Source organism: Ruditapes philippinarum, unplaced genomic scaffold (genome assembly GCF_026571515.1).
Source record: "Ruditapes philippinarum isolate M1 unplaced genomic scaffold, ASM2657151v2 ctg652_1_1_1_1, whole genome shotgun sequence".
Lineage (NCBI taxonomy): Eukaryota > Metazoa > Mollusca > Bivalvia > Venerida > Veneridae > Ruditapes > Ruditapes philippinarum.
In genome coordinates, this window is record NW_026855528.1 from 1 (window position 1) to 144,179 (window position 144,179).

The 144,179-nt window shown below is 32.0% G+C and overlaps 7 protein-coding genes across 14 annotated transcripts; 3 read left to right on the forward strand and 4 right to left on the reverse strand.

Moving 5' to 3' along the window:
* Positions 1-2,580: 2,580 nt before the first annotated feature.
* LOC132743621 (SAM and SH3 domain-containing protein 1-like) lies at positions 2,581-12,253 on the forward strand (the record flags this gene model as incomplete). Of its 2 annotated transcripts, XM_060732157.1 has the most annotated exon segments (7): positions 2,581-2,775; positions 3,270-3,494; positions 3,869-4,081; positions 4,413-4,563; positions 5,324-6,471; positions 6,965-7,096; positions 7,983-12,253. In XM_060732157.1, coding segments are annotated over 7 exon segments (2,358 nt in total), but the record flags the coding sequence as incomplete, so codon positions are not given.
* A 3,249-nt stretch (positions 12,254-15,502) lies between these two features.
* LOC132743622 (cytochrome b5 reductase 4-like) lies at positions 15,503-77,784 on the reverse strand. 5 transcript variants are annotated; one of them, XM_060732160.1, is made up of 18 exons: positions 77,638-77,784; positions 73,116-73,181; positions 55,797-55,824; positions 53,414-53,555; positions 44,503-44,656; positions 43,058-43,158; positions 32,836-32,935; positions 32,201-32,233; positions 31,128-31,185; positions 29,555-29,706; positions 28,734-28,766; positions 27,999-28,124; positions 25,207-25,347; positions 23,041-23,193; positions 21,433-21,586; positions 20,738-20,824; positions 19,750-19,914; positions 15,503-19,347 (listed from the first exon to the last, which is right to left on the reverse strand). In XM_060732160.1, the coding sequence occupies exons 3-18, from the start codon at positions 55,808-55,810 to the stop codon at positions 19,296-19,298; spliced, it is 1,665 nt and encodes a 554-aa protein (XP_060588143.1). In that variant the 5' UTR covers positions 55,811-55,824; positions 73,116-73,181; positions 77,638-77,784; the 3' UTR covers positions 15,503-19,295. The 5 variants fall into 5 exon arrangements, with proteins under 5 accessions (XP_060588143.1, XP_060588145.1, XP_060588144.1 ...); XM_060732162.1 differs by lacking the exon at positions 55,797-55,824 and having other exon boundaries at positions 73,121-73,181; XM_060732161.1 differs by lacking the exon at positions 55,797-55,824.
* Positions 77,785-92,416: 14,632 nt separating this feature from the next.
* LOC132743623 (interleukin-1 receptor-associated kinase 1-binding protein 1-like) lies at positions 92,417-96,157 on the reverse strand. Its single transcript, XM_060732165.1, has 3 exons — positions 95,727-96,157; positions 94,614-94,810; positions 92,417-94,008 (listed from the first exon to the last, which is right to left on the reverse strand). Exons 1-3 carry the CDS (start codon positions 96,060-96,062, stop codon positions 93,744-93,746), a joined length of 798 nt encoding a protein of 265 aa, XP_060588148.1. The 5' UTR covers positions 96,063-96,157; the 3' UTR covers positions 92,417-93,743.
* Positions 96,158-105,238: 9,081 nt separating this feature from the next.
* LOC132743624 (protein jagunal homolog 1-like) lies at positions 105,239-114,262 on the forward strand. Its single transcript, XM_060732166.1, has 2 exons — positions 105,239-105,423; positions 110,116-114,262. The coding sequence occupies exons 1-2, from the start codon at positions 105,338-105,340 to the stop codon at positions 110,594-110,596; spliced, it is 567 nt and encodes a 188-aa protein (XP_060588149.1). The 5' UTR covers positions 105,239-105,337; the 3' UTR covers positions 110,597-114,262.
* A 2,552-nt stretch (positions 114,263-116,814) lies between these two features.
* LOC132743627 (uncharacterized) lies at positions 116,815-118,739 on the reverse strand. Its single transcript, XM_060732169.1, has 3 exons — positions 118,366-118,739; positions 117,978-118,055; positions 116,815-117,484 (listed from the first exon to the last, which is right to left on the reverse strand). The coding sequence occupies exons 1-3, from the start codon at positions 118,549-118,551 to the stop codon at positions 117,158-117,160; spliced, it is 591 nt and encodes a 196-aa protein (XP_060588152.1). The 5' UTR covers positions 118,552-118,739; the 3' UTR covers positions 116,815-117,157.
* A 7,522-nt stretch (positions 118,740-126,261) lies between these two features.
* Positions 126,262-129,081, reverse strand: LOC132743625 (uncharacterized). Of its 2 annotated transcripts, none has more exons than XM_060732168.1 (4): positions 128,928-129,081; positions 128,300-128,472; positions 127,909-127,986; positions 126,262-127,179 (listed from the first exon to the last, which is right to left on the reverse strand). In XM_060732168.1, exons 1-4 carry the CDS (start codon positions 128,929-128,931, stop codon positions 126,841-126,843), a joined length of 594 nt encoding a protein of 197 aa, XP_060588151.1. In that variant the 5' UTR covers positions 128,932-129,081; the 3' UTR covers positions 126,262-126,840. The 2 variants fall into 2 exon arrangements, with proteins under 2 accessions (XP_060588151.1, XP_060588150.1); XM_060732167.1 differs by having other exon boundaries at positions 128,837-128,988.
* A 4,737-nt stretch (positions 129,082-133,818) lies between these two features.
* LOC132743628 (uncharacterized) lies at positions 133,819-140,575 on the forward strand. 2 transcript variants are annotated; one of them, XR_009627595.1, is made up of 7 exons: positions 133,819-134,074; positions 135,574-135,714; positions 136,830-137,051; positions 137,908-138,300; positions 138,818-139,018; positions 139,303-140,027; positions 140,070-140,575. XR_009627595.1 is itself a non-coding variant. In XM_060732170.1 (6 exons), exons 1-6 carry the CDS (start codon positions 134,023-134,025, stop codon positions 139,506-139,508), a joined length of 1,215 nt encoding a protein of 404 aa, XP_060588153.1. In that variant the 5' UTR covers positions 133,819-134,022; the 3' UTR covers positions 139,509-140,575. The 2 variants fall into 2 exon arrangements, 1 of the variants encoding a protein (XP_060588153.1); XM_060732170.1 differs by having other exon boundaries at positions 139,303-140,575.
* The last annotated feature ends 3,604 nt before the right edge of the window (positions 140,576-144,179 follow it).

The window sequence follows — 144,179 nt, forward strand, 5'->3', positions numbered from 1 at the left end:
TTTCGTCCGGCGTCCGGCCGTCGTTCGTCCGTCCGTCCCGTCCGTAAACTTTTACTTTAAATGACATCTCCTCATAAACCACTAAGCCAATTTCATCCAAACTTCACAGGAATGTTCCTTTGGTGGTCACCTTTAAAAAATTGTTCAAAGAATTTAATTCCATGCAGAACTCTGGTTGCCATGGCAACCGAAAGAAAAAACTTTAAATATCTTTTTTAAAAAAGTCCTAAGAGCTAGAGCTTAGATATTTGGCATGAAACATCTTCTAGTGAGTGTCTACCAAGTTTGTTCAAATTAAATCCCTGGGGTCAAAATTGGCCCCGCCCCGGGGGGTCATTGTTTTTTCCCTATGTGTATATAGTAAAAACTGAAAAAATCTTCTTTTAAAGAAACCCAAAGAGCTAGAGCTAAGATATTTAGCATGAAACATTTTCTAATGGGTGTCTACCAAGTTTGTTCAAATAAAAAGCCCTAGGGTCAAAATTGGCCCCGCTCCGGGGGGTCATTGATTTTCCCTATATTCATATAGTAAAAACTTAAAAAATCTTCTTTTAAAGAACCCAAAGAGCTAGACTAAGATATTCAGCATGAAACATGTTCTAATGAGTGTCTACCAAGTTTGTTCAAATAAAAGCCCTGGGGTCAAAATTGGCCCCCGCCCCAGGGGGTCATTGATTTTCCCTATATGCATATAGTAAAAACTTAAAAAATCTTCTTGTAAAGAACTCAAAGAGCCAGAGCTAAGATATTTAGCATGAAACATGTTCTAGTGGGTGTCTACCAAGTTTGTTTCAAATAAAAGCCCTGGGGTCAAAAAAAGCCCCGCCCCGGGGGTCATTGATTTTCCTTATATGTGTATAGCAAAACTTACAAAAAGCTTCTTTGAAAAAAACCCAAATAGCTACAGTTTAGATATGAGGCATGAAACATCTTCTAGTGAGTGTCTACCAAGTTTGTTCAAATAAAAGCCTTTGGGTCAAATTGGCCCGCCCTGGGGGGGTCATTTGATTTTCCCTATTTGCATATAGTAAAAATTTAAAAAATCTTCTTTAAAAAACCCAAATAGCTAGATATTAAGCATGAAACATCTTCTAGTAAGTGTCTATAAAGTTTGTTCGAATAAAAGCCCTGGGGTCAAAACTGGCCCCGCCCCAGGGGTGTCATTGTTTTTAACTATATGTGTATTAGTAAAAACTTAAAAATCTTCTTTTAAAAACCCAATGAGCTAGAGCTTAGATGATTAGCATGAAATATCTTCTTATGGATGTCTACCAAGTTTTGTTCAAAATAAAAGCCTCGGGTGAAAATTGGCCCTGCCAGAAAGGGGGGGAGGAGAGATCATTGTTTTTCATTATATGTGTGTAGTAAAAACTTAACATTGTGAAATAAAAACTTAACATTGTGAAACATCTTCTAATGAGTGTCTTCCAAGTTTGTTCAAATAAAAGCCCTGGGGTTTAAACTGGCCCCGCTCCGGGGCCCTATATACATGTGAGCGACCTCAGGGCCATCATGGCCCTCTTGTTTTGAAAGACACAAACTCTTAATAACATGTATTTGAGGAAATGGATGAGGCACACTCTAGCAAAGGCTTTTTACAACTTTACATATATCAAATTATGTACAGGCATTAAAAAACAGATTAATTGAAGAAAAAAAATGTAGTTACAAACAAGTGATTATAGAGTTTTAATTTTACAATTTTTCAAATTTGTCATGTTAAAAGTTTTTATGCCAGAGTGAAAGGAATTAGAGATAGTGTAAATTTTCACACATTAATCATGTAATCTTCCTCATCTTGACATTTTGTTACCATGCCGATGTGTGAGAATGTTTGTAAACAAACATTTCATAGTCGACATTGAAATGTCATAACATTTTCACTGTATAAATGCATGATTCATTTTCATTGATCCAGACCCTCGCTGCTTCTCCGGTTTCAGCAATATATACATAAATCAAGTTTTTAAATCAAGTTACTCTCGTTAAATACATCGCTGCAGTTACTATGACTAAATTTTAAGAGGCAGTCTGTTTTTGATTAAAGTAATCAAATTGGTTAATTATTCCAGCTTTAATTAAACTATTGAACTGCATTTCAGTGTAAAAAAATGTTGCATTTTCCATCACTGATGCTCAGAACTTGTTTTCATTGTTAACTTTATAGGAAAGCTTTATAGTGCTGCAGGGCTTATTTTCTCATTTTGTTCAATACTATATTTGTAGAATACTGGTAGCTTGGGATCACTAGCATTTAATAAGAGAATTTGAGAAAGAATATTTCTGTATGGACATACTGCTATTAACTATGTCTGATCTGTAGTTTGGCCTGTCCAAACACTTTCAGTGCAGCCATATAGAGCTAAATAGAACCAAACATTCTGTTTTAATACAATATTTTTCCTGAATATTGATAAGACATGGTATAGGATGTCTTTAAAGAGTTATCTCTTTAAAATTTGATAAGAAGACGCTTGTAAATTTATCATTCATTCAAGGCCATTATAAAATCTTTGTCTTTAGAAAATCCAATGTAAATAATTTCACACATCATTTAATTTTACGGCAATATTTATTCAGTGGCAGCGGACAGGAAGTGTGAGTCAGGGCGAGGACGGAATGTCTACTGACACTGATGAACTTGATGATCCGGATCGACTGCTGCTTGGTGGTGGTACAGCATCAAGCTCCCACATGATGGAGAAGTTCCGAGGCGTGAGAAATGAAATGAGACGTCGTATATTACACACTAGAGATATCATCGGAGATGGAAAGGTATGTGTTACTCTGTTGAAACATAGTCTTACCGAATTTCAAAGTGAAATTCTCTTCCCCAGCTGCGTTGAATAGGAGGTAAGGGAGGTAATCAGTGTTATTTCTGCTGATTCAGGTGGGCATAGATAATGTCCCATTGTATATAGCTCTCTATAACTTTAACAAAAATGTTTTGCAAACATTTGTTTGCTTTATAGAGATTTGTGCACAGACAAGAATTTAATTCATACATGATTGAGAAAAAGGTTTAATTAACTTTTCTTAGAGTTATCTAATTTTTTTTCTCGAAAAAATATTGATTTAACATGTAATAATGACATCCTGAAACTGACTGGCATTATAATTATGATTTAATTTTTAAAATGAGTTTCATAGATTTATTATCAGACAAATTAGCTGAATGGAAAATGTGAAATGATTTGAGGTATGAAACTTAATCAGCATGTATCATCTAATTGTACTGTGTTATTAAAATATGTCTGGTTTTCTTCCAGTCACAGCATCTGTGTTCCGCATACCAGACTGCACCTGGTATAAACCAGTCTGTCAGCTCTACTGACAGCTGTTCTAGTGGAATTGGGAGCCAGTCTGGGGGTCAGATTTGGACTGACCTTGATGTTCAAGGTCAAGGTCAGATGGCAGGTCCTATCCTAGGAATTGCTAGAGTAACCTCAAATTACACACCGTCACAGGGAGAAAAAGACTTCCTACACTTAAAGGTAAGGGAATAACAATATAAATTGTTCAACCATTACTAGTGGCAACACAGAAACAAGGTTATTCAAGATCTGTTATTTATTTTATTAGTTAAATTGATTAAGAACTGGGAATCATTTCTCCATTGAAAAAAATCCACAGAAAAGCATATTGATGAATTGATATAGAAAGAAAAAATACGTCAAAAAAAAAAGAAAAAGCGAATGAAGTGAAATCAATTGCTTCGAAATTCGAAAGTAATGAATGAAAACATTATTATACTTTGGTTACACAATGTTTTTATGGTCTAATTATTAAATTTGGTCTTGTCTTAAGTAATGTTTTGATAGAAAAGCTGTATTATTTGTGTGTATTAACACTGTGCATGTACTTACAGAGAGGAGAAAGGGTTCATGTATTGGAGGCAACTAGTGGAGGGATCTGGAAGGGTCAGATTGACAATAGAGTGGGCTTCTTCCACTTTAACTTTGTTGACATGATCACTGAAAACACACCAACCAATCATAGGAAAGATAAAACTAGACGGAGGATGAATAGACGTTCCAAACCACAGACAGTAGAAGAATTGTTGCAGAGAATAGGGCTTGAGGTATAAATAATCCTATTTATGTTTAATTGGTTGTGTTTTTTAAATCACTCCAAGACTGTGTAGGTAATGGCGACATTCAAGTATAATTGCAATATAATTGATTAGTTTTGCTATAAAACAAAAGTATTTACTGCATTAGTAGTTTCACTGATTGCAGTATCAAATAGTAAAATTGAGTTGTTAACAGTGTTAATGATCTGATCGGACTGAGTGGATATAAGAGCTGGCTTATCTACTGTATTAATAGCTTTAAATCTGGCTATTTATGAAGTGTAATTTAAATGCCAGAGTACTACTTTATTGTAGTAATCATCATTGTTCTATATTTCAGCATCTGACTCCAATATTTCTGATGAACGGTTATGATAATCTGGAAATATTTGCGGAGATTGATCACGAAGATCTCAATGCCCTGAATATCCTAGATTCTGAATCTAGAACTAAACTCATCACAGCTGCAGAACTTCTTACTGATTATAATGGTAGGTTTGAACAAAACGAAGATTTTTGACTGCTACTTTTTGGTATTTTATTGTATATGCATGAATTGTTTCTCCATTATTTGTAGCCTTAACTCCTAGTAAGATAACTATCAGAAATGTGTCTCTCTGTCTTTGAGTTCTTGAAAAAAATCATTCATTAATTAAATGAAAAATGCAAAATATGTACTCACTGAATATTTACATTGTTGAATATAATACAGAATTCTATTGGACGAGTAAACAGCTGTCAGATCTATGGGTGAGGCACTAGTTGAGGCTTATATAGGTTTTGCAGTTTTGTATGAGTCCAATAAATCATTATTATACTCAACATTGTATAGTGACATCTTTATTTCACATCACCATTTTTTTGGACATTTTAACAGAACTTTGTTACTTTGAGTATAACAAGGATTTGATGTGGACATTTTGAAAAGTCTGAAAATGAAAACAAGGCTTGATGAAGTATGTGATTTCATCATTTTTAGACTTTGGAAAAGACTTTGAAAATGAAAACAAGGCTAAATTGATAAGCTTGGATCCAAAAATGATTAAGTATGTGGTCCTTAAACTGGAAAATTTATAAAATGTACTGGTAATTTAAAAAGAAATTCATACTTGTTATATTACAGTCATGTAAAAAGCAATGTCATGTGATATATTCTTTTTCATTTATAAAATGAATAGCTACTTGTTACAATGTGATAAGAATGAATTGCTACTTGTTATTAATATTCTTTGTTTTGATTTCTTTTATCAGATGGACCTCAAGAGCCACCAATGAGAAGCAGTCGTTCTGCTTCAGCCACGCCCACAAGTCAACAACAATATGCTGTACCATGGACCAGTTTTTTCCCTTCTTCAAAACCATCAACTGGCAGCCGAGATTCCGGTTGCTATGACAGTAATGAATTCATGAATCGTGAAAATGACCCGTATGCTAGTGCTTGTAGAATTAGGGCTGTTACTGATAAAGAAAATCTGAGACCAAATGGCGGGAAAAAATTATTGGTTGCTCAGCAGACGGTGCCCGGAACTAATATAGAATTTAATCTAAATGGTGCTAAAGTGCAAAATGGAGCAAAAGAGGAGAAAATATATTCTGAGGAGGACCAAGAAGTGTGCCATATAACAGGTTTTCAGAATAGTAAAGGAAGTAGGTCATCTCCACGGCAACCAACTCTAGTCAATGGTCGGGACAGTGCTAGTAGTGATGTTCATAGTAACTATAGGTCATTAAATATACCAGTGTTAGGGCCAGATTGGAAAGTGTTTTCTGACTCATATTCTCAAACATCTCCATACGGATCCATGAGTGACAGCTTTCATACATCTGCTGATGAAACAATTGTTGCTCCTGGCTCGGCGATGTCTGCTAGTGTTCATGGTGACATATTTTCTCAAAATATTAGCACTATTTCTAGGAAAACAAAACCATATGCACGTAAAATTTCACCGAGTGTTCCAATGAAAGATGCTCAAGTTCAAGTCATGTGTCCTCTAGGGCTCTTTCCTCTTCAGTCTCCATGTAGTCCAACTTTAGTTAGTACATCTGTAACACAGTCTACTGTTGAAACTGTTAACCAGTCACAGACTGGTCCTCAACAAAGTTTTAATCTAGAATTAACAAGACAGTCTGGTTTACAGCTGATACCTGACACATCACTTCCTACTAGGGTTTCCTACACTTCCCAGAACTCCAGAGATGGTGATTCTGGAAGTGATGCCAGCACTGTTAAATCGGACAAAATTGGCAGTGGTCCGGAGCATGGAAGAAGTACTCCGGACTCTCTGTACGGACCTATCCATAAAAGTTTCAAGTCAATCAAGAGATCTGTGATACCAAAGGTGACCTCGAAGTTGGCTTCAGAGAATATAGATTTAGCGGGGGAACCTTACTCAAGTCCAGTAAGTAATGAACAAGAATTGCAAACCTTTGTGAATGGAACCAGCCATTTTATAAAATTTGACAACTAATAAGAAAGTTAATAGCAAAGATTGAACGTCTTTTCATTTAAGAATAATTCGAGCTACCAAGGTTTGCCATGTGACTGGCATTTAAATGAATTTTTAAGTTATTACAAAAATAATAGTCTATGTTACACTTGTAAAAAAGTGTTCTCTCATAATTTAATATTTGAAACTGGAAAATACAAACATACTAATAACTTGTTGTTACCTACAAGTTTAGTTCAAAACATCCCTTTGTATCAATATATTCATCTGCTTAAATTAAAGCTTATACTAAGCATGATACTTTACTGTTTGCTCCCAAATGCTGCAGTATTAAACCGCATAATCTCTTTTCCCTTTTTTTGTTTCCACATTATGCACCTTCACAATTTACCTATGAATATTTTCATTTTGCTTATTAACAATGACCTTTGACCTCCCATTCTAGTCTGGTGCATGCGGTATACCCCCACTTCTGGTGCAGAGGTACGCTGAGGAGCTCAAACAAGACGTGTTCAAGACAGCGGTAATACTAGACCAGGTCCGCATGCACAAACTGAGCACACTTGGTAGACCAATGGTATGTTTGATTTTTAGCAAACAAGAAATATCATACATCACATTGTACTATGGATTATTGCTGCCCTGTGGCAAATCAATGAATTTTAAGAAAAAGCTCTGAAAGAATCCCTTTGAACCCTCAAATTTTTTTTTTGACTTCCTTGATGCTTATTGCTTAATGAGAAGGGTCTATTATAATATTATCATTTGCAGTGAATAAACAACAGGGAAATACTTGACCAGTATATACATTTATATAATAAGGGAAATACTTGACTAGTATATACATTTATATAATAAATTAAAGGGACTCAACTGTTTTTTTTTCTGACACGACATGACTAGAAATAATAAAATTTTGCAATAAATGTTTCATTTGATGTAAGTGTAGAAAATATATGCAAAATTTCAGATCATTCACTTTCTTTTTTTTCCAGAAATTATTAACAACAACAATAACAAAAAATGTTTTACTTTTATTGGGGTTTACTATCTAAATTTAGGGTTTTACAATTCAAGACCTATGTATTACAAGCAGATTCTTTATAAAGAAAAATAATTGTGTTGAAGTTGATTTAGAAATTATTCATGTTTGCCTTTCTTTGGACTTTTTATATATGAATTATGTATGTCATATTCTTGTGCAATTGTTTCCACTGGAATATTTTGAGTTTTGATGCAAGATTACAATATCCTTTGTTCACATTATAATCCTTTTCCACTTTGATGATTATTTGATTAAAAAAAAAGAAAATATCCTCCATTGTTAAAACAATAAGCCTCTTACCATAATGTTCACTTATGCTTGCTTTAAATAACCACCATGCTTTAGTTTTTGTTTTGTTTTCAAATATGAAAACCCCTTATACATGTATAACTAACTGTTAAATTTTTTCTATTTTTAGATTGCAGCCGAACAGCTGACGGAACAAAGTCTTGCCACATCTGAGCTAAAAATAGCAACAATCCCAGAATTCTTCATTTCTATTGGACTGCCCATGTATGCAGAACCATTCTGTATGAAGGGTTACACATCGGTGGAAGCTATATCAAACTTACCGGTCAAGGAAATCCAGTCTATATCAAAAGCTGATAGAAAACATTTAAAACGTATCATACACGCCCTCGAATGGGTGCAAAATAGACTTAAATCTCCGAGCAGAAAAGTGAAGTCATCTCCAGTTAAGGATAAAGTTTGATCAATGAATATTGTTAGTAAGAATAAGAGAAAGAAGTGCTTTTCAGATTGAAGACTTTTTGAAAAAAAGTTTTGCTAATATTTTTGTCCTAGAATGATAATTTTATTTTTGCAAGGGCGATGAAGTCTATTCTGTTATTGTTCTTCAACAGTCAGTGAGTGGCCCATACATTATGTCAAATTGATTGCCACTTAAAAAAGCTGTGGTCAGTTTTTTCTACGCACCTGCCCGGTCAAGGCTGAATTAATGAAGATAACAGCTTGTGGTCTTCTAATTCTAACAGTAGGAAATGAACTACATGACCATGACTTGAAAGTAGAAAGCCAACATTATGGATCAGTTAGGAGATAAAATATTAAAACATGCATGCTTCATTTAAGTTGCAAAACTTAAGATTTTGTTGAACTTGAAGCATTGAGGCCAGTATTTGGATAGATGATGAAATTTTATCTTTAAATTTTCTTCAACCTTAAGACACTTTGATGATGATGCACAAATATTAAATAAATATTAATGGTTTAAAACCCATAACTATAGCAGGGTCAAATAGTAAAAAAAGATTTTTTTTTTCAAGTGTACCCTGCACATGCATATTGCCATGATACAAATATAAACATTTGAAATCATCTTTTATTTACCATAATAAAATTTACATTTTATAATTTTGGCAAAGTTAATTGCCACTAAAGAATTTCACAGGGAACACCATTGATATTCCAACCAACCATGTATTTTTATCTTTTATTTCTTATACTTCACAAGGTGTCATTGGCCATTATCAAGCATTAATGTCAAATTTTTGGTGGCAGGTTAAACTTGCAATGTAGTCAATGGCAACATATTTTTTAATATAATAGCAATATTAAACTTACCATAGAACCCATTAACGTTTATATACAAAAATATATGGCAATGCATGTACATTACTTATTGGACAAAACAGTGTTATCTAAGGACTTCAAAACTTAAAAAGTTGAGTTTTTGGATTAAATTGTTGCACTCTTGCTACCACTATATGAGAATACAATGTAATATTGTACATCAATTATTGACATCAAGTCATTGGTTTTAAATTGTGCCATGTGGCAATCCATTATACTTCCAAAAGGGACACTATAGCATAATATACATGTAATTAGCAAAATAATTTTCCTATATTGGACAGTTGTGTGAGAACTATGATTTTTTCCATGTAATGTCCGTTGTGAAAGATTTAAACAATAGTTTCCAATTGAACTTCACCAGGAGCATTATTAAACATCTTGCGAAAACAAAGTTGATGCCATAAAATAATTATTGTCATTTTCTCCTCATTCAATCTTGTACATTTTGAGATTTTATTTTATGTAAGTGCAATACTTCCTTTCCAAAGAAAATGCCATCATACACAATATTTTTCCTCCCAAAGTCTTACTTTCTTTTATGTTTTCATTTTACTTTGTTCCTATATTTATGTTTTACTTTCATTTATTTAATTTATGTTTTCAGTACAACTGTTTTATCTTCCAAAGGTTAAAGGACATATTGATTAGCATGTATTACAACTGTTTTGCACTACACTTTAAAATCTACATGTTGTTTTTTAAGAAAAGTTCAAAACAGTCATACTGAACTTATAATGTATACCTCATTCAAAAACTACACAAGGCTTGTGAAATTGTATTTATTTAGTAATTAATTTCTTTTTATAGTCATTAATTGATTGTGAAATTTGGGTTGTGAAATATAAATTCTTGTATTAATTACTGGGTCATCTGGATGTCATTTATATAAGTCATCACAGCTTTACCAAAAAAAATTTAAGGGTTTTATTCTCAAAGACATGTTTTACCTTTTAATTTGTTGCATTAGCATCATATTTTACCCTTCCTATTTTGGTTTTACTTTTTTCATGACTGATACCATATTGCTTTCCTTTAATTCTTATTTTGTTGGTTTATTTATTTTTAGAGTTTTTATATCATTTCATATTATCACTATAAAAGGGCCATTTTTCTTAGAACTTGTTTACAATCTATAAATGAGCTGCGTCACGACAAAACCAACATAGTGCGTTTGCCACCAGCATGGATCTAGACCAGCCTGCGCATCCGCGCAGTCTGATCAAGATCCATGCTGTTCGCTTACCAACACTATTACAAGTGGAGAAACTGACAGCCAACAGCATGGATCCTGATCAGACTGCGCAGGCTGGTCTGGATCCATGCTGGTCGCAAATGCACTATGTTGGTTTTGTCTTGACGCGGCTCAAATTTTACTTGTACTCGTGTGAAATGACTGAAGCCCAAAGCATTGTTATGACCTTACAGTGTTCATTCTTTACAGTCTTTATGGAATATATTATACTATAAAGTACTATTCAATTTTGCAACGCATCTGAATATTTCATATGAAACAAAGTTTTACACATATCTTTTATCTGATTTATTTATATTACTAATGGATCAATACAAAGGAAGTTTTTTACAATAATTTTTTTCCAGAATTTGAAGGGAAAGAATTAACAGTGTTCCAATTATTTTTATTATCACAGCATATATTATCTTTTTGTTAATAATGTATAAATGGTAAATTATTGACATGTACCATCTTTTTTAAAGTTTTGTATTTACTTATGACCTTTTTTGATTTGTCTCCTCAAAAATTCTTCGCTGCCACTCTTAAGTAAACACTGCAATTATGTAAATATATTTTGGTCAGTAGAAAACAATGGATACATGGTACATTTTTGTACATGATTGAAATTGTTATATTTGAAGGCACAAAAATATTTGTCATGCAAAAAAGAATCACAATTTTTTTCTTCCTACTAAAAAGCATTTGGCAAAAATGCTTAGGTTTTCATTGTGACTGATAACAGTGAGTGGTATATTTCATATATGTCACAGATAGAATAACCATATTTTATAAATATGGTAAATATTTGATTTCATAAATATGGAATATAGTTTATTTCATAGATGTAAAATAGTTCATCTCATGAAAATAGAAATAGTTTATTTAATAAATACGGGAACAGTTTATTTCATAAATATGAAATATAATTTATTTCACAAAGATGGAATATAGTTTATTTCATAAAGATGGAAAAAAAGTTATTTCATAAATATGGAAATAGTTTATTTGGAAAGTTTATTTCATAAAGATGGAAATAGTGTATGTCATAAATATGGAATATGATTTAATTCATAAAGATGGAATATTAATTTTAGGCATCTTTTAAAATGATTCTTATTTCAACACATTACTAGTTAGTTATATAACAGGAGTGTAGAAATATATCAGAACATTTGTGTAGAGTACTTGCTAGATGTTAATTTATTCAAATACTAGATTCGTGTAGATAGAAAATAATGTTATTGTTTTTTACAGATTACTGTTACTTTGTTGTATAATATTGTAACTTACGATTTCATAAAAGGGACACAACTCTTGGTTTACTGTGAAATAAATTTGAAAATTAAAATTAAAGAATTTTGATGTAAAATGAATGAAATTCCAATAAAATACATCAGTTATTTAGTTCTTGTTTTAGGTATTATTCTAATATTGGATAAAAACTTTGATAAGTGCTATGTTTTGGTTCAATTCAAAAAAGAAAGAAAAAAAATCATTTTAAAAATGCATGCTTCACATTGTAATAGTAAAGAAATCATTGTAGAAATATGTCTTTTTTTGTTTGCTTGTGAATATTTGGCCATGCAGCATGCTAAATTGAAATTTTAATCAGCAAAATTTTGGTTGATATGGAAATAAGAAATGAAAATATAAATCATGAAGTTTTAAGCATTGTTGATTTATTGATTAAGTCAACATCCTTCACTATGGTTATTTTGTGTTCATTATGATAAGATTGTGTTTAAAATATTTGTTATTTATTTCACTTACATTTATGTTGTTATATTATATATATACAAGTCATTTTGTTGGTTGTAAGGTTATTAGTGTGAAAGAAATAAAGAAGTATTACATTTAAATTTGAGTGTTGTTTTTTGTTGGTAATTTTTGCAGTTTTATTTCAGTGATTGTTCCTGGCATACAATTTCATTTTCCAATTTTCCACGAGTACCTCTGGAGACAAGAAAACTGTGCTATTCTCACAGCCTCTGGCAAAACTTTTACATCAATGGATTACTTAAATGAATTCTTCCAAAGTTTTTCATTTGACAAGGTCTGTATCAGTTTTATGGAAAGTATGAAATTTTAGTTGCCTACTTTAAAGATATATACACCTGGAAATAAGTTAAGCAAACCCGGCATTTTGCCTCATTTTGACATGACCACAACTGAAACTTTAAATTTTATTTGAGGAATGGTACAAACCACCTGTAGTCAACCTGAAACAACTGGAACAAGTTCTGCACAAAGAATTGTAAAATTTACCTCAAATTCACATTAGATGCCTTACTGGTAGTACGAGGAGAGGGGTTGAGGCTATCATCTGGGACATGTGGCGGTAACACTCGATATAAAAAGTTTGGCTACATAACAACATTTTAGGTTACGTAATCGTCAACATTTACCAAAAATATCCACCAGTAAATGTTTTGTACACGCTCCAACACCATACTTATAAACACCTACATTTTTATGCCCCCGCCATGTAATGGCCGGGGCATATAGTGTTACCCTGTTCCGTCCTTCCGTCCTTCCGTCATTCCGTCCTTCCGTCATTCCGTCATTCCGTCATTCTGTCATTCCGTCATCATCAGTTTCCGTTCATTATCTTAGTAACGGTTGCACACATTCAACTCAAATTTGACATATGGATATGTCATGAGAAAATACAGGTCAAGTTCGAATTTGGTCATGGTTCGATGATTTTTGGCAGAGTTGTGCCCCTTTTACTTTAAAATAAAATGAAATTTTCAGTTTCCGTTCATTATCTCCCCAACGGTACAACACATTCAACTCAAACTTGACATATGGATATGTCATGAAAAAATACAGGTCAAGTTCGAATTTGGTCATGGTTCGATGATTTTTGGCAGAGTTATGCCCCTTTCACTTTGAAATAATATGAAATTTTCAGTTTCCGTTCATTATCTCCCCAACGGTACAACACATTCAACTCAAATTTGACATATGGATATATTATGAGAAAATACAGGTCAAGTTTGAATTTGGTCATGGTTTGGTGATTTTTGGCAGAGTTATGCCCCTTTCACTTTGAAAATAATATGAAATTTTCAGTTTCTGTTTATTATCTCCCCAACGGTACAACACATTCAACTCAAATTTGACATATGGGTATGTTTTTGGAATGCCCAGGCCATATTTGAATTTGGTCATGGTTCAATGATTTTTGGCAGAGTAATGCCCCTTTCACTTTGAAAATAATATGAAATTTACAGTTTCTGTTCATTATCTACCCAACAGTGTTACATATTAAACTCAAATTTGACATATGAATATGTCAAAGGAAGGCGCAGGTCAAGTTTAAATTTGGTCATGGTTCGATGATTTTTGGCAGAGTTATGTCCCTTTCACTTTGAAAATAATATAGATACATCTTAGGAATAAGCAGTTTAAGTTTGAATTTGGTCATGTTTCAATGATTTTGGACAAACTTATCTTTCTTGAATGTTGGAAAAATTTTGAACTTTCAGTTTCAGCACTCATACTTTTGTGGAAATGTATGTAGCCATTATTTTGGCTACAAATATGAAATATGCTTTTTTCAAAAGGTTAAGACTAAATAATTTCAGTGCCTTGAATATTGTATGAAAATGGTTTGTGTTAACATTGAAAAGTTTTAAGGGCTTTGAACTTAAAATTAAAAAAATAATTTGTGCAAACAAATTTTGAACTTAATATTATAACATCTGAAATTTTGGCTGCATGCGGGGGCATCCGTGGCATGATGACACATTTCTAGTTTGTAAAAAAACAACACATTTGCTTATGCTTCAATAATTTGGTTAAAAATAAACTAAACTCATAAATTTACTGGTTTATGATTACTAAATTGGTATCGCTAATTACTATTCCTTAAGGCCTCAACAGACGGTAGGATTTAGTTGTACAGCACTAATTAGAGATAAGATGTACAATTTTCAAAGCAATACAACACTTGCATTCAGACGGTAATTCTACACTTTAGGAATCATCTGAGGTTTCTCTAAAAAGAATCCCTTTACACTGATCCTTTACATACTTTACTCACTAAATACTTTTTTCGCTATGAGTAATGATTGAAACACCTCCATTTAAAAAAATATTTTTTTTAATGTGAAGCCTGACCGAGACTCAAACATGGGACCCTCGGAATACCATACTGTGGCTCTACTGACTAAGCTATAAGGCCGCTTACTGCCTCCCCTCCCCTAATTAAAGAACAGTTCAATACCATGACAATCATTTTCGGAATAATTTGGGATTCGAACATAACACAACTTTGGGTCTCCTGAAGAGTTTTTCAACATCATTTTTACCCCCATTTACTACTATGTTTACCTTTTAGCCCTAATTGTTCTGGAATTTCATACATTATACCCATTATCAGGAGATAATTAGGTAATCTGTTACTTGTCATTGTGGGAGGTCTGTAAAAATCTGTACGACAAGATTTTCAAAATAGAACATGTCCTAAACGCTACACATAGGTTAATGGAATGAATACAAAGTGTTATTAAAAATACATGTACTGACTGGTTTTTAAGAACGGACTAAATTAACTTGACCAGTTAAAGGGAATGCAACTTCTAGTTTGGGCATTCTCTTATTCAAAATAAACATATTCAGTAAGAATTTTTCCTAGATTTCAATAGTTTTATGCAATAAAAAGGAATTACACAAAGATGAGCATAGTATATTTTTTAATTGTATGTAATGTTGACTGGCATGGATCTACACTGATAGCAAATGTATAAGTTTCAATATCAGCATTACGTATGGGCTTAATAATTTGAAAACTATGTTAATCAACCAGGCAGGCAGTAAATGTTACATACACATTTTGGTCACCCCTGAAATATATAATGCATTATAGACTTCAGCTGTCAGTTTGAAAATGCAAAAGGACCATGATTTTTATAACACAAAATTTCAAGTTTCTAAATAAACAGACAAATGTGGACATAGTGAATTTGTGACAAAATGCGACAACCTTTTCCCCTGTTAAAGAACCATCTATTTTGAAAAAAACCCAAAAACAACGAACAAAAAAACCTCAGTATACTCCATCATCTTAATTGGAGGTTACATAGAGAGAAGACAACACTTAATAACAATCAAATAGTGTTTAATATCTTTCAATATTATAACATTCATATTGAGAATCAAATTTCATTGTCATTAAAACATAATTATGTGAATACTTTCAATACTTTATAAATAGCTTATCATCTAAAATGCCCAAATATTTACTTAAAACTTTAAAATAGTACAAAACAAAGGGGATATGTCCCAACTCCACAGGCTTCAATGCAGTCAAATGATATATTCATGTTGAGATATTTTTTCATGATCTTTTCGTGATTTTAAATTATTTAGAATTCCATGATTAAGATACCTTTAGCTGCAAATATAGATATGTTTTACACAATTTATCAGAAATGAAAATGAAATTTGTCCAAAACTGATAAATTTCATATGAATAATACATGTACAAGTTTATCAAAATGATAAATTAATCAAGACATTTATCTTAAAATACTAGATATGATATGATAAATACTTTTATTCTCTATGATATATACTTGTATACTCTGTTATGTTATAATCTTACAAACAAATTTGTTTGTTGCATTAATATCAACTGACTGCATAAAATATTCACAATTTAACTTATGAATAATTTAATGTTAACTATTAGACTGTAAAACATTTATTCTGAACCAGCCACGCTAAATAATTTATTCTTGTGCGTTCCATTGAGGTCTTTTAAGTTTTGAAATCCCTGTATTAATCAACTGGTGCACTTAAAATGGAAAAAATGCTTAAAAAGCTAATAAAGAAAATCTACCTGAAATTAAAAATGAAGTTGTTGTTTTTGAGATTCTATAGTCTGTTTCAAGTTAAAACATTACAACCCTTTTCATTTTTGCATAAAAATGTCAATCCTGGAAAAATGGCATGAGTGGATAAAAACCTAAGTGGAGTACCTTAAAGAGATAACTTATTTTGTCAAACTACTTGGATGTGAAGGGTTCAAGAACTTGAAAGTATACTTCTGAAATAGACATGTCCTGCAATGTTAGAATAGACATGCCCTATAATGGCTATACTGTTGGAATATACAGGCTCTGCAATGGCTCTGCTGTTAGAAAATAGACATTCCCTGCAATGGATCTGCTGTTAGAATTGACATGCCCTGTAATGGATCTGCTGTTAGAATAGATGTGCCCTGCAATGGATATGCTGTTAGAACAGACATGCCCTGCAATGGCTGTTCTGTTCTGTCATGCCGGTATAAAAAAATTAACAATGTGTAGATAATCATTTTCTCCTGTAATTAAAACAAACGATATGATTTCCTACTCTTTAACCATTGTAAGTTATAATAATCTATAAAAATAAACAATTTTTATGTACATTCCATTCATGTAAACAACATACGCTTTTATAATCTATATAGTACCGGTATATACCAGCTTTTAAAACTTCAAAGACATATAACATTAAATAAATTAAAACGTATTTCATGCTACTAAAAATCTAATGATGATTCTAATACATGTATATCAAGGTATGACAATGAAAGCTTGATGGAACATTTTATAAACATCTACTTTGTATATACAACCAGTATGATGATGATTTTCTGTTTCCTACAAAAACTCATAAATAAAGCTCAATATAACAATGACGTGCTCAATCATATTTTTCCCTTAGCGGGAAAAAGTCCCTATTTTTATATTTTTTATTATCAGTTTCGGTAATATTATGCCTGTATTTTGCTTTTTACATCCATATTTAGCTTTTAATTTTGTTCAATTTCAATCAATCATTAAGTATCTTATAAAAATTATATATATAAAATGACAACAAATGTTTGACTTGCCTAATCACATGACTAAGTATGATATATGATATGATCTATTCATGATGTATGAGGAAGCATAAGATTATTGTCAAAGTAATGCAATTGTTAGAGTGACTAAACTGAGGTTTGTTTTTGATATGGCGGATATGGGCCTATAGCAATAACTTGTGTACAATCATTAAAGCAATCTGTTTTTCCCAAATTTATCATATTTATTATGCAAAAAGAACTAAAACTGAAAAGAGTTTAAATGCTTTTAACTCATATGGGGCTAAGAGTCTCACTAAATATCAAGTATTTTTCTAAATTCTCTTTTTCAAATGTTTAAGCCTTCGGTTCCCTACTGCCTCTAGATTATCAAATTTTATGTTTTAAAGCATTTGGACCGGACCTCCTTGGAGCTCCTATAACAAGAATAAATGCATAAATAAATAAAAGGGTCATCATGGCCCTGTATCTCTAATCAGAGTTTATAAGATATGCAAAGTTTCCTCTATATACATTTTAGGCAGCTACAATCTTGCTATTTAAAGGTATAGCTTCTTCACAAATCTTAATTATTTTAACAATCTTGGCAGACAGTTTCATTAAATTATACAAAAAATTAACAAACATATTTAACCGAGGCCATTTTCAATAATATCTGCATAAACACAGACTCTTAGTCCGATACGATTGAAATAAAACCTCTGTAAAGGTGTTTTTATTAGCAAATCAGTATGATTTGAAGAATCTAGGACACCCAAGAATCATTTCTGTGAAATTACATCAAAATCAAACAAAAGATTTTTTAAAATTCTTCCCTATAAATTTCAAAATACAATAGACCACACAAATTAGTGCCTATGTTTTTACAAAAAATCAATTTTACAATCTTGTAAGAGTGTGTATCCAATGATAATTTTTGTGATCAAACTGTTTTTCCACAAAAACGTTTTTAAAGTTGTATTTCCAATTAGGTTTCCAAGGCAACAAGAGTCCTTCATAGACATAGCAGGATTTATATTGAGACTAGGCAAACAATGTAGACTAGGAAGACTATTTCTGTAACAGACTAGAAACGGGTACACCTTAGGATGTGTCCATCCTAACTCAATATACAGTCTGCTTTGTCCCATGGCCATCTTTGTTCCATAGTCTGCCTTGTCTAACAGCTTTAATTCTCTTGGTTCCCTTTAAAACAAGGGAAGTCGTGTAATAAATATACCTACAAGATACAAGGCATGTTAGTTAAAGTGTAACACTGATGTAAAGCAGGATGTAAAAACAAATATTCCATGAATGTGCTGAAACCATCAATTGCATATACGGACTTTCCATTTTTAAAGATGTGTAAAGATCTCAATGGTGTCTTTATACACAAAATTTCACACATTCACACACAAATTGGTACCTTTAAAAGACTACTGCTAGTTTCCTATTAACAAGCTGTATTATTTCCTCATATGAACGAATATGCTCCTCGGTGGAAGAACTGAGCATTAAGCTATTCAATGTTACCAGAAGCTTTCCTAGAAATACCGTCAATAATTTATACAAAGTTGTGTCAAAACACATAATCACTTCAGGAAACAAACTTACTGTTTCAAGGACTGTCACTTTTCTTTTAACACAAAAACGATTCTCTTGAGTAATTTTTCAGTGTAACAGAAATAAGTTTAAACTATATTTCACTCCTTCACTTTCTTTATCTTTTTAAAAGCAGTATCCTTTTATTAAGTTTTTTTTTTAACTTTACAAATTATTCTTTTTATTCCTATTTAGCCTGAAAAACTGGAAAATAAAATAATCAAGAACAAGCGTACAAATATATTCTTTACATAGCTCAATTGGATATTTAAAATATGTGACCTTGACCCATTTAAAATTATTGTGGAAGTTACCATACAAGTACAACATTGTTATTGCTGCTGAGCATTTAAAACAGATAAAATCCACGCTAAAATTGTCACTTTTATCACATGCTGCTTCTCCAATATCTAGGTCAATGTCAAGGTCATTACAAAATGGGAAGATGAAGGTCATTTCCAAGGTCATCCTAGAAAAGCATGGGTATTGTCTTTATGACCAAGTTCTTCGGCAAATCTGGAATAGAGACAAAAACACAATGAAAATTTACAATTTAAGGATGTTTTCGGTAGTTTTATATAGACATAAAGGCAAAATTAGCACTGTTCAATAGAATTTCTTGAAACTTGGCATGTTGTTAAAATATGATAAAAGAAACATTTTATGTTAAAAAAATATTGGGGTAAACCTAAACCATCTTTCTGTTGGTGTTAAGCAATTGATGTTTAGCAATTAGTACAGTACCGGTAATTATGATTATAGAAGTCAAAATACTACTACATAATAAGAATTAAACATGTTCTAAAACCATTTTTCAAATGATTTAAAATTTATGTGTGCCTTTTCTAAAGAAGTGCAAATACATTCATTTTGAGTTATAAAAAGTGTAAAAACAAGGAAAGATATAAAAACACATACTGTATCACAGACTTGGTGAATGGGGTTGGCCCACATACACAGATCAGTATTTTATCATTCTCTCCCACACTCGGGATAAATTCTGCCAGCATATCTTTGTTGACTCGACCCTTCAGCCCGGTCCATGCCCCGGCTGCCTCAGATAAACAGTTTGAAAATGTAAACCTGAAAATACTTCATATTGTATTATTTGAACAATTATCATGTCAAATTTAAGCAAGATTTACTTGCTGCTTGCAGACTAAAGGGTTCATTAATTTATAATTTCTCATTAACACAATGAAAACAGTTATATAAGTTTACAGCTGCTTGTGACAACAAACTATATAACTCTATACAACATTGGTCAATAAATAAAGCTTTATATGGTAAAGTAGAAAAATCTTCTGTTTTTTTTGTCTCAGTGATCTTGGCCCCTATCTATTAAAAGCAACACCTGAATTGGAGATTTAGGCAAGAGATACTTTCTTATAAAATATTTAAGACATGGTTCAATATATGCAGGCACTATGAGAAACAGTTACTGTTACTTACAACTTAAGGATAGAAGGAAATATAAACAACAATAATTTTTTTCAAGAGAAAAACATGTGAAAGGTGGGAAATCATGGTTACAATGTATGTCATAAAAATACTAATCTAAAAGCAAGCTATGGCTAATATTCCATAGTAATTGTCCACAATAAATTCATATTCCATATCACTTGCCACTATTTAATTTATATTCCATTGCACTTGCCCCTAATTCATTTATACTGTTATAGTATTTGCCCATAATTGATCTATATTCCATAGCACTTGCTGCTTAATTCATTTTCCATAGCACTTGCCCCTATTTAATTTATATATTATAGTACTTTCCACTAATTAATTTATATTCCACAGTTCTTGCCTCCTACCAAACATAGATGAAAAGATATTTGAGATATTTTTAACCTAACAAAATTCATCAGTGTTTATTAAAACCATTATACAAATAAAGTCTAACCTTGGATTTAAGTCTGCTAAGGCACTTAGCTGATCCTGCCACAGTATGTCTTTCTCAGTCTTGTTGAAAAACAATAACTTCACCTGCCTGTTATATCAAAATATAACATTTATACAATTTGTTTTATATGTCTACTTCATACCTACATCTTATTCTATTAAATATAAATCATTTAAAATGATCAAATATTAACTGTCCATAAAGCAGTTTATTGGATTATCCTTAAGTCCTTATAGTTAAACAGAAGTAAAGGGAATAAATCAGTCAAATACATGTATTTATCACATGCGCATACCACTTTTGAGACTCCGTAAAAACAGTATAGCACAGCCGTGCATATATTTTGACATGACATAAATGCATCATACAAACATAGCGTGAAGATGCGCTAAATGCTAGTGTTACACTATGGGGGTGTAAATGAAAAAGTGAATCTTTTTCACTGTAAACAGTTATAATTTTGGGTATGTGATAAAAAGAATATTATATTTGTGAAGATATAATACTATATTTATTGAACTGGTTAAATAAAACAATATTATGCTCGCCAGAGGCTCTTATAATATTATTTAATTTAACTCATTTTAGTATTGAACAATATTCTCTATATATAGCTCTTTAGTCAGTGGTCTACAATTATGACTAAAAAAGAAATAGTTGAGGTTGAAGTAATGGAAGTAAATGGAAGTACAAACCTTTGAGACTCGGTGTCCTGCACCAGAGATTTATAGATAAGTTTCACCATAGGTGTGAAGCCAGTACCAGCTGCCAACATGACTAGATGGGTTAATGTACTCAGACATGACTCCTTAAAATTCCCTTCACAACTGCTCATACATATATGATCACCTGATACAATAATTAAATCTACATAACATACAAAACAACAGTAAGATATATTCATGATGTAATGAGATAGAATAAACAAAGGTAATATCATAGGGCTTGATGTGATGCACAGTGGCGGTGTGGCAGAGTGTTTAACATGTCAGACTATTAATTTCAGGATTGCTGACCATGTGGGTTCAAACACTGTCAGGGGCAAGCTGTTGTTTCCTTGAGCAAGAAACCTTACATTCATGGCTTAGTACTGGTTTGTTCCAGGAACGAATTCCAGAGTATTTCAATAGGCTTATAGCTTCCAACACAATCAAACTAAAATAAATATGTGTTAACTAAACTAAGTGGTTGCACACTTGGTTCAAGCCAAAAAATTGGTTGCAAACTAGACAAAATGCTTACCGAGTCATGAATATTTTCAACACTCACACATATTTTCTTCAGGTAAGTGGGTTTGTATGATATTTTGAAACTTTTTAATATGCCATTCCTTAAGGCAATGTTTATGACACACTCTCATTTGATTTCAGCTTCCTTGCTTCTGATTTGACAATATTATTAAAGATAAAAACTAGTCATGTACATATTTTGCGATTTAACAGGTGAAGTTCTGGTCAGATTTTCTACTCATTTATTCACATCTTTACGGTTTGAAGTTCACCAAAAAGACAAAATATATTTCTATCAATCTTATGTAAATGTTTTAATTTGTATGTTCTAATTAATTTAAAGTTTCAATACACAAACATATTTTGTTCAAGCACATTTAAGTTGCAAACTTGCATTTCAAGCATTTTTTGTTGCAAACTTATGTGTCAGTATTATAACTTATAAATGTACATTTGGTTGCTTAAAGCAGCACGCCTCCAGATTGATGCTAATTTTCATGAAAAGTTTTAAAATATGTGAAAACGCATAATAGTGTATAGTGGCCAATAGGAAGCAACTTACACCTAATTAATTGCACTTACAACTGGCGTAAATTACTAAAATGGGGTGAAATTGTGCGAAAAAGCCCTTACTGTGTTAGTAACGCAGTAGAAATATAGTCATAATATTGAAAAAAAATCAGTCATTAACCACATATAACATGTCAATTATTACTTGACTTCTTAATATTTTTACATTCCTAAAGTCTAAATAATATTTTTTTAACTTTGATTTTACTAAAATATTTTGGATTATCTGGAGGCATGTAGCTTTAAAGGTGTTGTTCAATATAGTGAAAATCTTTACTTTGAGAAGAAATAATAATGTTGTTGTAAAAAGGTTATTAAGCTATTGCAGGCCACTCTACAGATGATTTACTGTATTATTGTCTGCAGAAAAAGAAAATGTTTCAACACTTTTGCTAAATCTTCACAAGTTTCACACAATAACCACACTAAAATTTCCTTATATACAAGGCATAGGTTACTGCAAAAAAAATTTCTTTAAACAAATCACTAACATAAAACACATACCTGGTTTAAGACTAGCAAGCCAGGGTGTAAATGCTCCATTTTGATATATTTTGATCATGAGGTAAACAACAGTTCCCTGGTGTAATCTATCATCCTGATTCTCCGAGGTTAGTGAAGGTAACACCGACGTATAGCTTCGCACTACTTCCATACCTTAATATAACACAACTGTTATTAATACTTTCATACATAAATATAACACAACTGTTTTTATACTTCCATACCTAGATATTACACAATTGTTGTTAATACTTCCATACCTAGATATAACACAACTTCTGTTAATTTTATTACTACTTTCATACCTACATATAACACAACTTTTGTTACTACTTCCATACCTAAATATAACACAATTGTTGTTAATACTTCCATACCTAAATATAACTCAACTGTTGATTATACTTCCATACCTAAATATAACACAATTGTTGTTAATACTTCCATACCTAAATATAACTCAACTGTTGATTATACTTCCATACCTAAATATAACTCAACTGTTGATTATACTTCTATACCTAAATATAACACAATTGTTGTTAATACTTCCATACCTAAATATTACACAATTGTTGTTAATACTTCCATACCTAAATATAACACAATTGTTGTGAATACTTCCATACCTAAAAATAACTCAACTGTTGATTATACTTCCATACCTAAATATAACACAATTGTTGTTAATACTTCCATACCTAAATATAACTCAACTGATGATTATACTTCCATACCTAAATATAACTCAACTGTTGATTATACTTCTAAACCTAAATATAACACAATTGTTGTTAATACTTCCATACCTAAATATTACACAATTGTTGTTAATACTTCCATACCTAAATATTACACAATTGTTGTTAATACTTCCATACCTAAATATAACACAATTGTTGTTAATACTTCCATACCTAAATATAACTCAACTGTTGATTATACTTCCATACCTAAATATAACTCAACTGTTGATTATACTTCCATACCTAAATATAACTCAACTGTTGATTATACTTCTATACCTAAATATAACACAATTGTTGTTAATACTTCCATACCTAAATATTACACAATTGTTGTTAATACTTCCATACCTAAATATAACTCAACTGTTGTCAATACTTCCATACCTAAATATTACACAATTGTTGTTAATACTTCCATACCTAAATATTACACAATTGTTGTCAGTACTTCCATACCTAAATATAACACAATTGTTGTTAATACTTCCATAACTCAATATAACACAACAATTGTTACTACTTCCATAACTCAATATAACTTTTGTTAACAACTGTTGTTTCTTCTTCCATACCTAAATATAACACAACTTTTGTTACTACTTCCATAACTCAATATAACACAACTATTGTTACTACTTCCATAACTCAATATAACACAACTGTTGTTACTTCTTCCATACCTAAATATAACACAACTTTTGTTACTACTTCCATACCTAAATATAACTCAACTGTTGTCAATACTTCCATACCTAAATATAACTCAACTGATGTCAATACTTCCATACCTAAATATAACTCAACTGTTGATTATACTTCCATACCTAAATATAACACAACTTTTGTTACTACTTTCATACCTACATATAACACAACCAAAACAGTATAGGTTGTATGGTGCCAAAAGAGGAAAGCTGATTTTGTTAACCCCAAAGCAACACTGGGGATCAAAACCACCTCACCTGCTGGAACTTGAGATGTATGGACTCAAGTTTAACCCATTTAGTCACCTCTTACAATCACACAGGGATAAATGTGGCTGCAATTTTTATGCCTCAACCATTAAAGGCAACCCTTTAACAACAAGGGACACCAAATTAAGTACAGTCTTGAATTAAGTACATTCTTGAATATACATAAGCAAAACAAAACAATCAATACTATTACTGTATAAAAAGACTGAACTTTTAACAAGATGTGCTTATAAAACACAATGCTCTCATAGGAGAATTGCAAAAATATGACCTTGCTGGTAAAGGGTTGTAATGCGGTCAAAGTCATATTCCACTTATAATGTTAAAATTAACTAATAAAATACTTATAACATTAACAGGATTTTTATAAGCTTTCTAAAGAAAAATGATCTGATTTCCAGATCAGAGATGGTTTTTACAAACATGTTTGACCCTAATCATACCTTGTATAGTGTGTTTTATATGAACATGCCATCCTGTTGGTATTTTCATTCTACAACCTTTAGGTAGACATATTGTGTATAGATTTGTATCTCGTGTGATTGACTCTATCTTCTCTATAGTACAGTCTCTATATGCAGGATCTGAAAATATATATACATGTACAAAAACATTATAGAGGTCTAAAGAAATAAAATTATAAACAAAAGTACACATGTATTGCTGAGAGAATGAAGAGCTGTCATCAATAGAAATGATATCAATGTATCAATGTTATTTTTCTGTTGATTTATAATCGATACACATTTTAGAAAATTGATAATTTTGACTTAATAATTGAATATTTATAGAGTAAAAATTATAAAAATTCACCCGTGGCATATTTAATAACAGTGATGACAAAAATGGTCAACAAAAATATGGAATGGGCATTCATAAACAAGACACATGTATGAAAAGAACATGTTTTTTTACCAAAGGCCTTTAAACAGGTATGAAAAAGAATTACATACAAGAAATTAATTCTAAGTATAAGTACTAATTGACAGGGCATAAGCGATATTTGTCGTCTGATAGTGATATATCGTTGATTTACTTGGCACTGTTTCAATGACAACTCTAGAATAAAGTATCTGTAATATCAATGGAATATAGCTTCACTTTAAATAGTCTGTGGTGCCAGAAATAAAGGTCACAGGGAAAGCTGTCTTTAGATCTTCCTAATTAAGTGAAGCTGAAAAGTCCCCATAAAGCCTTTACAGTGTCAATGTAACATACACACACAAACACACAATATATGAGCCGCGTCATGACAGAACCAACATAATGGGTTTGCGACCAGCATGGATTCAGACCAGCCTGCGCATCCGTGCAGTCTGATCAGGATCCATGCTGTTCGCTATCAGTTTCTCTACTTGTAATAGGGTTTGTAAGCGAACAGCATGGATCCTCATCAGACTGCGCATGCTGGTCTGGATCCATGCTGGTCGCAAACCTATTATGTTGGTTTTGTCATGACGCGGCTCATATGATCTTCATTGGAGGTGAAGTGTCAATATAAAATGAAGATGATGAGGTGGCTATTAATGAAACAAATGACCACTTATTCAATTCAAAGCTTCTACAAGACCCTGATCTGTTGCTAAAAATGTTGCCTATTGAGACACTGCAGTACACTCCTAATATAGCAGGATGTCTCAAGAGTATTGACAACGTAATTAGCACAAATTATTCCCCTACTTGATTGCACTGAATTAAGTACCTTTCCTAAATTAACCACAACTTGAGATTTAGATCAATATTCACCAGAGTCTTCAATCAGAAGGAAATATGAGTACTGAGTTTATCATTTACAGTTTTTGTCCATGCTCATTTTTTTCAAAATATTCATCAGGATCGTTTGATTGAAAAGTCAAATATAAAAGAGAACATGTTCTACAGAATATATAGGGGAATATTACAGGAGTATGATATTCTGACAGACTGTAAATGTCCTGAATACAACTTTACACAATTAAACAGACTGAAACAATGCACCAGAACAGCACACTTGTGTAATTTTCATTTTATCATAATTATACCTTCTGTAAAACTGCATATGAATAGTGTTAATATTTGCGGTGTTACAATTTTAGCAAAACAAGGTGTGGAATACAGAAAAAAATTGGTGTACATGTATTTCTTCAGGTGAATATGACCAGATTTTTGCATAATAAAACACCACATGACTTAAACACTTAAAAATAAACTATGCTCATCTTTAAGTAAAATACTTTTATCACAGAAATTTATTGAAATCTAAGAAATTCTTTCTGAATACATGTACATTTGTATGTCTAACTTGAATTAAATAATGTAAAAACTATGTAGGGGAAGCTGCATTCCCTATTACAGGTTAAGTAAACTTGGTCCTTTCTAAAAAAAACTGCCAATTTTTTTTTTGCAATAACTAAAGCATATTTATGTCAATTGTGAATTTTCAGAACAATTGACTGGATTTCAGCATATCTATGTCAATCATCAAGACTGGTTTTAATAAATATATAAATAAAGCATTAAGTCTCCAGTTGTTGTATCAGTAATAACCAATAGATGGCAGGGGATATAAATTCAATGACTGCTTGTTACTTTTAGTGCTAGAAGGTTAAAGGTTTAAAAAGATATCTCCACCATTCTATCTTTATTTAAGGTAGTCCTACGCTAACTTTTTTTGCTTCCTTGTATGAAATAATATTAAAGTCCCCTTGTCTGATACAAAATCATTGCTATGAAAGGTAACAGATTGGAGGTCAACTTAACACTATACAACAATTCTTTTCTCATAAAAATATTTAACATGTTCAAATGTAATGTAATACTCTTGAAAACATAGTATATAAATAAAATATTATATTGTACAAGTTTTAGAAAGCTACTAAAACATAATTATCCTTTTATTATATACCTTTATATTTTAAGACAAAAAAGGTTTCAATATACTTCACTTTCTATTAGTTATTTCAAAAACTGAAATACAGCTGTCAAGAAATAAAATTCATAAATTACGAATGAATATGTAATTTTTGCAAAAAAGCTTTTAATAATTTTGGTTCCCATTAATTTTTCAAATGCTATGTAATACAGCAAAGATGGGAATCCACATGAAAAAATAGTCTGACACTTCCATACATGTTACTGTATTTGTCATAATACGATTTTTTTTATCCCTCGAAAATTATTCAAGCTTCAAGATTTGCAGGTATCTTAAGGAAAAAAGTTACAGGTATAGTAAATGATGAATACAACTATTCCTTACTGTAGTTTTTGTCTGGTATATACAGATTATGTTTGTCCAGATTCTTTCCTATAATAGACCACTGTACATCTGGCTGACATTTCTCAAAAACTATTTCCACTTTTCCACTATCACCTGATATATAAACTGAAACAAATTACAATATCATGATAAGTGAATTGGCTGAGACTGCATCTAGTAGAAAAAGAACTGAAAATAATAGAACTGTCATCTTGAAGTGAGATTTTGCACCTCATAATCAAAGATACATTTGCAGCTATTGCTAAACAGTAATTATTTACAGACTTTTGTATCTTTGTGTAAGTTTTTGTGACAATATTCAAGTTTTTTGTGTTAGAGCTTTTTAGAGCTTTTGTGATTATATTTCGACTCTTTCCTTGCTATTTATACATTTTTGTAACTATATATGGACTGTTGTTAGTTTTTATACACATTCCTGCCTTGAAAAATGAGATATGCCTAGCAAAGCTACTGAATCTATAAAAAAATTTAATTTGTATAATAATTAGATAAACATAATTGTTTGTCTAAAGATGAGAAAAAACATATTCAAAATATGCTGTCCATTTCAATCGATTAGAAAAATATAATACTGATTTTTAAATATAGTATGACTTTAAGACTTTAATAATTTTTCAAATGTATAATTTATGATTTTTTAATTTTCTCAGGGATTTCCTGACATATGTGACAGATATAATGATCATGTGTATGTGTAAGTTCACATATACTTACCCTGATACTTGTCTGTTACATCTTTCTCAAGATCTGCAAGTTAAAAATATATGTTATTGTAATAAAATTCTAAAGGTGTATGTAATCTTTATTTATCAAAACATCAGTTACATTTTCATTTTATTATGAAACCAGTATTTAATTATAAGCTAGAGACTGCAGGTATTCAGCAATTTTGAAAGCAAGGTCTCTTTTTTTCCAAGAGGGACTATGCTCACAATTTATCCTTTACTTTAATTTCTAAGCCTTTACTGTAATTACTTTTAATGACGGTTTTGCTCCTTTAGCTTAATATGCTGGATACTGTTTTCAAAGCAGTACATATTTGTTTTGTGCATGTAAGAAAAACAGGTCCATGTAATCCAGCAAAAAGACCCTGTCCCTATTTTATTCGATCTAGATATTGAATATAAGTGACCAGATGGAAAACAATTAACAAGAGATAATATATCTGCAAAAACCTACATCTCCTTTGAGACCTAGTGGTACTCGTAGTAATGAAAAACAACTTTCAAGAGATAAAATTTCTGAAATATCAGCCATTTTCTTCAAGAATTAATGAGCAGTATTATTTATCAAAGGCAAATTTAAACATTAAACAGTGAAACTGTATCCAAAATATAAGCACTTAAACATGGTATCTTAAATATCAATACTTAAAAGGGATTGATTATTATGACTGAAGAAAATATATGAAGTCGTCATATTTCTGTATATATCATTATATGTACAAAGAAGACAAATATTCTCTTGGCTTAAGTTTTCCTAATTACAATAAAAGATCAGTAATATATGAATTTATTCTAGTAATGTTTCATTACCTATATGTACATAGAAGACTGATTGTTTCACGTGCATTGTCACCAGCAATGTTCTCTCATCACGATCTATGATAACATTTTCATCCCTCATATCTGTCCACTTGGTGTATACCACCACTGACACGGTCTTACCACTCTGATACCAGTCAAACCTAGAAAATATACAACACCATTATCAAACCTAGAAAATATACAACACAGTTATCTCTGATACCAGTCAAACCTAGAAAATATACAACACAGTTATCTCTGATACCAGTCAAACCTAGAAAATATACAACACAGTTATCTCTGATACCAGTCAAACCTAGAAAATATACAACACTGATACCAGTCAAACCTGGAAAATATACAACACAGTTATCTCAGGTACCAAACAGAATTCCTAAAAGGAGCCCAACATTGCAAAACTGAAAATGTTGAAGGCTCGGTTTGATTGAGCCTGTTCATGGACAGTAATGGTTATTGCAAGTTACCGTCCACACTCCCTAGCACCGCCTTAAGCAAAATTCAACATCTAACATACACTGATCAATTTTTTTAATTTGAAACATCCGCAGATGTGTTCATATTGCGGTTATCATGGAACCTTCAATGTGACATGTTATGATATTTCAATATCAAATACTGAATCTGACCATTAAAGTTACACAGTCTAGACTGACTGCTTTAATAAGACTGGTTCTATACTGGCAGCACAAGACTGTAAATATTAATTCTGGTATTCAAAACAGGAATTCAAAGATCAACCCTATAATTAAATAATTATCACTCAATCATTTAATAATAAGAAACATTACTTGTACTTAGAAAACATTTACTTGTACTTAAAAAACATTTGTTCACTTGGGAAACATTACTTTGAACTGAGCAACCTTTCTTGTACTGAGAAATCTGTCCCATTATTGATCATATGAAACAAGTCAATATTCAACCTAACCGTAACAGTTACAGAAACAAATTACAATCTTTTGAATCTTTAATTCTACAAACTTCAATGAACAAAATCAATAATATGTCTACAAAAAAGTTCCCAGTTCTCATTAACCAGACATCATGCTTACAATCTTGTACTTTATTAGATATGGCATCTAAATCTTGTATATATACATTAATAGTACTGCATGTTTGTAACGTCATATCTCATCGGAAAATCATGACGTTTATATAATCTGAATACACGGCGGCAGTTGATTTATGAATTAATTTCATTTTTTTCTGCAATAAAGGAATTTTGCAGTATTATAAATTTGTTGTAAAGATTCTTAACAGGATATATGGTGGTATATGAACAGTTATTTGCAATATAACCCAAGCCTTTATATTCAAACAACCATTTACATAGGGCCATATAACCTGTCAAAAATCTTTATAATCATAAATTACTACTGTTGTTCTTTGTGCATTAAGTTTTCTATAAAATCATAAATTGAACAGACACTGCACATATGACTTTTTCAGTGCTTTACAGAAATTTCTTGAATTGCATCTAAATAACTTAATTCTTAAAGGGAAATAACTTTGATAAACTCTGTCTTTTCCACAAAGAGTCAGCTACGCTGTAAAACATTACCTTGGTTTCTGCTCAGGTGGTGTGGATGGTGTCAAAAATGTAGGTGGAGCTATCCCACCTGAAAAAGAAAAATATGCTAACAATATTTGTCTCACTTTTTCAAACAATAAACCCCTTAATCTCCTGGTCCAGAAAGTGTTTAGCCTTTGCCACCAGTATAGAGCCAGGCCAGCCTGCATTAACATGCAATCTAACCAGCCCTTATTCTGATAGAAGCTTAATTTCTTATTTTGATTCTGAAATTGAAAATACTAGAAAATTTCTAAGGTTTCACCATATATTGCTGAAATCTATATTTAAGGAGTTAACAGATCCAATAATATAGTACACTTGTAAATCTGTATAAATTTTTATTTCTGCATTGTTTAACATAATTACAGATAAAAAATGTTCAAAAATGTATTAGGTACCCCATATTTCCTATAAAAAACAATCATCTTTATATTTCAGACAATACAACTAACTCCACAGCTTTGAGCTGGGTGTACAAAAACCTTAAAAGTACTATATTACCTTTAGCACTTGAGACAAAATAACATTTGATATGCATAAACTTTCTTTAGAATTACTTCTGTCTAACTTAACTATATCTCTTACAGGCTAGACAGACAATAGTTTGTTTCTTACATCCCAGTGCCTCATAAAATGTTCTCCTTATAAAAATACGTCTACATGTCTAGGTACATGCCCGTAAATCAATAAATTCTTGAGAAATATATCTTTTTTTTTTACTGCTAAAAGGAAGTAGATGTGGATGTGGTAGCATTTTCAAACCTAACAAATAGTTGTTAATAGACACCAACTTTCAGTTTCCTGAAGTATTGCTCATTTGATCAGAATGAACTTTGTACTTGTGGCAGAACATGATAAACATGCCACTATGTCTTTAAATTATCAGTCAGTTAAACTTTATAAATTGTCTTGACTTCAAAAACCCCTTTACAGATATCAAATCCTGTATCTTTGAACAATACAACTGTCTAAAATATGTGCAAACCAATGGTGTATAGTTCATTTTTTTTTAAATTTGTTGGCTCTTCTGAATGGATATAATTCTGCGAAAGAAATCTTACCATTGGGTACAGCTTCAAGACTGCTCTTTGAGGCTGTAAACAAAATGAAACACTGTTATAAATCATTTATACAGTATATAGTAATGACTTGATTTAATATTGGGAATATTGGTTTGGGGTAATGGACACTGGCTATCCCTTACCAAATGTAATTATAGGTACATAAACATAAGCTATTTGTCAAGTAGCTAAAACTAAGTGTATAGCAAGAATTTAATTTAAGTAAGAAGTTTAATTTAGCTTATCAAGTCCACTTCCTGAAACTAACCAGTACTGGAGTAATATGAAGAAACATGATAGTAACTGAAGAAGGGCTTGATTCCAAAATGCCCTAGTTTGAGAGTCTGATGCCTTTAACACTAGGTCTCCACTCCCTTGAATACTATAGTAACATAGACATGTAACTTTGTTTATATTATTGATGGATTTTTTTCTGTCTAAACATAGTCAGTTAAATCATGTCATTTTCATTGCTTATGTTTTATATCAAACAGCTGCATAATTCTCAAAATGACAGATATAATCTTTCATAATATTAGTTTTTTTAATTAAAAGAATTGTAATACCAATTATTAACATATTATTGTAAAAGGAAAAATTATTAAATTCATTTGAAATCATTAATATTTTTTTACCTTTTCTCAGCAGAGCATTCCTCAACATTGGGTTTTCAGCCTTGAGTTTCCCTATGAGGCATTTCTCCAGCATTGACTCTGCATTTACCCACTTGTGCACCTGTAAAAATTAATAAAAATTTAGGTAGAAATTATCATATATATTACTATTACACATTATTTCTCACTAGAATAAAGACATCAAATCAAACTTTCTAAAAGTCTTCATCCTGTCTGAAACATGGAAAAACTTGTCATTTTGAACTATACTCGGTAAAGAATGACTTACAACTTAACCAAAAACTGAAAAATATAGTAACCTTAAAAACATTCTTAGTACCGTAAAAAACAATGTATCTAAAACAAGAGGGCCATGATGGCCCTGAAATCGCTCACCTGTATATAGGCCCCTGGGCCAATGCCAATTTTTAACCAGGGAATTTTACTTGAACAAACTTGGTAGACAGCCATTAGAAGATGTTTCATGATAAAATCTAAGCTTTAACTCTTTGGGGTTTTAATGAGAAGACTTTTTTAAGTTTTTACTATATACATATGGGAAAAAACAATGACCCCCCCCCCACAGGGGCCAATTTTGACCCCAGGGCTTTTATTTAAACAAACTTGGTAGACACTAACTAGAAAATATTTCATGCTTAGTATCTAAACTCTAGCTCTTGGTTTTTTAAAAGTTTTAAAAGAAGATTTTTTAAGTTTCTACTCTTTACAAAATAATGAAAATCAATGACCCCCTGGGGCGGGGCCAATTTTTACCCCAGGGCTTTAATTTGAACAAACTTGGTAGAATTTCACTAGAAGATGTTTCATGCTTAATATTTATACTCTAGTTATTTGGGGTTTTTAAATGAAGATCTTTAAGTTTTTACTATATACAAATAAGGAAAATCAATGACCCCTCCAGGGCGGGCCCATTTTGACCCCAGGGCATAGATTTGAACAAACTTGGTAGACACTGACTAGAAGATGTTTCATGCTTAATATTTATGCTCTAGCTATTTGGGGTTTTTAAAAGAAGATATTTTAAGTTTTTACTGTATACAAATAAGGAAAATCAATAACCCCCTGGGGCAGGGCCAATTTTGACGCCAGGGCATTTATTTGAACAAATTTGGTAGACACCCACTAGAAGATGTTTCATTTTAAGCTCTAGCTATTTGGGGTTTTTGAAAGAAATTTTTTAAGTATTTACTATATACAAATAAGAAAAAATCAATGACCCCCCAAGGCGAGGCCAATTTTGACCCCAGGAAATTTATTTGAACAAACTTGGTAGACACTGACTAGTTGATGTTTCATGCCAAATATTTAAGCTCTAGCTCTTGCTGTTTTCTAAAAGAAGATATTTTAAGATTTTACTATGTACAAATAACGAAAATCAATGACCCCCCGGGGCAGGGCCAATTTTGACCCCAGGGCATTTATTTGAACAAACTTTGTAGACATCCACTAGAAGATGTTTCATGCTTAATATTTAAGCTCTAGCTATTTGGGGTTTTTAAAAGAAGATTTTTTAAGTTTTTACTATATATAAATAAGGAAAATCAATGACCCCCCGGGGCGGGGCCAATTTTGACCCCAGGAAATTTATTTGAACAAACTCGGTAGACACTGACTAGGTGATGTTTCATGCCAAATATCTTAGCTCTAGCTCTTGCGGTTTTCTAAAAGAAGATATTAAGTTTTTTCTTTCGGTTGCCATGACAACCAGAGTTCTGCTTGGAATTAAATTATTTGAACAACTTTTAAAGTTGACTACCAAAGGAACATTCCTGTGAAGTTTGGATGAAATTGGCCTAGTCGTTTATGAGGAGATGTCGTTTAAAGTAAAAGTTTACGAACGGATGGACAACGGACGGACGGACGCCGGACGAAAAGCGTTCACAAAAGCTCACCACGAGGGCTCAGCGCAAGACTATTCTAACTCAATATTTTTCAGAAAATGGTTTTTTGACATTTTCTTGTATAAATTCCTTCAATGCATGTTCTGTTAAAAAGACTTAATTAATTTCCCACTAATTTTTAAGTTTTACACATTTTAAGAAAATATTCTATCTGGTGATATAATATATTCAGTGCAAAACTATTCTAAGTCAAGTTAGAATAGTTTGACAATCACTTTTAAGTTAAAAACTTGATATTCTTTTGTGCAAGACTATGCTAACTTCAGTTAGAATAGTCTAGCGAAATAAAAGATGCTGTTAACAGGAGTTATTGCAATTGGAACTATTCTAACTGAAAATAAACAAAGTCTGATGATGTCATCACAAGCTTTCATGATGTCATAAATTCCAAGAATATTTGTGACACTTTTTCTATGATCATATTTTACAGAATTTTACAGTTTTAAAACATATTCTGATGTGTTTTTGCCTGTTTTTTCGTTGTTTTCAAGATGAAGAAAATTTGATTCCTATTAGGTAAATTTATTTATACCAAGTGTAACAATCAATTTCAAACACTTGTAAAGATTAATTTATTTTACTGACTCCATGACATTTCAAATTCTCTGTACAAAGAATAAAAAAAATAAAAAATCAGAACTCAGTATTATACAATTTTAGAAGAAATTTTCCATTTTTAGTCTGAAAATTTTACTTTTTATAGTAACGATGAATATTAAAGTTGCTTACATTTAAAGATTTATGGTTTATGGCCAATCAAAGTTCACTTGATGGAGAAAATAGGGAAAAACCCAAAAGAAGGTCCAACACAACACAATTGAAAATGTTGCAGGCTCGGTTTGATTGAGCCTATTCATGGACGGTACTGGAAAGTGCAAGTTACCGTCCACGCCCCCTAACACCGGCTTAAGCAGAATTCAACATTTTTACACGAAAATGGTGAAATTTTAATTTAGAAACATCCACAGATGTGTTCATACGGCAGTTATCATAGAACCTTCAATGTGACACAGTTAGTGCCATTCCATGAAAAGCGGCATATGGTCCCCTAGTAAAAGAATGCTTTTGCCCTAAACAAGAAAACAATTGGCGGAACTAAATAAAATGGAATTTTGAAAGGGGATCTGAGGTTATGAAGCCTGCATATCACAGATAAGACGTCAAAAGACAAATTTAAAAAGCAGGCAATAAATCCTAAGGGTGATTATACAGTATTCAAGTAGGAATACTGATAGAAAGTGATATTTTAGTGCTCCTGAGTACTGGCTTTCAGTAAAGTTCAATACAACAACAGAAGAATAAAACAAGCTTATCTCAATACAATCATGCAAAAATCATCTCTGAATTTAATCTAATTCAAAAATAAAAAAAATATATTTATTTGAATGAAGTGGTGCCAGTATAATAATGCACAAATTATTAACCTTTTAGTTTATTTACGAAGCTTTGAAGTGTATTAAAACATTCAAAATTACTTGGGTTAAGGAGACGACTGTAAAATATACACATATCTTGACCAAAACACACTGTTTCAAATTATTTGTGTGTCTAGACAATCACAACAGATTGGTAACAAGGCAAATTACCTCAGTGATGAAACAGTTAAGCATTCACATCCATATGGTGTATGGTTTGAGTCCCCTTGTTCCTATATTTTCTGTATGTGTAACATTTGAGTGTTTACAAGTTTTATCATCATTGTTATACCAATTGTGCAATGAATACTTATGTGATATGATGTTTTTCAAAATTCTATTTAAATACTAATATGGTAGAAGAAAAAGGAACAAGCAAAAAGGCAACAATATGACTGTAACAGTATTAAAACATTATATAATATTAAATCCCCGGGATAAAGCATGCAAAATGGGCGATAATATTTTCTGACAATGTTTATGAAAGCATGCAGTTTTTTATAGAAAGGTCCTTTCCAGTCTGACATAAGTTCAGATCTACTTATTTCTTACATGTAGATCTGATTGCCCCCATATTTATTTAATCTTCATTGTGATTCGGACTTCCCAGGAAAGCTATTTTTAGCAATGAAATCAAACCGTCTTTACAGATAGGAATAAGACGAAGTATCTTAATATCATTTTCTGTTCAAGTAAAACATACGTGCCGTATTATTGATCTTTGATAGAAAACAATTTGTTGAAGTCATGTGAAAAAAACTGGAAATTAAAGACTAAATTTTTAATGGACATTGTTGTTTTGCCAGTTTACCTGCCGGCTATCTGGACGATACAATGTTTGTTCTCAAAATTGTGAAAATGACCTACTCAGTAATGGTTTACCAGCCATTAAAGTTAGAAACCACATCGCTTTCAAAAATTGTGAAAGCTTGCCGATGATTTGCTGTTCGAAAGGTTATGACAAGATGACAACCAATTGGTGGTTGTCAGATCCTAATGTTAGTGTTAATTAGAAGCTAATTTTAATCAGTATTCCTAAAGATTCTTATTATTCCAGTTCAAATAGCATGATTTAAGTTTTCAAGCCTGTACATAATTGTTTTCTTTCTTTGTATTTACAAAAGTCTACTTTATAGTACATTTAGATTTATAATTTAGAAATACAATTTAATCAGAGTTATGTGCTTATGAATGTTGAATTTTTGAAATTTTTAATCTTGAAAACTTCCAGAACTTTCACTGAATTTATGTATCTTCAGCAACATTTATTACTAATAGTAAAAAAATATTTTGTTTTTGATGATTTATTTCTTGAAATAAGGATTGTTTTTACTATTTAAAGCAGCACATTCTTTTACATTATGACAATTAAGTAATACTACAATATTATGACAATTAATTACTGCTAAAATATCTTCTAAAGTTCTAAAGAGTATCATTAAATTTTGTGTTTTGTATTAAAATACACTTTTAAAATGTCAGTTTCTAAGAAATTTATAAAATGAACACCTATTGCAATATTTTGACACAGCCACAAGTGAAAGTATAACACTGCTGGTGTTCACAAATAAAATGAAATATTTTATGATCTTACATGTAAAATAAACAAATTTTACTTAAGTGTATTTCTCACAATATTACCTTTATTACATGCTTTTCAGTGGACAGTGAAATTATAAAATATCATTAACAGTAACACAGTAGCCAGACCTATCTGAATGCAGATGAAAAGAATATAACTTAAAATATATAGAAATACAGTCAAAATACACATCATTATGAGTAAAAGGTGCTTGAATACAAAAAACACATAAATATCTAGTTATCTACATAGTCATATCAATTCAAAAATGTAACATTATGAGTAAAAGTTTACAGGATTATTTTTCAATAAGAACTATGTGACATCATGATTTTATGACATCATTAATGAGAGCGCATGTCGTTATTTGGCAAAAGTCAGGAAAAAAAAATTAAAACTGATAAAACAGGATGGAATAAATAGAAAATTTGTTTTTTTTATGCAAAATCATATTATATTTGTAAAATTATAGTCAACAGAACAATTTTACTATTAATTGAATTAATGATATTATGATTTATATCTTTTAAATTTGTGAAATGTCTAATGTGTTAGTAAATAATTCTGAATAAACATCATGTATTTTTTACCAATACCTATTTAAATTAAAATAATAAGAGACTTAAAGCTGCATGCCTGAAGATGAACCAAAATATGTCAATAAAACCAAACCGAACAAAAGTATTCAGTAAAAAGATTTCAAGTTCCAAGTTATGTGCGAATTATGACCGATTTCGCAGTATTTTTCAACCTTAGTTCTATTGCATTACTAATGCAGTATTAAGGGCTATTTAGCATATTTTGACCTCTTTTTGGTAATTAACATGGGTTGTAAGTACTGTTTACAATGTGAAAGTTATTTTCTTTTTTCACTTCACAATGTTTTACTTTACTATAACACATTTTCAAATTTTTCATGAAAATTAGCATTAATCTGGAGGCGTGCTGCTTTAAAGGATTTTAAAATTCCTATAATGGAGGGTTAAAGCAGTCCTTTAATTGTGCATCAACAAAGATGCATTCACAGCCCAAGCATGCATGCACAATGCTTTCTAGCACAAAGTACCATAATCATGTTCATCATTTCATTATTTGTGTCATTGCAGTCAGTAATCCTGAGTCATGCATATAAAAAACTTGCAACAAAAGCTTTTGCCTCAACATGAGGATTAATATTAAGAATCTGCAGATTTCACTTTTAAGAATTTGTATTAACACAAAAGATATGACTAGAATGAAAGTTATTATCCAATTTTTGTGTTTGTATGAGGTTGCTAACACTTACAAGTACCAACTATATATTTAAGTAGGGTATAAATCACTGATATTTATGCAAATATGTAACAATATCAAATTATACTTTATATTATGGTCTTAGAACCGCCCGAAACCCTGATATCCCTTCAAAAATATTATTTAAGAAATCAAATTTACTTTCTAAAAGTAAACATGATATTCTAACTTGATAGATAAAAGATATTCTTAACTTTCAAGTTATTGCAAAAGTAATCTATCTTAAGATAGAATAGTTTTGCACGAGATTTAGGAATCAAAGGGACATACTTTATAGTGTTAAAGTATTCTAACTCAAGATAGAATAGTTTTGCACAATAAATATTCTGGAAAAAGTAGCTTTTCTAGTGCAATACTAGGCTATGTTAACATGTAGGCAATAAAATGCATATTTTACACTTTTCTTGAAAAAATGAACATGTACACAACTTATTTCTATTTTTTGATAAGATTGGTTGTGATTTTTTTTTCAAAAAATGAAATCAAAATAAAATAACATATTTTTTCCATTTCCTGAAAATTTTTCAAAATACAAGTTAGAATAGTCTTGCGCCGAGCCCTCGACCATGTCACTTTGTGACAGGTGAGCTAAAAAGTCGTAACTTAGTTAATATGTATAATCCGTTTCTTCCAAAACAAGATTGCATTTGAGAAAAATGCTATGCCACCGCATGGTTCAAATTTCATAGCTGTACACCAAAGGACAAGAAAGTAGGTCACATCATCAAAATCTAGGTCACCTGATATCAAAGTTCAATTTTACAACTAAAACTGTGCACATGGTCAAAATGTCATTGCTGTACATCAAAGGACAAGAAAGTAGGTCACTGTCCCCTTGGGCAAGGCATAATTTTGACCCAAGGGTTTAATTCAAAACAATTTTGATACAGGTCCACCAAACAACATTTCAAGTCAAATATCTAAGCTATAGCTTTCTCCCATTCAGAAAACATTTGTTTTATTTTCTGTTTTTACTATGTGTACATAATGAGAATCACTGCCTCCGGGCAGGGCCAATTTTGACACCAGGGAAAATTTTGAACAACTTTGGTAGAGGACCTATAAATGATATTATATATCAAACATCAAAGCTCTATGCCTTGTACCTTCAGACAAAAATATTTTTTTATTTTTTCACTATATGCACATAATGAAAATCAATGACCCCCGGGGCGAACCAATTTTGACCCCAGGGCTATAATTTGAACAATCTTGCCAGAGGTTCACTACACAATGTTTCATGCAAAATATCTTAACTCTAGCCTTGTAAATTTAGAGAAGATGATTTTTTAAGTTTGTACTATATACATATAAGGAAAACCTATGGCCACCAGGGGGCGGGGCTAATTTTGACACAAGAGGCAAAATTTGAATAAATTTTGTAGAGTACCATCAGATGATATAATTTAACAAATATTAAAGCTCTAAGCCTTGTACCTTCAGACAATAAGATTTATTTATTTTTTACTATATGAAATCAATGACCCCAAGGGCGGGGCAATTTTTGACCCCAGGGCTATAATTTGAACAATCTTGCTAGAGGTTTACTACACAATGTTTCATGCAAAATATCTAACCTCTAGCATTTGTCAATTGCTAGAAGAATTTTTTTTGAAGTTTTTACTATAAGTTTTTACTATATACATATAAGGAAAACCAATGACCCCCGGGGCGGGGCCGATTTTGACCCCAGGGCTATAATTTGAATAATCTGGGTAGAGGTCTACCAGACAATGCCTTACGCAAAATATATAAGCTCTAGGCCTTTTGGGTCTTTACAAGAAGGTGTTTTAAGTTTTTACTATATGTACATATAGTGAAAATCAATGACCCCGGGGCGGGGCTGATTTTGACCCAAGGGCTATAATTTGAACAATCTTGGTAAGGGTCTACCAGAAGATGCCTTATGCAAAATATCTAAGCTCTAGGCCTTTTGGGTTTTTACAAGAAGGTATTTTAAGTTTTTACTATATGTACATAGTGAAAATCAATGACCCTCGGGGCGGGGCCAATTTTGACCCCAGGGCTATAATTTGAACAATCTTGTTAGAGGTCTACCAGACAATGCCTTATGCAAAATATCTAAGCTCTAGGCCTTTTGGGTCTTTACAAGAAGATTTTTTAAACTTATTCTTATAATTCCTTTTGGTTGCCATGGCAACCAGATTTCTGCATGGAATGAAATTCTTTGAACAACTTTGGAAGCCCTTCACCCAAGGAACAATCCTGCCAAGTTTGGTTGAAATTGGACTAGTGGTTTTTCACAAGAAGATTTTTTAAGTTCACTATATATTCTATAACACACACACACAAACACACACACAAACACACACACACACAGGTGAATCGCTATATGCCACCGCATCGCAGATGCTGCGGTGGCATAATAAAGAAAAATAACACCCTCAAAATCAAGCAACTTAAGGCAAAGATTAAGGCAAAGAAAAAAATGTAGGCAAACATTGGAGATACTGTATTTATTGTGTTTTAGCAGCATAACGTTTGAATTGTGCAAAAATGTAAAATGACACAAAATAATAAGATTTACTGAAAACTATCAAATCTGTAATCTTTAAAGTTTAGAAAAAAACATGCAAACAAAAAATGGTTATCAAAATTTCAAATTCAGATATAAAAAAAATCTCCAGATCGTCACCTTAATGCAGTAACCGGTTAAATAATTTTGAATTAAATAAAGAGTTACCTGCACTAGGGGTCAGTAGGGTGACGAGATATTCTTTGTATTATACAGACAGACATATAATAAGATGTTGATTTAATATCAATTTGTCTCCATCAGTTTGACAGAGGGGGGAGAATGTAAAAACTCGACACTCTTCTTGTCTCCCTTCCAATTCATTACAGACATTTCTTTCTCATTAATTCAATCCCATCCTAATAAGAACTTCATGGTCTGTCAGACTGATTCTCTCACAGACTGAACTCACCATTTTAAGGGGTTTAGAGATTACAAATTCATTCCATAGCTCTGTATAGTAAACATAAGAATTTGTCCTGTAAAATTTACATAGGCTCCTGGAAGCATGGCTGTACATAATATTAAAGGGTCATTACTCATCTGATGCTTAATAAGTAGGATTAGAAAAAGATTTATATTAATCACGATTATTTCTGTGAATCTACAATTAAAAGGGTATAAAGCTATATTAGACGGTCTGTTATCAGCATAATATTTGCTTTGATAATAATGATACAATATCATACCATAATACCTGAATGTGTTAGTCATTATACATTTTGCCTGCTTTTAAAGGCCCACTATGACCCAAAAAATGCTTAAATATCTATTTCTGAAAAACATTTTTTTCATTTTTTGAGTTATGTTATAGTTTCTAAAAAGTTACTAGTACTCATTGGCCACTTAGCTAAAGCATCTTATGCATTTGTTGCTTTTGGCAATAAATATAGTTATAATGATTTATTGTTATGCTTGGATGTCAAAATACTACTTAGTTTACATTTTGCTACTTTTATTACAAATAATCTCACAGTCAGCATTATATTCATCACTGGATAAGTATCTAACCTGCTGTAAAACCATTATTTAAACATAATTTACTAGACTTGTGTTTCGGGTTCTAAAGAAGGATAATTTAATTGTTTCTGATGCATAATGTGTCTTTAACAATTGATTGCTCATGTAACCATTACAGATCAAGATCAGTCGGCACATGAGGTTTTTGTTATGAAGGGACTTGAAACAACTTGTACCATTTGATATAGGTCCAGAGCAAAATTTCACATCATTCGCTCACTGCATTCTTTCAGTATAATCCTTCCAATTGTCAAAACTACCCCAAATTGAAAAGCTTTGCAATGACTCAAATTAGCCCCAAAAATCACACAAAAACTTAACTGTTAATTTAAATTTGTGTATATTTCTTTATTATCTTCAGCCCAGATTTCAATTTTAAGTGAAGCAGTTGATCTATGTAAGAAATTTCAAACTTTATGCTTTTAGGCTTTTAGACCTTAGGAGTTCCTTTAAGATCAAATTTTTGTACACTTACTTCATCAAACAAAGCTGTTGCATCTTTCCCAGCACCTCTCATCAGCTCATCTATACCACCAGGATGAAAATCTAGATATGATGTCACATTATACACTTTACCTGTAATAATAATGTCACAATGATTAACTCTAATTGAAATAACATTTACAATGTTTAACTCTAATTAAAGTAAAATTAATAATTCAAGATATAAGCCTGTATTAGACATATACAATATGATTTTTTAGGTGAATATGTAACAGAATACAGAGGGAAGTAATGGCATAGTGGTTAAACTGTCTGTCTCTCCACCCAAGGATCTTGGGTTTGAGCCCTATTAAGGTGACAACCATGTTTCCTCATATGACACCAGTACTGGATGCCAGAAACTTTACACTCATTGTTATGTAATGGTCTGTCCCAGGAACAAATTCAGTGAGTGGGACTATAAGCTTATAGCTTTTTTCATAATCAACCTAAAATAAATTCTGTATAAACTTAATACTGGAATATATTTGTATGTTTATGATGGTGTAATAAAGTCTAGTGTTTAGTTAAATAATACATTTATATAACAATATGAGACATTATACAACATGCACATGATGTAGTAAATATTATGTTGTACCCATGGGACTATACAATCAACTCTTGTCTAGACTTCACTGTAAATTAATAACTCTTCCAGTTTTAATGGTACAGTGGTACAGCAGGTCTCTTATTGTTCCAACTAATACATTGGTCATTCTAGGCAATAAAATAATCAATTCTTAATTGTTTTCCCTTTGATCAAATCATGATCATTATATTAACAAAATGCTGAAATTCATCTGAGTAGTTACTTTCCTTCAATTACATAAAATTATGTTCTGTTTTGTTTAATCACAAAACATTTTAGAAATACATGTTTACGGAATAAAAGACTGACTTCACACGTTGTCATTATACAATGTTGGGGTCATATGACTGAAGGTATTCCTTTCATTATTACCTGCAGATAACTCAAAATCTCGGCAAAGAACCTATCACACAGGAAAAATACACAAAAATAACCAAATGTCCATTGAAATAACATTTTCATGCTTTCTGATCAGGCTGCATTGAGTTGGAAACAGTGTGAAATTTTACATCCAGCTTTACTGGTGGAGGAAAACATAAGGTGCATTCCATGCATTATTTAACAGGCACCAAAGAAGAACTACCGACGCTCAGTAAGCTGGCTGGATAGCTTCCTCACATGAAAGAATCCATAGTTCCTGTCCAGATTCAAACCCCCAGTGATGACGGGCAAGTGGTTTGAAGTCAACAACTTTAACCACTCGGCCACGGATGCCCCTTTGAAATTAAAGACTATTTACAATACATATCCTTCAAAGCTAAAGATAATATTCTCAATTTATATCCTCCATAGCTTAATTACAAGACCTTTTTATCAATTTCTGTAAGCATGTTCTTTAAGAATACCTCTTAGAGCAATCCAGCAGTCATCCTCGGTGTTGTGTTTCTTTAATTCCTCAGGTGTAACTTCTAATTTCCGGCCCCCAACACCAGTCAAATCTTTGCCACTTCTACCAAGTTTGATCCAATCCATTAAAGAATGACCTGGTTTCAGTAGTACCTGAAAGAACATTATTACAGCATATAGACTCCTAAAATCACTTGCCATTTTCAAGGTATTAACTCTCAGAATGCTTGTCATAACTTGCCTTTACAGTTTACCACCAGTACAAAGCCATGCTATTATGTGCATGATTGTATTTAGTCTATTCTGATAATACAAGAATGTAATTATGGTGACCTTGACCTTTGATTCAAAAATAAGAGGCCTTGTACTCAAATAAGAGTATGGTAACTACCCTATGAAGTATAAATGCTGTGGAACATGCAAAAGCTGTTTTAAAAATTCATGACCAAGGCTGATCCTGACCTTTGACCTACCAAGCTAAAATAGTGGTATTCTAATCAATATTGGCAACCACCTTCATATTAAGTTTTAAGGCTGTAGGTCAAGTTATTGGATGGAAGCAGTCTTGACCTTTGACTATTTGACCAAAAAAAAGCTTGCTTTAGAATTGAAATTGTCATTTTGTAGTTAAACTCTTAGCCTACTGATAAGCAAATGAGTCTACCCTATTCTATAAATTTCAGTCAGAACATACTTTGAAATTTACCATAAAATTGATGATTGGTTTTGTCCAGACCAAAAGACTGGACGGTCAATTTAAGATATTTAGTATGGCAAGGGTTAAAGCTTTTGGAACAGCAAAGAGTCTATTCTAAAGCCTGCATGTATGTACAGGATGGACTTGATAATGGTAACAAAGAATATGTCAGTATTTCTGCAAGCAAATTGAGAGATCTAACAAAATCAAACTATATCATTAATCTTACTGACATTATTTCACAAATATGTTGCCTAAAATCACCAATACATAGGCAAGGAGTCAGCTTACCCAGCCTCCAAAAACAGCTTCTCAGAGTATAGAAAATCTTTAATATAACTGACAGGCCAAATCATTAAGTGACAGAAACCATTAACTGTCAAAACAAAATGAAGGCAAATGTTGTCATATAGAATGAGATATTAGCCTATTGTCTCCCAGTAAATGTGCTACAGTTTGGTACAATAACTGTTGACCTGGTTACCAAGAAATCAATGCATTGATCAAAGATAAAGTACAATCAATTTTATTTGTTAGAGTTCCATCATATAAGAGATCCATGCAAAAATGAATTACCCATTATTAAAATACCAGTTATATATTATGTATATTCTTCCTGCTAGTCACTATAACCTTTATGTGCCATGGAAATATACATGTAAAGTATTAAACATTCGAAACAAGAAACAAGTGGTGTTTTTAACTTTTTATGAGACAAATGCTCTTACTATATATCATTTTTGTTCCAATAAATTACAAAGTCACAGTTGAAGTTTCTTAACCTTGAAGGTCAAAATAATTAAAGGGTAAAAGTGATATATTCTAGTACAAAACATAGTTATAATCCAGAAGTATGTTGAGCCCAAGTTTCTATAGCTGTTATTGCCAAGACTTAATCTGTCTCAAAGCATCATTTCATAGACAGACAGACAGACAAAACATAATTATAAGTACTCTCTCTCTCTCAAAGCGCCAGTATCCTAACACATTGATGACCGTACATAGCAAATATCTCTTATATTGTTTGTTATTGACACATTCATTTCACTGTTTTATTGTATTGGGTTTTTTCGTTGCCAGTTATTGCACATACACTAGTCTGTTACTAAGAAGACATAACAGTTACAGAATAAGCCAATTTGTCAACAATCAAGCTTTAAGTAAAGCTGATAATATTTTCTTTTGCCTTTAAAGCTATGTAGTGACAATATTGATTCCACTTTCTACAAGCATTGGCCATGCAATGCATCAATTAAAATGGAGGTTAAGTTGATGAAAATAGTATTTAAGTTAAGATCAACCGCTATGGGTCTGTGTCCTGCTCAAAACTTCAACTTGCAGCTTGATATTTAGCAAGATCATATGTATGTTATATGTGCTTTAATAAGGCGGCTTTTGTTCATTTAAAGGCACAATATGCAGCTTTTGCTGTCGAGTTCAGACCCAAGAGTCATGTCACCAGATATGCCCTTTAAAAGTTAATTTTGAAGCTGCAGACAAAGTGGTGATAATTTACCTCAAATGCAATTTCCACAAAGTTTCATAGCCAAAGATATTAATTTTAAGCTGAAAGTAGGTCACTGTACGGCAGTCAATGCGAACCTAAATGTACAGTCATCCAAGACAATATGAAAGTGTGAGGTACCCCTGATAAGGGCCTGCCATTCCATCTAGCAATTCTAGCTAATAAAAGTTTCTTTTAATATGGTCACATTTGTTTCTGATATAATGAAAAGAAGCAGCACCTTCCTACATCAATAACTTAGTTAAAATGTCATCATTATGATGATCTACTTGTACATAGTTTTGGTAGATTTTAAATGACCTTTTTCTAAATACCACAATCAGTCATGTTGGATGACAGCTGCCTAAACTGCTACATTTGTGTAAAAAATTTGCCCTACTTTGAATTTTGAACAATCCACTTGGAAGATTTTGATTTCAAAAAACAAAACTTTATTGAATGTCTGAAGCAATTGTCTCTTTTAAATGATATTTAAATAAAGATAGTTGACATCTCAAACTTTCCTCAAATAATACTTATACATATTATTAAGTTATTTCTTGACCGATTTTTTTCTACATCATGGTTAAAATGTTAACTGTAAAGTACAGTGACAAAATAAGACCTGTCAATACCATATAAGTATACAGTATATTGCTGGCAGACATAAAATACACTCCTGGACTGTGGTTCCATTTTACTTCTTTTTTATCCAAATTTCAAGAGGAACAAGACCATTTACAGATTTAAGATGGTAATTAGTGGGTTAACAAAAACTTTTAAACTTTAATTAAGCTGTATTGGGTGAAATACCTTAATAGAATCACATCCTTTCTTTTGAGAAAACCAATTTTCTAGAATTCAATTTTCATCATCATTTCTGCTGTTTTTAGATTAAAATCAGCACTGCACGACTTTCACAAGTAATTTGACCTAGATTTCAGTGAAATATGAGAGCAATTTATTTCATGTCAACTTGCAGAAGTTCAAAGTGTCAAATATTTTTCTAAAAGTATGGATGCAAAAGCAATTTACTCCGCTAAAGAAAATTAAAACAAGATATGTTTGTAAAACATGTATGCCCCCTATCAGCAGCCAATTAGTCATGTGATTAGGTTATTATGCATGACTTCTGACCCAGTGATCAAACAATTAATAAGGGTTATCAAGTATCTACTGGTCATGACCTTGACCCCTTGACCAAAAACTCAATAGGGGTCATCTGCTGGTCACGACCAATTATCATACAAAGTTTGAAGTTCCTAGGCCTAAGCGTTTTTAGTTAATTGATCAGAAACCGTTTTTACCTACAAGGTCAATGTGACCTTGACCTTTGACCCCTTGACCCCAAAATCAATAGGGGTCATCTGCTGGTCATGACCAATCACCATGCCAAGTTTGAAGTTCCTAGGCCTAAGGGTTCTTTTATTATTGATCCGAAACCGTTTAAACATACAAGGTCAATGTGACCTTGACCTTTGACCCCAAAATCAATAGGGGTCATCTGCTGATCATGACCAATCACCATGCCAAGTTTGAAGTTCCTAGGCCGAAGCGTTCTTTAGTTATTGATCAGAAACCATTTTTACTTACAAGGTCAATGTGACCTTGACCTTTGACCCCTTGATCCCAAAATCAATAGGGGTAATCTGCTGGTCATGACAAATCACCATACCAAGTTTGAAGTTCCTAGGCCTAAGGGTTCTTAAGTTATTGATCAGAAACCGTTTTTACTTACAAGGTCAATGTGACCTTGACCTTTGACCCCTTGACCAAAAACTCAATAGGGGTCATCTGCTGGTCATGACCAATCATCATACAAAGTTTGAAGTTCCTAGGCCTAAGAGTTTTTAGTTAATTGATCGGAAACCGTTTTTACCTACAAGGTCACTGTGGCTTGACCTTTGACCCCTTGACCCCAAAATCAATAGGTCATCTGCTGGTCTTGACCAATCACCATACCAAGTTTGAAGTTCCTAGGCCTAAGGGTTCTTAAGTTATTGATCGGAAAGCTTTTTTACCTACAAGGTCAATGTGACCTTGACCTTTGACCCCTTGACCCCAAAATCAATAGGGGTCATCTGCTGGTCATGACCAATCACCATACCAAGTTTGAAGTTCCTAGGCCTAAGGGTTCTTGAGTTATTGATCGGAAACCGTTTTTACCTAAGAGGTCAATGTGACCTTGACCTTTGACCCCTTGACCCCAAAATCAATAGGGGTCATCTACTGATCATGACCAATCACCATATCAAGTTTGAAGTCCCTAGGCCTAAGGGTTCTTTTGTTATTGATCGGAAACCGTTTTTACCCAAGAGGTCAATGTGACCTTGACCTTTGACCCCTTAACCCCAAAATCAATAGGGGTCATCTGCTGGTCATGACCAATCACCATACCAAGTTTGAAGTTCCAAGGCCTAAGGGTTCTTTTGTTATTGATCGGAAACCGTTTTCACCCAAGAGGTCAATGTGACCTTGACCTTTGACCCCTTAACCCCAAAATCAATAGGGGTCATCTGCTGGTCATGACCAATCACCATACAAAGTTTGAAGTTCCTAGGCCTTAAGGTTCTTTAGTTATTGATCGGAAACCATTTTTGCTTACAAGGTCAATGTGACCTTGACCTTTGACCCCTTGACCCCAAAATCAATAGGGGTCATCTACTGATCATGACCAATCACCATACCAAGTTTGAAGTTCCTAGGCCTTAAGGTTCTTTAGTTATTGATCGGAAACCGTTTTTGCTTACAAGGTCAATGTGACCTTGACCTTTGACCCCTTGACCCCAAAATCAATAGGGGTCATCTACTGGTCATGACCAATCACCATACCAAGTTTGAAGTTCCTAGGCCTAAGGGTTCTTTAGTTATCACTCGGAAACCATTTGGTCTACGGACCGACGGACCGACGGACCGACAAGTGCAAAGCAATATACCCCCTTTTCTTCGAAATGGGGGCATAATAACACTTAATTCATTAAATTGCAATAACCACTACAGATTCTATATTTAGTACACAGAATTTTCAGAGCTTTAATTAATTGTCTTTTGATGTTAAATTTTAATAATGGACTTGGATTCCAGAAAAGGTCTGTATCTTTACATGTTTATATTAAGGGAATTCAATTTCAAAATGTTAAATTAACCCGCAAACTGTTTTGTGTTTTGTAACAATGTAAATATATGCAGGCTGTCCTGTTTTTATCAAAGGTTACATTTACTATTGACTATATTCATGTAAGGGGTGGACCATTTCAGCCAGTAAGAAGTTAAATCATTTTTATCAAAGGATTTACTACTGACTATATTCATGTAAGGTGTGGACTATTTCAGTCCAGTAAGAAGTTAAATCTTTATATCAAAGGTTTTATTATTGACTATATTCATGTAAGGGGTGGACTTATAATTTCAGTCCAATTACAGAAGTTTAATCTTTATATCAAAGGTTTTACTATTGACAATATAAATGTAAGGGGTGGACTTTTTCAGTCCAGTAAGAAGTTAAATCGTTTATATCAAAGGTTTTACTATTGACTATATTCATGTAAGGGGTGGACAATTTCAGTCCAGTAAGAAGTTAAATCGTTTATATCAAAGGTTTTACTATTGACAATATAAATGCAAGGGGTGGACTTTTTCAGTCCCGTAAGAAGTTAAATCGTTTATATCAAAGGTTTTACTATTGACTATATTCATGTAATGGGTGGACAATTTTAGTCCAGTAAGAAGTTTAATAGTTTATATCAAAGCTTTTACTATTGACTATATAAATGTAAGGGGTGGACTTTTTCAGTCCAGTAAGAAGTTAAATTGTTTATATCAAAGGTTTTACTATTGACTATATTCATGTAAGGGGTGGACAATTTCAGTTCAGTAAGAAGTTAAATTGTTTATATCAAAGGTTTTACTATTGACTATATTCATGTAAGGGGTGGACAATTTCAGTTCAGTAAGAAGTTTAATCGTTTATATCAAAGGTTTTACTATTGACTATAATATAAATGTAAGGGGTGGACAATTTCAGTTCAGTAAGAAGTTAAATCGTTTATATCAAAGGTTTTACTATTGACTATATTCATGTAAGGGGTGGACAATTTCAGTCCAGTAAGAAGTTTAATCGTTTATATCAAAGGTTTTACTATTGACTATATAAATGTAAGGGGTGGACTTTTTCAGTCCAGTAAGAAGTTAAATTGTTTATATCAAAGGTTTTACTATTGACTATATTCATGTAAGGGGTGGACAATTTCAGTTCAGTAAGAAGTTTAAACGTTTATATCAAAGATTTTACTATTGACTATATAAATGTAAGGGGTGGACTTTTTCAGTTCAGTAAGAAGTTAAATCGTTTATATCAAAGGTTTTACTATTGACTATATTCATGTAAGGGGTGGACAATTTCAGTCCAGTAAGAAGTTTAATCGTTTATATCAAAGGTTTTACTATTGACTATATAAATGTAAGGGGTGGACTTTTTCAGTCCAGTAAGAAGTTAAATTGTTTATATCAAAGGTTTTACTATTGACTATATTCATGTAAGGGGTGGACAATTTCAGTCCAGTAAGAAGTTAAATCTTTATATCAAAGGTTTTACTATTGACTATATTCATGTAAGGGGTGGACTTTTTCAGTCCAGTAAGAAGTTAAATCGTTTATATCAAAGGTTTTACTACTAACTATATTCATGTAAGGGGTGGATAATTTCAGTTCAGTAAGAAGTTTAATCGTTTATATCAAAGGTTTTACTATTGACTATATAAATGTAAGGGGTGGACTTTTTCAGTCCAGTAAGAAGTTAAATTGTTTATATCAAAGGTTTTACTATTGACTATATTCATGTAAGGGGTGGACAATTTCAGTCCAGTAAGAAGTTAAATCTTGAGGTTTTCTGCTGAAGCAGAGGATGAACCTAAAAGTTTTAAGAAATTGAAATGTTCTTATTATGTCATCAAAACACCTTGCATTGTCAGGAAAGCTGCAAGGGTTACACCCTTTAAATACATGAACATTCAATTGTTCATTAACTGTAGTAAAATAGTAAAACCACAAAATGTTTGTGTGTTTTGTGGTTTATTTTTTTCTCAGTTTAATCCATTACCTCAGGCACATGGCTGCATCTTAGTAGAACAGACAAGCGTCTGTGAAGCCTGATGAAAGAAATCAAAGTTCCTGTCTGAACTTGAACCCAAACCTATACTATGTGACTAACTGTGATATTTGTGGGGCAGAAACAAATAGATATAAAAGTCCAGGGAGTATTTTATAACATTTTATTATCATTTAGATCTAAAACATTTTAAAAATTTCATTATTTTACATGTGATAAAGTGAAGATCCTGCTCATTTTATTAAGTTACCTATACACAGAATGTTTCTAGGTTTCTAGGCTAAGTAATCAGTATTTGTTTAGAAAGTGACACTGCATGGATTTCTGAATATTTAAGTACCTGCTTTCACTTAATGTTTTTTTTTCTCAGCATTTTTTTTTCTCACTAGAATGAGGTGGCTTTACACTTTTGTCCATAAAAAACAAAAGATCATTACAGTTATAGAAAATAAGTATTGCCTGAAGCTTGTGTATTGGTTTTCTGCCCCTTGCAGATCACAAACAAGAGCCGGTTGAACCGGGTGATGCTCCCCGAATAGGTTTTGGACACAGGAAGGTATATCTCTTGTAGTGTCAGAGTTATCTCACAGACAAAGTTCAAAGTGTAAAAACAACCCAAATATTGTGCACAACACATTGTCTCAATATGGTGATCATTTCTGTAAAATAGTTGTATTATCCGACTTCAAATAACAAAGTTATGGGCAGGACACGATTTTGCTGCAAGGTCATGCTGTGACCTTGACCTTCAAGGTAACAATCCAAATGTTGCATGTGACACGTCGATTCAATAATTATGGTGATCATCTCTGTGAAGTAGTTGTTAAATCTGACTTCAAGTAACGAAGTTATGGGCCGGACACGATTTTGCTGCAAGGTCATGCTGTGACCTTGACCTTCAAGGTAGCAACCCAAATGTTGCGCGTAACACATTGTCTCAATATGGTGATCATTTCTGTGAAATAGTTTTAAAATCCAACTTCAAATAACGAAGTTATGGGCCGGACACGATTTTGCTCCAAGGTCATGCTGTGACCTTGACCTTCAAGGTAGCGACCCAAATGTTGTGTGTGACACGTCATCTCAATATGGTGATCATTTCTGTGAAATAGTTTTAAATCGGACTTCAAAAAACAAAGTTATGGGCCGGACACAAATTCGGGACGTACGTACGTACGGACCGACGGACATACTCACAAAATGGTACTTATGTGTCTTTTCCTTTGATCTTTTTGGCCATTTTTAGTCACACAAGGCTTAAAAAAAGACACACAAGTAAAAACAGAATGAATAGGATCAAAGAGAATTTACTGTTACTCATTGTTCTCCAAGTCACACAAGTACCTCTGGGTTTGTACGGAGGGACTGATGGACGGACGGACGACCCGACGACTATATGCTCCCCCGAAATTTTTCGGGGAGCATAAAAAGTCACATTTCTAAGTGACAGGCACATGATTTTAAGTCTGACAGGTCATAGAAAACTGCGTCAAAATGTTTCTAATATCTTCATCTATTTCATAATTTGGCAGTTTATGAGCCATTTGATATGGCCCCAGAAATAAATTTCACCAATAATGAAATCAATATATCTACCCATACCTTATTGCGGCCTCCCTGAGATGATGATGATATTCTTTGTTGTGACCCAGCGGCCGGAAATGAGGCCAAGCTGGGCATTAAATTCTGACTACCCATGTCTTCTTTTATTTGTTGTTCTGGTACCCACTTCTTTGGACTTGAACTGAAAACAATCAAAAAAATATATTGATATAAGTAAACACTAGTAATTATAAAACTTTAAAACATTGGACTGAAAATAATTAGAATACAATAAATGAATAACCTGCCATTATCTATCTGGATTTTATTTGTAAGATGTACAGTTGGATCTGTATATAAAGACCATATCCAGTTCCAAAGAAGCACAGGTTTAACAGTATCTCAAATGACTTAATTAAGCTAAAAAGTATTGTTAATGTCATTCTTTTTGTTGGTTTTTTTTACTTGTTTTTCCTTTTTTTTTGATGATGAAAGGTGAAATGAACAAGTTTTAACTATAAAGATTAAAGTTGCTCATGGTTCATGAAATGAGCTGATTTAAGTAAATTCTATGAATAGGGGCCTACAATAGGAGGCCAGAAAGGGATATACCTGGAAGAACTACAAAATGATCCTAACATTTCTTCTATGTTCAATTTACAAACAAACAAAATAACAAGAGTGAATACTACTGAAAGGATGACATGCAACCATATGTTGACATGTTAATACTTTCTTGCAATTCCAACATGACAGGATTAAATGCAAAACCCATGCAGTTTTCCAAATTGTTGCTGCACTGGAAGGGGAATACCCAATTATGCAGTTTCTTTTGATTTTAATATTTTATAAAATTGTTTGTTAAAGTCTTAAATACCTCATTATTTGTTTATTGGATGTTTTTTTATTATTGTATAGTCATTATATGATTTCAAATTCAATATAAAAGTTTCTATATTTACAGCCAACATTGACCACTCCTTCAAACATCCAAACTTGTATTTTTTTCAAAATTGGCTACTCTGATGCGCTTATGAAATTTGGGGCTAGATATAGTGTAAATATAGTTGAAAATATAATCAAACATAATCAATACTAAAAATCCTAAAAAAAACTATTCACTAAAATATCTATAATTCTAACAAGCTTCACATGACAGACCTGTGCAGTCAAGTGTATTATTACACAACATATGCAAGCTATTGTGCTTACATGTGACATGCTGCCAGTTGTGATGTCATATACCAAATCATGTCACTTCTTGACTCAAGCTAGTTCAACATATTTTTATCAACATTCATTCTATTAGCACTTTAGAATGAAAATAAATATCAATTTTTCTTGCATTATTATACTTACCAGTATAATAATAATGCAAGCTTCATCGTTTAAATGCTTTGTAAAATAATCAACCAGGAATAAAGGCATTTAAGTAATTATAATTTACTGCACATTTAAACTTGAACAGTGAATAATTCTACAGCAACACACTCAAAATTGATACCTGTATCTCAAATTAAAAAATTTTCATAATGTGAAATCATTACAATTTACAAAAAACCATGATGCCTGAACATGCCAAAATCTACATATAAAGAAAAATGAAGAACTATCATACTTACAATATACAGCTATAAATTCTGCTATTATCTAGTCATAGTCTATATCCCCAATGTTTTGAACCCCTTGACAGTCTTGGCTTAATTAATATTATAAAGCCTTCCCCATGATTTCCTTAATTATAATGCATCAGTCAAATGTAACTCTAAGGTCAACCACCTTGACACAGTGTTGGAGATAGTGGAGGAATGAGTGGATAGATTTGACTTTCTGTTTGTCATCTCAATGCAGTTGTTTTGTTTTTGCCCAAAAATATTAAGGGATATTTTAAATGCTTATTCTCATTTTGAAGGTACTTTCCACTAACTGAGTGTCCCCGCTGATTGGGCTGGCTTTATTGGTTTTAATTTAAGAAAAGGTTATGTTTTATCTTAACTCTTAAGATGGGCCAGTCCATTTTTTACTTTAAATCTTTACAGGGAAAATATTAAAATATGTACTGACTGAAAAGAAAATGGTGCAGACCATGGTAATGGCACAAATTTGCCAGCTGGCCGATCTTGGTCTGCACTTGTCTCATGTGTATAAGCTTAGCTACCGACTGGCTAAGGGTTTGAGTCAAAGATCCTTATATTCTCTATGGTCTGCCAGAGAAAGTTGGAGAGTCAGTGCTACATTTGACTGGTGCAAAAAAAAAAAAAGATTGCATGTACAAAACCATGAAAATGTTATCAAAACAATGTACAAAAAAAATTTCATAACAATTTACCAATAAATTTTCTATATTGCCGACTATGTATAAAGCACAATATCATATGACATCACAAGTAAGGATCTACAACACCTAGATGATGCACAAAAAAAATATTATTGAAAAAGTTACCTTGCACATCCCATAGTATGGTGGAAAACTGTAGAAAATATAAATAATTCTTTTTTACAAATCACTCTTCAAATAAATAATTTTATTGTGTCTTCATTTTTAAAAATTATTACCATCTTAATTAAGTGTACACTAGTCTTAATCATTACTTTTATATTATTCTACAGTACATGTACATATTTTTTATATTAATAAGTAAAAAAAACCTGCACAATTTCAAAATGATTTAAGAGTGATTGAGTCTTGAATACACTCTGCATTGATTTAATATAAAAATCTCTATAAATTCATCAGCAGCACTTCTCCATATAATTAGCACATACCATATACTATATATATCAGAAGTATATTTTTAGAAAGATTTGAGTAGGCAAGGCCAACCAGTGTTTTCCAGAAATAAACAACAGATATGAGATGAATTATAAAACTATCGTTCTTTTTCTTATTTTAAGTAAATCGAATGGCCAAATTAAAGCAAAAACTTATATAACTCAATAGTTTATAATAATTCATTTAGTTCAATTTGTTTTAAATTGGAAGCTATAAGCTTATTGAAACTCTTTTGAATCCGTTCCTGGAACCAACCAATACTTAAAGCATTATAAATGTAAAGTTTCTTGCTCAAGGAATTAATGGCTTGCAATCGACAAGGTTTGAACCCACGCGATCAGCAATCCTTAGATAACTGGTCTGACGCTTTAACCACTTGGCCGTGCCGCCACTTATAATAATTATATTACTTCAGCTTTATATATTTAAAAAAAACAAAGTAAAAGTAAAGAAGATAAAAATGAAGGATAAAGATGTATCACCACAGAACTGCTGTAAATTTTCTCATTCTACTGCTTGATAATAAAACATTGAGATCATCCTTGTAGAAATTTTCCATGAACACAAAGGGGAATAACTAATTCTACCTTAATAAGAGTTATAGGTCTTTGTCAATGTCCTACAATAAGATCAAAAAAGGCAATTGCATATCTGGTAAATTATAAACAGACAAAACTGTAACTCTGTATTATCAACAGGACTGGCAAAATCTGATTTTGACTTACTAGTCTGTTTCTCTCTGAAACATTTATTAACTTGTCCATATGACATCTATACAGTAAATTCTTGAAAATTTCCACTTGTCCGTACAAGCTGTGGGACAACCTGGGCAAAGGGACAATTGATTTTACTGCCACTGATCAAAGCAGATGCTGGCAAGTTCTAGGATGTCCAGTGTGGCTGTTGTCATCTATAATCATTAGGCTGAAGATAATCCAAACCCTTTACTGTATCATTCATATATTTCAATTTGGATCATCAGATAAAAGTAAATTGCTCCAAACAAAAAAATGAAGTTTCCCCGACAAGAGAAATGCTAAAATAACCATTCAAAGACCCTACACTCATCAAAATTGCTACTTTTTCTGCTAAGAGTAAGAATACAATTCTTATCTTTTTTTTTAAAAAAATCCAGTAATAATAAATCCATGCACAACAGTTTAAACATTTAATCGATAAAAAAAAACCTGAAAAAGCAAATGCCCCCCAGTGCATGGACCTTGACCTTGCTGACATTGACCTTTGACCAAGTGACCTCTATGTGGGTCTCTGAGGCAGAACTCATCAATATGCATAATGCTCCCTCTTTGAGATAGCAATATGGATAGCTCTATTCTGGTATTACTTAAACAATTTTCATGTTTCTAAAATAACAGAGTCAAACTCTCTTACTTTTTTACTTTTTTTTTGGACATTTTCAAAACTCTGACATATATAGTTACAGTATATTTGCCAGTTGTAAGTATAATGCATCCCTTGAACTGTCTGGTCATCACAACAGATTTGACAACTTTTATCCAAGCTTAATACTTCATAAATCACCCAGTTTTAAAGCAATGACCAAATAAATGCCAATAGTTTGCTAAATATCAGATAGTCATTCAGCAATTAGAATAATCAGTTAATTGCAGTCAAAACAAAATGTTAGCTTAGAGAACTGTCTGACTTATCGTTTTAACATTTAAACTAAACAAACTACTACAACCCTGTATCAGAATAAATCTTTGAAATTAAACTCTTGACATTTCGAATACTAATTACCAATGGTAAAGATCAATTACCAATTAAACAGGTAGATTTGGGAAAAATGTACATCAAAGAATCTTCAAATAATGAAAATACTATACAAAATTACCTATATCATGAAATGGTAATTTACCATCTGACAATCATTTTCTATGTAATGATTTGGTTTAACTTATCTAGATATTCTTTTTCCAGGAAAATGTTTCTAAAATCGATGCCAAAAATTGGAAAGATGGCTATGCATGTATACTAGTATAGGTAAATCTGTAATGTTAAATGAATAAAAAAATTGTTTGTACTCTTTGATGTTAGCTTGTAATAATATCACCAGTACAGACCATATGTTGTTGTTGTTGTTTTTTGCCATGCTAATAATAATATTCAAGATGTTCTAAATTTAAAACAAGAGCCATGTCAACATGGCCATCCCCCGCCGAATGTGTCTGCTCATTGGAAGAATGTATATGTAGTAGAGCAGAATAATTCCATTATAAGAGGTCTTTTGGTAATGAAAACTGATGGCTATAGTGATTACAGATTTGAAACCTATGTGAATACTGATGGCTGAAAATAACAAAGGGCAATAACTGAAAAATAATGCAGGGTAGGTTATCATTCTTGTGTGCTGCATCCCTCCTCAGTAAAATCTATCCACCTATGAAGTTTCAAGTTGATTATCCTCAAATACTTTTTGAGAAAAAAATTGAATTGAAAAATTAAGTATGAAAAATAACAAAGGGCAATAACTCAAAAACTATAAAAGGTAGAGTTATCATTCTTGTGCACTGCACACCTCCTGAGTTAGATCTATGCACCTATGAAGTTTCATAATGATATCTCAAAGGCCTTTTGAGTTATGCTCTGGACAAAAATTAATTTTGAAAAATAAAAAAAGGGCAATAACTAAACAATTATGCAGGGTAGAGTTATCATTCTTGTGCACTGCACTCTTCCTCAATGAGATCCATCCACCTATGAAGTTTCAAGTTGATACCTCAAATACTTTTTGAGATAAGCACCGGACAAAATAGTATGAATCAAAGCACAGAAGGTGCTGAATTTGTTTGGGTCTCAGAATGTCAGAAAGGTGAAGGTTGTGAGATTATAAAACAATTTGTTTTTGTATAGTGCCACCAATGCTTTCCAGCGTTTTAATTGTAGTAGATTGGCTATAAGACTAATTGCAACACTGATATTCGATCAAATGTTTATTTGACTTAAACAATTTGAAAAAAAAAGAGTTGCCGTAATTGGGATTTGAACTCCAGACCTCTCGCTTCCTAAGCGAGCGCGCAAACCCCTCGGCCACGGTGAATTTATATGTTAACGGCCTGAAGAAAACCATATTATTCTATTTAGGGTTTGTAACGACGCTAACTGTTGTTTAACACTTGTGTAAATAATCATGGCGCTTACTATAAGCATGTATATTTATAAAGAATAAAACAATATTAGAAATCTTCGACCATTCGGGAATTATTTTGCTTGAAAATTAATCCGCCTGTCATGTGGCCATATTTACGCAGTGATCTCCCCTAAATTTTTCGGCCTAAGTGTTACATATAAATGGAAGTAACCGCTTCAAAAAAGCGGACTAATTTCGGCACCTGCAATTAACAGCATTAGAGTCTGAAATTTCGCTACCATTATTTGTTTGGTCTGACGACCCAAACAAATAAAAAGAACAAAGGGCAATAACTCAAAAATTGTATAGGGAAGAGTTATCATTCTTGTGCACAGCATTCCTCCTCAATAAAATCTATCCACCTATGACATTTCATGTTGACATCTCAAACACTTTTGAGTTATGCTCCACTCGGGTGAAAAATTAAGTATGAAAAATAACAAAGGGCAATAACTCAAAAATTATGAAAGGTAGAGTTATCATTCTTGTGCACTGCACACCTCCTGAGTGAGATCTATGCACCTATGAAGTTTCATTTTGATATCTCAAAGGCCTTTTGAGTTATGCTCTGGACAAAAATTAATTTTGAAAAATAACAAAGGGCAATAACTCAAAAATTATGCAGGGTAGAGTTATCATTCTTGTGCACTGCACTCTTCCTCAATGAGATCCATCCACCTTTGAAGTTTCAAGTTGATACCACAAATACTTTTTGAGATAAGCTCTGGACAAAATAGCATTAAAAAGAACAAAGGGCAATAACTCAAAAATTGGTTAGGGAAGAGTTATCATTCTTGTGCACAACATTCCTCCTCAATAAGATCTATCCACCTATGACATTTCATGTTGATATCTCAAACACTTTTAGAGTTATGCTCCACTCAGGTGAAAAATTAAGTATGAAAAATAACAAAGGGCAATAACTCAAAAATTATGAAAGGTAGAGTTATCATTCTTGTGCACTGCACACCTCCTGAGTGAGATCTATGCACCTATGAAGTTTCATGTTGATATCTCATAGGCTTTTGGAGTTATGCTCTGGACAAAAATCAATTTTGAAAAATAACGAAGGGCAATAACTCAAAAATTATGCAGGGTAGAGTTATCATTCTTGTGCGCTGCACTCCTCCTCAATGAGGTCTATCCACCTATGAAGTTTCAAGTTGATAACTCAAATACTTTTAGAGATATGCTCCAGACAAAAATGTCGGATGGAAGGACGCACAGACGGAAAGTCGGATGGAGACTATTTCTATATCCCCCGCCGCCTTTTCGGCGGGGGATAATTAGAACTGAATATCATGAACTTAGAGCACTGATGAACATTCTAATAACTTGCATGAAATACAGGCAGATATAGCGACCATTCTGCTAGAATGATGTCATTCACAGTTCAACTAAATAGTCACTGAAACAGGCCCTTTCTCCTTGATCTACTTAAAATTGTACCATATCAATTGTCCAGTTTTAAAAACTATGTCTTTTTCCATATTTTCACTTATTCATCTGTTGGTCGTTTACTTTGTTTTGTGGTGATTATATGGCAACTTTCCAGGTTAAGTTGAGAAAGACCTCAAGTTCCCCTAAGATATACATTATTCCAGGCATGGGCAAGGCACCTGTGTATAATCACCAACCTTCCATTTAAAGTTAGCTAAATAACTTCCATAAATGAAATAATTCAAAGTCTATCACGGGATACAAAATACAAAGCCAAAATCAGCATCACTGATTTGAGTGCTATCTAAGATTCAAGGCCGCCCAAAATTCATATGAGACAGGCATTATAGCCAGGGAGTCCTGCCGCCTCTTAATGACAACCCTGCGGCTACAGAGGCCCTCAGTGTGTTGCTTAGTGTTATAGTTAAAAAAATTAGGTAAAGAATTTTGGCTTGCATGGAAATGCTTGCCTGTAAAAATCAATAATCTACTATCAAACCTGCTTTAAATTTTTTTTGTCTTCATCCCTGAAAACAATATTTCTCCAACATGTAAATTTACATGTAATAATGATATCATGGTACTTGTCAATGTCAAAATTTCTTGAGGAAAAATGTAAAGCGAGCAAGTTAACAAGTTGGTGCTTAAATTAAGTCTGTGATTTCAGGGGATATTGTGTGTGCTTCATTTTCCTGACAGGCATGATTCACACAAGATTTACCCTGGAATTTTTTCTTTTATTCATAACAAAATAACAATAAAGGATGTTTGTTTTGCAAAATCTACAGTGCAATTTTGGTAAATATTAAAAAGAATATTCAAAATGTAACTTTTGGATTTTTATCAAAAGTATCTCACTTAATTTAAAAAAAATAAGATTTTATTCTTTCAAAACTGAATCATAATTACATGGCATACTATGTCACCATTCCTCAAATATATCAATAACTTATAATAGCATGACATCAAGATACTGATTTCATCATGAAAAAATATCTATATCTTTAAACCAATTAAAATTCATCAAAACCAATTAAAATCTTTTTTCAATTTCTATGCATATTCAGAAAGTAAAACTTTTTTTCAAAATGCACTTTATATTACATTGTACCATATAACTGTAACATACTGTTTTTTTCTCATCAACTATAAACATTAGTATAACAAGAGCTGTCCGTAAGACAGCGCGCTCGACTTTTTTATTGCTTGCCAATAAAAAAAGTTTTTGCAGTAAAAGGCAATACAAGAATCTCTGTATTTTTAAAGTGAACAATGGCCATGAGCATTAAGATATTTAGTGAAGAATTATTTTACTGAATTGTGTAACTTGTCCACCAATCAAATAGGCGAGATAAAATGTGAAATATGCATATACTACTGATTTTAATTTCAAGTACAAAAAGAGAAAAATAACTAGTTGTTTGATACCCTTGAATATTACAGCAATGTTTATATGACATAATTTTATGGTAAAGTGAACAAGTGGATAGGAATGAATTTTTTTAGATTTTTTAAGTTTTTTAGTGCTTGCCTATAATACAAAACATTGACAGTTAAGGGCCATAATTCAAATAAAATCTTTGACAGAATTACCTTCTCCTGGACATGTTTGGGAATCATGATTGTAAACAAGTATTCCAACTTTCAAATTAATATCTCAAACAGTTCAGTCAAAAAGTGGACTGGTACTAAAAACTTAACCAAGATTCTAAGTCGATAAAAGGCCTTAATTTTTAAAACAAATCCTTGACAGAGTTACCTTCTCTTGCGTACAGATGGGGGTAATGATGTGAAATAGAAATAAAAGTTTCAAAGCAATATCTCAAAGGGTTAAGGCAATAAGTGGATTTTACCCATATTCAATGTATTTTCTAAGTCAAAAAGGGGCATAATTCTGTCAAAAACCTTGACAGAGTTATGTCCTCTTGTCTGTTGATGAAGGTCGTGATGGTAAACAAGTATGGTCAGTTTCAAAGCAATACCTCCAATGGTTTTGAAATAAAGTGAGGTGGTACAAAAAACTTAACCAAGCTCAATACACTTTCTAAGTCAAAAAAGGGCCATAATTCTGTCAAAAACCTTGACAGAGTTATGTACTCTTGTCTGTAGATGGAGGTTATGATGGTGAACAAGTATGGTAAGTTTCAAAGCCATACTTGTAATACTTCTGAAATAAAGTGGGGTGGTACGAAAAACTTAACCAAGGTGTGACGCCAACGCTAACGCCGACGCCGACGCCGACGCCGACGCCGGGGCGAGTAGGATAGCTCCCCTTTTCATAGAAAAGTCGAGCTAAAAATCATTTTCCAATATAACAACAATACTTTTGTAAATACAGAATTGTGAATAGAGAACATTCAATTCTTACCTTTCTGACTTTGTTTATACCTATATCTATAAATACATGTGTGTTTATAAAATCAAAACTGAGAAATCATCCCATGTACTGACTTCCAATGGTAAACAAAGTCCAGAAACCAGAAACAAATTATTGGTGTCTTGGTTCTTTTATACATGAGAAATCACCCAGTTTTTCAGATATTCATTCATCAATGTCACATAATATGACAATAAAATGCCTGTCGCTTTTTCCATCTATTCTTGATGTTTCCAATTTCCTGTCCGTAGAATCTGACTTATTTTTATCTCATCATGCGTATGTTAACTTACGTATGACACAATTTGTATTGACTCAAATCGGCACAAATCCTTTTTTCTTCTTTGCATTTTAATTGAAGTTATTCAAATTCCAATGCTGTGGCATATTTATCATGATCATGCAATCTTGATGTAAAATAAAATAAACCTCTTCAGTGTTTTTCATCTTTGTTAAAATTTCTCTACAATAAATCCAAACTATTTTTATCTTATGTATATATTACAACCCTCACTTTTTCCACAATGTAAGCACTGATTCCTTAAGTCAAAACTATGTCAATCAAAAGAATCTGAGAAAAATATCCAAACTAAGTTCTGAGCTATCTAGCAAACTGAATAAATAACCAATGAATGAAATCACGTTATTGATGCTCATTTTTAACCCCCAGCACTATCTGATAATTTGTTGTTTCTCCTGTCATAGAACAGTTCTGTAGACATTTTCTCACTTAACCCACTTCAGCTATCAATCAGAAAACAGTTTTGCTAATTGTATCAGCAGCCTCGTCACAGCATCACAGCATTTGAAATGAAAACGACTCTCAAGTCAAATCAAGTGTCATACACTTCTACTTGTTTACATTGAGTGGGTGGGGTACAGTCAACTTAGGGAAGCTGTTTCAGCTTCAATACTAGAAACCTTTTAAGCTCTGTCAATATGAACATTAAATTTTATCATTGTAATACCCCCCCCCCCCCACTCCCCTAATATTGTGAAATGGACTAGTCCTACTATAATATTTGAACTTTCCATTGTTATATTATGGAAATTTAATATCGAAATACTTTATAAAATATTTATCATAAGGCACCTGTGTATAATCACAATTACCTTCCATGAATAACTTTCTTAAATGAAATAATTCAAAATCCCTTTAAGATACAAACACAAAGCCAAAGAGCATTACTGATTTGAGTGTTACCTTAGATTTGAGACCGCCCAAAATTCATTGAGACAGGCATTATAGCGGAGGGAGTTCTGCCACCTCTTAATGACAACCCTGCAGCTACAGAGGCCCTCAGTGTGTTGCTTAGTGTTAGTTCAAAAGATTAAGTAAAGAAAGGCTTATTGCAAATGCTTGCCTGTAAAAATCAATAATCTACAATCAAACCTGCTTTCAATTTTTTTTGTCTTCATCCCTGAAAACAATATTTCTCCAACATGTAAATTTACATGTAATTATGATATCATGGTACTTGTCAATGTTAAAATTTCTTGAGGAAAAATATGAAGCGAGAAGTTGACAATTTGGTGCTTAAATTAAGTCTGTTAAGCTGTTATTTCAGGGGATATGTTTGTCTGCTTCATTTTTCTGACAGGCATGATTCACACAAGTCATCATTTACCCAGGAATTTTTTCTTTTATTCATAACAAAATAGGAAGTTTGTTTCGCAAAATCTACAGTGCAATTTTGGAAAATATTAAAAAGAACATTCAAAATGTAACTTTTGGATTTATATCAAAAGTATCTCACTTAATTAAAAAGAAATAAGATTTTATTCTTTCAAAACTGAATAATAATTACATGGCATACTATGTCACCATTCCTCAAATATACCAATAACTTATAATAATAGTATGACATCAAAATCCTGATTTCATCATGAAAGACTATCATTATCTTTAAACCAATTAAAATTCATCAAAACCAATTAAGATCTTTTTTCAATTTCTATGCATATTCAGAAAGTAAGACTTTTTTTTCAAAATGCACTTTATATTACATGTAATATCATCAACATAAGTATAAAAACATTTTCCAATAGAACAACAATACTTTTGTAAAAACATGATTGTGAACTCTTACCTTTCTGACTTTGTTTATAGTGTATATATATAACTACATGTATGTTTATAAAACCAAAACTGAGAAATCATCCCATGTACTCAGACTTCCATTTGTAAACAAAATCCAGAAACCAGAAACAAATTATTGGTGTCTTGGTTCTTTTATACATGAGAAATTACCGAATTTTTCAGATATTCATTCATCAATGTCACATAATATGACAATAAAATGCCTGCCACTTTTTCCATCTATTCTTGATGTTTCCAATTTCCTGTCCGTAGAATCTGACTTATTTTTATCTCATCATGCGTATGTTAACTTACGTATGACACAATTTGTATTGACTAAAATTGGCACAAATCCTTTTTTCTTCTTTGCATTTTAATTGAAGTTATTCAAATTTCAATGCTGTGGCATATTTATCATGACCATGCAATCTTGATGTAAAATAAAATACACCTATTCAGAGTGTTTTTCATCTTTGTTAAAATTTCTCTACAATAAATCCAAACTATTTTTATCATATGTATATATTACAACCCTCACTTTTTCCACAATGTAAGCACTGATTCTTTAAGTCAAAACTATGTCAATCAAAAGAATCAGAGAAAAATATCCAAACTAAGTTCTGAGCTATCTAGCAAACTGAATAAATAACCAATGAATGAAATCACGTTATTGATGCTCATTTTTAACCCCCAGCACTATCTGATAATTTGTTGTATCTCCTGTCATAGAACAGTTCTGTAGACATTTTCTCACTTAACCCACTTCAACCATCAATCAGAAAACAGTTTTGCTAATTGCATCAGCAGCCTCGTCACAGCGTCACAGCATTTGAAATGAAAATGACTCTCAAGTCAAATCAAGTGTCATACACTTCTACTTGTTTACATTGAGTGGGTGGGGTACAGTCAACTTAGGGAAGCTGAGCTTCAATACTAGAAACCTTTTAAGCTCTGTCAATATGAACATTTACATCATTGTTATACCCCCCCCCCCCCCCAATATTGTGAAATGAACTATTCCTACTTTGATATTGGAACTTTCCATAATGTGACATTATAGAAATTCAATATCAAAATATTAATCATAATTGCAAAACTTAATTTAGGCCTTTATGCCATAATTATATCAATGGCATTATGATAAATACTATTTGGTCTGTTATAATCCAGGATAGCACTAAAATATATGTTAGTATATGTAACTGTATATTCAAAAATTTTCATTTTAATTCTTACCTTTAATTTTTCATTAAAAGTTTTAAAATTTCAAATCTCTTTCTGAGTTTATCCCTGTGCAACTTTAAAAGATGACATTAATTTCTTTCACAATAATTTAAAACATTTTTTATTTGTTGATGCTGTTGCTTTTTTGTAAATAGAGGATATTGAATGAGTGTAGTTTAATACTAAATTAATTGAAAGAGTTGGATAAAATCATATTATGCGAGCCTCTGGCAAGCATAATATTGTTTTATTCATTGAGTTCAATAAATTAAGTATTGAATCTGCACGAATATAATATTCTTTTTATCACATATATAAAATAAGAACAGTAAACTGTAAAAATGAGTAATTTTTCAATGACGCGCCTAGATCTCAGGTAACGCTAACATTAGCGCGCAAGAATTTAACGCTATGATTCTATATAACGCAAACAACGTCACGTCAAAGTGTTATTACACTAGTGTAATATCGTTTTTATGAAATGGCTTTCATGATTACACTCCTGCGCCGCGTTTTATGTGACAATGAAAAATATTTCAACTTATGATGATGATCTTATAATTGACATTTGTATGATCCTGCATAATTTTATTGCATAATTATATAAACGATGCAAAAAGAAGCTATATTAATTCCAAATATTGAACAAACAAAAAAATTCTTAACTCATCAATTCCCAGCTACAGTGGCTGAAGAAATTTTAATTTATCTAAAATCCAACCAAGGATTAACAAAATAAAAATCCAGATCACTATTCTGCCAATTATTTGACTGATGCTAAAATCAGAGGAATGATACAGTAAATAGCTGATACTTCATTATCCTACAATAATAATTAAGGCAGCCTGCAAGACTGTTGTAACTCCTTCTTAATTTTATATAAGTTACTGCAGTTTTGCAGTCAACCCTCAAGTCATATCATATTCAATCTGAAACATCAATATTAATTCTCAATATAAATGTGCATAAATTTCGAGGATTTGGTGATAAACTGTTGTATCTCCTACTTTATGTCATACAAGTTACAGTACTTATCACCATCAATCACAAAGCTATTAATATGCAATATTATAGAATCACAATAATCATTGTAATGCTGGATGTGTAATTAATTCTTCAATGAAATAATTTTACATGATATTGAAAATGTTTATGTCTATGAGAATTATAAATACTGCAGTTAAACACAAATTTCAGAGTAATTAACTGATCAGGCTGAGCAATTAAGAATTTATTAGAAAGCTAAATTAAGAGTTAATTGGAAAATCATAAATTCAAGTCATTGACAGTTGTGCAACTTTTCATCTGAATTTAATGAAACCTTATTTTTTCCGGCTTATTATAAACATGATAAATAAATGTATACTGTGAATCACATCTAAACCACCATACACATAATATTATGGCTGTATTGGTGTTTAAATTTGAGCCGCCACACGAGAAAACCAACATAATGAGTTTGCGACCAGCATGGATCCAGACCAGCCTGGGCATCCGCGCAGTCTGATCAGAATCCATGTTGTTCGCTATCAGTTTCTCTACTTGTAATACAGTTTGTAAGCGAACAGCATGGATCCTGATCAGACTGTGCGGATGTTGGTTTTGTCATGACGCGGCTCATTTCTTCTTGTGTTTAAATTTCAAAATTGTACTTTTAAGTAAAAAAAATACAGAACTAACTTCAACTGAGTTATAAATATATTATATTGTTGGTTTTGAATCTGTTTTAAGAAGAAACAAATTTATCCCAAAAATGGCAATTTAAAGGTGTGCATCAGTTTACGATTATGTGCACCAGTTTTCAATAATATATCAGTTAAAAAATGCTGGAGAACAAATTCACTCATTTACTATAGAAATATAATTCCAAAGAGCTGTCCAGGCCATCACAAAGTCATACTCCTGAAAGCCAATCACGGGTCCCACTGAGAATAAAATTGAAAACAATAGCGTCAGTTACAACATTACAGCAATTTCCTACTTAAAGCACATAGTTACTTCCATGCACACTCCTAAATCTCTCCTTTATCCAGCTTATAAAACTGTAGGCAATATTGATAAAGAGATTATTTAAAATTTCCATGACAAAAATAACAGATTAGCATCGAGTGGGTGTTCTGACTTGGGAGGTTGTTTGTCTTGAAGTCTCCAGTATAAAAACGCTGACAGTTTCTGTAACAATGTCCTCGATTGATTTTAGGTTTCAAAGCAGTGTTAGAGTAGTAAATGTGATACTGCTTGTGTATAGGGATATTCAAGTGCAATAGATGCATGATTGTGTGGTGGTGTTACTAGTTGTGTTTTACTGTTCTTGAGAGTTGTTTGTATTAGGTTTATAGTTATTGTGTTGAGTTTATGAGTTGTTAATTTGTTTATGTCATTTATTGTGTCTTCAAATTAATGTCACTGATAATATGAAGTGTGGTTGTCTTGTGCAATTATTGTGTTCTTGTGCAGTGCAATTATTGTGTTGCTATAAAGTGCAATTACTGTGTTCTTGTGTAGTACAATTATTGTGTTGGTGTGTAGTGTAATTATTGTGTTGGTGTATAGTGCAATTATTGTGTTGGTGTATAGTGCAATTATTGTGTTGTTGTGTGGTGCAATTATTGTGTAGTTGTATAGTGCAATTATTGCGTTGCTGTGTAGTGCAATTATTGTGTTGCTGTATAGTACAATTATTGTGTTGTTTTGTAGTGCAGTTTTTGTGTTGTTGTGTAGTGCAATTATTGTGTTGTTGTGTAGTGCAATTACTGTGTTGTTGTGTAGTGTAATTATTGTGTTGTTGTGTAGAGCAATTATTGTGTTGTTGTGTAGTACAATTATTGTGTTATTGTGTAGTGCAATATTGTGTTGGTGTATAGTGCAATTATTGTGTTGTTGTGTAGTGCAATTATTGTTGGATTGTTACCAGCCATTTAATATTTTTTGTAGTTTTGTAGTGAAGTTAGAACTGTCATTGATTCAATGCAAAGCATAATGATGATATATCGGATGACAAATATCCATGATAAACCTATATATATCGATAATTACTTGTATTTAATCCACTTTCATACTTTTTTTAAATGATTTCAGTTAAATGTTGTGTTTATACAATTAAGATGAATCTAAATAATAGGCATGATTTTTTTAGTCATCACTGCTAAGAAATATGTCTGTATCAGAAACCCAGCCATTATCATTATGTAATGATTGCTATATAATCATAGTTTAGACATGGAATTACCTGCTTCTCACTTCACTATATATAGAGGTGAAGTTTCATAATTTCTTGACATAAGTCAAAATTGTCAATTTTATCAAATGTGTATGGATTACCATATTGAGCGATAGAAAAATATCTATCAATGACATGTCAGCTCTAAGTGCAGTTATTGTATCATCAGGTTTTGTAGTGTCATTATTTATTGGTGTTTGTATTGTACTTGTCTTATTATCTGATTTTTGCTGAAAGCCTTGTTAATATATTATTTTGTTTATTTGTAAGCAGTTAAGGAAAATATCAATGCAAGAAAAAATTGCATAAACTTGTGAAAACATTACAGTCTGGACTGCAATACTACTTTTGAACCAAAACAGAATCTCACACAAACCTGATTTCCAGAAACAACAAAATAAGTCATTTTCCCCAAGAAAAATTGGAACTAAATTGAAATTCTGCTTTATACAAAGTAATCTGCTTAAATGAAAGTCATTACAATTCATGGCACAGTTTTCTTGGTTACTCAGGATTAATTCTCCTGCAAAATCAAAGATAGAGAGCACACATGAAACCATACTTCTACTAATGAATTTCAAAAGCTATCCTGATAATTTCACAGCCTACAAATCCAATTATCTTGAGAAAATTACACCATTAATTTCACTTCATTACTTCCTTCCTGAAGAAAGGATTTCAATTACTTTAGGTTTTACTGTGTCCACAGCATTGGACAAAGGACTTTAACCAATACTCTTGTTATGTACATCTTTCTTACATGTATGTACATGTAAGAAATATTTCTCAACAAGAGGCCCAAGTAACAGAGGAAATGGAAATGTAGATCAAACTTTCCCAAGAGCATGCCTATCTTTTGACTGGTCCTTGATGAATTTTAAAACTTTATTGAATTCCCATATGCGAATCTCATCTTTTTGAATTGAACATAATGGAACAAACTGGAAAGGAACAAACTGGAAAGAAAATCCTTAAATGGGTATGGAATTTTTAGAGCAGTCATGAACTTGTCTGACTACTGGTTCACAGTCTGATATTTTACTGATATTTTACCTTGAAAGGTCTCAAAGATGGTGAAGGTTTCCACATTTAGCCTTGCATGCTGAGGTGAACATTTGAGCCAAGTTTAAAGGAAATCCTCAGATAGGTATGATGGAACACAAAATTTTCTGATATCTGGCATTCTGTCATTAAACCTGAAAATGTGACATTGACCTTGAGACAGTATAAGGATAGCATGGGTTCAGTGCATCCCCTAGTTAAGGTGAAAATTTGAGGGTATAAAATTAAATAAAACAATCTTTTACAAAAAAATAAATATGTAACTACATTTGCATAAGCACATTATGTCTAACAATTCAAAATGAATGGATAAATCACTAAACCTTCTGTCAATTTTAGTACTCCAAGCCTAAATGAAACCCTTCCAGCAAACATAAAAATTCTGAACAAATTCTGTAGGAAAATAATGAAGTAATTCAATTTTCCAAGTGAAGATGTGAGGGGAGGTGAGGCTTAATTTAAATGTTGATTAACATTACCAGACAAATCTTGTTAGTTACTTAAAGCATTCAGCAGCCAAGACAAATTATCTTTCAATTCTTGTAATACAGTCAAATCATTCCCTTCTGGTCTGTAACTGACCTCATTGAAGTCTTCTACAAGCAGTATGATAAGTTCCATTCTGATACAGAAATGCAATATACTGGTGGGGTCATTACATATACCATTTAAGCTTTTAGCTAAATTTTGTTAAACCATTCACAAATCAGAGAAATTTAAAATAAGTAAAGAAGAACTTTCAATTTACCAGCTTTTACCTAGGGACAAATAATAAAAATTAGGCCTTTGTCATAAATATTTGACACTGAAGTAAAACAAGTCTTTTAAAGCCATGGACACACTTAATTTCTCAGTAAAACTATGGACACAAAAAACCCATGAAGCTACAAACACACTGGGTCCTTTGAAAAAACCATGGTCCTTTTTATATGTTCAAATTTGAGGTAAAATGAACACTAAAGTTATCTAGATATTAAATATAAGCCATGCACATATAAGGAAAACCATGGACACATGTAATATTTAGCCATGGACACATTAAGATTAAGATTTTAAGGAAATATACTTTAAGAATGTCAATATCTTATGCCATTCTTAGTCTGATTTCAGTTAAAAGCCTTTAATAAATGCTTTTCATTATGTCATTTTGCACAATCAAGTTGATTACTCTGAGAAATGAAGTGAACAAATTATTTGAAATTTTGCACACAAGTAATTAGTAAATACCTAATACTGAGCAGAAAATCATTTACAAATTTACAATTTTCAAGTAGAACCATGGACATTGGTGGGCAACACGAAAAAAAAGCATACACCACAAGGATTAAATAAGGGTACCAGTAATAACGTTAAAGGTGTTTAACACTCCTATTACACAGATGTACACGAAGATACTAAATATTAAATATCGTAAGTTAACCAACATGTAATAGACTGTGAAATAATAATAGTCTATTTTTTAAAATATACCAACATTTCAAATAAGTTTAAATTAAAATATCGAAACACAGATATTCATATCTTCATAAAATAATTTTGTTGGCAAAAACAAGAAGAGCATGCTCTACCAAAGTTCATCGATACAAGAATTTTCCAAAACCACAGACACAAAATAAAATAAAAACTCGACCAGAAGACTGATTTTTTGATTAAAGCAACAATCCTTATGGTTTTTATGCCAAAAGTATTTTGACATAGGCAAGTATAATTTCCTTTTTACAGTTATTTGATTGATGAGACCTTTGAATGAATCAACTATTTACTAACTACTCTGTATACTTTATAGATGTGTATCTGGCAAAATTCAGCAGACTTTCTTTATCAACATTTCTTGATGTACAAAACTTCATCAATTATTTAAATGCTATATCATTGTCTGCATTTTACAATCTTGATAATAAATTAAATTCCTTCACTTTGAGAGAGAGGGAGAAATAAATCAATAACAATGATCAAACATGCCATGAAATAAATTTTGAAATTTGACCTATCAAACCTCCAGTATCTGAAGAAAATTGAGGTAGGTCTACTTACTGTTATTGTCAAAAAAAAGAAGGAATAGCCTTATGAAAGTACAAAATTAATATAGGAGAAATTCTCAAGTGCAACCCAAAGAAAAATATAGTTTCTGAAGATAAATTGAAAGAAAATCTAAATGTCATGACAATTTTCTACAGATATTGGGAGAATGTCTTATGTGCATTGTTGAAAAAGCATATTTTTTGAAGATAAATTTAAAGACAATCTAAGTGCCATACGTGTAACTATTTTGAAAATCAAATGGATTGAACATGCTACATGTATGAATAATTTTACACAGATTGATCAAATTGTCTTGCTTAAAAACTCTACAAAGAAATCTACCTGATATAATTATAGAATCATAATTTTATATTTATTATAAATGTATAATTTCAAAATGAGCATCTACTAACCTTACATGTAATAGAAATTACATAATGAAATTTTCAGATATGGCCAGTTTCTGTTTTTTTTACAATCTGAAAAAAGCAAAGTATTCTGAACATAACAAGATTCTTGAGATGATAATCTTTTTATGCAAATAAACTCATATGGAGGCTGCAATAATTATTGAAGACATCACCTGAGTGATAACATCACTCCCACCAATGTTCATGTAACTCAGAGAAAGGGACAGATTAAAAATCTTATCAAGCGCACTGTATCTCCATCAATATTCAGAAGAAAATATGGCAAAAGCAGATCTATAACAAGAACTGTCGGAGTACAGTAATGCTTGACTATTCGAAAAGTTGTCACAAGGGTGTTTCATCATGTATGATAATGCTTACCTATATGAATACATAAAATTGTCCAAAAAGGTACAAAAGCTTGTTATTAAGATGCTTTATCTAGTAAATCACTGCTTTAATATTATGAATGCATAAAATTGTCCCAAAAAGGCACAAACCCTTCAGTACTTATGGAGATACCAGCTTACAAGCAAAACTTTAACCAAGAATTTCTAAGCCCAAAAAGGGGCATAATTATGAAAAAAACAAATCAAGAGTTATGGGACTTGTGCCAATCATGTAAGATAATCACAGAGAACAAGTGTGTGAAGTTTCAATTCATTCCCTACAGTAGTTATGGAGATACCAGCTTACACGCAAAAACTTAACCACAGGGACGCCAACTTCATGACAAAAATGAAATTTATAATTACTATAATAAAACTTAACAATGTTAAATATTGAAATTATTGCACATGAGATTTCAAACTGAAATTTCCAAGGTGTTACTTATTCTTAAATTCTCAAAGTAAATTTTAATAACAGTCAAAAGGCATTAATTTTCAAAAAACATGTAAGCATATAACAGCTGTACTATTTTAACTGCTATGTTGCCTTTTAAACAAATGTCTCTATGATTTGATGAACTAACACATATGCTCTTTTAGTAAAAATACACTTTACTGGATGAAAATGATAAAAAGGCTGGAAAAATGCTAGGTTACAGAAAATGCTAGGACACCAGTACCCTATTTGTAAAAGTTTTTGCGCCTTAAAGGTTAAATTTAATATATTTAGATAACTCAATTCATTTAGATAAATCAATTCATATAACTGTGATGTGTCAAATCCAAAGAATTAAGTTGGAGGATAAAATCTGTTGATGATAATTTTTTATTAACCTTTTACCCCATGAGCATATTGTGAAAAATGGCTGTTTTCATTGAAAAGCCTCCTGTTACAAGTTCAAACTGCTATGAAACTATCAAAAATGCTTCAATACTGATGAAACATGGCACAAATGTTGACTGGACCATAGCCTCTCAGGGCCTTTTTACCCTTCTTTGCTGTAGCCGGTATCAGGCTACTTCCCCACGCCAAATTACTACTTCTTTTTCCCCAAAAAACAGTCTAAAATTCCCCTTCTGGCAAATATTTTCCCTTTAAAAGAAAAGACAAACTGAAGAATAAAACTTGTAAACAAACTTTCTTGTTAAAAAAAGATAATTGTTTTGTGCAATGAAAGCTAATAATTCAATTACCCAATAGAGGGATACCTTGATTTAATACAATTGATGTTAACTCAGAGCCTCAGTATGAGTTTGCAATTTTCTAAAAACAATATGGGAAAAGCTTGATGCCTTATTTTTTAGTGCACATGTGATTTTTTACGACAATATGGCGACCAATACGATGTCGCTAATGTAAACAATTTCACAGAACAAGAAGAAAATACGATTGAGTGACGTTTGTAATTGTTTATTAGAAATTGGATGAATTGATGACCTTGTAAGTGCAACAGTATCCAATACATTTATCCCCTAGCAAGCCCATGTGTCCGAGTATCACAACATGCCCAAGTGTCGGAAATAGCGAGCCTAGCACAACAGTGCCAGTAATACAGTGGGAACTGATAATAATTATAATGTACACTCTGAATCAAACCAAGAACCCTCACATGACCTACGTAAAATTCTATAATTAGGAAATATGAGTTTATATAAAGGGGCAATAAATTGATCTGTAAAAAATATCTTTTACTCCTGTTGGACAGAAAGCTTAGTACTACAGTAAACCTTAAATGTGATTGGAGGAAGATATGCAAATAGATTATGATATTCCCCTGAAATGTTTGAAAATATGATTTTTTCCCCAAAAGTGTAAAAATCGCCCATTTTTTCCTACAAAAAGGGCTAGGGCGCCTGCCCCAAAACTAGCGAAAAGGCCCTGCCTCTGTAATAGCATGCTCAATCGTAAATTTCCTGTTACCATGACAAGGGGGGGGGGGGGGGGGGAGATAGTGTAAAAGGCTTTTCAGCGTCGGTTACTAGTTACCCTATGATCGACCTGAGGCCATTTTTAGCCTGTCATATTTTAACAACATTTCTCAAACGAAAAACACTATTTGGGGCCTAAATAGGCCATTTTTTCACTGTTTGAGGTCTCAAAAGGGGGGGGCAAAAACACGTCTTAATCAGGTAAAAGGTTAAATTAGTAAAGCGGACGATTTGTTTGCCAGATTCTATTTTTAGAAACAAACACCACTTACACCTTGTAAATAGCTCTACTGGTTGGGGACTACCAAATCCGGACAACCACCAAACCCGGACGGCCCTGAAAATGCTTAATTTAGTATATTCTTTGTTCAGTGGTTGTCTGTCACTTTTATTAACAATAAATGTTTGTTTCATCTAAAATTAAGTAAATAAATTTATTTCAACCTCCGTAAATGGTAATATTTTAAATTAATTTAAATGACTATTTCAAGAATGTTGACATTGAAATGCAGGGGTCAAGAAAGCAATGCCTGACCTCATATACCAGCTATAATCATTTGCAGAGTAAACAATGGGATATTAAAAACTTCAGCATTTGTTGCTGAAATATTGTATATCATGTAAAAATCAAAACACCCAAGCTTTTATCTGAATTAAAATCACGTCATGTACATATCTGTCCGGACACATGGTACAGTAGTGTATACAATTTAGGTACTTTTGATACCCTCTTTGTCAAGCCTCAGATATAAGTGTCAATATAATCAGAAATAAACAAACTAGTTTGTTAGTTCGGAGAAGAACCTAGCTGAACTGTGTCAATCTTTCTTATCTCGAATGTCAGACGTTTCACTCCCAAGACATTTCACTATTGAGACGTTTCACTCCCAAGACGGTTCACACCTAGACGTTTCACTCCCAAATTGTCAATTGTATGGACGTTTCACTCCCATTTTTTAGATATATTTTTTAGGAAAGTTAACAAATTTATTTCCATTTTTAATAGCCATAGCAGGATTGATTATTTATATTGATATATGTTTTTCTGTTGTAGATAAGCAATTAAAGTTCTGTAATATACATTTTTTTATATTTTTGTTGCATTGAAAAATGGTTTAATAGGTGATGATAAAAGGTATGGTTGGTTATTTAAAATAAAACACACAATTGTTAAAAAGAAATTCATACTTATATAAACTATAATATAAACTATACTATGCTTATCCTTGAGAATAATATTTTCATAAGTACTTTCTTAAAAAATAAGTCACATGGAAGTAATGTCATTACCTTTATATTAATTATTTTTATCAAAAAAATAAATGTTAAAATAATAAAAAAATATCAATTGTGTATTAATATAAAATTAAAATATTTGTTATTTCATGTAAGTCTTAAACAATTATATGCAAAAGATGTGTATAAAGTTAATTATTCTTTTGAATTATTTCTTTATCAATTTATTAAACAGTGGCCATTAAACAAACATAGGTAATTGTGGTGTAAACAGTAATCTCATCACCTAATTAGTTGTATAAACACTGAGACCAGCAACTAACAGTTTGACATCACCATTAAATCAGTTGTATAAACAGCACTTTAGCATCAACTGTTTACTAATCAGTTGTTTATTGGACCATTAAAATAGTTTTTAGATAATTATTTTTTATTAAATTTAAGGTCTATTTATTTTTAGTATATCATAAGTCTTAGAAAAATTTTGGTATAAAAAGGGAGTGTGAACCGTCTTGGTGTGAACCGTCTCAATAGTGAAACGTCTGTCTACCCTTATCTCTAGGTTAAAAATTATGAAATCTGTATGGAAACATGTTCAAAAAGTGTCCGGTTGATGGTCCCCGACCAGTAAGGATGTTATTTTAAAGAGGGTTAACAATGATATGATGCACTATTCCAAGATAAAATTATTGGACCAAAGTCTTTAGTTTGAAACAACACAGAATTGTTTTTCCTACAGAAGGCCACTGTAATAACAAAAAAAAAATCAATCAACATTCTTTAAATACTCAAAATAAATATACTGATAACAACTTAAATTGCATCTAATTCAAGAGAAAATTTTCTTTTCATATACAATATTTTTATTTTTTATACACAGATAATAAATATGGTATGAAAATATTAGGGTACGAAAACAAAATAGTTTAATTAACTGTTAACCTTCGATCAATACCAGATATAACGTTTACCTGTTTCAAAAACGGTATGTGGTTATCACATACTTGAATACATCTGTTCTGAATGAATCTTCATTTAAACTCAACTCTTTATGATAAAATCAATAACATTAAAAAAATACTTTTTTTTCTTTCGCATCAATTTCGTACCTGTGCGATTTCCACGCATAGAGATTTCAACTGGTATAAAACGACTAAAAAATATGAACTAGGTTGGGAACCACTAAATAATTTCCTTCTATGTTTTCTAAATATGATACTCTTGATTTATTTGTTAGATAGTCAATGTAAAACTTAATGTTGTTATTTAATTTTGTTGTTTCATATATATATGTTACTTGTTGGAGTGATAACTCTGACTCATGGATAACCCCAACATGGTCAATTTAATTGTTTAAAAAAATTTTCAACAAAAAAAGCAGATAAAACATTACTGGGATCCTTTTTTTTCAAAATAAATAACAACAAAACCACTATCAGAAAAGCATTGTTGATTTGGTTCTTTATTTACTAGCATGCCGTTTGTTTACTAGTTATTTCATGACCTGCTCATGCTGGGGAATAATCTGTTCCGCGCATACCCGAATATGGAGGCCATTAATAAATGGGTTATTTTAGATAGGTTTTACTTTTATTTCTTCTCAACGTTATCTCAGGAGACAATCGTAACACATTTTAATGATAAAAAGTAATTTTAAATTTAGTCCAAACAGTATCTTGTTGTTGTTGTTTACAAAGAAATGCAAATTAAAAGCCATATATAAGGAAACGGATTACACCTATGGGAGGAAACTCTACATGAAATGTAAATAAAATAGATTTTATGGCTTTTGTAACATGCTGCATGGTGACCAAAAGGAAACTGTATGACAAAGAAAAGAATTCCATTTGAATATCAAATTGTTTAATACATTTAAGATTCATGAAGAATCAATATGTTAATTGAATTAAAAGTTTATTTCAATTACACCCCATATATTGGCCTCTTTGTAAGAAGCATGGCTGCCGCGTCTAGTTTTAATGGCAAACTGTTTTTTTTCCAATATCTTAACCTTGCCTTTCAATAGTTGTAGTTTTCTTGCTGATTTTTTAAAGATTAATTTTAATTCACGACTTCAAAAATTTTGAAACGCAATGTCCGGTAAATTGAGCTGTCTACACGATTTCTTCTCTCTTATAATGCCCTACTTTAAAGACACATCTCTACAGTCAAATGTTTAATTTCAAGTTTGTTTAAGTAATGTTTACTTGTATTAAGAACTCATAATCATTTGGGTAAAATTCCATTCTTTTTATTGTTTTAAATAAAAGTATTAGCGAAAAAACATCATATTTTGTCTGGTAATATGTAGGATCCCGGTAAACATGAAAACTAAATGTATGATTGATGATGAATTTATTACAGCTATTGTTTACTTTAAAAAAAGAAGCATTGAAATAAACGTAGCAAACAGTTTCCATAAATAAGTTTTGTAGTGTAGTTTGTTTAGATGGAGAGGACTCTATGAAGTCATACACTTTACATCTGTACCAGCAATACCACGCAAGTTCACATTTTTCATGAGATTTCCCAAGACCATATTTTTCATCTTGAATTTTTACAAAGAAAATTTAATTAAAAATAATTTTATTTGTTTGGGTCGTTCGGGACCAAACAAATAAATGGTTAGCGAAATTTCAAGAGCCTAATTGCTGTTTAATTGCAAATGCCTAAAGTCATTCCACTTTTTTGAAGCGATTACTTCCCTTATAATATGTACAACTAACGCCGAAAAAAATTCAGGGGGGAGATTCAATGAGTAAAAGATTGTCAAATGACTGCGCATTAATTTCAAGCAAAGTTGGTTCCCGAATGGTCGAAGATTTCTATTATTTTTTCATTCTTTATAGATATAAGCTTACAGTAAGCTCCATGATTATTTACATCTGTGTTTAACGTCGAAATAATAGGGGTTAAAAAACCTAATTTTTAGGAATTAATATTGGTTTTTTTTAGGTCGTAAACTTAATAATTTTCACCGTGGCCGAGGGGTTTGCACGCTCGCTTATGAATCGTGAGGTCTCCAGTTCAAATCCCAGTTGAGGCAACTCATTTTTTCTAAAAAAAATTTAAGTCAAAATAAACATTGAATTGACTATCAGTGTTGCAATTAGTCTTTATAGCCAATTTACTACAGTTAAAACACTGGAAATCATTGGTGGCACTATACAAAAAACAAATTGGTTTATAATCTCACAACCTTCACCTTTCTGACATTCTGAGACCCAAATTCAGCGCTTTCTGTGCTTTGATTTTGTTTGTTGGTTTGTTTGTTTGTTGCTTTTTTTTAGTTTTAAAATTTACTGAACACGGGAGATTTGTTGCTATAACATCGGTTTGAAAGTCGCAAAATAACAAATTTGTGCTGCAAAAAAAAAATCAATTGTAAATATTAGAAAAGTTTTATGGTATATATAACTTATTTGTTCATTTTACATATTTTAAATTTAATAAAAAGAGTTTTAAATCATCACCAATATGTTGTCAATATAGCCTGTAGATAGTCACGAAATACCAGGATATCACTTCCTCTACAAAAATTTTCTAGGGGGAGCATGCCCCCGAACCCCCCTATTTAAGGAGTACATATCAAAATAGCTCAGTTACGCCCCTGCTAAGTGAATGATTTTTATTGTTTTCTACAGTGAATTTGGAAAAAAGTTACCAGCTTGAATGCATGTCCCCTCATATATTGAACAGATAGTTACGTTACCACACTTATGGTAAACCTGAGTAAGAGTAATATGAACTTGTAACATATTAATAGTTTGCTATTGAACATTTCATAATTCAAAAAATAATTTTGAATACAATATACACGCCTAGAACCACAATGACTTTTGCAATGATGAGGCAATTTGGATTATACTTTAAAGTATCATGATAATCCCACTGAGAAAACATTTACTATTACCAGCACTTAAAAGTAGGATCGCATTTATGCATTATTCAAATATATGCTTTATAAAACTTAATATTTGATCTATTTGGCAAACATATATGTATTATCTGATATATTTTAGATTTTTGACCAACAGATACGTTACCAAACAGATACGTTACCAAATATTTTATTGTTTTTTCAGGGTTTTTCATAATTTTTGTTCATAGTAGTAGAACGGTGAAAACAGATATCGTTACTATGATTTAATTATTCGTTTTCCGCTTAGCGGAATAAATTTATACTGTTAAGTAAATCCGAGCTACATTGTGTCAATAGATAAGTATGGAACATCAGTATTTTTATTGGCCTAAAAATGGTTTTATAAGTAAATCATGTATTTGGGATTTTAATAAGTAACAATTTTCATCAGCTTCAGTTCGACGTGGATTTTTTTTAAAATGCATAATATTTTGTAATATATACTGGTGCTATATTGTTGAAAGAATGATAATAAATTTCTAAATTGTGTATATTCATGCTAAGTAGTTTTATCTAGTCTCTGAAAGCAATTGAAAAATGGTAACGTATCTGTTTTTTTTGCACAAATCTCGAATTCTTGGTGTCTATCATTCTCCTATTAACTAATATTAATTAACAATGTTATTTAGCATTAGATTGCCATACACATACATATATTTGCACAACTACATAAAGTACAACATGTTATTTTATATCTGAACATGTCTTTTTAATATATCAAAAGAAAGGTAGATTTAAGCTTAAATAAACAATTTCTAATAAATTTTTTTTTTAAAGTAAAAGAAGATTAAACATATTAAACTTATTATTTTTCATGGAGGAGGCGCGTACTGTAGGGAGTAAAACGACTATAAATTACCTAGTTTATTGAGATATATAGAAAATAATAAGATTATCAATATATGAGCCGCATCATGACAAAACCAACATAATGGGTTTGCGACCAGCATGGATCCAGACAAGCCTGCGCATCCGTTCAATCTGATCAGGATCCATGCTGTTCGTTTACAAACCCTATAACAAGTAGAGATACTGATAGCGAACAGCATGGATCCTGATCGGACTGCGTGGATGCGCAGGCTTGTCTGAATCCATGCTGGTCGCAAACACTTTATGTTGGTTTTGTCATGACGCGGCTCAAATATTGAAGGTTTAAAGTTATAATGGTCTGGCACCCAGGTAACAAATAATTTATATCAGGGTTCAACATTTATCATATTATGTTTAAATTTTCTCTTCTGACATGTTATAAGTGTTATTTAAGGAGTGAAAAATCAATTTTAAATTAAAATAGTTTTTAAAGGGCAATTTTTTTTAGAATTTATTAACCCTTGTAGAACCCATCACAGCACTTTTCATATGATTTTTAAATTTCACAAAACTAAGTTTAAAAAAATATATGTGTCATATAAGTCATATTTTGTATTTTTTATTTAAAGGGGGGGAGCCAAAATAATCCCCGCTATTTTTTGTGGATTTTCATTTTTTGACTTTAAAAAATTTCCCCTTTTTTCCCATAATTTTTTAAAAAAAAACTTTTGTTGGAAATTTGGGTTTGATTTAAATCTTTCTTTTTTAAACCCCCAATAAATTGTATTCAAATTTTATTGGAAAAATCTTTTTGTGTAATAGAAATACTTATTCGTTTTAAATTTTAAATTTGCAAACCCGAAAAATCAAAACAGGTCCAAATTTTCCCCAGTTTTCTCCCTTTTGGGCTGTAAATGGGCCATTATAATTGATTATGTCATAACTTATTTAGCTTCCGATGGAATTTGATGGGGTTTTTCTTCTCCAAGTCAGTTAAAAATTGTTGTTAATAGATATATTATATATCAAATTAATAAAACTTGTAGGAGAAGTTAAATTACGGTAAAAAATTACCTCATTTATTGTTGGATAATAATGACTTCTTATCTTGAAAATTGTTAGGCTATATGGGATAATCATTGTAACTTTTATACAAGTTCATAGAATTTCATAGGGATTTTTTGGTTTGGACCCTTAAAGATGTTTTTGTTAATAATTACCATACAATTGTACGGATTTTTATAACTGTTTTGGTTATTTTTGGGATTTTATTAAGCCTAATCTTACTAAATTAGCGTTATTTCACTAAATATTTTCTATTTTAAGGAGAATCTTAATGAATTTGGTTATTTAAGTAAAAACATGATCCTTATTGATTTAATTTATAGGGAATATCTATAGATTAATTTATTAATGGCTCTTCTATAGTTTAGGTTATTAGGTGATATTTAATGCAAAAAAACTTAAATCTGGTATGGACTTTACTAGAGATACAACTTACAAATTATATGAAATAAACAGGTTTCAAAAAGTAAAACAAGGACTAAAGTAAACAAACTGGGTCCCCATAAACACCTGTTTTTAATTAATATATGATGGTGAAACATTGCAATAAATAGAGTTTTGATGATATCTTCAGTTTAATGTCAGAAGGGAATAGGAAATGCATGTTACTTTAAAGACCTGTCATGACTTTTAATACTATAGGTACTACTGGGATCTTTACCAAAAATTATATCTAAATAAACAATTTAAGAGCTTAAATGGCACTACTATTGCAAATAAAAAAAGGTTTATAAAATGTAAAACAATGTTGTATTTTCCCTTGTATTCCTGAACATTAGGTTAATATTGTCTGCACTTTAGGCTCGAACCCTGGTTTAATAATAAGAGTTTGTGACTTTCTCCTAATTGATTTGGGGTAAAATACCGGGCCCCCTTTTGAAAAAACAGGGGTTCCCAAAGGGGTTTGCTTGGGGGTTGAGTTCCCTGTCAGGCTGTACAAAATCAATATCAAAACGGTTTAAAAAAATAAAAATTTGGGAAATGGAAGGGCAGCTATAGCCCGACCTTTTAATTTTCTTTTTCTTAAAAACAAAATATTTCTTACTTGATACATTTACACGTATAATAGGAAATATTACAACACTATTCAGAATTAAAGGGCAAAATCAGGAAAATGTTCATCATGTTTGTATTTTTCTGGTTTTTTTTTTGTGAAAATAAATTAATGTACATGTATTTATTTCTTAACACTTTATGTTCACTGATTTACATCAGTTTAAAGAAAGAGTTTAAAGAAAGTTTCAAAGGTTTATTGATATTGTTGACTCGGGTTCATAAATCTAAGGCATTCAAAATTGAAAGGAAAATTCATGTGTAACATGTATATATATAATACACCTGGAAATAAGTTATAAATAAATAAGCACTACCCGGAAATTTTAAATGTGATTGAAAAAAGCACTGTCATGAGATGATGACTTAATTGAGCTAGGAACAGTAATTTGATAACTAGTGATACCAATTTAGTAATCATAAACCAGTAAATTTATGAGTTATAGTAATCATAAACCAGTATGTTTATGAGTTTAGTTTATTCTTAACCAAATTATTGAAGCATAAGCAAATGTGTTGGTTCTTTTTACCAAAAATGTAAGTGTTTATGAGCATGATGTTAGAGCGTTAAACAAAACATTTACTGTTGGATATTTTTGGTAAATTTTGTTGATTATATAACTTAAAATGACAATATGTAGCCAAATTTTTAATAACGTGTGTAACCGCCATGTTCCCGGATGATAGCCTCAATCCTTCTCCTCATACTAACAGAAAGGCGTCAAATTATGCGATATTGAGGTAAATTTTGCCATTCTTGGTGCAGAGCTTGTTCTAGATATTGCAGGTTGACTACAGGTCACGTGAGGTGGTTCGTACCATCGCCCAAATAAAATTTAAAATTTCAATTGTCATCTTGGTCCAAATTGAGGCAAAATGCCGGGTGTGCTTAACTTATTTCCAGGTGGTATATATAGTAAATGAATGCTGGATAGTAATTTTGTTCTTGTTGATCAAAGGGAACCTTTGACCTTTATTCACAAGACTAACCTGTGGTATGCACAGCTAAATTTTTGTTACAGAACTCCATGCTCATTTTTAAAATATTTTGAAAATAGGAAAATTTATTGCCCAATTGTAAATTCAGGTTAACTAATTATATTTGGATGTTTGGACATATTTCTATACAGTTTTACAACTTTCTATCAATTTTATCACATTTTTTTCAGGAGGTGGGTGATGTTCCGGAAGTGATGTTCCTATAATAGCAAATGTCAAAAATGTAGCTATAACTCTGTATACAAAATGCAAGCAATGCATACAAAATGCAAGCAATGTATACAAAATGCAAGCAATGTATACAAAATGCAAGCAATGTATACAAAAATGATTTGAGACACACTAGAAAATGTAGTTTCACTATTTTTTAAAAATCATACTGTCAAATATCTTATTAAATTTACAAAACTTTGATTTTAATAAATGTCAAATAAACAATGACTTTGATATAGACACAACATTCACAGCCCTGTTTTAATTTTACAAACCATGAATTAGCATATTAATATAAGTGCTCCTGCTGAGATTTGAACTCAGAACTCCTCTTATGTGATACACTAAAGAGGCGTTTTGACAATTAAACTACAAGAGCTTAAAACTTACTAGCCATGGCTTGTAATACATTTAAAAGATTAACATTCTTCCTACTTTTTTTGCATCCATAGTTTTTAAGCAGCCAAATATAGGTAAGTGCCAAATATAGGTAAGTGCCAAATATCTTGGGTCTATTCTAAATAAAAAATATTTTACCCTGAAAATTCTTATTTTTTTTGTAAAAAGAATTTCTCAGAATCATTTCAACTACAAGAATCATTTCAACTGCATGTTTAAGAATTGTTTTTAAAACAATAGCTGTCGGTAGGACAGCAACGCTCGACTATTCTTAATGCTGGATAGTAAAAGAGCCTTGATAATGTAAAATCTTATTTAATATTATAGTTAATAACAAAAGAACAAATTTTTTCTTGAAATCAATGTTACAGTTATAGGCCTTGAAGAGAGTCATTTTATGCTCTCAAATAAGAGTATAAAATTTCAACTTGTTTCAATAGAATAGAAAATATCTGTGGTGGTATGCAAATCTAAATGTAATACTAAGTTGAAAAAGGCGCATAATTCTGTCAAAATGCTTGATACAGTTATCTCCTCCTGTCTACAGGTTGGGGTTATAATGGTGAACAAGTGTGCAAAGTTTCAAAGCCATATGTCAATGGACTTTGAAAATATTTGAGGTATAACAAAAACTTCAACGTAAATTTAAGTCGAAAAAGGGGCATAATTCTGTAAAAATGCTTGATACAGTTACCTCCTCCTGTCTACAGGTTGAGGTCATGTGCAAAGTTTCAAAGCCATATGTCAATGTAATTTGAGGTATTACAAAAACTTTAACATAAGTTGTTACGTCGACGCTCGGGCGACTACAATAGCTCTACTTATTCTTATCGAATAGTCGAGCTAAAGAGCACACTTAAAGTGATGTTTCATTATTTTCCTTCCACAAAGCATTACGAGTTGTGTATCATGTAAGCATTACAAGTTTTGAAATTGATATTTAACTGTTTTGCAACATTGAAATACATATATGAAAATTTACATAGGGCAATATCTCAACAAATAAGAAGTGCAAGGAATAGCAATTCTTGTGCTCATTGAATGAAGCATGCAAGTTTGGTGTCAATCTGACCGATAGTCAGTGAGTTATGCTCCAGACAAGCCTAAGGGGACGCCGAAATTAACAAAGGGCAACAACTCTAAAATCATTAAGTGCAGCGTACAAGTTCTTGTGCACTGCACTTCTCAATGAGATACATCATCCAATGAAGTTTTAAGTCAATAGCTTTTAAAGAGTAGGAGAATTGGCCCGGACATTTTAATTATGAAAATTTACATGAGGCAATAACTCAAAATTATATCATGAAATACCAGTTTAAGTGTGCTGCACTTTTTCTTGAGATCTATCATCCAACGAAGTCCATAGCTTTCATATTGAGGAGAAATTGTCTGGACAAAGGGCAATAACTCTAAAAATAGGAAGTGCAGAGTAATGATTCTTGTGCACTGCACTTTGAGTCATTGAAAGAAGCATGCATATCAAGTTTGGAGTCAATCCAACATATAATGAGTAAGATATGCTTACCAGACAAGCCTAACGGGATTCCGCCGACAAAAGTAACCCCTATATGTCCAATTTTTCAAGGCGACAGAAAAATCAGTTTTTTTACCTGTTACTTATAAATATATTTATGTAAATTATAGAAATTTTCTTACTTGTTCATGCTGTGACATCAACACACACTGCAAAATTTTCCATTGAACCATCCCATCTCCTACAAGTTTATATAGAATAATTGGTTAACATATGTTAGAGACAAAAAATGTAAATTCACCAAATGGAGAATAAAAAGAGTACAAATGGCATAAATTAGACTAATTATCAAAATTACAAGATCTGTCAATGAACAAGCACAATTTTACTCAGTGCTGAGTAGTATGATAAATGCAAAATAAAAAGGGGGCATAATTCTGCAAGTGCTTGGCAGAATTACATGCCCTTGATTGTGTTTGTTTTTTACTGGTTTTAAGTCACACCGACACAGTTTAGGTCATATGGTGACTTTCCAGCTTTACTGGTGGATACCTGACATGAAAAGATTCAGATTTCCTGCCAGGATTCGAACCTACAGTGTTGAGAGACAAGTGGTTTAAAGTCAACAACCTTAACCACTCAGCCACGGACACACCTACATGCCCTTGATAGTAAACAAGTTCTTTAAGTTTGTAGTGAATATGTATGATGCTTTATGAAGATAAGGAAAATGTCTTAAACTAAAAGGGAGATAATTAAGAAAAATTCTGTCAAGGTTATTTTCCCATTAGAAATGCATGCCAATTGGATGCGTAAGGTTAAAGTGAATATATATACGGTAATAGCTTCTGTGGAAAAAAGGGGCATTACTGAGCAAATGAAGACTGTGGGTCAAAGGAATCTTAAGTTATTGGGCGGACAAGAAAAAACCGACGGACGCCCGACGGCCGGACGGCCGGACGGACAAGCTGATTCCAGTATACCCCCCTTACAACTTTGTTGTGCGGGGGTATAAAAATGAAAAAACAGGTTAATGAAAGAACTAATGAAATCGAGCTGTATATTAAATGGACTTGCCTATCTTTCAATCTTATTTTAGGGAAAATTTCAAAATAATTATACTGACTGAATTGTGAACAGTGATAAGACAATTTTTGTTGATATCACTATAAAATCTATTAACTTCATTTCTTCCCCTCTGCTTTTATCATGGCTTGGGACATGCTAGTTATTAAAAATAGGCAGCATTGGAAGAAGTGTAGTCATAGTATACGTCGAACCGTTATAAACGCACGACTGAATGGATGTTTGATTATTATTTTTTTATTATTATTTTTAAAGCGCGCTACACTTCTCCAACCATTCAGTTAATGAATCTTGTGATGTGGTTGGTATGTGATTTATTATTATTATTATTTTTATTATTATTATTTTTATTACTTTTATAAAAAAAATCATTATTACTTTTATAATTTAATTTTTTTATTATTACTTTTATGAATGCAAGATGTACAAGTTAGAAAGCATGATGTAACGTAAGAAAGCAAGATGTAATTTTGGCGTTAATATTCTTTCATATTTCGGCCCTTTCCGTCTGTTTTCGGATAAGGACCTCGGACACGTATGAATACATAGGACGGCTACGGCATTTCGGTCTAACCTACGCTAAGAAACTAAACATGTAAACAAATAGTAATATACATTCATTAAGTTCTTTTACTTTAAGTTTTAAGTTCTGTTTAACCGTGCCTTCTCCTACACATTACAATGCATCCTCTTACAAATTATTTTATGCTGCATTAATCAGTTAATCTTTTTGTACGACTTAAAATTACGTTCTCGATACTCAGAAACATTTACAAAATTGTCGCCCTTGCACATATTTTGAGGATAGCTAGCGCCAAGTTAGCGTAAAAAAAGACGTTAGCTCTACGCTATACATTACCCACAAAGACAGCTGCTTTTTAACAGCGGAATATTTGATTCAGATTTCAGCTATTTAAAAACGAAGACGGAAATGTTGTCTTTAAATTGTAGAAAAGGTATATACGAAATATTTGTTTCAAAAAAAAAGAAACAAAGATGTTTGAGAGTATTATAGTGGACATGTAGCTCTATTTAATGCAACAGGCTTACCGAAATCGATTTTCAAATTAATGTTTTACTCCGTTTATGTATCTTAATTAATTTCAACGAATCAAGTAATATCTTTCTGCAAAGTAATTTTCTAAAAATGAAAATCAATTTTCTTCTAATCTCAGAATTGCTATACCAGTCAGAGATTGTCAGGACAACAGTGAAATCTTTTGTCATTTCAAACACAGTGATGGCGTTGGAGACGGTCATGACAAAGATGTTAATAAATCAGATGTTGATGCTGATCAAGGAACGGAAGTTGATGCTTCGTATCACGGCATTGTAACCTACTAGTATGCCAGCGTTCTAGAATCAAAGCACAGAAGGCGCTGAATTTGTTTGGGTCTCAGCTAGAATATCAGAAAGGTGAAGGTTGTGAGATTCTAAACCAATTTGTTTTTGTATAGTGCCGCCAATGCTTTCCAGCGTTTTAATTGTAGTAAATTAGCTATAAGACTAATTGCAACACTGATATTCAATCCAATGTTTATTTGACTTAAACAATTTGAAAAAAATGAGTTACCTTAACTGGGATTTGAACTCCAGATCTCTCGCTGCCTAAGCGAGCGCGCAAACCCCTCGGCCACGGTAAATTTTTATGGTTAACGGCCTGAAGAAAACCATATTATTCTAAATTAGGGTTTGGAACGACGCTAACTGTTGTTTAACACTTGTGTAAATAATCATGGCGCTTACAATAAGCATGTATATCTATAAAGAATAAAACAATATTAGAAATCTTCGACCATTCGGGAATTATTTTGCTTGAAAATTAATGCGCATGTCATTTGACCATCTTTAGGCAGTGATCTCCCCTGAATATTTTCGGCGTTAGTGTACATATAAAGGGAAGTAACCGCTTCAAAAAAGTGGCCTACTTTCGGCATTTGCAATTGACTGTCAAATGACAGGCGCATTAATTTTCAAGCAAAATAATTCCCGAATGGTCGAAGATTTCTAATATTGTTTTATCCCTTATAGATATACATGCTTATAATAAACTCCATGATTATGAACATCTGTGTTAAACAACAGTTAGCATCAAAATAATAAAGGTTACAAACCCTAATTTAGAATGATATGGTTTTTTTTCAGGCCTTTTATATATAACTTCACCGTGGCCGAGGGGTCTGGAGTTCAAATCCAGGAAGGCAACCCTTTTTTTCAAATTGTTTAAGTCAAATAAACATTGAATTGAATATCAGTGTTGCAATTAGTCTTAAAGCCAATTAACTTCAATTAAAACGCTGGAAAGCACTGGTGGCACTATACAAAAACAAATTGGTTTTTAATCTCACAACCTTCACCTTTCTGACATTCTGAGACCCAAACAAATTCAGCGCATTCTGTGCTTTGATTTTATGATTATTATGTGTGTGTGCTAAATATGCTAAAATTGGAGAAAATGCATGTAGTATTAAAATATAAACTGATCAAGACCAATAAATAACATAAACATTGGTTGGCGCAGAAAATGACCAACTTCAATGGCCAATTAATCTCGTGCAAAAGATTGTGGGTCCAATCGTGAAAAAAATTCTATTTTGGGAGCTTCTCATCTCTTTGTATATAAGTCTCTGATTATATCCAAAGATAATTAAGATAGAGCATATCATGATATCTGCAATTTACTTTTGATGCTACTTTTATCTACAACCAGTATTGTCGTAATAAATTAATTGATTAAATTATCTATTCATTCATTTACATCAATATTTAAATGGACATATAAACAAACAAATGAATGAATTAGTTCATTCATTAGTTAATTCATTCAGTAATCAGTTAATGGAAACTATTCCTAATTTTTAAGGAAAATTTTTAAATAAGTACCAACTGAAGACCAAACAAATTTTAAATGGACAAAACTGTTTTAATCTGGTCAAAACCATTGATTTTTTTTTTTTGGAAAATTTCAAAATTAGTACTGACTTAATAGTAAACAGTGCAGACCATGAACAGTTGTTACAGATGTGTCAGGTGGATCTTGGTCTTCACTGGTCACATGGGTAAATTCAGTCACCTTCATCAGGATAAGGATTAATTCATTCAATAATTGTGATATGTTTCTAGCTACATGTACATTGTTTTTAGTAGTTTTTAAACAACCTCTTTTAACCTCTTGCAGATTACTTTTAACTCATAAATGAAGTATAACATACAAAGATATACATGTAATTGGTTTTGGTCTCATTAAATCTCTTCCTTCTACATGTATAATTTTATGGACTATATTTCAAATATACACAAAACAAACTCCTTGCACACAGTATCAAATTAAGTTATTGGAAAATACAGGACTTAAGTTTCATCAGGATCCATTTTGAAAATTTATTTGTCCCTTTAAAAGAAATGAGAAAAATCTCTTCATGTTTTTTCTTAAATTCTCTAACTACAAGTTAAATGGACTAATATAATCAACTGATGACTTCACAAAGCAAGATGCTTCACAAATCACTGATAATTTTTTTTTGTATCTTTATTTTGTGACATTGATCTAGTAGTAATTGTACATGTATTTGTTTAATTTTTAATTGTTTTTTTTCCACATTGTAGGAACCGTTTACATTGTTAGTAACTCTACCACTTGTGTATATAATTATAAGTTATGTTGTCCTGGAGTTTAGAGCAATCTGTTCCATAATTGAGCTAAAGAATGTATACTCACAAATATCATAACAATTAGGCTCAAGGATAAACCATGGTATGATACAGTAATAACAAGAGGGCCATGATAGCTCTGAAATCGCTCGTGTGTATATAGGCCCCTGGGCCAAGGCCAATTTTTAACCAGGGGCTTTTATTTGAACAAACTTGGTAGACACTCATAAGAAGATGTTTCATGATAAATATCTATGCTCTGGCTCTTTGGCGTTGTTATAAGAAGATTTTTTAAGTTTTTACTATACACATATAAGGAAAATCAATGACCCCCGGGGCAGGCCAATTTTAACCCATTGAGGGCCCTTATTTGAACAAACTTGGTAGACACCCATTAGAAGATGTTTCATGCTTAATATCTTAGCTCTATCTCTTTGGGGTTTTTAAAAGAGGATTTTTTAAGTTTTTACTATATACAAAAAAGGAAAACCAATGACCCCCTGGGGCCAGGCCAATTTTTATCCCAGGGCTTTTATTTGAACAAACTCCGTAGACACCCACTAAAGGATGTTTCATGCTAAATATCTAAGCTCTAGCTATTTTGGTTTTTTTGAAAGAGGATTTTTTTAAAGTTTTTACTATATACAAATAAGGAAAATCAATGACTCCCCCCCCCCCCCCCCCCCCAATTTTGACCAAGGGCATTTATATGAACAAACTTGGTAGACACCCACTAAAGGATGTTTCATGCTAAATATCCAAGCTCTAGCTCTTTTGGTTTTTAATGAAGATATTTTAAGTTTTTTCTTTAGGTTGCCATGGCATCCAGAGTTCTGTTTGGAATTAAATTTTTGGAATTTAAACAATTTTTAAAGTTGACTTCCAAAGGAACATTCCTGTGAAGTTTGGATGAAATTGGCTTTGTGGTTCATGAGGAGATGTTGTTTAAAGTAAAAGTTTATGGACGGACGCCGGATGAAAAGCGATTACAAAAGCTCACTATGTCACTTTGTGACAGGTGAGCTAAAAAATATGACTCGTACACAGGATCAACAGAAACACAAAAAAATAGCTCAAATAAAGAATCTGACTGGTTTATATACATGTACAAACATTACAGAAAAAAGTGAGCAATGTGATTAAACATGCATTTCATATCTGGCGTAATTGTAATAATCCTAGGAATGTTTAATATGAAAAGAAATTTCTACAAAAAAAAAACAAAAAAAAACTGTATGTACCAAAACATAATTTATTTACACATCTTTCAATCACATTATATATAAACTATATATACATTTCTATATGAATCAAAACTTATTTAGACAGTTTATCTAATCCCATGATACTTGGGCATACTGGGGGGTAACTGTCACAAGTTGACACTTCTTTAATAGTACATGTAATAAATAATACAAGCAAAGTTCATAAAATAATAACATGCACTGGTACATGTACATTTTTATCACAGGATAAATGCAGTCCTAGCAAAGACTATATCAACACATGTTACAAATGATTAATGAAAAATATTAAACATTATTTAATTTTATCCATGAAATATGGTGCTATATCAGTCAAATATATTTCATATTTTTTTAAAAATAAATATGAAATATAAATATGAAAGTGGGCGGAGTCAAAACTCATATTTATTTGAAGGGACTTCTTTCGCCGTTTTGTTTGAAAAATCTGATAAATACAAAACAACTTTTTCTTGAATATTGTTTTGAAAACTTTCTAGCATGATAGAAAATGGTCTAACTAAGAAAATTAATCCGAACACCAATATTTTTAATTCAGTAATTAACGCTGTACAGACGCTTAAAGAGTTGTTTACATGACGTCACAATGTAGCGCCAAACAGCGCGTGCTTACGCATAAATTACTGCGCGCTGTACAATTGCAGTTGGTAGCAAGCAAGGGGATTCGTTAACATTTTCTTTGATAATGAAATTAAATAAAAAGGTTATTTTTTCGTTTTTTGTGAAATATGGTATATATTTTCACTCAACATGAAAAAATGCCACATATTTTCACTCGTCGTACCGGCTCGTGAAAATATGTGGCATTTTATCATGTTTCGTGAAAATATATTCCATATTTCACGCAAACGAAAAAATATCCTCTTAGTATTTTACACTTCCACGCATAACTTAGATGATTTATCATAATCAGCCATCATGGTTTTATCTAAAAATATTTTACTTTATCACTGTCCAGAACAATATACTGGTCATTCAGGGAATCCATATGTTTTTTCTTTTCTATTTTACTACTTAAAGTCCTATAGATTATGTAAATTAATTTCATCACATCCATGAATATGTATGTCTTTTCCTATTATGTAATGCTATAGTTATGCAACTTTTCCATTTAAAGCTACCATTTACAAAATAAAAATATCATGATGCTGACTTGGTCTTAACTTTAGGTTTAAGTTCAAATGTTACATTTACTCTACAAGAAACAGTCACTGTAGCTTGTGAGATTCTTTGCTGCACTGTTGGGTGTGTCTCTACCTCTGCCACACCCTCAATCTGACCCTCCCACTCCTTAGACTCCTCCTCCTGTATGCAGATAGGTTTGCCTACAGCTTGATGTACAAATTTTGCCATTTCTTGAGCTTTCTGTTTAGCATTATGTACAGCCAAGAGACTTGCTTGTTGTCTGTAATGATACAAATTATCATTATAAATATTCAACATTTTGTTAAGTATGAAATACAAAAAAAATATATTGATTAATTTTGAAAAAGGATTTTTTGCACCTGATGTGTCAAGTTCATAAAAGATAATGACAACCAATAAGATCAAATTAAAACCTTGTGGTTAGAGTTAATTTTTATAGGAAAAACAAAATTCTTGTTTTCGGCATTATTTTCTAAGTCTGTTGACAATTAACTCTCTTCTAGTTCTACAGAGTGACTGTAATTAATAATCTAACATCAGGAAATCTTTTTTAAAAATTAACTCTCTTCTAGTTCTACAGAGTGACTTAAATTTGAGTTTTTTTTAGTTTTTAAGACTAGTCTCTTTTATAGTAACACACATACTTTGCAAATAATTTTGAGATAGAAAATATTATTACAAGATGCTTAATCAATTATTATCTGAGCAAACACAGTGTATGTAGAGGAGGTAATATAAAATATATAATTTAACTTATGAATCCTTCATGGTTTTACTAAGATATCCAAATATTCATACAATGGCACTGCACATGGCTTATTACTCATCCTTAAACAATAATACATTAACATACACAATCTTTACCTAAGGGTTTCTAATGTTGTCCCAGCATGATAAAATTCTGGCATCCCTACACTGACAGTTTCATCTAATTTTTCAACCAGAAGGTTACAAGCTGTCTGGCACTTATGAAAATCAAGGAACACCACTATAACTTCTGTTGTCATATCATACATGCTCTCCAACCTTCGCATTGACTTGTGAACTTGAATATCAGTCTCCTACAAAGTAATAAAATTTCAAAAGAAACTGTTTAGTAATATGGTAAAAGTTTGTTACAGATAACTATATAATAGCAACAAATAACTTTACTGTTGATAAAATTTATTAAAATATTTCATAAAATATACTTCTAGCTTCATACCCTTTATATATATTGATATTATTAAAACATTCCTGCCATTATTAATTTAAAGAGTAAATAGAGACTTTCAACAATTTATAGCGATGACATTTCGTATGGTATGATTTCCAAATTCCTACAAATGTATCATATTTTAAATAAGAACCATCTACATTAAATTTTCTATGATTTAGTGCACAGCAGTAGCATCAGAAATCACACCACATTTAAAGAGAAGCACTAGTGGTTCTAAAGGTATACGTTAAACAGACGTGTAAAATAAATTATTTTATGTTATCACCTGCCAAACTGACTAATTTTAAAATCAAGTTTTCATTATAAATAGTAAAATCTTCTAATCTTTTGTGTCAATTACTGCTTTATGTTGTTTACTTTAAAAAATGCACGATAGCTTGCATATGCAGTCTATATTCATTATTGGCTAGCTGCACATTTACGTGACTCATGTACGGCTACAACTTTTGGCTTGAATTAGATGCTGTGATGTAAGGTTAGTCGAACTAATTGTACCTCCCAAGGAGATATTGTGCTATTTTGATAATGGGCAATATCTCCCCTCTACAAGAAGAACCCAGAACAAACATATCTCAGAATCTAGCTTTGGCATGTCAACATATTTTGACTAATACAACTAACTTAAGGTTAGCCAGGTACGTATATTAGCTAATAGAAAGTGCTCAAATTATGTTGTGTAATATTGCATGGGTACTTGATGAAAATATTTAAGTCTTATCTTCTTCAGGCCATTTAACTTTACAAATAAACAATTATACCTTGACACCATGATTCTGAAATGTTTGGAGGATATAATCAAGACGTCTCTGTATACTGTTTTTCACATCCTGAACATTGTCCTTTGTACTATGAACTTTCACTGTTACTCTGCATCTATCAGGTGGTAGAGACACTTCACCAACCGCTGTTACTTTAATAAGTCTGTCTGTTCTATCCATTGGTATTGTTTTGTTTGAATAATTTTCTGTTGGATTTTGCAAATTAGAAAACATGTTATCTCTTTGAGGCGGAAGAATTCCTTGCGTGTTAGACTGTTGATTATTACTTCTTGTTGTTATTGATGCGAATACATGAGACGGGACATAGTTCGTCATTATTTACGGCCCCAAAAATTAAAAATTGAAGGGATTCCCACCTTTCCAATTTATTTGTTGATACTTGTTACCACAAGTCACATAGACGCTTGTCAGACTCAAGCGTTTACCGAGTTTTTAGTGATTTCACACCACTAAAAGTATGGATTCAACACCCTGACATTCACAATTTGTTTGCATTCCTAATTTTGATAGAAAAAAAAATTTTGATAAAAAAAAGAGATTTTGGTACCCTATCAAAACGCAATCGGGTCAACTCGTCCCCTGGTCAACTCGTCCTCTGGTCAACTCGTCACCTTTTTGGTCAACTCGTCCCCTACTTCTGGTCAACTCGTCCTCAAAGAGTCAACTCGTCCCTAATATGGTCAACTCGTCCCCTACTTTCGATCTGTTCGTCACTATTATGTTGTAAATCAATGTCTTTAAATAGTTATTTTATGTCTCACTCCATCCTATCTATCGTCTATTGTACCAGATCTTGTTGGCCTGAATACTACATATAACTTACGTAATTCTCAAAATATCGATACAATTCGTACAAGAACAACTCTATACTATAACTCCTTTCTACCAACGGCACTTCGTGAATGGAATTCCTTACCGATTGAAACCCGTCAGCTACAGTCATTGAATTCTTTCAAAAGCTCTTTGAACGAAGACAAAACTAAAACTCCCCGACACTTCTATTATGGAGATAGACGGTCACAAATTCTTCATACCAGACTTAGAACGAAATGCAGCTCTCTTAATCACCACTTGTTCTTAAAAAATATAGTTTCATCTCCTTTATGTAGTTGTGGCCTAATTGAAGACAACCACCACTTCTTCTTTACTTGCAAGAATTATACACAAATAAGAAATGCACTTTTTCAAACTTTGACTCCAATATGTTCCATTGATCACGCGATTTGTATAATTTCAAATTAAAGACACGCGTTCTTTAAATATATAAATACTTATCCAACCACAGAGGCAAATATGTCTTTAATCCTATTATCAAATTACAAATTACTGTGTTTACTTTAATAACCAAAAGCACGTGTCAAAAAATATATTTAATTAACAACAAAAAAACTCCAAATATTCGCATACAAAAAGCGTCAAAATATTTCCAATTCAGTAATTTTATAATATATAATTTTAACAGTCTATAATAATTTATGAAATATATGAAAAACAAATAATAATAAAATATAGGGGACGAGTTGGGGACGAGTTGACCAGGGGACGAGTTGTCCAAAGGACGAGTTGACCAAAAAGGTGACGAGTTGACCAGAGGACGAGTTGACCAGAGGACGAGTTGACTCTGAATCATCAAAACTGGCATGGGTCGCGAGCGGGTAAACAAAGATAATTTTAAGGCTTGCTCTATGTAGACAGAAGTAAATTTTCGAAGTTAAGTGACTTTATTTATAGATAAAGTATGAATAGTTTCTGATAATGTTTGAAACAAATAGGCTGATAATTATATACTTAAAACAAATTAAGCATGGAAATTGTACGGAATATGTATTGTGTACAAAAACGTTCTGTTGAAATCATGAAATAATTTTGATAAACCGTATGCAACTTAAACAAATTTGCTTATGTTTTATGCCCAAAAGTCCACATTGTGTACACCGGTCTTACTATATTTGAGACCGGTGTGTATACAATGCAAAAGTCCATGGTGTAAGTTCCAAATAAGGTGATATACAATTAGTTAAATAAACTCCGACCAGCCAATCAACAACTTGACACTGATTAGATCAAATTCTACACAGGCATTGTCACATAAAATTAAGGAAGGGAAGACATTAATTTTAGAGTACTTCTAATTAGCAATGAAATTTAAAAAAAAAACATTCGAAATACCTTTCTTGTGAATTATAAAATGCAATTTTAAAGTTTGTCTAGAGTTTAAGATTTTTCTCTTTATTTTGGGGTTAAATATTATTTTATGTTATATATATATGTTCTCAAACAGTTTTTTAAAAAAAGAGTAATATGGGGATTGCATGTTGTAATATTCTTATTTTATCCTGTTTTTACACAATTCTTGGTGCATATCTATTTTGATGATAATAAGTGTTTATTAACCACCACAAAATAATCTTTTATCTCTCACAAATGACAATGAAGGTGTTGATAGGAAAAGGTGTTGAATTGTATAAAGTTCTACTTTTCAAACATACATTTAACATAATTTGCAATATCAATCACATTCATTTAAATAATCATCATTTAGAAATATCATTAGATGTTGTAAAACTAAAAAGTAACTTAATAGAAATTGGGGAGAACTGTCTGGATATTTCAAATTTGGGAGAAAACTGTCAGGAGAAAAAACGGTTTATGGGAGAACCGCCTGGGGCAGGAAATTGTAAGGGAGAGAATAATATGTCATTTTTATTATTATGGTCAGACAAGGACTTGACAGTTTAAGTTCCAGGGTCAGATTACAATATTGAAATGTCTATACCCATAATTCTGCCAAAACATCGACAATGACAAAGCTTCTGTGAAAGTTTTGTCTAAATCCCTTGAGAAATGACGGAAAGTTGCGCAAGTTGCGCACAAAAATGCATTTCTCTGGTTTTTGTTGTTTTTTTTTCTGTGAAAGTTTGGTCAAAAGTTTTTGGAAATGTAGGAGGAGTTGTGTACAAAAGAAATTGTTTTGCTCGACCGTCCATCTGTCGTCTAGCCTCCCCCGCCAACATTCCTAAAACAAAATTAGAAAATATCCGGACTTTTGACTCGTTCTTGAAAACCATTCAACATTTAAAAAAATCTTTCTACTCTTTTTCAAAATATTCTCCACCTACGTCTACGCACTTTTGCCATCTTCGTGGAAGCTTTTGTATTCCCGCTGTGAACCATGACGTAGACCTATGTTTTAGGTACTGTGTAACAGCAGATATCAAAGCCGCCCTGGTCTTATATTTCTTTCCAGCAAGTAATTGTTTCAGTTCTGGAAACAATTAAAGGTCACAGGGGGCGAGGTCTGGGCTATATGGAGGGTGAGACAACAATTGCCATTTGTAAGAGTTGATAACCTCCACTGTAGCTGCGGCGGTATGGGAGGGGCGTTAACGTGAAGAAGGAGGACATTTTCTGTGCTAACCTGGGACGCATTTGCTTCAGCTTTTCTCTGAGATTTTTCAGAATTACTTCAGAATAGTACTTGGCGGTGACAGTTTGACCTTTTGGCATGAAATGAGTAAGTATCATTCCTCGTGAATCCCAAAAGGCAACAAGCATGACTTTGCCAGTCGAAGGAGACAGCTTAAACTTTTTAGGAGGTGGGGAACCAGCTCGTTTCCACTGCTTTGACTGAGCTTTTGTCTCAGGTTCGGAATAATGAACACACATCTCATCTCCAGTGATAATGCGGTTCAAAAACTTATCTCCTTCATAAATGTTCTTTTGCATTGGTTACTCTGGTTGCCTTTTGATCTGCGGACAGCTGTCTAGGCACCCACCTGACACTTACCTTGCTCATGCCTAGGTGTTCGTGTAAAATCTTGTGTGCCAATGCCTTACCGATGCTAAACTAAACATTTTCGTGTAAAATGTTGAATACTGCTTAAGCCGGTGCTAGGGGGCGTGGACGGTAACTTGCACTTTACAGTACCGTCCATGAACAGGCTCAATCAAACCGAGCCTGCAACATTTTCAATTTTGTTGTGTTGGACTTTCTTTAGGGATTCTGCTTTTCTCTATTTTATTGTTGGCTACCTCATCCAAAGTTTACTGACAAAAGCTTTAACATTTGCTACCATTGTTGGGGTCACTGCCTCAGCTGGCCGCCCAGTCCTAGGCCTGTCACAAACACTTGTTCTGTCTTCACGAAACTGAGAAACCCATTTGTAGAAGGTTGAACGTGATACACATTTATCAGAAAATCTTTTTTTAAGCCTCTGAAAGATTTGGCAGGGCTTCTCACCTTCTGCAACCAGAAACTTTATTACAGAGCGTTGTTCCTCTAACAAAGAGTCCATGATAGACGAAACACCTATCATATATCAGAGGGCAAAATACTGTGTATACACAACTATCATTGAAAATAAACTGACCACGTAATTGGCGAATGAATATAGTTTTCACCAATATATAATGTGTGTATATAGCTGCACGTGTAAAGAGAGGAGCATGAAAAGTCCGGATATGTTCTGACCGTCCCTCGTATAAACCTGGTTAACACGAGACTATCTGACTTGTAAGTAATCTCTAGAAAATTAGCAAATCAATGGGTATGCTTTGGAGTCCGGGTAACTAATACCTGCACATTTTTTACATTTCAAACTTTTATAGTGTTGCATCCACATGCCATTTCATATTCTTTATTTCATGGTTGAGTATATATCAGATTGCTGCTACTGATATATGCTAAAATAACATGTTGGTCTTTGGGTCAGTCTTAGCGCTGATCGAATCATGACTGATCCCTTTTTGTTTTTAATTTTGATTATATTATTATGTTTAATGTACATAAAATGCATTCTAGTCTGCTGTATTATATTGCGGTAATTGCTTGTAGTCAATTATTTTATCCATATGTGCTTATATCTTGATTTATTTTACAGCTTTTAATTATCATAAATGAACAATTAGCTCTAAATCAAATTTTTACACGTGTCATTTGTTTGCATGTTATGTCTGTTATGTCGAAAAAAGCTTTTACAGTTAGTGTTATTATGTTTATTGTAACCGACCATAAAAAAAGATTATCTTATCTAACATGACATATTTTTTTGCTTGACCATCATTAATCGGAATATCTGCGTTATTCAACAAATTTCTGGTATTTAATTTATATAGATAGTAAATAACTTAGACAAGGCTAGAAAACTGGTTCGTACACTTGACAACGTTTTGAAGTGTCTCAATCGTGTTAAAATTTTGTGACTAATTAGTGCACAATGTGTCCCAAGGCGCCTAAATATATTATGGTGATACACATGTATGAATGGTACATCTATTTCAACGATAAAAATGGTTTTCAAACAATTTTTACATATATAAAAAAAAATACCGTATACCATCAAGTACTTTATTGAGACTTGATCATGGTATACGGTTTTTTTTTTCATACACTATCTGTAAAAAATGATTGAAAACCATTTTTATCGTTGTAATAGATGTCCCATTCGTGTTTAAATATTAAACTAGTTTCGATAGAGTGTCTACAGGGGCGTATCACGTTGGGGGCAGGATCTGACCCCCTTGCATCTGCCTATCGTGTATATCGTCTGCCATTCGGAACTGCCTCGGCTATTATCTATAATATTAACCTCGGAAACCATACGGATTGAAAGTAGTTCTACCACGTGGTTTACAAATGTAAACAGAAACAGAGATGATGTAAAACGAATGTAAATATTTGACATCTAATGTCTGTTCCGGTACTCTTATGCTGAAAAATATGTCTGACAACAATTTGTAATTTAAATATGCCCACTGATGTTCAGTTTTAAACAAATCCGACTAAATGTCAAAAGGTTGGTTTTTTGTACTTTCGGTTTCTACAGCCATATTAGTAAATATAGAAATAATGCTTTGTTTACTTTTGTACCTATGAAATCACTTATTTTAGGTGGACTTTTACTACATATATTGGAAATAAACTTGTCAACAACTCCCAGCATTAAATTACTATTTTTTGACATGTTTAGTTTCTTAGCGTAGGTTAGACCGGAATACCGCATCCGTTCTGTGTATTCATACTATTGTGTTCGAGTTCCTTATCCGAAGACTGACGGAAAGGGCCGAGTAGTTGCGATTGTATCGTCTGCTAGTTCGGAAAAATGTCAATCGGCGCAGGAAACTATTTAGCGGTTTTTAACCGGTATGCCTAAAATACGAAAGTGAGATTTTTGACGAAAGTGAGCGAAAGTGACTTTTAACATAGTAATTTATAACATTTTAATAGATTTTTAAAACAAACTTGCAGTTTGTAGACGTATTTTTTTAGAAAATAATTATATTTATTAACAGAAATAATCATTATGATGATTTAATCGCTACTAATTTGCATAATTTCGATATACAAGTTCTTATATATCTTCCTTTCGCTCACATTGAAAAATACGAAAGTGACTTATAAAATATTAAATATTCTGTTTTAATTGAAATTTTTACTAAAATTACAATTTGTAGATATATATTATCAGAACTTGATGATACCTATTTCTTAAAATAATCATTATGATGATTTAATCGCTATTTATTTGCATTATTTTTAGATACAAGTTCAGATATCTTCCTTCGTTCAGATTGGAAAAATACGAAAGTGACTTCAAAATATCAAATATAGCGATTAATTTAAATCTATATAATTATAAAAGATTGTAGACGTAAAGTTTTGGAATTTGATAATATCTGTTTTTAAAAATAATCATTATGATGATTTAATCGCCATTTATTAGCATAATTTCTATACACAAGTTCAGAAATCTTCCTTTCGCTCACATTGAAAAATACTAAAGTGACATATAAAATATTAAATATACTGGTTAAGTTGATTTTTTACTAAAATTGCTCTAAGTAGACGTATACTATCAGAAATTGATAATATTCATTTTCAAAAATAATCATTATATATGATGATTTAATCGCTATTTATTTGAATAATTTCTATACACAACTAAATAGATCTTCCTTTCGCTCACATAGAAAAATACGAAAGTGACTTATAAAACATTCAATATACCGTTTATTTTGAATTTATATTAATATAACAGTTTGTAGACGAATAGTTTCAGAAATTACTAAAAAATACTTAAAAATTATTATGAGGTTTTAATATTCATGCATTTTCATTATTTCTATGTAGCAATTTCAGAGATCTTACTTTCGCTCACTTTCGTATTTTCAATGTTAGGGAAGAGAAGCGAAGGTGATTTTAAAAATATCAAATATAGCGTTTATAATTCATATTTTTGAATGAATGTTGTCCTCTGTAGACATGGTTTTATACATATTTAGGATTCTTTTTCTCGTGTTTATTTATTTGTATGCATACTGAGATAATCAAATAAACTTGGAAACTTTTAAATTGCACTTAATATTAATAATGCAGTTTTTAGACGTATATTATCAAAACTAGTATCTTTAATCAATATGATTTGATCTTCATTTATTAGCATAATATTTATACACAAGCTCAGACATTGATCTTCCTTTCGCTTACTGTGAGCCTGGCGAAAGTGACTTACAGAATATCAAATATAGCGTTGAAATAGAATTTCATGATAATATTGCAGTTTGTAGACGTATGTTATAAGCTATAGTAACTATCATTTTTATAAAACTTGATATGTTAAGATGAAATTTATTATGTAAACTATAATTGGCAAAAACATGAAATATACAATTTATGCGTTAGGGCTCCGATTTACAGTTCTCAATTTCTTACATCGTCTTTTTCGGGCAGTTTTTAATTTTTGATTAACGATGGTGTTATCTAACATTTAATATTCTGTTTATATATTATATTGTAATTATACTGTTTGATTCTAATCTAACAGTAATAGGTCTTGAATGTGTTTCTCATTATTATAATGTCTCTTGAAATTCTTAAATGGAATGGTCTTATGTAGGTTTTATGTGAATACTTGTATATATGTTTGAAAATGCATGTATACGAATGAGACAAAATAAAGTATGAATATGTTAACATGCAAACACGTGTTGTCATATCATTTTCGCATCCACTTTAATTGATAGTACACACGACGCTTTAATCCCACTAAAGTATTATTATAATCCAATCATAGGTATGTAACTGATGACACTTGCCCGGTTGTTTATTGAGTGGACAATTGAATTAACCTTTCTTCTGCACCACCATAGATATCTTGCACGGATTAAAGTGACAGTTATTATGCTCATCCAGGTGTAGATGAGCAATGTACCTGTTAATTTTAAAAATAATTTGGAATTTCCCATCATTGTTAAAATAATATTTCACTATGAAAAAAGGAAATAAGTAATCCATCTATAAATATCGTACTATATATATATCGGTAAAATTCAATCTTTTTATAAGTTAGGATTTTTTTTTACATTTTGTGCTAGTCATTTTCATCATCAGTTATAGGTCAATCACCATGAAAACATGAATAATAATGAAAATGACTCATTTATTTTTTTATTATAAAAAACATTAATATCGTGAATATTGACATTGACTTTCGTCCGATTAAGTCTCTTTCGTATTGTTCAATGTGGGCAAAAGTAAGATATCAGAACAGATATACAGCAATTATGAAAATACATGGATATTAAATCATCATAATGATTATTTTTTTAATATATTTTATTCATTTCTGAAAACATGCATCTTTCAGCGCTATATTTGACATTTTTGAAGTCACTTTCGTATTTTTCAATGTGAGGGAAAGGGAGATCTTTTAACTTGTGTAATGCAAATAAAGGGCGTTTAAATCATCATAATGATTATTTTTAAAAATAAATATAATTGACTTCTGATATTGTACGTCTACAAATTAATTGCAATTTTAGTAATACATTCAATTTAAACAGTATATTTGATATTTTGTAAGCCACTTTCGTATTTTTCAATGCGAGCGAAAGGAAGATCTCTGTATATAACTTGTGTATAGAGATTATGCAAAATAAATGGCGATTTAATCATCATAATGATTATCTTTGAAAGTAAATATTATCATTTTCTGATATTATACGTCCACTTTGTGCAATAATAGTAAAAATAATTTCAATTTAAACGGTATATTTTATATTTTATAAGTCACTTTCGTATTTTTCAATGTAAGCGAAAGGAAGATATAAGAATTTGTGTATATAAATTATGCAAATAAAAACCGAATAAATCATCATTATGATTATTTTTCATAATAAATATAAGTAATTTCTAATAATATACGTCTACAAACTTCAATTTTATTGTAAAAGTCTATTAAAACGTTATAATTAATATTTTAAAAGTCACTTTCGCTCACTTTCGCTCACTTTCGTCAAAAATCTCACTTTCGTATTTTAGGCAAACCCGTTTTTAACCTAGACGAAAATTAAACCGCTTACATAGCTAAAAATATGTTAATTAATTTTACAAAGCATAATAATTAATTGGAGGGAAAAGAAAAAAAGACGCATGCATTCATTCATTTATTTATACATTAGTTACGTGATTAAGAGGCTCTGAGCAGCATAATTATTGCGAGTGTTTCTTTACATGCTGTAAGCGACTTTGTCTACGAGGACAGATTGTAAAGAGGCATTTTTCGATTAGATTTCGTAAATTCAGACAAATAATGTCAAGTTACGGAGCTCGACCAGCTGGGACAGATGGTAGTGACCATTGGCACAGGGAAAGTGTGGCATGGCAGTACAAAATTAGGTAATATCCATATATGGCATTGCTTACTCCACATCTAGTGTGATTCGTACCATAACAGTTTCGTAACAAAAATATATTTGTTTTAATTTTGTCATTAGAATAAAGTTCTTAATTCATTGCATAAGATGCTCACATAACATGATATTTACTTATAAAGTTGAAAGAAAAAATACTTGAACATTGTACGAAATTCGGATTTGAATCCACTAGTCTGGTCAGCCTACCAGATTGGAATATTCACTACTAACGGTATAGATGGATACCGAAAATAAGCTATTTTCGCGAAAATAAGCGCTACGAAAATAAGATTTATTTTTGAAATAGTGCATTTATCCGTTGAAATAATTATGTAAGTTATATATTTATGCATTCTTTGCATGATTTCACAGCAAATTAAATTTTCAGAACCAAAAAAAATATCTAAAAAAGTACAGTTTGAGCCGAAAATACATACGTACGAATATAGCTCAAATCGCCGTGTGAAAAAAAACCCAGAAACAAAGACTACTGTCTACTGTATATAGAATATATGTACGAAAATAAAATCTATACAGTACTCTACGAAAATAAGATCAGGGCTCGAGCTAGTGGGCGATTCGGGCGAAATAGTCGCCGAATTCCGTCTGACTTCGCCGACATCCTACATGAAAGCGAAGATGAAGTCGCCCGATTTTATTTATCCATTATTGAAAATTACCAACAATAACTGTGAATAACATGTGGTGTTTGTTTGCTTTGTTTACCCTCGCCGCCGGAAAAAAGGACTGTCATGCATCTCAATCAACGCGGAATGTCTTTAATCCGTTTGTTTACCAACATGTCATAAAAGTCTAATTAACAGACGCTCGAGGAACAATTAGACTCCGCCCACGGCGAGATTACCGATACGTGCGAGAAACCAATCGTAATTCACGTTTTAATCGAGGCGACATTATTTAACCAATCATTAAATCGCTAACATACGACTACCTGTAACAATTATTTATGATGGACGGATCAAACGTCAATTAAATTTTCACTATCGAATGATTGTCAGAATTAAGCGGAACCGCTCGACATATTACTGTAACGGTAATTTTAAATGAAAGTTTTGATAACATTTTTTGTCGACGAGTTAAATTTGATAAGATTAACGGCGTATTACACTGTATTTATTACAAATGAAGTGAAATTAAAGATCGTTTCTTTCGTTATCTACTTTTATTTTTTTTTACAACATAAGTGAATATGAATATAATGTCCGGCGCAAGCTTTTTAATAGTAAATCAGAAGGGAATAACTGTTAATCCACCCATGGTATGATCCATGATAGGAATCAACTATGGCTTTTCTTTATCTTCATTTAATGCAATGGTTGCATTACATGATACTCATTCTTATTACTTGTTTCAAACTACTTTTAAACAGAGACATAGATAACAATAGTTATAACAATAGCTATCTATGTCTCTGTTTTAAATTAAAATTGAATATTCTGTTGTAACACAAATCCAATTCATTTAATAAGATATGTACAGTGAGTCAAAATAATTGCGATAACATACAACAAACATCGATAAATGAATCTCCTCACTTCTCCCTAAAGTCTCCCCACTTCTCCCTAAATCAGCTGGAGGGAGAAGTGACTTCTCCCTAAATTTTGAACCTAGCTTGAGCCCTGAAGATCTGTAAGTATGAAAATTATGTACATACGAAAATAAGGTTATACGAAAACAAGATCTCTTAGTAAATGATACCTTTATGAAAATAATATATGTATGAAAATACTTATACTTGCACGAAAATAGGATCCAATTGAAAATCATGATGATCTATACGAAAATAAGATCTGTAAACAATTAAAACCCTTATGAATTGATATTTGTACGAAAACAAGATCTAATTGAAAATATGTTTTTTGCCAAAATAAGATATATATACGAAAATGAGCTATATTAAAAATATCTTCATGAAAATACTAAATCTTATTTTTGTAGACCTGATCTTATTTTCGCTTTACACGGCAACTTGGAGAGCTTGGTCGCTTTCCTTTATCTGTTATCTGTAAAGAACGTGCTCTTAAATACTGGTTACTAGTAAATATAATGAAATATCCAGGGTCATTAGTACATACAATATTTTTGGAACAATGTGCTTTGTTACCTTATAATACCATGTCTACTTGGTCATCGTCTGTTAAAAAACAACTTGATAGTCTTGGATATAGCTACTTATGGAATTCTCAAAACCTTGATATGAATTATTTGCCAATGTTAAAACAAAGGCTGCGTGATCAGTACGTTCAAACATGGAATGATACAATAATGAATCAATCTAAGTTATATTATTATAGAAAATTCAAATGTGAGTTTAAATATGAAAAGTATCTAGATATTGTTACAAATGAGCATCAAAGAAAAGAATTGTCTCGTTTTAGACTCTGTTCCCATCTTCTTGAAATTGAAAGTGGTAGATTTGCAGGTATTGATCGAAACCTACAAACTTGTAAACTTTGTTCACTTAATGTTGAATCTGAATATCATTTTTTGTTATGCTGTCCACTCTATAGAAACCTTCGTCGAAAATATGATGTTAATTATTCTTTTCCATGCATTAATAAATTTACTAGATTATTGTCTTCAAATAATAATAGAACTATTAGGAATATTGCCAAATTTGTATTTTATGCTATGCATTTGAGAAATGAAAAACTTGCAATAATTGCTGCTTCTTAGGTTCTTGTTTTATAACTGTATTGTATTATTGTATTTATGTTAAATGTAAATTGTATTATCTTGGCCATCCTTTTGTATATTGTAAATGGCCAAAGTTATATTGTATATGCCGATTTGCCAATAAACTGAAACTGGTATTTTGGGCTCAAACTTCACATTTTATAATATTTTGTTTTGTTTCTGAAATTTATTATTTCATTCATACTAATCAATTATTAACAACAAAAATACGTTTTAATACATTATATCAAAGATAAATCTTATTTTCGTAGACCCGATCTTATTTTCGCTTTATACGGCAATTTGAGCCATTTTCATACGATGGTATTTTGGGCTCAAACTTCACATTTTATAATATTTTTTTTGTTTCTGAAATTTATTATTTCATTCATATTTATCAATTATTAACAACAAAAAATACGTTTTTAATACATTATATCAAATATAAATCTTATTTTCGAAGACCCGATCTTATTTTCGCTTTACACGGCAATTTGAGCTATTTTCGTACGATAGTATTTTCGGCTCAAACTTCACTTTTTTAAATTTTTTTTTTTTGGTTCTGAAATTTTATTTGCTGTAAAATCATTCAATGAATGCATAAATATATATTTTACATAATTATTTCAACAGATAAATGCACTATTTCAAAAATAAATCTTATTTTCGTAGCCGCGATCTTATTTTCGCGAAAATAGCTTATTTTCGGTATCCATCTATACCCCACTACTAAGCCTAAACGACATTTCACTAGCACAAAGATAAAAAACCTTAAAATATCAGAGAATTTTTTGTTAAATTTACATCAATTAACTGTTGATTTTTCAATTTTAAAGCAAAAAAATTGAATTCTTTAAAGTTTGAACCCATGACTTGTGTCCAATATCATTATCAGTAAATATTTTCATTGAATTGTTTGACAGTCAAATAATTCAATACACCGATAACTTTTCTTATCAGTAGTTTTTCAAGTAAACATAACTGGTTGTGTATCTCACTGTGTATATTGTATGACATATGTAAAATAGTCTGACATAATGATATGGTAGGTTTAACAGTTAATTTAAATACTTTGGTGTCAAAAGATGTGTTGAAGTATATACTGTGATGAAGCTAAAACCCAAAGCTTTCCATTGATGTAATTAATTTTAAAACCGGACATTAAATCTCAACAAACTAGCTGTTTAAAAATGGTTTAATTTGTATTGTTTTAGCATAATAGATATTGATTTTACTTGAAGACGAGGGAAACAACTCGTATTTTTTCACTTGATATACCTTGGTTATTTGCGTAGTTCATATTGAAAGTGTATATGAGTGTAATGCAGTAGGCTGGAAAGTAGGGGAATGGAGTTTCATTTTTTTACAAGTTTAATATCGGTTACAACATGTATGGTAATATGCTTTCATTTATTGGGTTTGCTACTGAGAAAAGTAAGAGCATTAGTCCTCGACTTTAAAATTCCAATCTCAGTTTTCTTATTTATTACCGCAAGTAATAAAAAAAATTGTGGGTGTCATACATTTCTAAGCATTTTTTCTTCTAAGGGTCAAAAGAAAAAATAAAGGATAATCCTCCTTGTGCCCAAAACAACATGAAGATTACATTTTGTAATTTTACGCGGGGTTCAAAGGAATCATTACGTCATAACTTTGCTTTCAAGTGTTTTCATTGGTTTAAAGCATCTGCTGTTACTGACACTGATTGGCAGGTATATTCAGAAAGTATGCATCATGCTTGGATAGACATATTTGGTTAGTTTATCCAATGCTGACACCGAGAGTTTCTTTGATAATTAAGGAATGTTTGGGGGAGATTAATGGATGACACAATTTTACCTCAATGCATGTAGTGTAGGCATGTCTTGCACCCAACATACGTTTATAGGCTGGCTAGAAACCTGGTTATTGGTGTCCATTGTAAAAATGAATTTAAAGGACATTTGAAGAAAAACTGAATACTTTTATTCTTTTTCAGCTCAATCAACAAAAGTAGATTGAAGTCCTCACTTGTGCTACAGATACTTCTTGGCCTTGTTGTAATTGTGCGCCTTCTTCCGGGTCTAACTGCTCTGATAGGATTGCCAATTTACAGAAGACTCCAGCACTGGGATTTTCCAGCTCCGAAAGCATGGGAGTATGCATGGATTGTGAGCCTTCTAGCAGCTGTGTTTGGTTTAAAATCATTGCCTAGAAATGATTCACTGGTCTTGAAACAGTTTTTAATTGGCACAGTAGTTTTTGGCATTTTGCCAGTACTGTATGGAGTAATTGAACTTTTTGACGATTTAGTTCTGTATTATAATGAAAGAAAATTTAGTACTCAAATCGTTGGATATCCGGCTGTTCTTGTGTGGTATTTTGGTCTCATACTCTGCTTGCAAATTCACATCTTCTCTTTGTACTTTGGAGTGAATTTATTGAAAGCATGGAAGCCAAGAGCCAAAAAATTTAAGTGAAAAGTGGCAGTGTAGGGATATATTAATTAACATTTACCAAATTGTGCCGATTGATGCATTTGATGCTATAAAAGAGAGGATAAGAAGTATACCCATTGGAATAATCATATCAAGCTTTTTGACCTCAGTTGTTGACCTCTACCTTATTTAGTGTTTAGTTAAGTTTCCATTCCATTTGCTTAACTGTGTTTCAGTTGAACATTATTTGAATGACAGAAGTATAAAAAAGAAAAGTAAATAGTCTTTAACACTAAGTGCAATCACAGTTAATGCATATTTAAAATAAAGTTGTGTTGGAAAATGGTAAAGTGTATGATGAAAGAATTAACTATTCCTTGATATTGAAGATAACATTTGAGACATAGGAATTAAGAACAGTTCTCATCAATGGAATGAAAAGAGGACAAAACTGGTGAAAAGTTTAAATGTTTACAGGTATTAAATGAACACAAGTTACACTCTAAATAAAGCGACTTGGGCATTATTTTTATGTGTCATATCTTCTATTTGTGCAATATACAAGTGGCCATGGAAGTGTTCATTTAAGGTTCATCGGGTTTTGTCTAGTTGTGATTTGAATGATCAGGCTTGAATACTGTATCTGATGATGTGTCTGTAATATATACTGCTGATAATATTAACCTTAATTTAACCCTTAACCTGCTGAATTTGTGTAATGGAATGACCCTGCTTTGAATTGGAACAGTCCCATTCAAAATTTTAAGGTATTTCAACATTAGTGGACTGTGGACAAAAAAAGTGTTTCCGACAGTATAGAGGCAGGTCAGACTGCACAAAGTAACAGGTTGGCCTGGCTCTATACTTGTAACAAAGGCTAATCACTGAATCATTCATGCTAAGGGATATTAAAATTAATTTGTCCAATGTTGGTTTTTTATGTTATTATTTTTTTAATATTATTTCTTACAGAAGTTATAATACAATATTTATGATACATGTATACAGGCTTTGTTAAAATGATCTTGTATAATCAATCAATCAATCAATCAATCAATTAACTGTTATTAGATATCATATTATTAAAGTCTAATGCAGCAGTAAGTTTTTGGTTATTTTGACCTCAATGACTAGTTTTTCAATATTTTATTACAAATTTTGAAAGTTACCATGTTAAGATTTCCTTTGACCACTGCCCTGAAAGATATATTTAGTTTTGATTTGTGTTAAAATGCAAATAAATTTTATTATTTATTTAGTGATGTATCAAATTGTCACAAGTACTGTACTTTTTTTACTTTGATGAAAGGAATGAAGTTTCTGTATTATTCCAACGGTTGAGGGATTGTTTTTTTTATACTTGTTATTGTGTTTAAATTTCCTTTAAATATGTAATCATTGTTAAATAAGATGCAACTTTTTATAATTATCATTATAGTGTTTGTCTTGTGTAAGAAATCCTGTTTCATCCGAAAAAAAGTGCATATCAGGGGTTCCATTAGTTGAAGTTTGGGAGTCATTTACTTCTGACTTCAAAAATGTAATGATTTTCCTTAATTATGTCTCCCCCACCTCGGGGGGAGACATATTGTTTTTGCCCTGTCCGTCCGTCAGTCCGTCCGTCCGTCAGTCCGTCCGTCAGTCCGTCCGTCCGTCCGTCCGTCAGTCCGTCCGTCCGTCCATTCTTCGTTTCCGGACGATAACTAGAGTTCCTTTTGACCTACAGCTCTCAAACTTCATAGGATGAATGGTCTTATTGAGCAGATGATCCCTATTGTTTTTGGGGTCAGTAGTTCAAAGGTCAAGGTCACAGTGACCGTTGGTCAATTTCTCGTTTCCGGATGATAACTAGAGTTCCTTTTGACCTACAGCCCTCAAACTTCATAGGATGATTGGTCTTATAGAGCTGATGATCCCTATTGTTTTTGGGGTCAGTAGGTCAAAGGTCAAGGTCACACTGACCGTTGGTCAATTTCTCGTTTCCGGATGATAACTAGAGTTCCTTTAGACCTACAGACCTCAAACTTCATAGGATGATTGGTCTTATTGAGCAGATGATCCCTATTGTTTTTGGGGTCAGTAGTTCAAAGGTCAAGGTCACAGTGACCGTTGGTCAATTTCTCGTTTCCGGATGATAACTAGAGTTCCTTTTGACCTACAGCCCTCAAACTTCATAGGATGATTGGTCTTATAGAGCAGATGATCCCTATTGTTTTTGGGGTCAGTAGGTCAAAGGTCAAGGTCACAGTGACCGTTGGTCAATTTCTCGTTTCCGGATGATAACTAGAGTTCCTTTTGACCTACAGCCCTCAAACTTCATAGGATGATTGGTCTTATAGAGCAGATGATCCCTATTGTTTTTGGGGTCAGTAGGTCAAAGGTCAAGGTCACAGTGACCGTTGGTCAATTTCTCATTTCCGGATGATAACTAGAGTTCCTTTTGACCTACAACCCTCAAACTTCATAGGATGATTGGTCTTATTAATCAAATGATCCCTCTTGTTTATGGGGTCAGTAGGTCAAAGGTTAAGGTCACAGTGACCATTGGTCATTTTCTCATTTCCGGATGATAACTAGAGTTCTTATCAGTGAGGACATTTAACTATTATTGATATATCAGTGATATATCAGTTGTCTGGTTTTATATACTCTGTTCTTTTATCTCCATTTCCATTCCTGTTTCCATTCACAGTTATTCTCAGCAGTGGGGGAGACATGCGCTTTTTTACAAAAGCATCCTCTAGTTACCTATATAATGTGACTTCCAATGTCAGACATTTTCAGAATCTGACTTCCGAATTTTGAAACTATATGGAACCCCTGGCATATTCTGCTCAAATGAATGGCTCTTTGGTGAAAGAAATGCTTGTTTTTTGTGTTTATAAAACAATGAATCATGTTTTGTTAATGTTTGATTTTAAATGTAATCATGCAAACATAATTTAAAGTTTGAAGGAGTTTCAAAGGTTTAACAGTTTTCATCTTGACACCATGTAGAGATTTTTAAAGACATATTTTTCAATGTTAATTAATTATTTGCATAAAAATTGGGTCAATTATTTATTTTTGATTGCAGAGTGACAAATCTAAAACTTTATTGATAAGCAAAATCATCCTATGTTCAAAAGATTGTTTGTGAAATACTGACTTTTGTCTTTTCTTTTAATGAAAGTATTCCTGGTTTCAATATTTTAACTGCAGTGATCTCCCTTTAACCTTGAATACAACCTTTTTCTTGGTTGAATAGTGAATATAGGAGAAAACATGTATTGTTTTGTAAAGGAAACCTCATTTTTTTCTTTGAATATGTTAGGGATGTTATTGTGAATGCACTTATTTTATAAAAAAAAAAACAACAGTTTGTAGCACTTCCATTTACAACCGTTATTATCCATGGCCATTTTTATAGACCACATCCCCTTATACAATGTACAAGTTTTAAGAAATTTTTTCTGTCTTTGTGTTTTTTTTCTTCAAAATTTTATTGTTGATGTTTTTTATATATATATTTTCAAGTGGAAATAGTTAAGTGAAATAGTGGTGCACTAAAAAATACATTTTGGCGATGATTTTGCTTTTAATTTCTTGTTTTCAAGTGTTTATTTATCTGTTGTGAAATTGAATCCTTAAAATGCAATAATGTGTGACTCTGTATTTGTTAAATTTTCTCTAAGCTGTGACATCTCCAAATAAAGATTTTATCAAGTTTGAATGTGTTTAAATGTGTACATTTTACAAGTCTTTGTTAATTGAGTATTCATACTGTTATAAAGATGTAAATATTTCTTAATATAACGCCCCGGCCTCTTCACCTGGGCAGATGATTTAAGATCCACTGCAATGTGTGAGAGGGCAAGTCTGTATGCTCTTTACAGCTCGGATTACGTTTAAGGCGACATGACTTAGTTTGTATAAAGTTAGCTGCCGGTGTCCTGACTAAAGCCGGTGTCCTGACTAAAGCCAAGAGGACTGGCAGTGCCGTTTGCTTGACACATTAGCCCTTTTCATAGCTACAAGTTTGTATGCTCTTTACAGCTCGGATTACGTTTAAGGCGGCATGACTTAGTTTGTATAAAGTTAACTGCCGGTGTCCTGACAAAAGCTGGTGTCCTGACTAAAGCTAAGAGGACTGGCAGTGCCGTTTGCTTGACACATTAGTCCTTTTCATAGCTACCTCCTTTTCGTATCTCTTGTTAGCCTCCGTACAGTGACTTACTTTTGGCTCAAAATTCATGTTGTTGGCAAATACCCAGTGGAAATTGCATGGTGTAAAATTATCACCACTTTGTGCTTTAAAATTAACATTTTAAGGGCATGACTGGTGACGGGGTTCGTGCCTGAACGAAGGGACGGACCCTCATTAAACACAGAATAGATACATACAGATATGACTGACCAAGGCCGTACCAGCTTGTATTGGCATACCGTTTGATAAGTCATTATACTCTTAAGTTACGTAGTGTTTTCATACTAGATTTAAAATCTGGAAAATCATCTTTACTTCCGGTATAGAGCAAGACCAGTATATATGCATAAACAGACATTATACACACACACACATATTGTTGTCAGAACAAATATCCAGCTAGCTTACGGAACGTCGATGGTTCTACTCGCCTGAAATAATGCACGGAAGGGCTTTTGAGGTCTTCCTCAACCAGTAAAGCTGGAACGTCGCTATATGACCTATACTGTAAAACCCAATCAAAACAAAACAAACAAAAATTTTAAATATTTATATCCGTATGGCTTATTAAGTGTCTATTCCTTCATATGCATTGTACTTCTAAGCACGGGAGGTATTTTTCATAAGTCAGGATTAAAATGGTCGTTCTTTCAAAGTTGGCACGGACTTTTATTGCAGATGCACATCGTACTTTGCAATGGATTCAATTAATATATATATATAGTTGAAATTATTTTTATTTATTCTTTCGAGCAAAAAAAAAAAAAAAATGGAAACCAAAGATAATTTATATCCGTAGTATTATTTACCAAATGTTGTTTTACAACCCATACTTATAAAATTCAAATCCGGTTTAAGAAATTAAATCGATTTTACAACCATGAATAATTGTTTTTACATACAAGATGTCTCGACAACGCTAAAACATTTTTGTTTATAAACGTGATAATTTATTCAAGAATAACTTTCCTAGTTAACACATATTTTGTACCATATTTCGAATAAAATATTGTACAAACTTCAAACAGGGCGGTCGCTAACAAAACTCAACATTGTTTGGTTGTATTGACAACATGAATGTCAATGTGGATATTTTAACAGATAATTTGTCTTATTTCGTGGACATTAACTTCGACAAAGTAATAAAACTGTAAAAAGAGAGGTTGTTCACCATCTGTTTTTTTGCTGACTTATAAATCATAGTCAATCACCAGCCACTCATAAAAATGTAGTAAGGAGAACATAGGTATAAAGTTACTTACAGGTATGATTGTTATTGAGAAAATATTGACACTATAAGCTGTCTAAAATGAGTTATTTTATTTGAACTTTGCGTGTCATTTAATCAATTGTTTAAACATACTCGTATTTCTTTAAGTTCGACCGTGAAACAACTTATTATAACTCAAATTATCCAATTTTGTAACGCCTCTAGGAATAAAGCAGCACTAGACTACGTGTCATATGAACAAACATGACCAAGGCGTGAGTTACACTCGAACCCACCATCCCTGTGTTGACAGGCAATCGCCTAAAGTAATAACGTAATTAAACTGGGAGAGAGCCTATAGAGCTAGGACAGACAGAGCATAAGTGCAGTTTGACGACAGACTTAGGGGCGTGAGGGATATTGCATTTACTAATTATCCCTCATGTACAGACTCAATCAAACCGAGTCTGCGATTTTCGTGTAATTTTGTTGTGATTAATGCTTCCGAGGGATCACTTTGTCTCCAGATTTTTTTTAACAATGTCGTATGTACATTTATTTTAAGTTTTATTAACGAACGGAATTAATCCAGCAATGGACATCTCAAAATTTATACATGAGCACGAACAACAGTTGCATCAAGTTTTGTTTAATCCTACACTGCAGAAGCGAATTACAGATATTTATTATACTAAACACGCCTGTAAAATCCGAAATTTAGTGAATAGATTGGACTTAATTTTCAGCCAACATAAGTTTAATTACAGTAATATGACCATTGCTTAGATACGAGTTACAGATTTTATTGTCTACATAAAGCAAGTTTATTTTTCTTTTAAAAGAAAGAAGGCGAAACTTATTCAATACATTCGTAATTTTTGTATTTGAATTAAAGCATTTTTCAAAAACAAAAATGCTGGTAAAGTTAGGAATAAAAAAGGAAAGTCATCCTTTCAATATGTCACAACATAGACACTTTCAAAGTTTAACAACACGGTACAAACACCATTAGAACGTCATAACATAATCCATTGGTTAAACCAAAATGTAAAAATGTATAGTTTCAACAACAGTTACTCTAAACATTCGCACCAAAAACAAAATTATTGCACCAAACTGTTTGTAATGTTATGGTACAAATATGACCCAAAAACACATATGTATAACCAACCAACCAACCCAACCATAAAACGCCTTTCCGCTTCTCTCAATAGTAACTTCCGGTCGTACATGTGCACAGTCCACCGCAGCACGTGACCTTTACTTCCTCTTCCGTTGGAACTCCACTTAAAATGTGTATCCTTTTTCTCAATGATAGGTAAATGGTCATAGACAGTGATACAAGTGCTATTACTAATCCAAATGCCATATTGAAACTTTCCATCAGTAAAAGCCTCGGTCGCTCCTCTTCGTTACAGTAATTTCCTCCGATTCTTAACTCCTTGCTGCAGTACGAAAATCCAACAGCCGAGAATGTTACATGGAGAATTCCAAATGTAATGTCCATGATGATTAACGTGTATAATGCTATAACCTGCGAGAAAAAAAATAAATATGTGCAATTTTATAAATTCAATTATATTTAATATTAATATTTTAATATTTATAAATTCAACCTATCCTCGGGTGACTGTTGCAATACTCAGGAGAATGTCTAAATGACACCAGCATTTGTGTTGAATTTAACGTATATATGCTGTCAAGATATGATTATATTACAATATCCTATGGAAACCATTTCGCTGCCTACTAGACTAAAATATACTGTGTTAATAAAAAACATTACTACTATTTGTGGAGAAAAAAAGAAATGTTTTAGATACTGGTACAATATTATGAATCAGGAAAACATAAAAATACAGTCGATGGTCAATGGCTATATAGTTTAGTCATTTCAGAAATAAAAGGAGTGAACTTTAATTCGTATGCAGTTTCTTGAATTTTTTGACTGTCACTTGATTTACGAGGAATATCCGGAATAAAATGTATTACAACAAAACTAGCATACATGAAGATTATACACTTACTTTTCCTTTAGACGACTCCGGGTAATTTGGTTCATACCCCTTGACTGTTTTTATACCCAGTATAAATATAACGAACGTCTGCAAGTACACAAAATGCAATAAGCCATAACTTTAGAACATATTAAACATGGCTCTATTTATAACCGCCTTTTATATTCTTTTTTAAAAAGCACTATATTGACAGTCTAATTTATTTGATCAATAAGATAGATCTATTTTGTGAATTTTACTTCCGTTTCTTTTTGAATAATGAAAACCAGGAAGAGTTTATTTACGATCATTTCGTGCGAGCACATAATAGAATGTTATTTCAAATTTTCATACCATACTAATATTTAAGCGAATTTTACGCCGTAACCGAATTTAATGTCTACCCAACTGTACTTACAAAAACCCCCGTCCATATTCCTGATCCTGAAGCAAAAGGATACGTTATGACCGGGGCGGCGTAGTATAGTGTAAATCCTCCCGCGCACGTGCATGCCAACGCAGCTAACCCATATGCCACCGACACAGCTCTTGTAACAAACAGAATATCTTCGACGTTTAGTTTTTCACCTGGAATAACAGCCATTTATCTATATTGAAGATTTGTTACGTAAAACACAATCTGTTACTGCTTTCTCTTTTGGATTATTTAAAAAACATAAATCATTACATTGAATCACCCCGGATGAAATCGTAAAGCATTTATAATGCAAACTATCAGAAATCCCCGTATGTTATGATATTAACTTATAGATCATTGTTAAATAATGGTGTGTGCACAAACTAATCATGATATCTATACGTAAGCATTAAAGCGTGATGTCTGAATTAATAAAATGCACGCTCATGTACACATGTTTTAAATGTAAAAGCAAAACTTGATATAACACAACGATTAATCTCATTTCATACAGAAAAACAACAACATTACTTAATGTTAAATGTCAATACCTTTATAATTACAAACCCCACTAGGGAGTTTAGTTAGGTTTTTCTCTCATTAAAATTAATTAATATTCACAACTTACCCATAGTTATACTAGTAATTCACGCAGATAATTATAAATCAACACATAATTTGTGGTTTTGAATTCTCGATGTCTTGTCAACTTTCAGATGTTCCACATAATCCGCTCTTCTTTTAATTAAAACAAACTCAGACCACCTTAAAACTCTACTTTAACCATTTTGTGTCCCTACTTGAATACATGTATGAATCACTCCCGAGTGTTATTTATGAGCTTAATTTATTGTCAAAAAATCGTAACATTCGTGCTGACACATGATTGTGGTAAGAGTCCGTACAACCCATATATCCGCTATCTTAAAATTTTGAAATTATTTTGATAACACAATATTGTACTGATACGGTGAGTTTTCAAGTGAACACAGTCAACTTCGGTGGCGGAGACAATAAACTCAGTTATTTTGCGTTGCCTCAGACATTAAAATTACACATAAACATAAATATACAATGTACCATATCTGTCACGCAAAATGAATCGACACATGCGGCGAGATCAAAGCGAAATGATAAAATATTTACGCAATGAAAATACTCGCAATGATTTTGAAATGTTACATTTTCATCAATGTTTTACAACAACAACAACAACAACAACAACAACAACAACAACAACAACAACAACAACAACAACACACAATTATCAGTAAATAATATAGAAAAACAATTATAGTTTAATTTAGGCCAACAGTTTTCTCTCCTTTTTTTAATTTGAAAATTCCTCTCGCCCTTGTTCATATGGAATAATCTGAAATTTATAAATAAAATGTACCAACTTGAAGGCTGCAAAAGGTAGCTGAGCGTATGAGTTGCTTTGGGGTCGTTGGTTTGAATCCTTTATACAGGAATCCTTTAAACAGTCCAGACATAGTTACTTTATATGACACCAGTGAAGAGTGGTTCCAGTAAGCAACAAGCTATCATAGCAATCAAGCTATTAGTCTAAAACTAATATAGCCTTTTACACTTGTGGATAGTCTTGTCAAATGAAGTGTTTCGAAATAAAGCTATGAAGTTGAGAGACTCGACAGTATAACACTAATGAAAGAGTGAATAGAGATGCTTTCGATGTCAAAACATTGTGGTCTGTAGCATTTCTTTTTTTATTTATGACAATTTCATTGTATTAACATTTATCGGCAATAGAAATTAATGATAACAATGTATAGGTTTGATAAATCATTAATGGTATACTTTTTACCACGAAAAAGAATAGTTATACATGTATTTTGGTTTATTTTATGTATTGTCAAATTTACATTTTCAAATGTCTTTCACCATTTTAAACGCCGAGTATTGTCGACATACATATATTTTGAAAATTGGAATTTTCACATTACGACGTCAATGCACAAACAGAAAAACTTGATTAAATTCAAATGTGATTAAATGACAAAACTGGATAATAAATAAAAAGCAAATTTTCAGTACAAATTCATTCAAAGAACTTTGAATATGCTACATTAAATGGACACTTATTTAACCAAAATATTTTAACATTTAGTATTAAAGTTTAAATTTCTTGATTTTGGTTTCTGACTTCTAAACTGTAAGGCTTTTCCTTCTTTACCTCCTGAAATCCAATGTCAGACATTTTCAGAAGCTGACTTCCAAATTTTGAAACTTGATGGAAGCCCTGGCATATTCTGCTCAAATGAATGGCTCGTTCGTTGGGGAAAGAAATGCTTGTTTTTTTGTGTTTTAAAAAACAATGAATCATGTTTAGTTAATGTTTGATTTGAATGTAATCATGCGAACATAATTTAAAGTTTGAAGGAGTTTCAAAGGTTTAACATTTTTCATCTTGACACCATGTAGAGATTTTAAAGATAAATATTTCAATGTTAATTCTTTGCATAGTAATAACTAATTTGTACAACTTATTTTTGATTGCAAAGTGACAAATCCAAAATTTAATGATGAGCAAAATTATCCTATTTATGAAATACTGACTTGTCTTTTCTTTTAATGAATCAATAATTTTGTTGCAGTGATCTCCCTTTAACATTTAGTACAACCTTTTTATTGGATAGAAAAAAAAACGTGTATTATTTTGTAAAGGAAACCTCAATTTTTCTTTGAATATGGAAGGGATGTTATTGTGAAATTGAATGCACTTATATTATTAAAAAAAAAACAGTTTGTAGCACTTCCTCTCACAACCGTTATTATATGTGGCCATTTTAATGGACCACAACTCCATATACAATGTACAAGTTTTAAGAATTTTTTCTGTCTTTGTGTTTTTTTTCCTTCAAAATTTTATTGTAAATTTTTTTTTATATATGCATATTTTCAATTAGAAACAGTTGAGTGAAATAGTGGTGCACTAAGAATACATTTTGGTGATGATTTTGCTTTTAATTTCTTGTTTTCAAGTGTTTATTTATCTGTTGTGAAAATGAATCCTTAAAAATGCAATACTGTGTGACTCTGAATTTGTTAAATTTTCTCTGAAGCTGTGACATCTCCAAATAAAGAATTTATCAAGTTTGAATGTGTTTAATTACGGTATGTACATTTTACAAGTGTTGTTAATTAATTATTCATACTTTTGTAATTATTATTATGTCCCCGGGGCATATAGTGTTACCCCGTTCCGTCATTCTGTGATTCCTTCATCATCAGTTCCCGTTTATTATCTTAGTAACGGCTGCACACATTCAACTCAAATTTAATATATGGATATGTCATGAGAAAATACAGGTCATGATCGAATTTGGTCATGGTTCGATGATTTTTGGCAGAGTTATGCCCCTTTTACCTTGAAAATAATATGAAATTTTCAGTTTCTGTTCATTATCTCCCCAACGTTCATTATCTCCCCAACGGCATTACATATTCAACTCAAACTTGACATATGGATATGTCAAAGAAATGTGCAGGTCAAGTTCGAATTTGGTCATGGTTCGATGATTTTTGGCAGAGTTATGCCCCTTTCACTATTAAAATAATATGAAATTTTCAGTTTCTGTTCATTATCTCCCCAACAGTATTACACATTCAACTTAAATTTGACATATGGATATGTTAAAGGAATGCGCAGGCCGAGTTCGAATTTAGTCATGGTTCAATGATTTTTTGCAGAGTAATGCCCCTTTCAGTATAAAAATAATATGAAATTTTCAGTTTCTGTTTATTATCTTAACAACTGATACACATTCAACTCAAATTTGACATATGGATATGTCAAAGGAATGCGCAGGTCATGGTTCGAATTTGGTCATGGTTTGAGGATTTTCGGCACAGTTATGTCCCTTACACTTTGAAAATAATATGAAATTTTCAGTTTCCGTTCATTATCTCCCCAGCAGTTGTGCATATTCAACTGAAATTATAGATATGGATATGTCATAAGAATGCATTGGTCAATTTCGAATTTGGTCATGGTTTGATAATAGCTGACAAAGTTATCCCTCTTGAACTTTGAAAAAAATCAGAAATTTTAAGTTTACGTTCATTATCTCCCCAATGGTTGTACACATTCAACTCAAATTGGACAGATAGATACATCTTAGGAAAAAGCAGTTAACAAGTTTGAATTTAGTCGTGGTTCAATGATTTTGGACAAAATTATATCTCTTGAATGTTGGAAAAATTTTGAATTTTCAGTTTCAGCACTCATACTTTTGTGGAAATGTATGTAGCCATTATTTTGGCTACAAATATGCAATATGCAATAAACAAAAGGTTAACACTGAGTAGTTTCAGTGCCTTGAACTTTGTATAAAAATGAATTGTGTTAACATTGAATAGTTTTAAGAGCTTTGAACTTAAAATGAAATAAAAATTGTGCAAACAAATTTGGAACTAAATATTATAACATCTGAAATTTTGGCTGCATGCGGGGACATCCATTGCGTGACGACACATTTCTAGTGATGTAAATATGTCTTAATATAACGACCCCGCGCTCTTCACCTGGGCAGATGATTTCAGATCCGACGGCAAGTTTGCACGCACTTTACAAAGGCAAGACTTAGTTTGTATGAAGTAAGCTGTCGGTGACCTGACTAAAGCTGAGAGGAGTGGCATGTAAAATATAGCAATGCCCTTTGCTTGGCACATTAGCCCTTTTCACAGCTACCTCCTTTTCGTATTGTCTCGCGTGACCATATATTTTAAGGGCATGACTGGTGACAGTGAAAGCTGCATTTTGTGCCTAAACAAAGGGATGGACCCTCATTAAACACAGAATAGAATAATAAGAAACAGTTTATGTTGGCCAATACTACCATGATTTCAAATTTAAAAACGGGCAGCAATGGTTAAGTGGTTGCAATGCCCATCCCTTTACCTGGCAGCCATGCCTTCAAATCCCTATCAGACATTACTTACTTGTTTCTGTTTCTGCTTATGACACCAGTACTGCATTGTTAAAAAACGAATTTGATTGACGCTCACAATATTAGCATATTTTAATAATAATAAATAAATACGCAATGTACTACCATGTATTAGATAATAATTGTAATTAATTTCAATAATATATTATCATCTGGCTAGAAAAATAAAATTTAATAACTAAGCTGTGCAATGGACAGTAAAGTAACATGTACATAGGGTTACCAGTTACAGTAAACTCCGCTTATAACGAACTCATTTGGACGTTCAAAATCTGTTCCTTATATCCGGAGTACCTTGTAAGCATATAGCGAATGAGTTCCCTGTATCAGGAGTTTTTATAGCGAACAGATTTACATAAAACGAACTGATTGTTTATCATCGTCCTCCATTTTGAAGAGCATTTGATTAAGAAATATTAGTCATATATTCAATACCCGAGAGTGTACTTTTTGGAATTTAAATAATTGCTATTCCAGTTTAATATTTACTCCCTATGTCAATTTCTCATAAAATATAATATTTTGTTTCTAAACTCTTTTCGTTTTCTTTCCATGATTGAGAATAAACAAGATTTTGAATATTTTCTTTTATAATTTAAGGGTGATTTTTACTTATGGGAGATAAAGTTTTCTTTTCATTTAAATCAAGCGACCATTGCTGATTGCAAGCATGCGTGATTATGTTGAAAACCGATTATAAATTATTATAATTATTTTACTCACGCACAACTATTGACAAAAAGAAATAAATAACCGTTTTATCTTGGTGAAAAGAGCTCATGCTAAAAATATCCTAAATAGAAAACTATTCAAATTCATTTTAATAGATGTATTAAAGTATATACAACGATAAACGGTACATTCGGCCGAGTTTTAATCCATGCCAATGAAAACGAAAGTCTATTAACGGATAGCCAATATTTTGGAGTTCGTTATAAAAGAGTAATTTTCTGTACTTTTAACTAGATTGTGACTAAGAAATGAGTTCCTTATAAGCGATAATTCCTTATAACCGTGTTCGCTATAACCATATTTTTTATATTAAATAAAGGAGGGCAAAATTCGGGCCAAAATAAATTCATCCCTATAACCTGAAGTTCGCTATAACCGTGTTCGCTATAAGTGAAGTTTACTGTATATCAATATTTTATCTCACAGCCTTTAATTGATATGCAGGCAGGAAATAAAGTCTCAAAATTATGTTAAAATTAGGGTAAAGAAAGAAATTCCACAGACCATTCACGAACTTTGTTAAAGTCACTCCAGCAGTATTTTAGTGTTTATGATAAATATATGATAAATGATACCATTCCGTAAGTTTTTAAGGTAAAAGTAACATATAACTCTGTTATAATAAATATTTCCATGCAACACTGACGGTCATTTTGATTTGCTGTGCACCAGTGTTCCGATAGCTTCATTGTTACCGAATCTTCATTGTCCTCCGATAATTTCATTGTTCTCCGATAGCTTTATTGTTCCCCGATAGCTTCATTGTCCTCCGATAGCTTCATTGTCCTCCGAGACCTTCATTGTTGTCCGAAAACTTCATTGTTCTCCGATAGCTTCATTGTTTCCGTAGCTTCATTGTTCTCCGATAGCTTCATTGTTCTCCGATAGCTTCATTGTTCTCCGATAGCTTCATTGTTTCCGTAGCTTCATTGTTCTCCGATAGCTTCATTGTTCTCCGATAGCTTCATTGTTTCCGTAGCTTCATTGTCCTCCGATAGCTTCATTATTCTCCGATAGCTTCATTGTTCCCCGATAGCTTCATTGTCCTCCGATAGCTTCATTGTCCTCCGATAGCTTCATCTATAGGTCTATAGGTTTTTGTATTTTATAATTACCCTTCCTTACCGGATATGACTGGCGAGGGCCGTGCCAGCTTGTATTGGCATACAGTTTGATAAGTCATTATACTCTTAAGATACATAATAAATGTTTTCATACTAGATTTAAAATCTGGAAAATCATCTTTACTTCCATGCATAAACAGACCCTATATTGTTGTCAGAACAATTTTAAATATTTAAATCCCTATGGCTTACAATAAAAATTGTCTATTCCTTCATATACTTCTAAGCATGGCAAGTATTTTACATAAGTTGGCACAGACTTTAATTTTTACAGATGCACATCGTACTTTGCTTATGATTCTGTTAATGCCTATTTATAGTTGAAATTATTTCTATTTATTCTTTCGTTTGAGAAGAGGAAAAAAACGTGAAACGAAATATAATTTATATCCGTAGTATTAAAACGCGAGTCATTATTTACCAAATGTTGTTTTACAACCCATACTTATAAAATTCAAATCCGGTTTAAGAAATTAAATCGATTTTACAACCATAAATAATTGTTTTTACATACAAGATGTCTAGATGTCTCGACAACGCTAAAACATTTTTGAATAACTTTACTAGTTAACACATATTTTGTACCGTCCTCCCATATTTCGAATAAAATATTGACAACATGAATGTCAATGTGGATATTTTAACAGATAATTTGTCTTATTTCGTGGACATTAACTCGACAAAGTAATAAAACTGTAAATTGCTGGCTTATAAATCATAGTCAATCACCTGTCACTCATAAAAATGTAGTAAGGAGAACATAGTTATACAGTTACTAGCAGTTATGATTGTTCAAACATACTCGTATTTCTTTGAGTTCGACCGTGAACCAACTTATTATAACTCAAATTATCCAATTTTGTGACACCTTTATGGAATAAAGCAGCACTAGACTACGTGTCATATGAACAAACATGACCAAGGCGCGAGTTACACTCGAACCCACCATCCCTGTGTTGACAGGCAAACGCTTTAAGTAATCACATAATTTAACTTTCTATGTACACCTATAGAGCTAGGACAGACTGCGCAGAAATGCAGTTTGATGACAGACATAACAATGTCATATGTACAGTTACTTAAAGTTTTATTGACGAAAAGAATTAATCCGGCAATGGACATCTCCACATTTATACATGAGCACGAACAGTTGTATCAAGACGTTATGTTGAACCCTACACTGTGCAAGCGAATTACAGATATTTATTATACCAAAAGCTCTTGATTAAACACGCCTGTAAAATTCGTAATTTGGTAAATAGATTGGTCAGTATATGTTTAAACGCAGTAATATTATGACCATTGCTTGAATACGAATTTTCTTTAAAAAGAAAGAAGGCGAAACGCATTCTATGATATTTGAATTAACGCATTTTTCAAAAACAAAAATGCTGGAACAAAAAAGGAAAGTTATCCTTTCTAGATGTCACAACATACATGTATATAGACACTTTAAATTATAACAACACGGTACAAACACCATTAGAACGGCATAAGATAATCCAGTGGTTAATCCAAAATGTAAAAATGTATAGTTTCAACAACAGTTACTCTAAACATTCGCACCAAAAACAAAATTATTGCACCAAACTGTTTGTAATGTTATGGCACAAATATGAACCAAAAACACATACGTATAACCAACCCAACTAATCATAATACGTCTTTCCGCTTCTGATCATACATGTGCACAGTCCACCGCAGCACGTGACCTTTACTTCCTCCTCCGCTGGAACTCCAGCTAAAATGTTTATCCTTTTTCTCGATGATAGATACATGGTCATAGACAGTGAAACAAGAGCTATTACTAATCCAAATGCGATATTGAAACTTTCCATCAGTAAAAGCCTCGGTCGCTCCTCTTCGTTACAATAATTTCCTCCGATTCTTAACCCATTGCTACAGTACGAAAATCCAACAGCCGAGAAAATTACATGGAGAATTCCAAATAAATAGTCCATCGAGATTAACCAGCATAATGCTATAACCTGCGAGAAGAAAGTAAATACGTTGATATTTGTAATTTGTTATTTCAACCGATGCTCGGGTAACTGTTGCAATACTTAGGAGAATGTCTAAATTACACCAGCATTTGTGTTGAATTTAACAAATTTATGCTGTCAAGATATGATTATACATGTATTACAATATTTTATGTCCCTTCAAGAATATAACATACTGTGTTAATTAATACATTACTAGTATTTGTAAAGAAAACAAAAAGGAAGAAGAAAAAGCATTTGTTTTACTGGTCCAATATTATGGATAAGGGCAACATAAAAATACAGTCGATGGTTAATTGCTATATAGTTTAGTCATTTCAGAAATAAAATGAGAGTACTTTAATTCGTATGCATAATAAAGTGCTAAAAAGTTTCTAGAAAGTTTTTGACGTCAGACTGTCACTTGATTTATGGGGAATACCAGGAATAAATTGAGCCGCGTCATGACAAAACCAACGTAATGCGTTTGCGACCAGCATGGATCCAGACCTGCCTGCGCATCCGCGCAGTCTGATCAGGATCCATGCTGTTCGCTATCAGTTTCTCTACATGTAATAGGGTTGGTAAGCGAACAGCATGGATCCTGATCAGACTGCGCGGATGCGCAGGCTGGTCTGGATCCATGCTGGTCGCAAACCCATTATGTTGGTTTTGTCGTGACACGGCTCAAATGTATTACAACAAAACTAGCATAAATGAAGATTATACACTTACTTTTCCTTTAGACGTCTCCGGGTAATTTGGTTCATACCCCTTGACTATTTTTATACCCAGTATAAATATAACGAACGTCTGCAAGTACAAATATAAGCCATAACTTTAGAACATATTAAACATGGCTCTATTTATAACCGCCTTTTATATTCTTCTTTTAAAAAGCACTATATTGACAGTCTAATTTACTTGATCAATAAGATTTTAAAATTTTAATATTTCGTGAATTTTACTTTCGTTACTTTTTGAATAATGAAAACCAGGAAGAGTTTATTTACGACCGTTTCATGCTAGCACATAATAGAATGTTATTTCAAATTTTCATACCATACTAATATTTAAGCGAATTATACGCCGTAACCGAATTTTATGTCGATCCAACTATACTTACAAAAACCCCCGTCCATATTCCAGACCCTGTAGCAAAAGGAAACGTAATGACCGGGGCGGCGTAGTATAGTGTAAATCCTCCCGCGCACGTGCATGCCAACGCAGCATACCCATATGCCACCGACACAGCTCTTGTAACAAACAGAATGTCTTCAACGTTTAGTTTTTCACCACCTGGAATAACAGCCATTTATTTATATTGAAGATTTGTTACGTAAAACACAGTCTGTTACTGCTTTCTCTTTTGGATTATTAAAATAAACATAGATTATTACATTGAATCACCCCGGATGAAATCGTAAAGCATTTATAATGCAAACTATCAGAAATCCCCGTATGTTATGATTAAGTAATGGTGTGTGCACAAACTAATCATGATATCTATACGTAAGCATTAAAGCGTGATGTCTGAATTAATAAAATGCACGCTCATGTACACATGTTTTAAATGTAAAAGCAAAACTTGATATATAACACAACGATTAATCTCATTTCATACAGAAAATCAACAACATTACTTAATGCTAAATGTAAATACCTTTATAAATACAAACACTACTAGGGAGTTCAGTTACATTTTTTTCTCTAGAAATCATCTTCATTAAAATTAATTAATATCCACAACTTACACATAGTCACTATTAATTCACGTAGATAATTATAAATCAACACATAATTTGTGGTTTTGAATTCTCGATATCTTGTCAACTTTCAGATGTCAAAACATTGTGGTCTGTAGTCAAACCTATATTTCTTAACCTATTTAACCTATATTTCTTTTTTTTATTTACGACAATGTTTTATCGGCATTAGTGTCCAACTTTATTTGTCAACCAATGAAAACGCTGTATTTTTTTAAAAATCCTGTGTGTTAATTTTCATAGAAGAACAAAAACCGATACTATATCGAATTTCGTTCATAGTCGACTTCTATTTTTCATAGTACTTCATAGAACGGCATAGTGACGTAATAAAGTGAGTGATTATGAGGCCAAATAAAGTTTGACACTAAATATGTTAGTATTCATCCGTAGCTGTTCTACAGAAATTAGAAACATTCTCCTGTCGCTATCGCTCCCGTCGAAGTTTCTAATTTCTGTAGAACAGCACGGATGAACACTAACTAACATATACATAGAAAGTTAATGCGCAAAAAGAAAACTTGATTAATTCATATGTGTTTAAATAACGGATAATAAATAAAAAGTAAATTTTCAGTACAAAAATCGTTAAATTCATTCTCTATGACAACAGAATTTTGAAGATGCTTTATTAAATGGGCACTTATAAATAAAATAAGCTTAACCTTGAACAAGGTAACAATTTTGATGTTGGAATATGAATAAAGTATTGCATATTAAAAGCAATACAAAATAACGATAAAACACAATACGGATGAGAAGTTAGCCTGTTTTTATGTTGAGAGATATTTGAAACATGCCATGTTAGTTCATGAAACGCATATAAACCCTTGGCAAGTTACAATGATGAAACGTATTCAATTCTCCCATGAAGGACATTTTCATATTTTTTTTTGTATGACTGTGAATATCTTTAATGTAATTTCAATGATTGTAAAAGAAATGCAAGCACCGTAACCGAACCTTAAATTTGCATAAAAACAACGCAATTGTTTTTTCTTTCGTTTAGAGACATAATAGTAAAAAGGAAATTCTCAAGAGTTTTTAAACATACATAAATAAGAATACGAAGTCTGGACATTGAAAAACTAAATATTGATACAGGTTATTCTTTGTTAAATTTGAAAATGCATTTAAGTCTCTTTTCAAAAGTGTAAATAATATATTTCATTGTAAATAAGTAAACACACAACAATGGAATACAACGCAATAGTAACACATGTTTTATATACAAAAACAGTAGTAAGATTACATCCGTCCGCTTTGAAGTAGACCTACTGCCAACTGTTTTGAAACCGAGGGGCGTGGGTTCAAACCCCATACGGGGCAACCCTTTTCTCTTTTTCTTTTCTTTTAACATTATTTATGTCTCTCTCAGACCCCTTTTGAAAAGAAAAAAGTGTTTGATTTTAATTATATATCTTTAAAAGGTATTGCCAAATTTAGAAACAAATATGGTTCCTGACATTTTCAAAGTCTGATAAAATAAAAGCTGCACGGTAAAATATTTTATATTTGTCAACCCATATACATTTTGGTAATTTTTAGGATACTTTAATAAGGCTTTTTGAATGGGAAAATTGTCAAACAAGTGTTTAAAAAGGGTGTGGTAGGATAACATTTTAATACATATTTCAAACATTTTGAGTAGAGACAATCATTTTGCTTGTGTTATTATTTAGATGAATGCTATTATTTGTTTTTTTAACAATGATATATAGTAAACCTTTTCGCATAATGATGATATTATATATCCTCTTTTCTGAAAAAGAGCCCTTCTAATAGCCAGTTTTAATTCATAAAAATGTCCATAACTCGTTAATCATACGGAAATTTTGTTTAGAATTTGCAAGACATATAACCGACCTGTTTTGTCAATTTTACATTTCCTTAAAGCGCCCATACACGCGACACTCCTGTCAATAATTATCGCGTGAATATTGTTTTAACAAATGAGTAATTTTATGGTCATATTTACTTTAAATTTTTTCATTAGCTTTTATTTGATATATTTAAGATCAGATAATGTGATTTGTTTTTCTTAAATTAAACTATTGATTAAAGGACCTATTAAGATTTTGTTGGGTAAGTGGTAAAATGGTAATAAAATCAGATATTTCAATATCTTACTTTTTGTCAATGTCAATATAAACTCCCAGGGCAAGTTTAAAGATTTCGTGAACTGATTATATTTTATCACGACTTCCTGGATTAGAGTGGCTTTACAAACAAACCAGCTGAGTGAAAGATTTTGTTACTACATCACGTTCCCGTTCAATTGATACAATATACAAAATGCGGAAAATTTATAGAACGACAAAAACTGCAAAAATGAAAATATTTTAGACTAGGTTTGACTGAATGGCAAATTCCTTTACATGTTCTCTCCCAGATATAATGGCAATAGAAATCTTTTGTTAAAAAGGTATACCAGTGATTAAATGAAATAAGTACAGTAAAAACCCTCTATTGAGACCACTGGTGGGACTTAGACAAAGTGGTCTTAATTGCAGGATGGTATTATTATAATTATATACTTATATAATTTATGACCGTGGTCTATTTAAGTCATTTTGTATGAACAAACAATATGTACCTTAATTTACCTTTAAATACTTCTATAAAAATACATTGCAATTGCGCATGTGATAATATTCGAAACATATTTCTGAATGAAGAACTTTAATATTAAATTCTATTTGGTCTGGTTTTCAATGGTATATGATGTACATAATTCACCTATAAATCATAACAATTTTGACACCTTGTTAGATCAAGTGTCATGTCTAAGAGTAATCAAGCAGATAGTAACAACAAACTTGTGATCTATATAGGTGTTGGCCGGATTATCAGTGGTTTCAAAAAACAAATGGGGTCAAATAAAACGATAAAAGAAAGAATTGGGACTGGAACTGATGGTCTTATTAGTGGATGAGCGAGGTGGTCTTAATGCCGGATCATGTAACAATGACATAAAGAACAGAAAATTCTATTCTTTTAATAATTGGTCTTAATATCGGGTGATCTAAATTCATGGAGGTCTTAAGTAGGGTTTCTACTATATAACGTATAAATGTGAACCGTTAAGAGCATGCAGCCAATACTGTTCACTGATAGCCTTGTTCTAAAATTCATTCTGAATACTTATGTTTCCGGCGAAATTTTAGCAAGATCCACGATCGAATCTTGACGGTTCTCGACGACATTAAAGAACTAATAATAATAATTCACGATTAAAAAGGCGAAACAGTGATCTTTATAGTATCAATTTAATGAGAGCAACATGATAATTACCAGACTCAGTATTTTTTAATCATCCCTTTTAAAAACCTTCAACCTGATGGCGTCAACTGTATCAACCCATGCGACCAGTCCAGGCCGGACCGTCTGATCATGGATCATGGCTATTCAGTCGATGCATAACCAAAATGAAGACTAAACGACGGACACGTCTGTGAGAGATATTTAGAGTGATTTTATTTAGAGGTATTTACTGTTACACACATTGCAATTGCTCACCTGGTATTGCAATATCAAACTCTTTGACTAACTGTAATAAGTAGTGATGATGAGCTACTAACGCCAATAATGTGATATCAGACCAACCATCAATTCCGTACATTATCATCAGGCTTTCTAACTGTTTGTTGCTTTTGTTCATTGTAAGTCACACCACCACTGTAAAGTTCATATGGCAACTTTTCAGATGTAATGATGGAAAAATAATGCACCAGTAGAACCAATGAGCTTCTGTACGATAAGGAGTCAACAGACGGTAGTATTTTGCAGAACAACACCAATTAAAACAAACAAATTTTAATGTGTGAAGGCTACTTTTTCTTGAATTCATACAACTTAATACTAGATTTACAGGATGGGACATGTTCTATCTATCAATACTTGTTGTACAGACCTCCCACGATGACAGGTGACATAATTTCAAACTTTCCCCTGATAATGTGTATAATGAATGAAATTCCAGATCAATGAGGGCTTAAAGGTTAACATAATAGTAAGATGGGGTAAAAACGATGTTGATAAACTCTCCAGGAGACCCAAAGTTGTGGTACGTTCTAATCCCAAATTATTAAGAAAATGATTATGTCACGATATTAAACTGTTCTCTAATCAGGGGAGATAGTTTTTAGTCAGTAGTGCTGTAGTACAGTATCAGAGGGTCCAGGGTTCGAGTCTGGGTCGGGCTGCACATTAATCTCGCCCTGTGACAATTATAGACTTTTTTTAAAAAAAAAAAGGTGTTTCAATAATTACTCTCAGAGAAAAAATATTTAAGTGAGTAAAGTACGTAAGGGATTAATTGGGAGGTAACTGATTTTACGGGAAACCTTACGATCTGCATGCTTTGAAAATTGTACATCTTATCTCCAACAAGTGTTGTACAACTAAATCCTACCGTCTGTTGAGGCCTTTTGCTGGAGAAAAGCTCCCTCAAATGAAACGTATTCAAAATCATTGACTTAATTCGAACCCACAACGGTGAGGGGCAAGTGATCTGAAGTCTGCGTCCTTATACATTCGGGCGCGTATTTATAACTACAAATTATACCTCCATGCTTGTAAATTTTATATCCCATATACATCTAGATGTTTCATAGAAATTTAAATGTTAAATCATTTAATATTTACATACAATTAATGGCAAAATGGGTATCCAGGAACTAATTTGATACATACTAAAAACAGACCTTATCTCAAAGTTATTAAATACTTCAAAAGTTAAATAAAAACTTATACACAACCAGGATAAAGGAAGAAGGAACGTAAAAAAGGTATATGATTTGAGAACCAATCGCAAATGCTGTTATCAGACCTTCTTGAAATTTATCATAAAGTGTTTTCTTGATATCGGACAGGCTGTTTGTATATATATAAATAAATGATCGCTAAGGCATCAAACCAGGTTATAAATGCTTCAAATGTAGTTCACGGACAATTAACTAATTTTCGTTTGGGCATCTGTAAAATTTATACTTGATTAAATTTGTGAGATTTTGAATGTAATTGAAAAAAGGCACCTGTTTTCTATTTTTCTAGTTTGGAATCAGACTGAAATGTGGCAAAAATGTTGTACTGGATTTATGTATCGATTCTACTTACATTTATGCAAACTTTAGGTAAGAAATAGAAGATATTTAAGTTTCTTCTACAGGATTTATTTTCATTGAGTGGTATTAAAATAATTATTTCACGAGTGGCAGTAGCAACGAGTGAAATATGATAATTTTCATACTACAATATGAAAATAAATCATAGAAAAAACTTGAATTTTCTGTTTATTATATACTTTTCTCTTTTTTAACCTTATAAATAGGAATAATTCCCTTTTAATTTTGAGTATTGGTTGAATTTAGAAGAATGTAGTCTGGAAAGACACCACCGAAAATACGGAAAATATGTTTCACTGCAGTTCAAAATACATTTTACAGTGAAAATACGGGAAATAAAAATATGCATTTTATTTCATCAATATTTTTCAATATTTCATTTATAAGTATACTGTATAATAAAAGCTTTTATAGTTGCTTAATATTTAAGACGGCTAACTAAATTTTTGAACGATGAAAATGTCTTGGTTTCTTTCATCTGATACTACAATTTATTAACATATATATGAGCCGTGTCACGACAAAACCAATAATGGGCGACACATGGATCGGAAAATGTCCCTGCAGAATCAGTTCGTGATCAGGAATAAATTTTGTTCGCTATCATTTCTCTACTTTTATAAGTTTGTAAGCAAAATAATCCCTATTCATACTTGGGGGATTGAAGACAGGCTGACTGAATCATCTTGAAGATGATTAGGCTTGTTTATGTGACACGGTCATATATATACTTTGATCATAAATATTTGATTTCAATACAGCAAATACTAAAATGAACTTTATTATATTATAACTAAGCTAATAATGCAATATGTTGATATTTTTGACTGTGAATAAATTTGTTTATAGAAGCACGGACATTTTTCTAAATAGCAAATTAAGATATAAATAAAAATAGTGCAAATGAATAGCAGATACAATGCGTATTTGAAAGTCATTTTTAATACCAATAGCAAGGTTATAATAAAATCTTAAAATGCCGATATTTATTAATATCTTTTTGCCATCAAAATATGGTGTTGGTAGTTTTCACTTCGGATCACGGCAGTAAGCCACATTGAGCACAGTTCAGATACCGCATCGTTCCTGGGCTGGTTGTCAAGCTCCACAAAGAGCTGAAACTTCTGTACATACCAGAATGAGCTAAGAAAAGATATTAATCACAACGGAAGTGACCTGCACCGTCCAGGAATCGAACCCGGGTCGCCCAATTTACAGCCTGACGCTTAACCTAACCGGACGGCTTCAAAATACTAATATGACAATATATGCTGGCGGCAATTACGACACTAGTCATACCTATTCCGCCAGTATTGAGTCAGGTCAGTATGGAGCCAGACCTAGCACTTTCAATTAAATCAATCTTTGCAGCTGAAACTTGGCATTTTAATAACATAAAATAATCCTTTAAACTGAAAATGACAATAAAAGTTTCGATATCTACAAATATATCATGAGTTGGATCGGAAAGCTTCTGGTGTAAAAGTTTTTTATGTCTATTTGAACAGCCTTGGTAGAAGCACAAGTATTCTTAAACCCATGCGTTGAGGCAAGTTATAAGAAAAGATCTGTACAACTAAATTGTTCCGGAGGTTATATTTCCAACGTTTCTGTCGAGTCTGGCACCGGAAGATGTTTACAACAAGATGGTAAGATAGGTTTATAAATATCAAGTCTGCTTGTTAATTGAATGTTTCCTGTTTAAATACATTATATTTAGATAAGTAAGTTATTTTGGAAATTCAAGACGTGAAAAGTTGTGGAACAGCTCACCGGTCATAATTATGTTAATGTACTTTGTAAAATATATCACATGTACGTAAACATCAGTATTTTATTGGTAATGTAATTTATTATGAGGATGTAGTTGTTAACTGTATATTACTAAGTATTATAAATAAATTACTTTTGCTCTGTCTAGACCTTATTAAATCATTTTTTAAAACAGTAAAATACAAGACGTCACATATCACACAAAAACTAAATCCTTCCCCATTTTTTAGGAGAAATTGACTTAAAATAATGTTTACTTCAACTGTTTAGAAATGCAAATATTGATGAACAATGGTATTGCAGCTTAGGGTCTGATTAAACTGATGTACCTATACTGCCTTTGCCGTGTACATCTAAGATGAATTATTTACACTAAAGGTTAATCAATGTATCCAAAACCTTTATATATATATCTTCACAATTTTAGACAAAATAAATGCGAATGTAGCGCTCACAATTTTGTCAAAAACAGGGAGTTTCTTCATAATGCTCAGGAAACAAGAAATGATGAATGTATTTACTAGATTTAGATTTATCAGAATAATCTGGCTTTACAGTTAAACTATACATGTTTATAATGAAAAATATACAGAACCTTTTCTCTAAAGGAAGTAGACACATCTATAGAATCTCAAAGTGATTTTTTTTCTTTTTATACACCTTTAAATATAAAAATAGTCTTAAGAACTTGATAATGTCCCGTTTTTATCATATTTATAACATTTCTACAACTGTAAAATTTCCGGCTGTTTTAAAAAAAAGTTTTCTCAAAGTAATTCTTTTCTTTTTATATATCCTTTAAATAACTTAGAATAACAAGGATTGTTCTTAGAACATCATTAATTAACGTTTTATTGTTGTTTTTCATAACATTACTACTAATTGAAAATTAAGGCCGCTTGCCCGCGTGGCCGCAAGGCCGCCAACCTCACACATCTACCTATTTTGACAAATCTGTTTCTGTGATTTCTCCACATTTTCTGCTTTGCAGGGAATTGTTTAGGAAAGACGCCTTCGTTGATGGTGGACTATATGAACTGTTACTGGCGCAACGGCTGCAAAATCAACTGGCCACACGACCGAATCATTTTTAGCGATTCTGTTAGTGGAAACTGCATCGGCAGACAACCAACATTTATGGCAGTCAGTTATAAGTGTTTCAAACCGACAGATTTCCAAGAGGACTATGGTTACACCAAGACGTCGGAATCAGGTTTGATATCTGAAAGATATAATTAGGACTCGGCCCGGTGCATACGTACTATTTGTTCTTTAGTAAATCAGTCACATTTGAGGCTTAATTCTGGATTCCACTGTTCTTGATGAATTATATACTGTCTTCAACTTTAAACATTAACACTATCTTAGTCCAAAGAGGCCCACAATATAATAGGTTAGCCATCTACTTTTTTTTTAGAAATCTTCATTCTGTTGTAACACTGTTTAAATTCACCACTTTAAAAACTCCTGACAGCTGGTGGGTAGTACATCTTTAATCTTTCCGCCAACAAATGAGTTCCTGGAGAATACACAAAAACAACTTTTAAAGCCATCACATAACACACAAAAACTACACACATGCAATAAATACACTTTAATTGTGACCAATCTAACTAGAGATGACTTAAATTGGGACACTTCAAATTTTTTTAAAGAACTACTTTCTAGACTACAACGGACTGGGTCTAATTCCGTACCGGGTTGAAACCATTAATAGTGACATTGATCAATTATTATGCTGTAATACTAAACAAAAGTATGGGCCAAAAAGACAATTTAGATCGCTCACACAGATTGAATTAATCTTTTACTTAAAAAATAAACACGCACTTTACGACAACACAGACTCAAAAACGAAGATACTTAATGTGATGAGAAGAAAATATAAACTTATTATTTATTCAATATATTTAAAAGTTACAATGTTTAAAGCTAACGGTTTTGTTAATCAATTATACAGTCAAAGAAATCTAAACAATTTCTTCTGTTGGAATTATCATAAAACTAGTAAAAATACCATGCTACTATTTTACTAAAAGTAATATATAAAGATATGATTATATTTTTAGGTATGGATCCTAAAACACTTCTGATAGATATCTGTAGCAATCTTGGAAGTGGTCGTGGAAGTCGGAGTAGTCATGAATCATGTTACGAAAGATCAGGTTCTTCCGATTCAGGGGGTATCATCAGAAGTCACAAACTGTACCCATGGGACTATCTTCATTCGCCCAGAAACTGTTCGGTGAAGCTGTATTGGCCAAAGGGACAAAAACTGCTTGTCGCCGTTCATAACGTTGACATTAGTGATGACGATAGCCTACTAATTGTAAACAATGACAAGCAAGTAAATGCATCTTCTGATAAAACTTTCCAGTTCACAGAAGGGCATGAGACTTCATTTGTGTTTAGTGTAGGAACGGAGTCCAACAGCGGAAAAGGGTTTCTCCTTTGTTTCAAGTGTAAGTAAATATTGTGTGACATTATGGTGTTTGCGTTTTGTTCCAAATCTTTACACTGTCCATTAACACTGTGATTAAGCAACCGAATATACATGCATTATATGTACCTGGAATGAAACCAATGATAACAAGGAATACTATAGAAGGACATGATTCAAATATAAATATCTGAGAGAAAATTTACTTATCCTATATATTTTGCCAGGGATGTCTGAGACAATATATTACTGATATTATTTTAAGGTTGTATCATATAATATATATATATATATATATATATATATATATATATATATATATATATATATATATATATATATATATATATATATATATATATATATATATATTTTATATTTCTATCCGGCTACCTGAGTGTAATCCAACGAATTGAAGTAACAACTAAATTTCATATCCACTACTGTTATTTCGAAATGCGTTTGTGCATTGAAATTAATGAAATAAAAGATATATATGATCATTAGTTTTGAACGTGTTCTTTTGTTTTTATATACAGTTGTATCTAAAGATGACCAGAGCGTCCACGATGCATGCGAGAAAATCATGGGACGTGGAAATGTTAGTCCAGTACCAAACGATCAAGATCCTCTAGACCTTCATACGTCTAATAGCTGGCTTGCAGAGTCGTTACTGGCTCCATCAAAACCTGAATCGACCACACTAAAGCCCATCACCACCACCGAACCAATACCACCCCGTAAATATTTTATCTCAAGCTTTATTCTTATCTTCAGTGTGTTTTCTTTCATGCAATAATTTACCTCTAACTTAATCCTAGTTTCTGTCAACATTTAATATTGGTATATTGTAGATATTTTTGCAATACATTTGGTTCTTTTTAAGCATTTTGAGATATCTCAAAGATCTACAAATGATAGGTATATGTACATACATTTTTTTAAATTCTATTTTCAGACATTGATGTTTAATATTATCTTTAATTTTGTGGAAAATGATATTATCTGTTTCTATTAAATGAAGGCTGTTTGAAAAAGAAGCCAGGTAAAAAGAGGGACAGATGTATTAAAAAGCAACAGAAAAAGAAACCTAGAAAGAAGAAAAATCGAGGGAGAAAAGGAAAGAAGAAACGTGACTTGGATAAGGAAAGAAATGCTAAAACACCTAAACGAAACAGAAGGAAAAGGCGACACGGCATAAGGAGACAAAATAGAAGACGAGGCTGGTGATTTGCTCTGGAAACTTACAATCCAAACAGGCAAATAATTTTATTATATGATAGAAACCTTGGAAAGACTTCACCGAGGGAGTGATGATACAAGTTTAAATGCAAGTAATGTACTGGATGTTTTTGTTTCTTATTCCGATCCTTGGACGTAATTACATCATAGACGAAGTTTTATGTTAAAGATTTATTTTAGGAAAAAAAGGCAATGATAAAATGTAAAATGGCTACTTATGTTATCAATGACTTGTGCTTGTACACTGCTGGCGGATCAGTATGACTGGATTTTGTTGGAAGAGTCACTCTTTGCCTTGTTGATTTTTGTTCTCATATTATATGGCCAACATCAACTGCATTGTGGTTTTTTTGTTTGATTATATGGCCAACATCAACTGCATAGTAGTTTTTGTATGATTGTATGGCCAACATTAAATGCACTGTAGTTTTTTGTTTGATTATATGGCCAACATCAACTGCACTGTAGTTTTTGTTTGATTATATGGCCAACATTAACTGCAATGTAGTTTTTTGTTTGATTATATGGCCAACATCAACTGCAATGTAGTTTTTTGTTTGATTATATGGCCAACATCAACTGCATTGTAGTTTTTGTTTGATTATATGGCCAACATCAACTGCAATGTAGTTTTTTGTTTGATTATATGGCCAACATTAAATTGCAATGTAGTTTTTTGTTTGATTATATGGCCAACATCAACTGCATTGTAGTTTTTGTTTGATTATATGGCCAACATCAACTGCAATGTAGTTTTTGTTTGATTATATGGCCAACATCAACTGCATTGTAGTTTGTCACAATAACAACAAAGCTGAGTCAATGAGCTCCATTTCTATATCTAAATTTGTGAAGGCCAGTAAAATGCCAATGATATTGTATATTGTACGATATGATATATTGTACATTGAAACAAGTTCCTATAACGGACATTTATATGTATGCTACTTAGCAATATCTGTCTATGTACAGATAAGAGTGTAAATAAGTAATTGCAAAAACGTGGTGCTTGAACACATTGCTTCCATTGCATCATGATTAAACAATTATATGCCTATTGTCTTGTTATTACTTACTTTAATTTTTATAATTTAATATTAAAAACCCCATTATATAACACTATAAAATTGAAGCATATCTAGTCTGTACGGAATTAGAACATGTATGTCATTAATGAGATAAAGCAAAACAACATTTGAGATAAGAAATGATGGTTAACAGGGTAAAAATACATTAAGTTAGGGTTATATATGAAGGGAGCCAGAAATAATCCACTTCATATGTTGTTATAATGAAACGCTCATAATTCACGAGAACCTTTCTATTAGGATCGTAACATTATGGTTACTTTTTATATAAATAAAACCGTTGTGATTTGCAGTTCCGTAAAAATGGCATTGCACGACCGTGCATATATTTTGACGTGAAGTCATTTGCGTTATACAAACATAGCGTAAAGACACGCTTAATGTTAGCGATACAGTATAGGTGCGTCTTTGATAAAGTTATTATTTTAATTATAAACAGCTCCTTTTAACTAACTTTATTGAACTCGTCGAATAAAATATGATAGGCTCGCATAATATAATTTTAATCAACTCGTTCAATAAATTCAGGATTAAATCTACATTAATTCAGTATCCTATACGTACGTAGCGAAACGCGTATATAAATATTGAAGATATAATACGCGTTGTTGCTTAACGTTTTATGTTTGCAAAATAGATAAAGATCTAAATGCATTCTTTCGAATTAAAAATGTATCGAAGTTGCAGAAAAACAATTTATTGTTTTCATACATAGAATATAATACGAGTATATAGTACATACGTTTAATAGATAGAGGATAGTGAGATACTTTTATATTAGCTAGCAAAGAAAATGTGATATCTCAAATTATATTCAAATGTACATGGCATACGCTGTGGTAAACTCAGCATTTATTACCATAAATCATGCAGTTCAAAATACTTGCTACCATACTATACTGAGTATACCTTCCAATATTTTTACTCGGTCTAAAACCAAACATATATACTTCAAGCAAAACTGCTTCATTTGTGGTGAAAAGTGCCTTGCCAAAAAAACGAGATAAATGGTCACTTGTGCAATCGTTTACAAATCGTTTTCTAATTAATATAGTAAAATTTATGATGTGGCTGAAAAAAATCAGGATGATGCAGTTTACTCCCGCTTATTTTCTATTAATGGTGACCTGGTTGCTGTGGAAGCAATATACCACAGAAAAAAGGGAAGTCTGGCCCATTATATTTCTGAGAGGAATATTGCTTCAAAATTGAAAAACACCAATGATTCACCAATTACTAGAACAAATTTTACTTCTAGTTTGTTAAGAGAAGTTTCATGTATAGATTTGGGAGAGACATCTCATAGTGAAACTCAACCTAAACAACAGAAACAAAATAAAGTTGACAATAATGATGATATAAAAATTTTACGCAGAGATGCTGAATCCTTCTTAATAGGGTCAGTAAGACAAAAAAGTTAGATAAAGAATACCTTTCACCAGAAGAAATAACAATTGAAAGTCAAATAGCTTATTTAGACCCTTTATGAGGGTACTCAATGAGGGAACTCTTAGTGGAAGAGAACCACTCATGCTATGGCAAGCTTGTTTGTGACCCCTATGCCACTGATGTCAACTTCATAACGACTGCCAAGAGTGTCTGGCAGGAGTCTTAACATATCAACTTTGCCAGGTAATAACATTTATTCGAAAAATTCTTTCATTTTGAATGTGACATCATAAAATAATATTAATAAAATACAATAATGATGTAATGATGATAATGCAAGGATTTACAACTAATTTACATCAAATAAGTAGTTTTAATTGAAATAAACTTTTTTATAAGGCAATCAGAACTAGGCAGTTCTGCTTTCAAGGACTACCTTAACAATATTCGAATAATTTATATATTATGTCAAACCAATGGTAAATCAATAACATTACAACGGATGATATAGCAAATTCATCACAGCACTATTCCTTCATTATTAGTTACTTTGAAGTATAACTTTATGTATGCTGAAGTCTGCTTTATAAGTATATCTGGCCATTTAAATTATCCTTAACATTTTTTTCATAGGTCAGGGTTTAGCTCATGTGCTACCTTACAACAAATCAATATCAAGGCCAAGGGCAGTCCTGAATCCACCTTTGGCTACTAGTAAACTGAGTGTTTGTGCGTGCTTGTACAGAACAACTGGTATTGCTGATAAGCTTAGTGAATCAGGTGTGTGTGCTAAAGTCACAGTTGGCCAGATATTTGCAGGGAAAGACTTTGATCGTTGCATGAGAGCAGTTTTACTTATAGATAAAACTTTGCAAGGATGGCAATATTCAAAGAATGGCTTGTTGTCAATTCCCCAGATATGTTTGACAAGATTTGTAGCAATCATGATCAATTCAAAACTACTCTGGTTCAGAGAATGAGATTCATCCACAGATCTTTACATTTCTTGAATGACATGTTGCTCCCCTTATCGAGAAGTTTCGTTCCCAAGGACGAGCTATGCCCCCTCTCTTTCAGTTCTGGGATGATTATTCGACTCGTGTGTCAGCACCTTTGAAGCGTTTTATTGCCTCGTCAAGACATGGGCTATGGGATGCACATTTGTTCTCAAAATGTAAAAAAAATCATCTTTTTTTGCATCAAATCGGCATATATATTCTAGGTATATGACCTACCATACCTGGTGCTTCGAATGCATGCCCCCTGAGATATTGCAGAGTTTTCTGAAAGGCCACTTTAATTCTGTTTGGATCGACTATGTTTTGGAAGCCACTAAAAACAAATCATTGAAGTCTTCATGGGGAATCATTGGTCTAACACATCAAGATAGTGCACTTGCTCGATTGTTTCTAGTGCACTTGCTCGATTGTTTCTTGCTAGACCTCCTTTAACGGATACTCTCTTACATTCATAACATTCATACAATAGCATGTAAGCCACATCACACTAAAACTCCCTTCCACAATCTTGCTTTTAATACATATTGTACAAAACGTTCTGATTTGTTTACATCAGACACATTTATTGACCCCTTTGGAATGTCTCCCCCTCCAACAAAACTAGTTAATTTTGCAACAGGTGTTGTGGCATCTGCTGATGTTCAAAAGAGTTTGCTTGAGTAGTATAATGCGGGTGAAAAACTTTTTTCGAAACATTTGCTCTGGAACGGTTTGTTGTCAATAATGGTACTAATAAGCCAATTAAAAGTTTCCATGATCAAGTCCAAAAAAAGTAAGGTGATGACAATGTCTAAGGTAATGAGCAAAGTTAAAAGTAAATCAAGAGAAATTCCAATTGATGCTGAAGATATGTATTTTAGCCTGTTGTCCATCAAAACATTTAAGAAAGTCTCTTTAGAACGAGTCATGTCATTTGAAAACTCTAGTCCCAGTGAGCCTTTTTACTCAGGATGATATGATGTGTGCGACCAAAAAGTCTGATTTCATGGCTAATTTAGAAGAACTAATCCCAGGTCAGACAGGTCTCCCATGAAAATTCAAACTGATACAAATATATTTGATGCTATGGCTGTTGTGCAGATGCAACAACCGCCGCCCTTTTCTGTGAAGCCCACATATTTTGACATGGCATCTTAATATTCTGGAAAATATTCTTGATGCCA

Coding starts and splice junctions, on each gene's coding strand:
- LOC132743622 (XM_060732160.1), bottom strand. Junction 44,657..53,413: donor CTCAGGGAGGCCGCAATAAG/GTATGGGTAGAT, acceptor ATGTTCTTTCAG/GTACTACTGAAACCAGGTCA. Junction 28,767..29,554: donor AGTCTTCTATGTACATATAG/GTAATGAAACAT, acceptor TTTAACTTGCAG/ATCTTGAGAAAGATGTAACA.
- LOC132743623 (XM_060732165.1), bottom strand. CDS start 96,062: ATGACGAACTATGTCCCGTCTCATGTATTCGCATCAATAACAACAAGA. Junction 94,811..95,726: donor TTCAGAATCATGGTGTCAAG/GTATAATTGTTT, acceptor ATTACTTTGTAG/GAGACTGATATTCAAGTTCA. Junction 94,009..94,613: donor ACAACATTAGAAACCCTTAG/GTAAAGATTGTG, acceptor GTATCATTACAG/ACAACAAGCAAGTCTCTTGG.
- LOC132743624 (XM_060732166.1), top strand. CDS start 105,338: ATGTCAAGTTACGGAGCTCGACCAGCTGGGACAGATGGTAGTGACCAT. Junction 105,424..110,115: donor GCATGGCAGTACAAAATTAG/GTAATATCCATA, acceptor ATTCTTTTTCAG/CTCAATCAACAAAAGTAGAT.
- LOC132743627 (XM_060732169.1), bottom strand. CDS start 118,551: ATGGCTGTTATTCCAGGTGAAAAACTAAACGTCGAAGATATTCTGTTT. Junction 118,056..118,365: donor GAATATGGACGGGGGTTTTT/GTAAGTACAGTT, acceptor GTGTACTTGCAG/ACGTTCGTTATATTTATACT. Junction 117,485..117,977: donor CGGAGTCGTCTAAAGGAAAA/GTAAGTGTATAA, acceptor TTTTTCTCGCAG/GTTATAGCATTATACACGTT.
- LOC132743625 (XM_060732167.1), bottom strand. CDS start 128,900: ATGAAGATGATTTCTAGAGAAAAAAATGTAACTGAACTCCCTAGTAGT. Junction 127,987..128,299: donor GAATATGGACGGGGGTTTTT/GTAAGTATAGTT, acceptor TTGTACTTGCAG/ACGTTCGTTATATTTATACT. Junction 127,180..127,908: donor CGGAGACGTCTAAAGGAAAA/GTAAGTGTATAA, acceptor TTCTTCTCGCAG/GTTATAGCATTATGCTGGTT.
- LOC132743628 (XM_060732170.1), top strand. CDS start 134,023: ATGTTGTACTGGATTTATGTATCGATTCTACTTACATTTATGCAAACT. Junction 134,075..135,573: donor TACATTTATGCAAACTTTAG/GTAAGAAATAGA, acceptor CTATTTGAACAG/CCTTGGTAGAAGCACAAGTA. Junction 135,715..136,829: donor AAGATGTTTACAACAAGATG/GTAAGATAGGTT, acceptor TCTGCTTTGCAG/GGAATTGTTTAGGAAAGACG.